The sequence below is a fragment of the Sprattus sprattus genome (genome assembly GCF_963457725.1).
Source record: "Sprattus sprattus genome assembly, chromosome: 7".
NCBI lineage: Eukaryota > Metazoa > Chordata > Actinopteri > Clupeiformes > Clupeidae > Sprattus > Sprattus sprattus.
In genome coordinates this window covers 28,534,856-28,671,513 of record NC_137926.1, presented here as the reverse complement: position 1 = coordinate 28,671,513, position 136,658 = coordinate 28,534,856, and the positions used below count along the sequence as shown (strand labels likewise).

Sequence of the window (136,658 nt, the reverse complement as noted above, 5' to 3'; positions counted from 1 at the left end):
CGATTTAATCCACCAGGGGCGTCGTTCGACCGTCGTTCGGAAGAAAGGGGAATTTAAAAAAAAAAACATGGCTTCTTGAAGCGAGGAATATTTTACATTAATAAAGCTATCTACACAACTTTTTATATGTTTGACTCGGTTTGATCTGAAATGTGCTACGCCACCAATGCAGAGTATGTAGATCTTAACTGAAGCTTTCAAACAGTAGTTTTATGGCACAATTAGCGCTTATGCCACCACTCCATTGGCTTATATGGTAGCTTTCTAGCTAGATGGTTGTTTCGTGCTCTACACAGTTGTATACATATATATTTGCAACCATGTTCTTCATTGAAACTTTTTTTAAATCGCTAGTTTCATAGCTCATACAGTCACGCATGACGTACGCTTCAACCCCCTCGACACCTTATCCAGGGGCGTCGTTCGGCCTATTATAGAAGAAATCCAAACGATGTTTCTGTGTATAGCACATCATGAGAATGTCATTGTTTCACCTGCCTATTCCCATCAAAATAGAAATACAGAATATTGAGTATTTGAAAATAAAGATTAGGCTATACAAAACTAGTGCTGTGCCCGTAGGAATTATGCATTCTGTAGTGTTAGCAGACGTAGAGCTGTTGGGTAGTGTAATGGCAAGACATATTTGCACTCCACATAGGTACAGGTTACACTGAAGTATTATTGTGATGCATGTTTCCTTTTCATTAAGAAATGTGTTAATGGTAGCCTTTTTGGAGAGTTACCAACAAATAAAGTTTGAGATTATGTAGTGGATGCAGTTGAATATACTGTAGATGTCAACGTTGCTGTCTAAACTATAAACTAAATGTCATAAAGAAAGACATTATTTAAAATGAAGTTATGGTTGAAATAGGATCACTTCTTTATTGTAAGGGTAAGTGTAGGGTAAGAATGGTCATGCAGTTGGACTCAAATGTAGGTTAATTTTATTGAATGTATGTAGCCTACTGTACTGTATGACTTCGATGATGCTAGCTTTGACAGCCCACTCTCAGACAGATCGTAATAAATGTCCTTACAATGGGAACACAGTTTAAATAGGCTACTCTGCTGGAGATGGTGTTACTATCCCCGCCCCGAATTCAGTGCACATTGCACGTTCGATGCACGCATAGGCTAGCTAATTTCACAGCAATTAACGTAAACAGGTGAACCTGACGTAAACAGCTCCTAAGAGCTACTTAAGAACTCGTGCACATTGCGCTCGTGCACCTGACTTTAAGTTGATGGTTGGGAAACGCACGTAAATAGAAAGTGTTACTTAGTCTACGATGTCGCGAAAATCCACGTAGGCCGTTAAGATACGTCGTTATTGGGAAACGAGGCCCTGACCTGTACTAAGTCCTATAAAGTATTACCCAATATCAAAATGGTCGCGAATTCTTGAGTCTTTATTCTTCAACTGTCATAACTGTCAATAATAATCTCAGATAATTTCATAATAGGAGTCCTGATTCTATCACTACTTATAATTACATGCTCATGGCTGTTGTTATATCGTTAATTCTTAACCTGCATGACCGAACGGTCGAGGTTAGTAAGTTGTTTATTATATGGCAAAATTAACTCTTTTCATTTTTAGAATAAATGGTAATTGTAAATAGAAAACATGTTGTTTTGTTCAGCTCTCAAGTCTTCTCACGACACAGTTACCTCGTTTCCATGGGGGCCGGCCCGGTGCCGGAGCCGGGCCGGTGCCCAATCTGGCACCAGTTCTTGCGTTTCCACCGGGGCCGGGTTGGTGCCGGAGCTGAAAATCGGGCACCGGCCCGGCTCTCTGGACTTGATGGGGCTACATCGGGCACCAACTACGTCACAGAGGTGGGGGGAGTTAACCCACCAGAAACAGACATTTCCGCCGCCATTCCGCCATTCCGCCATTCCGTCGTCAACCAAGATGCTGAGTGAAAACGATGAAAACATACATGGAAAATCGATCCAGTAGTGGACCATGGATTAAATAAATACCTCGATAGCAATTCAGCCATCAACAGGAATGCAAAACAAAATTGAAAAGTCAGTAAGGAAAGCTAAAATATATGAGGGAATATGAGGAGAGTCGGAGATAGCAGGGTTGAAAAGGACAACAAACCTAATAACAAACACATTAAAACTAATAAAGAAAGCTTTCATCCATCAAAATGTGTTGGTTTGTCTGCTTTGTATACATTAAGTCTTTCAATCTAGCTTGTTGTTTTTGTGTGATATTACACTTGAAACTAGAAAATGCATTTCCTGAAGGAAATACCAGTGCATGAAATGCAAAAGTTAGGAAAGGAAGAAGAAAAGAAAGAAGAGTGAAAGAAGGAAAGAAGAAAGGAAAGAAGAGTGGAAGAAGGAAAGAAGAGTGAAGAAAGGAGAGAAGAGAGGAAGAAGGAAAGAAGAGTGAAAGAAGGAAAGAAGAAAAGAAAGAAGAGTGAGGAAAGGAAAGAAGAGTGGAAGAAGAAAAGAAAGAAGAGTGAAAGAAGGAAATCATAGTTGAAGAAGGAAAGAAGAAAGGAAAGAAGAGTGAAAGAAGGAAAGAAGAAAGGAGAGTGAAGAAAGGAAAGAAAAGTGAAAGAAGGAAAGAAGAGTGGAAGAAGGAAAGAAGAGTGAACAAGAGTGAAAGAGAAAAAGAGAGTGAAAATATTGAAAAAAGGAGATAAAAATGGAGTGAAGAAGAGAGATTGAGTGTGAGAGAAAGTAGACTGAGAGGGATAGAGAGAAAGATGGAGAGATGGAGAGAGAAAAAAGTAGAGAATGGAAGGTGTCTTAATGTTCCTAGTTACAGTTAAATTGAGAGGGACAGAGAAAAGGTTCCTTGGATTTGGCGCAGGTGTCAGTGGAGCACAGGTGCAAGCCAGTTTAAAGTCCCTATTATGATGTCATAATGGCCCAATGTAAGTCAATGGGAAAATTTAGATTCGTTTTTATTTAATATCTTAAAAAGTATAAAGTTTAGAAAAGTGAAAAATACATAGCATAAGTGTCCTTTACAAGACCTACGCGACAAAGTTTGAATGAAGTTTCTACGTTAAACGGTTCGGGCTGAATTAATCGCAGAAAAAGGTAAGAAGAACTAGAAAATGCATTTCCTGCAGGAAATACCAGTGCATGAAATGCAAAAGTTAGGAAAGGAAGAAGAAAAGAAAGAAGAGTGAAAGAAGGAAAGAAGAAAGGAAAGAAGAGTGGAAGAAGGAAAGAAGAAAGGATAGAAGAGTGAAGAAAGGAGAGAAGAGAGGATGAAGGAAAGAAGAGTGAAAGAAAGAAAGAAGAAAAGAAAGAAGAGTGAAGAAAGGAAAGAAGAGTGGAAGAAGAAAAGAAAGAAGAGTGAATAAAGGAAAGAAGAGTGAAAGAAGGAAATAATAGTTGAAGAAGGAAAGAAGAAAAGGAAAGAAGAGTGAAAGAAGGAAAGAAGAAAGGAGAGTGAAGAAAGGAAAGAAAAGTGAAAGAAGGAAAGAAGAGTGGAAGAAGGAAAGAAGAGTGAAAGAGAAAAAGAGAGTGAAAATATTGAAAAAAGGAGATAAAAATGGAGTGAAGAAGAGAGATTGAGTGTGAGAGAAAGTAGACTGAGAGGGATAGAGAGAAAGATGGAGAGATGGAGAGAGAAAAAAGTAGAGAATGGAAGGTGTTTTAATGTTCCTAGTTACAGTTAAATTGAGAGGGACAGAGAAGAGGTTCCTTTGATTTGGTGCAGCTGTCAGTGAAGCACAGGTGCAAGCCAGTTTAAAGACCCTATTATGATGTCATAATGGCCCAATGTAAGTCAATGGGAAAATTTCGATTCGTTTTTATTTAATATCTTAAAAAGTATAAAGTTTAGGAAAGTGATAAATACATAGCATACGTGTCCTTTACAAGACCTACGCGACAAAGTTTGAATGAAGTTTCTACGTTAAGCGGTTCGGGCTGAATTAATCGCAGAAAAAGGTAAGAAGAATAAGAAGAAGAAAATGCCTAGGAATAACAATACAGTACATTTCATGCACTGTAATAATAATAAGAAGAAGAAGAAGAAGAAAATGCCTAGGAATAACAATACAGGGCATTTCATGCACTGTAATTAGTAGTTGACTAAGCAAGTTCTTGTAGCATCTAGCTGCTAGCTGTCGTGGGGTACTTCTACAGTTGTTATGCTATAGTCAACTCCCTTCATGAGCTGCATTGCCTGCTTGTAGAAAACTCGTAGTTGCATCATTAACTGAGACCGTGATGTAGTGCTGGTTTCTGATTGTGTGTACTGTAGAAGACGTGCCAATTGAAAACGAAAAAAAAATAGCTCTTGGCTAAGCAAGTTCGTGTAGTAGCTAGCTTAATGGTTAATGGTTAATATCAGTGTACTAGCTAGTCAACTCGGGTCATGAACTGCATTGCCACTCGTTTGATCTACGTGAGGAAATATAGAAACCCGTGGCCAAGTAAACAGAACTTTAACTTTAGGTCGTATGGTACTACATGGTATTAAAAAGTTAAACATAATTAAAGTTTTTATCAAAATGAATTTGCCTTCTCGCTGGAAGACCACTCGTGAATAACTCACAACTGTAACCATAGGAGCATGTCATAACATTCCATGACGTTTAGTTTTGGTGCTGGAACCTAGCCTGGCCATTATCAGCCTTTGACTCCATTTCTTTCCATCAGTCAGTCTGGCAAAACCCCATGCATTTTCGTTTCCGAGATGGGCGGGTGCTTAGCTTGAGGTTTAAAATCATTGGAGTTCCCTTAACCAATCAGCAACGTTTGGTAAGCATTCAGTCTAACGGGGCCATCTGGTAGATTAAACTCTTCCCAAAGCCAGTTGGGAGAAGAGCTACGACGTCCTTTCCAATCATAAAACTTACAAGACAATCCTCTTGTTCTCCTTTTAATTTTCTGATGTTCTCGAGAGTTGAGACAATGCTGGTAAACTACAAACTCCGCTGGACTACATGCACCTCGGCAAGGCGAGTTTTGCGTCACAGCTCTGAACTGTTCGCTGATTAGTGCGGTTGTAGGGTGAAGCCTGGAAACGATGTAAGGCGGGGCTGGGCCAGACTACGTATGAGCTTGAAATCAAATCAGGCGGAAATACGTAGGCTGGTGTCACCAGGCTAGCTGGAACCGGCTCCGGCGGTGGAAACGCAGGCCGGTGCTGAAAGGAACCAGCTCTGGCTCCGGCTCCAGCTCCAGCTCCGGCTCCGGCTCCGGCACCGGGGCCGGCCCCGGTGGAAACGGGATAAGTATTTCAGGTGTTGCCTAGCAAACAATGACTTGCTAACTTCAAGTTCAATAGAAAGCGGACAACAGGGCTCAGCTTAAATGGCTTTAATTTACAGTTAAACACAAGGTTTTCAAACGTCAAGTCTTCATCATCACTTTCAATAACACATTTTCCCTGCTTCTGAATTGTACTGACCTGTACTAAGTCCTATTACCCGATATCAAAATGTTTGCGAATTCTTGAGTCTTTATTCTTCAACTGTCATCAACTGCCATGGTACCACGACATTCAACTGGTTTCCAGTTCTCAGATAATTTCATAATAGGAGTCCTGGTTCTATCAATACATGTTCATGGCTGTTGATACATCGCAAATTTTTAAGGATGTAATGTTTAGTACTTGTTACATGGTATCACTCATTTTTAAGATTGATGTCACCGGAGTGCAATAACAATAGTTATCAGACCGCAGACCGGCTAGAACGTCAATACGAGGCTGGCATGACTACCCATTAGCCAATCAGAATGCTTGTACTGTCCATGCCATATAATAAGTAGATTTATTATATGTTTATTATATGTGGAATTTATGTTCCGAGTACTTATATGTTATGTTATGTTATTTATGTTATGCTATGGTAGGTTGTTGTGTGGTGTCTTGTCCTAAGAATTTCAATGCCCAGTCTGACTCTGTTTTTCTTTGTATATGACAAATAAATACTTGAACTTGAAACACCCATAGACATACATGTATGTATATGTACAGTATGGAACCACCAGCATTACCTGGCTCCTTGTACTAAGTGTCGCAAAGTGACGCATGCGCGACTCGCATAGGGCAGCGAGTGGCGTCCCTACTTACTGAAGAGCCAGCAGCATTGCCTGTTACCTTGTAGTGTGAAAATAGTTTTCTGCCCCTCCTCTGGCTGTTTTTTCCTGCTTAGCATAGGGCTACATTCAACTATCTTTTTGAATTGAATGCCGAACGGGTAATACAAATACCAGCGGCATTAAGTAATAGAAAACTGCCACTGCTCGCAGGTCAAGGAGTTAGTTCACTGCGCAAACAATGTTTAATGGTAAGCAAACGAGCACTAGCTGGTCACACATCAGACAGAACAGTGCAACTCAACCCATCAGTTCATACCTGCAACCATGGCAATTCCTACACTGGACTGGTACTGGACATCACTTGAAGGTAGTAAGTCTGTCGTCTCATTTTTGTCAATTTATAATAACTGGATTGGTGAGAGTTTTTTTAATGTAGCTACTTGTTTTATAAGATGTTTTATCTGATATAATAGCACAGTAATTACTAGCCAGCTAACTTTGCTAACGTTAGCTGCTGTCATGTGACCATAGGTCTCCAGGTAAAAACATACCTTTGGCTAACCCCACATACGATGGAATATCTATCGCTATCTTGTTGTCTTGTTATTTTTTAGCAGTGTTAGCTACCTAACTCTAGTTCGCTAAGGTGAAGATGCCAGTTAACAGCTTTGGTGAGCAATGAGCGGACTGACCAACTGCTAACATTAGCTGTGTATCACTTTACCCAATACAAGTTGTAACTTGCTATCTAACCAATGAAGTATGTCATTAATAGAGACAAATGTAGCCTACTATGCAACCGCGTTCCTCCCTCATACACCATTTCATACCTAACCTTAATTGACTATAAGACCATAATCGGTGAAGCTGACAAGACAGGAGGGCCTTTTAAGTTTAAGTTCAAGAAGGCAAACACAATAAAACTATACAACATATTTGTATGTAACATGCACCTCATAATTCCTACAGACATTAATTAGCAGTAATTCTGTGCAATGCTAAGGCCTGTGCACCTCACAGCACTTTGTGTGCGACTGTAGAATCAAATGAACAAAGATCAGAACTGAACATAACCTACACAGTAACAAGTATCTAAAACCATATATCTGTTTATAAGGGTACTAATCGCGTGTGATATTTCACATCCCCTGTGTGATAATTCAAGTTTGCGTTAGGTCATCTGGACTACTATATAAATTATTATTATTATTATTATACATTTTTAGAAAACCCACACAGAAACGTTCTGCATTTCGATCAAATTAATAAAATACATTTTGTTGGGGTGAATGTAACATTAATTTGATTCTACAGAAGTTGTCAGTGCTCGAGACTGAGCTAGTCAGAGACTGAGCTGAATGACAGATTGTTTTCGTGTTCTAATGTCGTAAAAAATAATATACATAATTACAAGAAAATGAATTTTATTTGTTGATGTAGAGATGATGTTGAGTATTGAACTGCTTGGGGGTTGAAAGGCTCGTTGCTATAACAGTTAGCCTTGCAACAATTGAATTTACATGCCCGGATGAGCAATGCTTAGATAATACTTACAATACGCAGAAGTATCCTATACCGACATCTAGTGGTGATATCTTAAACTAGATGAAATCTCAGTTTAAACTCTTTCGAAATCTTGTTGGATAATCGTTGACTGGACTGTAGATAGCAATGATCACATCGTGTTTCTGAAGCAGGTGTTGTTATACTGATCATGTCTGATTATTAGCGGCTAATGTGATGCTGTAAATTTAGGATGCTTTTGTTATGGTAGAAGAATGGTCTTCTCTTTGACTCCATCGGGTTGTAAGTTAGCGAAGTCAGTGCTGAGTGAGTGTCGTCGATAATCAGTAAAAGTACAGTGTTCTTGACTTTTGGGGATTAATCAGTTTGTTTCTGTTAAGTCACAGTTCTTGTGAGCAGAATACATTTTGACCAATTCAAGCCATGTTGCTGTTAATGCCGATACACTTCCTGTTTGACTCGCACTTCCCATGATGCAATGCAATGTGTTTTTGGAAAAGGAAAAACATGAGTATCTTCTAAATCAGTGGAGATATATGCAATTTACAGACAAAAACAAGATGACATAACGAAATAACTGGTAATGGCTAAACATAAGAGACAGTTTCCAGACTTTACATTTCGTAACCGTCATAGTAACATGTATGTCCAGGAAAATTGCTTTTTGCCTCGCCATACAGAAGTTAGCTTTGCGCAGTGGCAGTATCGTAGCCTATGAGGTCTATCCGAGGCGCGATTATTGCTAGTTGAAAACTTTACCCAATACCCCGCCAGGACGACTTGAAATATAGTCGGCAATGGCAATTTTTGACGGTCTCTAAGGAGACTGATCCTAGTGTTAAAATTATTGAATTATCATTGAATATAGTCAATCCATGTGAGAAACAGTGATGAGTAGTTCGACAGAGTAGATTAATAAAGAGATGACACGATGTAGGGTTTCGGTGTTGTGCCATTTCTGCCATTGCCTCAGACTTCCCATGATGCAATATAATGTTTATTTTTGTAATAAACACGACTATCTACTATATCAATGGCGTTTTTATGCAAGGTATAGACAAACACAAGATGACATAACGACATTACCTACAATGGCTAAAAATTGGAGACATTTTTCAGGCTTTGCAACTCGTAACCGTCATAGTAACATGCATGTCCATGATAATGTCAGTTTGCCCCGACTAGTATATGTTAGCTTTGCGCAGTGGCAGTATCGTAGCCTATGAGGTCTATCCGAGGCGCGATTATTGCTAGTTGAAAACTTTACCCAATACCCCGCCAGGACGACTTGAAATATAGTCGGCAATGGCAATTTTTGACGGTCTCTAAGGAGACTGATCATTGTGTTAAAATAAACGTGCGTGATCTGTTATTCTGAGTGTGTCAAAAATGACTTTGCACAATATGAAGTACTATAGCTGAATTTATGCCTAGACTGCCGACAGAAATTTCGATTTGTTTGACACTTCAAACTGTCGCCTGGAAGTATCTGCTACCTACCTAAAATCCTACTTTCGCTAACTACGTCACATAGTGTAGCGCAAGTGTGATTGGCTCGATACACGGCACGTGCCGTTTACTTCCTTGTTTTGGCTTTCAGCCGGCGATCAACAGCTGTTTTTTCGTATACATCAAGATTAAGGAGGTGATTCAATGTTATGGGAGTTAAGTAAATTAATATCCTGCCATTTGTGCCTTGAATAAGATGTGTCATAGTCTTGCGTGTTTGTCCGCTATTAGTAATGCATATTTGGATGCCTTGCTCAATTTGTTTTATTTTCAGTGGTTATTCAATTGAGTTGCTATGAAGTGCAGTGATCAAATTGGCTGTAATAAGCAGATGGTACATTTCTGAACAGGCTATATTCAGTAGATGGAGATTAACAAGACGACATAACGACATCGGTGACAATGGGTAAAACTTGGAGACGGTTTTCAGGCTTTGCAACTCGTAACCGTCACAGTAACATGCATGTCCATGATAATGACTGGTTGCCTCGTCGAGTTGAAGTTAGCTTTGCGCAGTGGCAGTATCGTAGCCCATGAGGTCTATCCGAGGCGCGATTATTGCTAGTTGAAAACTTTACCCAATACCCCGCCAGGACGACTTGAAATATAGTCGGCAATGGCAATTTTTGACGGTCTCTAAGGAGACTGATCATTGTGTAAAAATTACAGGTGGATGTGCCTTACCGATTAAATGCTTATAAATTAGACCTCAGAATTAAGGGTGGCCACTTTAAATACAACACCATGCCGTCCTCATTTCAGCTACAAACAGCGCATTGTGGTACTTTAAGTACCCACCAACATTAACTAGTGATGGGCAGATGAAGCTTTGGCGAAGCATTGAACCATTAGGCACATTGCTTCAAAAATCGGTTCATTACTTGAAGCTTCAGTAACAGCGACCTCTCCTGGTGAAGTGCCAAGGTTGCAACTAAATTAACCCAGCTAGTAGTGATGGCAGTCTGACACTGAAGCGCCGGAACGTGATTCAAACCATAAACTACACCAACCATCAAACCACTGCTTCGAAGGTTGCTTTGGTACGGAAAAATCACGTGACATATGACGTGCGAACCAGCAACTGCTTCATACTCTGAATGAACAAGCTGAGTGGTTCATAGCACATCACACGGACCAATCAGGTGCCGCCACCAACTAGCAAGAGTCTGAATAGAGGCGCCTTCAAAGCATTAAAACTTACCTGACTGTACCCTATCAACCATAACTTGTTGTTACACAAGCACACCCAACCTGTGCCATATTTTCCCAGCACATCCTTTCCCCAAGCACTCTCTCCCCAATAGCACAATATACAAAAAATAATGAATCTTTATTTGCAAAAATATATTTATATATCACAATCTTTGTTTACGGGTGCATGTGTGTACAAACACACACACAAACATAGTGGTGGGGGGGGGAGATTTGGTTCGTGCACTGTACACTAGATTGTCATTGTCTTAATACCTCCTGCCACTGTCTAGCTGGGTTAATTTAGTTGCAACCTTGGCTTTTCACCAGGAGAGGTCGCTGTTACTGAAGATTCAGTAATGAACCGAATTTTGAAGCAATGTGCCTAATGGTTCAATGCTTCGCCAAAGCTTCATCTGCTCATCACTACCAGCTAGACAGTGGCAGGAGGTATTAAGACAATGACAATCTAGTGTACAGTGCACGCACCAAATCCCCCCCCCCCCCCCCCCCCCCCCCCCCCCCCCCCCCCCCCCCCCCCCCCCCCCCCCCCCCCCACACACACATGCACCCGTAAACAAAGATTGTGATATATAAATATATTTTTGCAAATAAAGATTCATTATTTTTTGTATATTGTGTTATTGGGGAGAGAGTGCTTGGGGAAAGGATGTGCTTGGGGATTCGGATGTGCTGGAAAATATGGCACAGGTTGGGTGTGCTTGTGTAACAACAAGTTATGGTTGACAGGGAACAGTCAGGGAATTTTTAATGCTTTGAAGGCGCCTCTATTCAGACTCTTGCTAGTTGGTAGCGGCACCTGACTGGTCCGTGTGATGCGCTATGAACAACTCAGCTGATTCATTCAGAGAATGAAGCAGTTGCTGGTTCGCACGTCATATGTCACGTGATTTTTCCGTACCAAAGCAACCTTCGAAGCAGTGGTTTGATGGTTTGTGTAGTTTATGGTTTGAATCACGTTCCGGCGCTTCAGTGTGTCAGACTGCCATCACTAACATTAACTAGCAATCTCCAGTCCTGCGCGTCGCCCTATTTGCAGCAGTTTTCATGCCTGGTGTCAACTTTTCTGCCCCTCTTTCACAAAATCAATTCTACTGTCCCTTTCATTAACCTAGTTAATTTATTAACTTGCGTTAACTCAGTTATTCTTTAAAAACCACGCCAATGATTTTGAAAAGCTGATTATGTCTTCACGTGAAGCGACCCTAAGTGAAGCTAGTATTACAACCAGACAGAATATGTATAAGTGAGCCAGCAATCATACACAACTTGTAGCTTCTTTCTTCACCTATGCATTCACTTGCCCCATGCTCTCCAACCGTCACCTAAACCAAACACTGCTCTGCCACTCTATCCCTGCCCATTGATATCCCTATGCTGTGATGTGCCATGCGTATGTTTAACCGCTTCTCGTGGATTCCACTTCTTCCCTGATTTCACGGATGGATCAGTGTTCTTGAGTGTTCTCTCCAAAGGTGGTCATTGGTAACTCCAAAATACTTCTCTCCGTATCTACTTAGGATGACCTTGGCGTATGAGCTGGGTGTACAACAGACTGTTTACCGGTGCTCAATGGTGAAATCACATTTGCTCCAGCCTGTCAAAGAAACCTGTACTACCACAATTCATCTAATGAAAGATAATCATGATGGCAGATATAGCAATTATTTAACCTGAAACCAGAACATTAGCATGAACATGGCCTTATCTGTTCCTTGGACTACAGGCTTAAAAACGACTTGGTGAAGGGTATTTTATCAGCACACCATATGTTATGTAGAACTGCTCAAATCTGAAGGATGCCCCCTAGACTGTTAATCGGATGGTGTGTGGGGATTGTAGCGTTCTTATAATACAAGTATACTATCGCGAGATTATAACGAGACTAGAATGTTAGAGGCAAGCAACCGTTATTGTACATGTGTCCATGCGAGGTGAATGTGTTTTATTAAAGCTCCATAAAACGGACATACTTTCGTGTGTGTGATTCCTAACACACCACAACTGGCGACGAGGATGTTCCCCACGGCATAGAAGGACGGAAATGATAAGCCCCCTCAGCTGTGGACGGACCTGAAGCAGAGAAAAAAACTATCTGCAAGTCACGACCTCGTAAGGACATTGCAACAAGTGTCGGATCTACAATTCCGGATCTTCACTGGAAATTCGACAACACTCTTTCAGGGAAGTGAATACGTTTTCTGTGTGATGCCAAAACGTTTAATAACCCAAATTGAGCGTGCATATGCCAGAATTACTGCTTACGGAACCTGTTAGAAGCCTCGTTTGAAATCGAAAGTAAAGATGGCTCATGTCGCCCTTGGTGGCCTCACGCCACCGAAACCATTAGACACGGTTGGCGAGCCTGAAACTTTACATCAACGATGGGAAATGTGGAAGAATGAACTTGAAATATACATCATAGCATCAGGAGTTGTAAATGCTGCACAAAAGCGAGCTGTGTTATTGCTAACAGGGGGAGAGGGACTGCGTGATATGGAAACATTTCACTGACGAGCAGAAAGCCCACCAACCTGCTAATGATCAGCAAGCTGCACGAGATGTGTATCAAGTAGCCATCGGAATCTTCGATAACACTTTTGCATTAAGGGAGAACATACCAAAATCCCGTACAAAATTCTGGGAAACTGAGCCCAATGCTGGTGAAACAATAAATAATTTCATCACTCGCATCAAAGTACTAGTGAAAACATGGAACTTCAATGCTGAAGCTGATAACCATGTAAGAGATAAAGTACTACTGCACATTAAAAGGTCAGAGTTAAAAGCCAAATTATACAGAGAAGATAATCTCACACTGGATCGCCTTATCCAAGTAATTGGCTCATACCACCACAAGGAGGCGCTAATTCTCAGTCCTCCATCCAACACAAACCATGTCTCCAGCAGAGCAAGGCCCAAACCAAAGCCCAAGTCAGCATCACAGTCAGGGTGCTACAAATGTGGTGCACAAGGACACATAGGTCGCAAATGTATCCGATCCAAGAACCACACGTGAAGCCACTGTGGCAAAAAGGGTCACTTTGATGATCTCTGTTTCCACAAAGACAAATGCAAGTCAAACCCAGATGACATGCCGAGCTCACAGGGTCGTAGCAGAGCCTCAGGTCGCAGCAAGGATTATCCAAAGGAAAGCAAAGGTCGATACAAAAAAGGCCAACATAGGGTAGAAGAAGGAGAAAGTAATGACTCACGGAGTGATTCTGAAGATCTCTACCTATTCAGAATATCTAAAGCAGAGGACACCTTAGACCTGCGCCTGAACGGTTTCACCTTACCCATGGTGATAGACTCTGGTGCTCACCATAACACGCTGTCCGTGCATGATTTCACAAGATTACAGAAGGCTAGGCCCGAAGTCAGTCTGCAGCCTGCCTCCACCAAACTGTATTCTTATGCCAGCAAACAAGCCCTCACGCTCTTAGGCAAGTGCACACTTGAAGTTGAAGTCCCAAACACAACACGGCGTGCCACTGCTTCGTTCTTCGTGGTGCCACAAGCACAAGCCTCACTCTTAAGCAGCAGAACCAGCAAAGACCTAGGACTGTTGAGAGTGGGCATCGACGCAAACATCCTGAGCTGTTCTGGAGCCGACGTATGGTAAAGTCTACGCACAAAGTACCCTCAAGTCTTCACTGGGCTGGGGAAACTCAAGAACTACCAGCTCAGACTGAAAATTGATCCAGACGTCACTCCAGTCATTCAGCCTGTGCGGAGGATTCCATTCAACCGACGACAGCGCGTCATCTGGAAGCTACAAGAGCTAGTGTACCTAGACGTCATTGAGCGAGTGTCAGAACCAGCTCACTGGGTAAATCCACTAGTCACTGTGGAGAAAAGGCCAGAAAATGAAAATGACCACAAACATGGAGATGTGCGAATATGCATTGACATGCGAAGAGCCAATGTGGCCATCGTCCGTGAGCGTCATCCAGTGCCTACCATTGACGAGACCATCCAGGAAATGGCCGGAGGAAAATACTTTTCCAAAATTGACCTCAACATGGCGTATCACCAAGTAGAGCTCCATCCCGACTCCAGAGAAATCACAACATTCGCTGCACCAGGAGGACTCTACAGATACAAAAGGCTCTTGTTCGGTGTGAACATGGCATCTGAAAAATTCCAACAGATAATCAGCCAAGTTATCAAAGACTGCCCAGGTGCATACAACATGTCTGACGACATAGTCATAGTTGGCAGCACAGAAGCTGAACATGACACAAGGCTGGCTACCGTGGTGCAACGGCTAGCTGAAAGAGGACTGACAGTCAATGAGAAGAAATGCCAGAACAAACTGACATCCATCAAGTACATGGGTCATGTCCTATCACAAGAAGGCCTAAAGGTGTCAGATGAAAAGGTAAAAGCCATCGCGCATGCTCCCCCACCAACTGACGCGTCACTAATGCGCAGCTTCCTCGGATTGGCCCAGTTCTGTGCAAAGTTCGTCTAACAGTTCGCCACCATAACTGCACCTCTCTGGGAGCTCACTAAGCAAGATGCTGAGTGGAAATGGGAGAGGGAAGAACAGAGTGCGTTTGACCAGCTCAAAACCGCTTTGATCAACGCCCCCGTCATGGCATACTACTCAGTTGGAAGACCAACCAGAATCACATGTGACGCTTCTCCCATCAGCTTAGGCGGCATCTTAGAGCAACAACAGACAGACGGAGTCTGGAAGCCTGTCTATTACGCCAGCAGGAAGCTCACGCCTACTGAGACACGCTACTCTCAGTTCGAAAGAGAAGCTCTCTGAGTATTCTGGGCCTGTCGAAAATTCAGCTTGTACCTCATCGGATGTGAATTCAAGATATTTACAGATCACAAGGCGCTTGTGAAAGTGCTATCACCCAACTCACTACCCCCATCAGCCCGAGTGGAACGGTGGTTGCTGTACCTGCAACAGTTTACCTACCAAATGGTCCACATTCCCGGCAAAACCAACAAGGCCGACCCCTGAGTCGTCAACCCGTTGGTCATTGCGATAAAGCTGAGGAGAGGGAAACGGATGAGTACATCTACAGCATCATCAAAGATTGCATACCTCATGCTCTAACCCCCTGTGAGATCGAGCAGGCTTCAAAGAATTATCCGAGCATCTCCAAGCTACGTCAAGCCATACAGAAAAATGACTGGACCTGCTTTAAAGGCACAGTATACCAGGCGGTCAAAGATGAACTTTGGACGGCTGGACAGCTGGTCATGCGAGGAAACAGGATCGTGATTCCCGAAGCCCTGCAAGAGCACGTAATACAGTTAGGACATGAAGGACATCAAGGAATGAGCCGAACAAAGAACCGACTGCGAACCAAAGTCTGGTGGCCTGAAATTGACAAAATGGTCGAAAAGCGAATAAAGAAGTGCTACCCGTGTGAAGTAAGTGGCAAGAACACTCCACCAGAAGAGCTAGAGCGCACGCCATTGCCAGACCAGCCCTGGACTTACCTTGCAATTGACCTGCTGAGCATCTCTGAAGGTAACTACCTGCTTGCTGTAGTCGACTACTACTCCATGTGGCCCGAAGTTGCCTACATGAAAGTCAAAAATGCAACCAATGTGATTAATGCTCTTGAAATGATGTTCCAAATTCATGGCTATCCTAAGTACCTGAGAAGTGACAACGGTCAACCCTTAGCATCCAGAGAGTTCCATGATTACCTCACCACACATGGCATCATGCAGCTGAAAGGAGTACCATATTGGCCTCAGTCAAACGGAGAAGTTGAAAGATTTAACAGAACCATTCTGAAATCAGTCAAAATAGCCAAGATTGAAAAGAAAGATTGGAAAGTTGCACTGAAAAGTTTTCTGTTCCACTACCGGACCACTCCTCACTCAGTCACAGGAGTGACCCCGGCAAAGCTGTTGATGAACAGAGATCTCCGCGACAAATTGCCAAGCTTCACCGATATGCCTGCTGACAGTGATGAACCCCATGCCACCGCTTTAGAGGAAATTCATGACAAGGACGCTCTGCACAAGTTGAAACGCAACATCGCTGCTAATCAGAGAAGAGGAGCCAAGGATCAGGACATACAGCCGCGGAAAAAATTAAGAGACCACTTCAAAATGATCAGTTTCTCTGGTTTTACTATTTATTGGTATGTGTTAAAGTAAAATGTACATTTTTGTTTTATTCTATAACCTACTGGCAACATTCCTACCAAATTTCAAATAAAAATATTGTCATTTCGATCATTTATTTGCAGAAAAATGACAATTGGTCAAAATAGCAAAAAAGATGCAGTGTCTTCAGATCTCGAATAATGCAAAGAAAACAAGCTCATATTCATTTTTAAACTACACAATACTAATGCTTTAACTTAGGAAGAGTTCAGAAATCAATATTTGGTGGAATAACCTTGATTTAAAATCACAACTTTCATGTGTCTTGGCATGCTCTCCACCAGTCTTTCGCATTGCCGTTGGGTGACTTTATGCTACTCCTGGCGCAAGAATTCAAGCAGCTCGGCTTCTTTTCATGGCTTGTGACCATCCATCTTCCTCTTGATCACATTTCAGAGTTTTTTTTATGGGATTCAGGTCTCGAAATTGGGCTGGCCATGACAGGGTCCTGATCTGGTGGTACTCCATCCACACCTTTACTGGCCTGGCTGTGTGGCATGGAGCATTGCCCTGCTGGAAAAAAACACTTCTCAGAGTTGGGGAACATTGTCAGAGCAAAAGGAAGCAAGTTTTTCTTCCAGGACAACGTTGTACTTTGCCTGGCTGAGGTTTGTAAAAGACCATAAGGATTGAACCAAAGCGGACTGGAGGTCATCTTCTAAGTTCATCTTCTCTGAGTCCAATTTTCAGCTTTGCCCAACACATGGTCGTCTGATGGTTAGATGGAGACCTGGAGAGGCCTACAAGCCACAGAGTCTTGCACCTACTGTGAAATTGGACTCATCAGAGAAGACGAACTTAGAAGACCCTCCAGTCCGCTTTGGTTCAATCCTTATGGTCTTTTACAAACCTCAGCCAGGCAAAGTACAACGTTGTCCCGGAAGAAAAACTTGCTTCCTTTTGCTCTGACAATGTTCCCCAACTCTGAGAAGTGTTTTTTCCAGCAGGGCAATGCTCCATGCCACACAGCCAGGCCAGTAAAGGTGTGGATGGAGTACCACCAGATCAGGACCCTGTCATGGCCAGCCCAATTTCGAGACCTGAATCCCATAAAAAAAACTCTGAAATGTGATCAAGAGGAAGATGGATGGTCACAAGCCATGAAAAGAAGCCGAGCTGCTTGAATTCTTGCGCCAGGAGTAGCATAAAGTCACCCAACGGCAATGTGAAAGACTGGTGGAGAGCATGCCAAGACACATGAAAGTTGTGATTTTAAATCAAGGTTATTCCACCAAATATTGATTTCTGAACTCTTCCTAAGTTAAAGCATTAGTATTGTGTAGTTTAAAAATGAATATGAGCTTGTTTTCTTTGCATTATTCGAGATCTGAAGACATTGCATCTTTTTTGCTATTTTGACCAATTGTCATTTTTCTGCAAATAAATGATCTAAATGACAATATTTTTATTTGAAATTTGGTAGGAATGTTGCCAGTAGGTTATAGAATAAAACAAAAATGTACATTTTACTTTAACACATACCAATAAATAGTAAAACCAGAGAAACTGATAATTTTGAAGTGGTCTCTTAATTTTTTCCGCGGCTGTACAACCTGGAGACACTGTTCTTTGCAAGAACCTACACAAGTCAGGGCTTGACACTAACTTTTTGGCTTAGGAGCACTGTGCTCCTAACCCAGAAAAATTGGGAGCACCAGAAAATATCTAGGCGCACCACTATAAAAAGTTGGCCGAACGAAGTAATACTACTATTGATCAATGTTAACAACCTGGAATATCATGTTGGAACAGATTATAAAAGGAAAGGCATGACCTTGCTTAGGCCTACATTGCTTAGGCCTACATCGACTCCGAGGCCAGACTTTTCGTAATTGTAACAGGTCAGGGCCCAACAGACACTCCGCTTATTTTAGTTTATCTATATTCCATTAGGCTAATTTAATCTATAATCCATTAATTCTAATAAATAAGCGAACATCAGCACCTGCTACAGGTGGAAGCCTAGAAATTATTAAAAGAAAATCTAACTCTAGATATTGCATCAAAATTGTATTGTGCACCAAAAAACAACAAAAAATCAAACACAGAACTTAGTTGCAGTAGGCCTAGGCCTATTTGTGCCCAGCAAACAAGCAAGGCAATAACACCATAATATACCCAAAAGATAGCATGCACTCAAATCAAGTGATAAAACAAGACCACTCAGCTAGGCCTAATTAAAATAGGTGATGCTTCAGACATGCAAACAAATAGGTTCAAATGATGTTCAATATAATGATTCAAATAATTGGAAAAATTATTTAAATCTGTGGCTACAATCTATTATCAACATAAATAGCACTTCCTGGGCAGTAGTTCGAATTGGTAGCTCTTCACAGAAAGGCATGTCCTCTTGGAGAAAAACACTCCAATAATAACGCACAAAAAACAGCACTAATGCAGCTTTACTGCGTTTTGGTAGTAGTTCTTTCGCTTAAGAAACTTCTCAATTTCTCCGCTAATATCGCCACAGACTGGTCTAGTTATTTTCCTAGGGAAGTCGTGGAGTGTGGGTTGGCGACCATCTAACCTGGGACTGTTTTCTGTCGGGTGCTTTTCATTAAGGTGATCACTTAAAGACGAGCTGCTTCTGTGCTAGCTAAATTTAGCTTTCAAATGCTCCATACAACTTTAGTTTGGTCGATTGTTCCGTCATTTTGCCTCTTAAATAGAAAACTTTCCGCTCAGCTCTCCCCATCTTCCACTACCGCTTCGTTATCTCCTGTCTAAATGACTGCAGGCACGCGGCGGTTTCGTGTCGTGTCAAGGCAAACCGAAAGTAAACAAAGTTGCGTTACCTGCGTTAAAATATTTAATCGCATTCAGCCCGTCAACAATAATATCATAGATTAACGCATTAACGTTGATAGTCTGAATTAATATTGTTGTCAAGTAAAAATCAGTTCTTCTTGGAAAATTAGTGGGGGGGGAAAACACCCTGAAACCCGCAATTTTTGCCTATTTCTATAGGCACACGCGTGCGACTGTGATTTCAAATCAAGTCGCACGGCCAAAATTCCAGTCGCATGTGCGACCAGATCAGTCGCACTGGCAAGCCCTGTTGTACCGGACAAACGGTTGTGAGGATCAAAATTATTTTCAATATTTTTTATGAGGCTCGGCCTGAAGATCATCTCTGGTGATTTTGAGGAAGATTTGCCAAAAATTGTAGGAGGAGTAGGCTTTCAAAGGTTTTTGATAAAACCGGAAATTGCGGAACATCTATATAAACGGAAATTGACGCCATATGGTGTGTTAAACCTTGATCCAAGTAATCCAATGGTACCTCATTTTTTTTTTAAAGGTCATACGGTTCAAAAGTTCCATGTGTTAACACAAGATCAACTTTGACCCATTGGTGGCGCTAGAGTGGTCTAATGGGAGACATGAAAATTGGTGTGAATAAACAAGGGACTGTCCTTAATGAGTGTGCCAAATTTCACAAAAAGTTACCATATGGTTCTAGGGGCTGCCATTGACTTCTATGGTACAAGAATAATAAAGCTTACAATAACAATAGGTTTTCTCCTGCCGGAGGAATCCTAATAAAGGGTTTTCTATTCTATTCTATTCTATGTGGGATGGCCGGACTTGTCTACTACGGGCCGCCCCTTGGCTCTTCCCATGCTCTTTAGTCAAGTGTTCTGAAAAAATCCTTAAGTGCCACAACACAAACATTGAGACAGAAAAAAAATCCCACATGCTGTCTGAGTTACATCAGAAGAAAGCTAGCCTGGATACCAGCCCAAACCCCGCCCACAACATTTTTGTTCTGGGAGATTTGGTCTGGCTTTGAGCTAGTTGGGAGACAATATCAGTTTTCAGCAAAACGATCTGACCAATGAAATTGTCAGAGCGGGCTTTGTACGATGATGGACAGATGATCAACCAATGCTTGAGTTGAATTAACCGGTAGATTTGAAATAGTACAAAGATGGCGGCGTCTCGGCCTGTTAGTGGGAAATATTTTATGTGAATTAACCTATCTACACAACTTTTTAAATGTCTACATTGACTCGGTTAGTTGTGTATGTGCAACACGAATGTTGCAGAGTATTGTTTGTCTTAACTAAAGCTCTCTAGACCATTATTGTAAGGTTATTGCTAAAGCTTAGACCAAAAATCCATTGAAACACATAGTAGCTAGCTAGCCTCACTGCTAATGAGTATAACGGGAGCAAGCATATCTCATAGATATTGACGGCGCATTCATTTTGAAAGAGGAACAGAGAAACGCGATTAAGGCATTTGTCGATTGAAAAGATGTTGCTCTAATTGGTTCTAGGTATCCAATTCAGCAAAGAGGCATTTTCTTTCCTGGTTTGTTGAAACACGCCCCATAATCACAGCCCAATGGGTCAGGATCAGACTCATATTCTGACTAGAATTATGAGTATGACATCGTCAGGCTAGAGGAAAGCACCAGTGTTAAAACATGCTAGGGCTCTTTTGGCAAGCCAGCTCTGGAGCCACTTTCTTAAACAGTCTGGGATTTCTCTTACCATCAAAAGAATAAATAATGTATTCCTTTTTTGAATGAATAGCTTTGACTGCTATTTTATGTCTGTCCCAGACAGTGGAAAGCACTGAAAAAAAAGCCAACACCTCTCCGCAATTCGTCAAACGCCCACCTTGACTTAGACGCATTCACAGACCATAAAAAATAGCCCACAACTGAGAATTAACATTGTGATGGCAAGACAGTGGTCTGTGATCTATTTGTTTTGAGGGAGATTCTCATAGCTCTTAGACTGTACTATAATGTCTAGCATTTTATTTTCCCTACCAAGGATTGTACAGGCAATAGTAAAACAGAGACTCGTTGAGTTGCCAACTGGAGAAATGAAGTGTAAACAGTCACATACCTCCCATTTCTTCACACAGTGTATGGAGATGCCAAAAAACAATTCAATTAATCTCTGGCAGAGAGAGCAGCAGCAAGAGGCTTAATATAATTGTGATTAGGACAGAGATGGAAAGAAAGCAAAATCATTTGAAGAACCGGAGAACGAGGGAGGTAGAAAGAGAGAGGAAAAAGTTGGAGAGAGAATAGACAAGAACATGAGCACCGTCCACATTCGGTAATGCATCTCCATAGAAACCGGCGCCACCACATATGGGTCCCTTGAAGAAAAGGTTTTGTGGTTCACACTGGTTTCTCTCTCAGTCTCGGGCACATGACGGTGATGTCACTTCCTGTGGCTTAGTTTGCTGTTGTGAACGCACTGGCCTAAACTCCAGTGGTTCGCAGCCTGGATCACAGTTTGACCAGCATGGACAGGTACCTGGTACCAATGAGTCCTGTAAAACCTGTGATTTCAGTTCAATTCAATTCAATTCAATTCAATTCAATTTATAAAGTGCCAAAACATTACAATTGTCTCAATTCACTCAGTTTGGGATATCATATTCACATAATCATATTTGGGATAGTTATGGATTGGCCCTTGATGCACCAGCAAATTTTGGAGCTGGTCCGAGTCGCCCTGGAGGTCAGCCATCAGACTGTAGGTACTTTACAGGCCTGAACATCTGTCTATTAGGATGCGGGTGTTAATCACTGATGACCTTTGAGTAGTGTCCTTAATATAATCTTCTTGACGGACCACCCAGTGCATGATTAGTGCAAAGTAAAATTATTTTTAAAAATCTATGAGCTGAATATATAATTCTATACCTCAGACACACACACATTTACTTTCATATAATTACTTTAAATTCATTAGAATAATATGGTTTATGACATGTTGTACATGAAAAAATACTTTTCAAATATGGTGGTATTTGTATAATTGGGCTAAACATAATTATCCTCAGCTTTTGTACCTCTGCGTTGAGACAGTCATATCCATCCCGTGAAGGACAGGGGGATCAGTAGTCTCACGTGTGCTTGAAAGACCAAAAGGGGAGAAGCAGCATATATGGTGGAACTAGTCCAGTCACCTGACTTGTCTGGAACTGTGGAGGCTGCTGACTACCCTTATGTATGTGGGTCAATCTGAAAAGTCATATTTTCAGCCAAGTATAATATTTTATCAGGCAGAAAGATTCAGGTATCTCTTTTAAAACATGATAGAGCAAAGAGCAAGGGGGGAAAAAATCATGATGTAGAGAAAGCATAATTTACATACAGCTGTGAGTGAAGATTTTGGAGGGTCACTTTTTGTAGTGGCGTCTCATATTCTTATTTTTAAAGGAACAATATGTCAAATATTTACTGGACTGACTCACACAGTCCATTCAAGTTAATATGATGACATAACAACACTGACAACAACTGCTCCTCTCTGCCACTTTCTCTCGCTCGTCCTCTCTGCCACTTTCTCTCGCTCGTCCTCTCTGCCACTCTTTCTCTTGCTCGTCCTCTCTGCCACTCTTTCTCTAGCTTGTCCTCTCTGCCACTCTTTCTCTAGCTTGTCCTCTCTGCCACTCTTTCTCTAGTTTGTTCTCTCTTCCACTCTTTCTCTCGCTCGTCCTCTCTTCCACTCTTTCTCTAGCTCGTCCTCTCTGTCGCCTCTCGCATCACCTGCTCCTGTTCAGCCCTCACCTGCTTCACTCACCAGTGAGGGCACTTCAAATCTGAGATTTGAGTACAGAAGGCTACTGCTCCGAAATAAATGTGAAATGATTTATACGTTATCTGTTAAATTGACAAATATTTTATCAAGGAAAGTAGTAACTCCAACTCCAGAGTGTGTATTTTCAGAGCAGTGGGCTATTGTTTTCGTGTTCAGCTTTGGTTAGCGTACATAGCCAGCCATGCATCTTGCTAACATTGACAGTTATAAAAAAAAATGACATGATCTGGTTTATAATTTTCAAACAATGTCTACATTAGCAGATCATTTTACAGCTTGTTTCCATTGTCAAAGTTTCATTCACACATTCACACAGATATGGAACTTCACTATTCATTCATGCTTTGATCGGGAAGCAGATAGCAGCTAAAAGAGACTTTTTTTTTTAGCAATGAGTTAGCTTACAACCAGCTCAAAGTTACACACATTTGCTTGCCGAAACACAAGTTTATAAAGTTTATTTGAAAAAGAAGATAACTGAAAAAACACAAAGGTGGAGTAAGAAATACATTTTTGGTAGTCATGCATTTTAGAATGAGTAAGAATCTTGCTTCCCTATCAGTGCTTTCTATATGGATTCTTTCGTCAATCTACAAACATGTTTAAGATTATCAGCTGCTTAAGCCTTAGCAAGGCCTGCTAGTCAAGTCTACATGAAACAGACCAGTGAACATCCCTGCTGACTGCTGTCATACATAGAGGAATCCTAACAGGTCATCCATGTTGTCTGCTGTCACACAGAGTATTCATATCAGGTCATTTGAGTTAAGCATCACATCACAGTCTTGTCATGACCTCTGGTGTCCTTTCACCGCAGATTAACTAACATGCTTCTGTTCACATGAGTAAACGCACAGTGTCACTTTACTCTATGACAAGGAAGCAGGATCAGTTGGTTGTTTTCCTTTAAAGTCCAACCCAATGTTTTTATTCTCAAGATCTCTGTGTGAAATGTTTGAGATTGCAGTGCCACCTGAAGTCCAGTAGAGGTCCTTGTACTCCAGCTTTACGGTGTTCTGCAAATAACTGTTCTCAGAACCCATTTTGTCCGGAGATTGTGTGATGTGTTATTTGGCCTTTAGTCACTGAGTTCATGAAGTTACCTACACTCTATTCGGAATAGGATGGAAGAATATGAATCGGTAATAAAATAGCTCCTTTTGGATCATTTTGGATGCTTATACATTTTTCTGCTGTTACAAACAGATTATTGTATTAAATGGAAAATTACAGTAACAATATATTTCCAGAACTGCTCTTTAGTTTTTGCTCTCAGTCACTTCCATCTAGGAGTCTTCCATTGGAGGAAGGCCCGTGTTCTTCCCATCATCGCAGACCTAGTGAAGTCACCAAGGATGCAAACAGGAGAGCCACTGATATACTGATCTCACAAGCTCCTCCACAATCCTTTGAACTTTCCTGCAATCAGAGAGTTAAATCCATTATCAAGTAAAATATTTTCTTTAAATATTGTATACCAAAACACTGAAACACAAAGACATACTGAGGATTTCCCAAACTAAATTTGTCTTTTTAATTTGTATATCTCCTCATTGCTTTTGTGGTAATGTGCTAATGTGATGCCAATGGAAAGATGGCTCTGGCTAAAGGGTACGGCCTTACATGAGGATGGTAAGCATGGCAAGACACTGGACGCCGGCGGATCTTCTGAGATTTCATCCTGTTACACTTCACTGTGGCGTTATGTGCAGAGGGGTTAAGGGTCATACAATTACAGTGGGCTTCTCTCAAATATTCTTGCAGCCCTGGAAACTGAATAACTGAGCTGTGGTCATCATAGCCTGAGTGCCCAGAGATGGAGAAAGAAAATGTTCAACCTTCTTCTGTAAGAGTAAAAGGGCTTAAAATATATTGGCCAAACAGATTAAATATAAGTGGGAAACTAACATTTAAAATATTTACATTACAGAAGATGAAAACCACTAACTGGTCACACATGTGCCAAAAGAAATATGCATTATTGTCATTTCTGTCACTTTTACTGGCCTACTCCCAGCACCTGCAGCAGGTGATATTGTCACCTGGAATTTTAATCAAATGAGAACGGGACAAAAATAGATCAAGGTCAATTTATCTATTTTGATATAGTTTGATGCAGGCAGTCAAAAAAAAAACTCTAACAGCAGAATGATAATCACATTAGTGGATGGGTGGACAAAGAGGCAGATAGACAGAGTGATAACCATAAGGTGCCCACACGTTACACAACAGGGATGGATCCGGAACAAAAACGGTAAGGGTGCTTTATAAATGAATGAGGGGGTGCAATGCACCTTAGGTACCCATGCACATCAGGGCCTGTTGCACAGTGCACTGATTGATTTGCCACAGTCTTACTGCTGTTATGGATCTACTGGGGTTCATTTGAACTTGGGATGAGCAGGATCATGTGACTACAATAACTACAGTTGGGACACTGATTGGATTAGTTCATTAGTATTTGGTGTGTTACAAGAAATTATGGGAGTATTTTTTCTTCAATGTAATTTTTGTTTGTATCCATGATAATTAAAAATACAAAATGTAATATTAACAATAGGCCTGTGTCGGCAAATGGTTGGAAAAAGTTCAATCACGCACAACTGCATGGCAAGAACTCTCATCCCCAGTTAAAATGAACTCTTGTAGCCACAGAACACCAGCCCTTTGGTGAAATTACTTGTCAGTACTGGTTTACATTTTGCCTGATTTTTGGATTTCTCTGCCTGTTGTTTTGGATTCTGCTTTACTTCTGAATCTCTGGTTGTTGACCTCTGTCTGGATATTGGACTCTGTTTTTTGTTCAATTGTTTGCCTGTTTTGAGACTCTCTGGTGTCAAATTCTGCCTGTTTCTAGTTTAGTATTTGTGCCTACGTTTTGAAAGACTTCCCTGTGTTTTTCCCTGTTACCTGATAGTGTATAAAACTCACTTAAGGTCCAAATGTAGCTGCGTCTGAATCCCACTTTATACCCTGACAATAACACAGTAAAGAATAGCATAACATTTGGAAAGGATATATTTGACTTCCTTTGGGTCCAACGTGATGGGTGAATACTGGCGTGAACAGTCACAGTCCGCTTGTACAACCACCATCACCAGATTTGTGTTACGGATCTGCTGCAAAACAAACATCCTGGAACAAAGAATAAGTATGTAAGGTCACTGTTATACGCTGCTGACTCTCTCTCTCTTCATCTTAATCCTACGTGACATGCTTAATCCTACATGCCATTTTGAAAAGTAATTTTTGTATTTTATGCCTTTATCCAATGCAGTCTCATAACTTGTGAGAGGCTGGCAAGGGAAAACTCTGGAAAATGCCAGGTTTCTACTGCTACACCATGGACAGTAACTGGATAACCTCTCTCTACTTAAGTATAGTCATTACACGGTTTAAAATCACAGTACCAAACACTGTGCCAAACAACAGCACAAGAGGTGACAGCAGAACTGCGGATAAAGCTCCACAGCTGTATAGTTGCAACTCTGTGTAACTAATAGCTTGCTACTGAAACAGCATATCCACTAGCCTAATCACTTTTACTACCACCATCTAGCTACTATCTCCTGTCAGCATAACGTATAGCTTTCAGGGTGACCTGTGACGGGAGACCTGTCTCTCCACGCTAACCTCTCGCACTTACTTCTGACAGCGGCCACATTTGATGATGCTGTTGGTCTCAGTTATGGATGTCTCGTACATGAAGCCGGGGTACTCAGTGTCACAGGGCTGCATGAAGTCTACCTTCTTTTGCTTATGGCCTGGAAAGTGAGCATTCACCAGTTACACTGACACCGACCCAACATATGCTCACAAACCCTCCTTGTTTTTCCTTCTTTCTCTCTCTCCGTTTCTCTCACTCACTCTCTATCTCGCACAGGTACCCACACACACACACACACACACAACCACCCACCCACACACACACACACACAAAGTGTGCCACCCTCACCACTAAGGCTCGGCCTAAGCACTAATATGACTAGTTGTTACACCAAGCCAAGCATAACGGGGCAATGTGATGGTATGACATGGTTACTTACCTGCATGGTACCCAGACTTGGCTGTGTGAGCACAATGGGACAGAGGAAGATGAGAACACAGCAGGGTGATGAAAGAGCAATGATGAAGGATAGGATGGAGGAAATGAGAGAGGCCACAGTATGAAATTAGTGTAGAGGATTTATGAAGCTGGCAACATGAAGTTGTGCAAAAATCCCTCCTTTTTTTCAGGGCAAAGGAGCTCATCCACTTTTTTTCATCAATTTTTTTCTATCTAATACACATATTGACGGTCAAGTGACGCTTTAATCTTCCATAATTTTAGAAGGCTTTAAGCTTCTTTAACTTCTCATCTTTTGCAGCAAAGTCGCAGGACGCACGGAAATGCCACAACTTACCATCTGCCACATGGTCAGAGTGCCAAAGTCCAAAGATGTTGAATTCCAACAAATACCTTCAAGTAAAATCAAAACAAATAAGTGTGACAGTTTTATAACTAACTAAATGTGATCCAACACACAAATCATAAAAATTACTTAATGTATTAATTAAATTGAATCTTTAATTTAAGATACAATTTAATTCATTAAGACATGTTTTCATGGTTATATGTTTCCGAAATGCAGAAAAAAAAAATAGCCACCGTTTCTAGAGTCAAATGAAAACTATCCAAAACCATAAGAGCACTCACAGCATGAAGTTGGACATGAACCACTTAACCACAGTCATCAAGTTATAGAAAGGCTGTAGAGAAAGGGATGGAATAGAAATGATGAACATTTGATGTCTTTTCATACTCTTGTGTATTGCAATAGTAATGACAACTAGTGTGGTGTGCCTACTGTCCTCAACATTGCTCTCTGGAGCAGCGGCAGTCAAAGAGCCTTCTTAAGGTGTTATGTGGTGTGACCATCCAGTGCTAGTGGTGAGTGTGGTGTTACCATCCAGTGCTAGTGGTAAGTGTGGTGTTACCAGCCTTTGCTAGTGGTAAGTGTGGTGTTACCAGACTGTGCTAGTGTGGTGTTACCATCCAGGGCTAGTGGTAAGTGTGGTGTTACCATCCAGGGCTAGTGGTAAGTGTGGTGTTACCAGCCTGTGCTAGTGGTAAGTGTGGTGTTACCAGCCCGTGCTTGTGGTAAGTGTGGTGTTACCATCCAGTGCTAGTGGTAAGTGTGGTGTTACCAGCCTGTGCTAGTGGTAAGTGTGGTGTTACCATCCAGTGCTAGTGGTAAGTGTGGTGTTACCAGCCTTTGCTAGTGGTAAGTGTGGTGTTACCAGCCTGTGCTAGTGGTAAGTGTGGTGTTACCAGCCTGTGCTAGTGGTAAGTGTGGTGTTACCAGCCCGTGCTTGTGGTAAGTGTGGTGTTACCATCCAGTGCTAGTGGTAAGTGTGGTGTTACCAGCCTGTGCTAGTGGTAAGTGTGGTGTTACCATCCAGTGCTAGTGGTAAGTGTGGTGTTACCAGCCTTTGCTAGTGGTAAGTGTGGTGTTACCAGCCTGTGCTAGTGGTAAGTGTGGTGTTACCATCCTGTGCTAGTGGTAAGTGTGGTGTTACCAGCCTGTGCTAGTGGTAAGTGTGGTGTTACCAGCCTGTGCTAGTGGTAAGTGTGGTGTGTTTTGGTAAGCATGTGCTAGTGGTAAGCCCTGAAGGCTGGGGAAACAGGGAACTCACACTAAGCAGAGGCCGAGCATCACTTGAATGGCCATGAGAAGTCCTGCACATGGCCTGATAGTCATACAGCAATACCCTGCATTATGGAAAATAATAGTCAATCACAACCGCAAACATCCCACTGATACACACACAGTCAGACAAGCACACAAATGTGGGCAAACTGCCTTTGGGAAACCCTAAAAAAAGCTTAATTTATATTACAAATTATTATTATTATTTGTATGACAAATCAAATAAAAAAAAAAACAGTATATAATATATAGAATAAATCAACATAGTTCTATCCATATACTATATTGTATAATGCAGGATATAAGGCCTGGTTACATGACCCTCTTACCTCTTGTACAAGCCAGTTTTAAGAAGCTGTGCCATCACTGACCCATCCACTTCCCCGAAGAATCTACCAACCTGATAAAGATAGAGCAGATTTCACCCACTCATAAATAATGATCTGGCTGTGTGTCTGTGTGTGTGTGTGTGTGTGTGTATGTTTATCCCCGTATATCCAGCAAAAAAACACAAACACTGAACCCGTTTCCCTGTTTCATGGAGCCTGCCAGACGGAATTAGTGTGACATAACAGTATGCTTGATTGAGTGGCCCTGAGTGTGATGCTGTTGGATGGGCTCCACTGGAAGGAGACGAGACTGGCGCAGAGGTAGGCACAGCAGGCAGGAAGCCCTCCCACAGTGAATATTCCATGCCGCACCAATAACATGTCCACCACACACATGTTCAGCTTACGCAATAAAAAGAGAACCTATCCATTGTGTCCAGCTGCTGGGGGTCTATGGAGAGCACTCTATACTAAGCCATGTTCACCTCACAAGTGCACACACACACACAATAACACACACGATAACACACACACACACTCTTTGATGTGCTGCCATACAGATGCCCTTGGTCCCTGTCCACCGTGATGCAGCTGTGCAGGATTAGGCACCATACGTGTCCTGCAACGCCAGATGCTCCAGACGCTGTTTATAGCACATATGTTATACCATCCCCCCTTTACACACTCACTCTCATATTAATATGCCATGATACATACACGCATACACACACACACACACACACACACACACACACACACACACGTGCACACACTCACTCTCATATTAATATGCCATGATGCATACATACATGCAGACACAGACGTACAGCTGGCATCTAATTCCTTACTAACACTGCAATGTTTCTATTTTTAAAAGTTTTTTGTTGCTTCCATATTTAGATTTTTGTAATATGTCTCACCATGAAAACATGGAGCAAATGTTGTATTGGTTGGTGTGTATGATAGTGATTTTCAGTGAAAGTGAAAAGGGCACTCTGGGCTAGTTTATACTCACATCATTGTTCTCTTTGGAGATCAGAATGAATCCATTGTGGTCAACAATGTAGCAGTTGAGGTCCTAAAAGCAAAGCAGAGAGACAAACATGACTCCAGACTGCAGTGTGGCATCTTGTAGTTATTTTAGAGGTGCAAGCCTTATTATGTGCCAACTGCTTTTCAGTGTAACAAACACAAACACACACACAGATTTAGCCTGGATGTCACTGTGAGCAAGGGTGTTCTGCTGCAAATCAGAGTTGACTGTAAGGTTGGCTAGGGTGGCTTCTCCACATGGACATGACTCATACTGTACAGTGCACGTGAACTGAGGGTTGAGTCTTATGGGAGTCTCTCTCACTCAACTGATAACACAGTTCATCACAATGGGACAGATTGAGTTCATTTGAGCGATAATGTGAAGGTGCCTTAACATAAGAACTTGTGCGAGTGATATGTGAACTTACTATGCTGTCACAACTGAGAGGACAGACACCTTCCACATTGCTGCACTGCAGAAAGAAATGACAGAAGAGAAATAAGGAAATAAATAAATGCACAGTATATGTACAGTGATAACCACATAGAGTGTAAATGCATAACCTTCGAGTCTGTATTCAACTGTGAACAAAAAGCACTTAAATTGAACTTTCAGGAATAAAGTACATTAAGCTGTCTACTTACGTCTGTGTCATTGGACTGCCCAAAGGCGTGAAGGGAGAAAGTATAAATGAGAGATGCATTATTATATAAGTTGAATAGCAATAACCATGACAAATTGTGTATTGTGTGCTTGTGGTCACTGGTGTGTGTCAATGTGTGTGAGAGTGGGTGACATTGTTTATGTATGTGTGTGTGTGAAAGAGAGACTAAGTGAGATTTGGCCCTTTGCAGCAGTAACTTACCTGAATTGCAATAGACAACAGCAGGTCCTGCAGTGAAGATAATGACATTTGGACTCCGATAGCTGGATTAAAAAGCAGAAGAAATTGTGATGTTGAAATAGGAATGTCCCAATCTGTGGGTTCAGTGAGAGTATGCCGATGGCCAGTGAGCAATGTTTTTTTTTTTTTTTTTTAAAGGTCTGCCTTGAAGAGAAAAGTTTCCTCCCTCCTCTAAACACATCCTACCACTCTCACAGCTTTAATTCCCCTCTTCCTCCCTCCCTCCCTCCCTCCTCCTCCTCCTCCTCCTCTCACTCCCGCTCTCTCTCTCTCTCTTTCTGCCACACATCCATTTCCACAGTAAGCTGTGACACACTCATATGCTTATCTCAGATCAGCCGAGATCAACTCGTGCGCACACACACTTGCAGAAAGAGAGCGAGTGAGTGAGTGCAAGAGAGAGTGACTATATAGCTGTGTGTGAGAGGGGGTCGCAGGAGAGAGAGAGAGAGAAAGAGAGAGATAGAGGGAGGGGGTGATGTCCTGAAAGAGGAAAGCATTTCCCAGATGCTGGGATGTCCACTGGCGGAGCGGCAGTCTAAACATCAGCCAGAGAGACACGAGATGCGCGGACTGGGACTCTGACTACAGGACATGAATATCCATCACCCATGGGGAGCACAAAGAGGACTTTTTCAACACTATTATAATGTATTTCTAGCAAACAAATGCAAAATGCAATTTCGTATTCTTTAGAGAAAACACAAAGAGCTCCCAGATGAAGAGCAGAAGGTGAGTGGAAACTCTTTATAAGCTTAGTCGACAATTACAAACTGACATTGTGGTGCTAGTAATGTGAATACATCAATACCTAGATTACAAAAATGTTTAAATATATTAATACTATACTTCTCATAAACATTGAAGACTGTGACCACATACAGTAAATATTGATATTATATCTACACATACATGTTTATGTCAATAACAGATACGTGTTAGCATGTGTCATTATGCGTTTGTGTACTTTCAACTCCATTTGTGCCTGACGACTGGACATAGTCGCTGATCACCCCTGTCCCACTGCTGTGCTTTATGAAAGTTGATCTGCACCTCAGACATACCGTACCACTTAGATTTCATGCTCCCCGGGACCTCTTCATCCATGGTCTGGCATGGATGACCTCAACCCTTTTACTCTGATTAAGCCCCAAACAGCCCCAAACAGACTTATCAGTCCAGTGCAGTGTGTGAGCAAATGGGTTTTGGCTGTCTGATTGTGGTTCGTTTACACGTGGGTGATCCTGTGCGATGCCCGCCGATGATCTCTAAGCTCCACCAGGTTGCTCTCTCGCTCTTAAGAACACAGAGGGCTTCATAAATACCACAGAGCTGAAATCATAATCCAAAGCAGCAAATAACCAGTAGTGATTATGGCTGATATATTAACGATAATTTTAACTGCCAGAAAAAAAAGAGAGAAAAAACAGTTAACTAAAAGAAAAGGAAAGGCCAATAAATGTTTGTCATGCAGCATGACTAGTTGTTCATTTGGTGCAGATGAAGCAGGTTATTGAAACATTTGCAGCAGTAATGAAGTTTAAAACAGCCGTCTTCACTTCCCAGTTCACTAAGTGTAATGCTTACGGTTATTAATGTCCCTGCCACCAAAAAATAGCAGGAGAGCCACTCATGAGTGACAGTCGGCCCCTGAGTGCACCTCTGGGAACGTCTCCATTCGGAGAAAGAGTTGCAGCTTCCTTCTGCTATGACAAAGGACAAGCCTGAGGGCCAGCACTTAATGGCTTTCTACAAGAGCTGGAGTGCATGAGAGACCATCTCTCTTGTCCTAAAAAGTCACTCAGTCATTCAGTCAGTGTGCTACATTGCACATGTGTCTGCTCAAAGGGACACAAAAGAACAAAACCCTTGTAGTAGCATGAACTTCCTACGTACGGAGATGTTATTTGAGAAAGAAAAGGAAAGAAATATTTCCAACTGATTGCAAGCTGAGTGTAACAACGTCACATTCTCAGAGTCATCAGCTTCCATTCCATCCTTTCCATTTGAAAAAAGAGTTGTGATGTTTGCCAGAGACAACAGGCCCAAAGAGTATGTAGCACTGACTATAATTATATACTGCACCGATACACTGATAGAAATACTGATTTACTAATACTGATAGAAATACTGACATTTATAGAAAATGGCTATGAAAAAAAATCAGAAAGCAAGGTCCAATTTCCTACTTGCACACTTGAAGTAGGTTCTTTATATCTCCTATAACTCCTCTAAATGCCTCAAAGAATCCTCTCCTCCATCTCAAGAGATATTCACAGTTCATGGTGAAGACACTCAGAGACTCATCATACAACACTAGCACAAAGTTGAATCTGAATCAAAATTGACAAACATGTATGTAAAGATCCTCCAGTGTGGACAAAGCTTTTCAGCATCAGACATGACTGTTGGATGTGCACCATGGTCATTTCCTTGGTTATTTACCCTCCTGTGGCTACCTAGCTGTGCATGTTCCACTGAAAGACAATTCTACACAACTCTGGAACAGTAAAAGATATTTGTTTTAGATATTAGATATTAGTTCCACAAGAATTGAGACCCCCTGATGGACAGCGTACATGTGTATTTGTTGAGTGAGTCCACAACTTTCCTAACACAACTGAGATCAAGCATACAGCAAACATACATAGCAAGACAGCTAAGTTATTACTGACTAGTCCAACAGAAAGAAGGCCAGCCCGGCATCTGACTAGCTCGGTTATTTGTTCGGTCTATTGCTCGGTTTCTCTGTTTTTTCTTCTTCCTATCCTCTGACAAACATATTCCTTGGTTTCTTCGTCGCCTCTTCCATGATGTCCATGCAGAGAATACTGCGCTAGCATCCTCTTATAGCTAGTGCATGGATAAAGTGTTACGTCGAGGTCTTGTGCCCTGTCCCCCAAAGTTACATACAGCAATACAGGGCGCACCAGGCGTGCTGTGGCAGTGGCACAGATATCCTTCTCTGTCTTACAAGTCAGTTTTCCACCCAAATGATTTTAAAGCAGTTATTTTAAGGTAAATTGTTGCATAATGTTACTTTAAGAGATGACGTCTTAAAGTAGTACACTTGTCAGACAATGTCAGTGCTATATGGAGTTCTTTCTAGGAATCTGAAAAGTCAACAGACCTTGCAGCAGCAGTCACTCCCATCTTTTATTACAGTGGGGCTCCTTTTATATTCAGTTCTTAAATATAGGCATGCTTGCCCCTGTGGGCTGAAAGGAAGAGCTGAATATGAAATCCTTTTGACCACTGAATTCGAGAGAGTTTGTCCTTCATGAGTCTTAGTTAGTAGCCTTTCATTTCTTTGGCAATGCATTACAAGCATAGGGTTTTTTTTCTCACACGTACATTTTGTAGGTAGAACATGTTGTGCATTATCAAATTTGATGTTTGTCGTTTAACATCTTAATTCCATTACGTTACTGTCTTAAACGTTTCACTAAAACTGAACTAGCATAAAGAAGTCCAAGTCACATGACTACAAACTATGCAGAAAGTTCTGACATGCATGTGAGGACACAACAGAATATGACTCCAAAAACATCAGACCCTACAATTTCCAAAGTTTTGTCAACCATTGTATCCACTCCTGACGTTTTTCTTTTGTTCTCTTTGGTTGTGTCTGGCAGCACCAGATCATAGAGGAGCTACTCCTGTGGAGATCGGATCCAACCCGTTTAACATGAAGGCCAGAAGAGCGGTTGATGAAGAGTTTAGTGCTGGGCCATGATGTGCTGATCAGACATGTGGTTCCTCACTAAGGTGACCAGGAACAGAATGCATGGACTGTGTAAGTCTTCAACTATATTCCTTCACAAAAACCTCAAATTTCAAATGGATTACCACCAATTGTACTGAATAATAGGACAGAAAAACCACAGAGTGTAAAGTAATGATTAGTTATCATCATTCCCAAACCTCTGTGTTATCGATTGTCCTGGGTTATTAGGAGCTTTCAATTTCACTAAAAGTCACTAAAAGCCTTTTTTCCCATCCTAGCTCTTGCAGCATATGCATCTCTCTTTTGCCTGCTGGGGACATTAACTGTCATTGGAGGCTGCCCCTCTACCTGTGTCTGTGCAGGCACCGATGCAGTCTGCAATGACCAGAGCACAGCCTCTTTGCGCCTCATCATTGCTCAGCTACCCCAAGGTATTTGCATCCTTCAGCTTTCAAGAAACAACCTCAGTGCTCTGGAGCCTGGGAGCTTCTCCAGCGTAAGCAGCCTGCAGAGCCTTGACCTCTCCAGTAATAATATCTCCTTGCTTCACACGAGGGCATTCTCTAATCTGAGCCGGCTAGAGAGGCTGGACCTCTCCAGTAACCCCTTGCTAGAGTTGCCTGCGGACCTCTTCAGTGAGCTTGGCAAGTTAACGGAGCTGGTCCTGAGCGACACGGGCCTGCACAGTCTCAGCACTGACCTGTTCCAGAGCCTAACACAACTCCAGCGTCTAGACCTGTCCCTGAACAGACTGAGCTCGCTGCCCCGAGGGCTACTGGGGGGGCTCCAGGAGCTCACGTGGCTCTCCCTGGCAGCCAACAGTCTGAGAAATGTGCAGCGGGCTGAGTTTGAGGCCCTCTCCGAGCTGCAGAGCCTCCTGCTGGTGGGAAACCCCTGGGAGTGTAACTGCAGCCTGGTGGAGTTCAAGCACTGGCTGGAGTGGATGCTCTACAGGGGTGAGTGAGCCTCTGTGAGGCGCATATAACATACAGTCAAGAGCTCAGGGACGGTGTAAAAGTGTCCAATGCTAATTTAACCTGCTACGCTTTTTGTAGCAGTGCAATATAAAAAATGCATGCATACAATTCCCAGAGTGCATGGCTAATTCTACAATGTTACCAGATGATTTCGATGGAGATGTAAGCAGAAAAGCGCAACCTTCTATGGAAGCGTAGATCAGACCCGAGGATGCAAGGCTAATTTTGAAATCTTTACTTGGCAGCAAACTAAGATGATTTGAATGAATATATGCTAACAGGAAATGTTTCTTTTTCCTTAACTCCATGAATGCACAGGGGGACAGGTGGACGCTCTGGAGTGCAGTCTGCCCAAAGGGCTGTGGGGCCGAGACATAAGGGCTGTCCCGGCCGAGATGTTCAGCCACTGCGTGCGAGACAGCTTCCCGCCCTGCTCCAGGGGCCCAGATGGCCAGGAGCCGGGGGGAGACGGGGCCCCTGACTGTGTGCGCCAGCGCTACAGGGCGGTAAGTGTGCGGCGGGCGGCAGCCACGGTGGTGGTGGCCGGGGTGGTGTGCGGCATTGTGTGTGTCATGATGGTGGCGGCGGCCACCTACGGCTGCATTTACGCCTCACTTGCCGCCAAGTACCAGAGGGAGAAGAACGGCAAGGGACACAAGCGGCCACCAGATGGCAGCGAGGAGAAAGACCTGGAGCAGGAGGAGAAGCGTGAGCTTCTGCCTGCCATAGCGAGAGAGACAGAGGTGATACCCCACGTTGAGGTGGTGCTGTCACGAGAGGTGTGTGTCTGACTAGTGTGATTAATGTCGTCACCACAGTCTCTGTTTTTTTGCTGTTCTTCTGAAAAAGAAGGGACTGTACCCAACATACCTTCCTCTGGCAGAAATAGACAGTCTGCTTTTTAGACACCTGACCTCTTCCTGTATTTTGTGTTATTGACTACCTTTTACTCTCATGTCCTGATTGAAGTAGGTTGGCTTAATAAATAGGTGAACCCAAGATACTAGTACAAGTACTGATGTTTGGGACACTGTCCTCTGCAATAACAATCTGTGAATTATTGTCAAGAAGAACACAAAGATGACATGTCTCTCATTAGTCTATGAAAATAAGTGTTTTGTATGTGAGAAGAGACATTTTCCCATTCCCTGTGTCAACACAAACTTATAAACAAATAAAGCCAAAGGAAATTGTACAAATCCATGTGTTAGTGTCACACAGTGTTAATTCAGATAGAAGGGGTTTTTAAACTAATGTTTATATGTATGTCTTAATACATAAAAAAACTATTATCATTATAAAAATGAAACGTATACAATGTACCTGATTACATTACATTAAATTGAGTGGTTAATTTATTCAGTTTATTTAAACTTTCATTGTCTCTTAAAACATACGGTGTATGTGTCTGTCTAAAATTAGCATATACCTATAAGATCATGTGATGACTATCATGTGTTTATTTTGGTTGTCCATATGTTTACTTCCTACCTTTGTTTGTTTTTCCCACCATTTTCTGTACCCACCTGCTCATCAGACAGTCACATGACTAATTACTGTAGTATTTATAGCTGGCTCTTTGGCAAACTCCTCACCGAGTCTAAGTGATCTGTGTACCTTGGCGCACCACGCTGAAGCTAACGCTATACCCGTGAGCTTTTCTGGATGTTCCTGGTTTGTTTCTCTACTGTTTAGCAGTTAGATGCTTCTTTGTTTCTGTCTCATTCTGGAATTTGAATTCACCTGGCTTATATGCCCTGTTTTGTCAATGAGGTATCTATCCCTACCTTCTGTTTCATCTGGATCTTCTGTGTTTTTGGAAATAAAGACCAAACCTTTTCCAAAGTTCTACATTTGCTAAACGTAATCCACACTGGTTTAACAATCTAGCGCCCCGTGTTCAATCCTGCCACTATTTGAATCAACATTCCTAACAACCTTTATCTTTTGAGATTAAACAAATAATAAAATATGTATCCAAGCCTTTTTTGAATCAGTCAACAAATGTAGTACAGTACATTCACATTCACATGTATAAATCATCATTGTAAACAGGGTCTTCAAACTACATTTCACTGATGACTGACTATAACACTCGATGTAGATTCTCATAAGAACCATACCATGGACATGGCATTAAGCCAGGAGATACGTGTATGATTTACTTACATGGTAATGTGAAGGCGTATCACAGACATCAAACTCTTTAAACACATAAAAAGTAACACACTAACTAAACTTGGCTGTTTTTTTTGTCTGCATGTCTCCCAGAGACACGTAGAAAGTTATAACTGACAATGTTTCATTGTGGTTGATTAGAATGGAGTAACACGAATCAACTTAAAACGTCTTGTTACGCTTAAAAAGCAGACCTTAAAAAAACACACATAAAAAAAAAAGAAGCTTTTTACCTCCAGCGAACGCTGTCCGTGGTCCAGACGTCACTGTCACACCAGTAACAGCAATGACAAACTTCTTGCCTGTACCACAAAGGGGGATACTTTAGGTTTTTCAGCTATTTAAGCTATTTTCACCAAATGGCAATCAGCCACACAGACAACAGCTGGATGCAAAGATGATGGTACACCTTTGCTGTCCTCATCTTGAGGCGTGTAGTAAAGGAACTTCCCAGGGGGGTTCTCCGCTGCTATCCGATACCAGTCAGGGAAGTGGTCCAGAGTGAAGAGGTTCGTCTTATCTGCCTTGGTAAGGAATTTCCTGTGGGATGAATCAGAGAAAAAAACGATTCCTGTATCTCAGCTGATAGAAGGCATCAACAACCCCAAGGTCTTGGGTTCGATTTACACAGAGCTGACATCCTGGCAAGCAAGTATACCCTACCTGCTCTGTAAAATAATAAATAATGAATAATAAAATAATACAAAATTAAAATATCATATAAATGCAATGATAAATAAAAAAGTGTGCGTGACATCTATAAACCCTAACGTGTTTCCACTATAAGGGTGTCCACATATAGCAACTGGTCAGATCTGATTCCCCCATTCCAATCTGCTGCATGGCACTTACTTTGCAATCCGCCTTTCACTGCCTGCATATCTGGTGATTCGCAACAGCCCAGAGCGGGTTCCCAGGAACGCCGTCTCCATTCCAGGATCAATTCTGGGAAGGAACAGGGTCGTTAGTGAAGTCTGATTTGGTTGATCCCACTGGTTTCAACCACACACCCACGTGAGAACATGAAATCCCATCTCTTACCCAGCAGCATCCATCATCATGGCAGTCCAGTAGGCCTCCATTGGAGCAGTCACCACAGCATCCAACAGCAGCTGCTGCAGCAGCACTTCATCACCTGAAGTGGCAGAAATGACTGTCAACCACTGCATCTGCTGGTACGTTGCTGCAAGGCTGGTCAATGTCTTATCTGTGTTAGTGCATCACATGTATGACGGTCAACATTCATTCATACAATTGTTTATTCATTTATTCCTTCATTCCTTCGTTCGTTAAGCACATTTCTGAAAGTACAGCTTCATGTATGTGCATTGTTGGAAGACACTGAGGCAAAGAATGAAGCATCCAGATAACTGAAGCTGCATTTAGCGTAAATGGTAAATGCAGACATGGAGTAGTACATTTGTCCAGAGTCACACACTCACACTCCAGATCAGGGTCCTTCCCTGAGAGATATCTGAAGACAGCCTCCATCTGAGTAAGCTTGCGATGATCAGGGTCGACATCAGTCTCGCAATAATTCCTGCAGAGGACCAAAAAAAGGAATCAGTCAATTCCATGCAGCAGTCAGCTCCATACATGTGTCTCCATACACATAAATGAACCGAATCAAAGAACAAGGCAGCATAGGAAAAAGACTGTTGCCTAGTGGCATGGGAACATGAAATCTTACCATTCCTCTGCGATGGTAAGGTCTGGCTGGTTAAGATCATGCAATCCTAAAGGAAAGCATCTCAGTTAGTGTTTCCAAACAGAAAAAGCATTGCAGACATTTCATCGAGTTCACCGAACTATCTACATTTCTACATTAACTTCATCAGTCAGTGAAATTCAGTTAAAACGTGAGAGATCATTTCTACATAATTTTCTTTCTTAAGAAAATTTGTTTTTCATATTGTATCCATTAAATAAGCTGGAAAATAAATGGAAAATGGAGTCAAAACATTGAAAAGGTTAGGAAACAAAATAAACTATTTTGTGCTTGAAACCTTTCAAAGAATCCCCCATTTGCTATTATTTGGCAGACTGTTTCTTCCCTCAATGACATAATTTAGGGCAGTTTTTTGGGTCTTATTGTAGGATGTAATAAGCTGTAATCACATGTCACCCATGGGGGATGGCATGGTAATGTTAAAGGCAGGGAGTAAAAATGAGTGTACAAATTATAAAAATGAGTGCAAAAAGACAATGGGCCTCATTCTCGACAGCAGTTGGGAAGACTTTCCGAAGGATTTCAGAAGGAACTCCACTTCGGAAACATTTATGAAAACATTTGCATTCTCCATAGTTTTTTCTTCTGTGCTTTCTTCTGAACTTCAGACGACTTTCAGAACGCGAAATAGCAGTCGTAACTCTGCCGGAATCTTCTCAAATGCGATTCCACGGGCCATCTTGTGGTTATTTGAGGAATCGCGTTGAGGAATGACATTTGAAAAAACTCTGTATTACAGTAAAAGGGTTAACAGTTGAATTTGTGAGAACCCGTTAATTCATAATTATACAAGGTAGTATTTATTGTTACACTAGGTCTATATGGCTCGTAGCTTGACTGTTCTCTCCCTTGTACGTAACTTTGGACAAAGGCCGCGTCTGCTAAGTGACTGGATGTGAATGACATGAACACTGCAAATGTAAGTGAATAAATAAATAAACACTAAACCCACTCTTTAAGAACTAAGGCATGAATTTATTGCATTTTATACAACTACTCGTGGCCAGTCTTCACCCCTATGGTGGACATTTCGAACAAAAGGACTGACTGCATTTTATACTCCTACTCGGGACCGGTCTTCACACCTATGGTGTCTATTTTTCGATTTAAAAAAAAAAAAAAGTGACTACTTAAATGTGTTTTACGGACTTCGGACGTTCAACGTAATACAATATCTCCACCTTATTAATGAACACCTGTTACGAGGTGGATTCGGGAGATTGCGACAGCACACGTTTAAAAAATTGCGTCTCCTAATAAGGAGCTGGCAGGGCGTGTATGTATGCAAATCCATTTTCACGAGAACGCGCATCAATCTAAGAAAGAAACTAATCGGAAGGAATCGGAAGGAACCCAGCTGAGAAGACTTCGGCTGCCTATGAACACATTTTCAAGCGTGCGGGAATGCAGCGGAAGCGTTTCTCTTACGTTGTTTTTGCGAAGTCGTGTAAGAAACATTTCTGAAGAATTACAGAAAAGGTCGAGAATGAGGCCCAATGATTCTTTGATTTATGATTCCTTTTGGTCTGCATAAAATGTACAACAAAGCACACCAGACAATGACATGTCCTCCACCGTGCATCAAGCACTCCTTCGGCGCCAGCGTTTTATTTATTCTGCACCTCACAGACTTTCTTCTCTGTGATCCACATACCACAGAAAACTTAAACTCTGTTCTTCCACTGCAGGAACTAGAGGGCTGTTCTGGGGCGGCTTGGAACTAGTGGGCTCTTTTGGGTGGCTTGGACCTTTGTATGCGCTTCAACCATCCCCTTTAAAGGCCATGTTCAGAGGAGAATGACCGTCCCTGTAACTGTGCTGGGTAGGGTTTGTCATGATAATTGATGACTTGAGTAGAAGACAAAAAGCACCATTTTTTATAACCAGCAAGAGTATTCTTGACCAGAGCTTATGCAGTAAATTCAACAAGAGGAATTACAGCTTACACTTAACACAGTTACAGTCACTGAATGCACACAGGCAAAACATCAGCTGAAATATAGGCTTCACTTTATCGACAGTGGTGCTGCTATCTTTATTTATCAAGTAATTCCAGCTGCCATGAAGACATTCAATCGAGTGATGCATTATTATTTTGTCTGCTCGGAATTGACGTCGCGAACAAAGAGCAAAATTATAAGGCTACGTCAACTTGTTGGTCTGGTAGTTCTAGCACTGCGGTAGAAAAGTACAAGACAAAAAGGATTGAGCAGTGGGCTGTCCCTGTAAACATTCAAGCCACTTCAAAGTCCCACAGGTTCCTGCAGTGGAAAGGCGCCTTAACACTTTTCTTTCCCAATCATCATGCCAGATTTTAATTTTCAATGAGGGATAGTGATAAGCATGAATAATAACCTAAAAAAAGAATCAGAACAAAAACAACAGGATACTCAGGGCAGCTGAATGTAAAGAGCCAATTACCTTCCTCCACCGACACATTCCCATAGAAAATAAACTGGCCATGGCCCCGGGTCAGCACCATACCAAAACTGGGAAGACAACCATCATGTTATGTATATATGTATATTGACAAAAAAAGACACACTTGTCATGTTGACAGTACCTTAAAAGTACTAAATGTGTTGGTAGTGTTAAGTAATAGAAGTGTTGGGAGCTATGTCTCATTGTACCTGAATGGAGTCTCATCGATGACAGTGTAGAAATAATCATTTTTCAGGAACAAGGGCCGTTTCTATGGTGAAACAAAGAAAAACCTTGGTTTAGTTGCAGCCAAACACGTATCCATACACATGAGGAATGATATAAAAGGTAGTGACTGTTTTCAAACTTCAGAGTTCAGAGTTCACTTACTCTATTGTCCACTGACGCTCGCACATCTATTGTCAGAGTACCAGTTTCTCCTTTCACCATCGATGTTCTTAGCTGTGCAGGTAACACACAGACACAACAAAAACAAGTGTGAGTGGATGTCTGCAAGGTGTGAGTGCATGTACGTCTCCCTGAATGTGTGTTTGTGAGTGTGTGCGTGTGCGTGTGCGTGGTGTGCGTGTGTGTGTGTGTGTGTGTGTGTGTGTGTGTGTGTGTGTGTGTGTGTGTGTGTGTGTGTGTCTTACAAACTCCCCTGTGTCCTCCCATTCCGCCTCAGCCAGGTCTACACTGTTATAGTTGGGTTTGGGTTTCAGCCTCTTCTTCTCATCTATGTACTGTGGGCGAGAGGGTTTTGATAGGCGAAAAGGGGGGAGAAACACAGCTGGTGAAAAGCGAGGACACCTAGTGCACGCAGGAAGAACTGCAAGGCTACGTCTAAAGTGCTCACAAAGCAAAAGAGTTTTCAGAGCCAAATGTAATCCCGGCAATAAATCAGCAAGTGAACACCCGAGAAAGTGTGTTAACACAAGCCTTGTGAATATGTGAACCTGTTACTACAGGCATGAGTTGTAGGTGCTTACCAAAGGCCGTAGGTCTGGGTGTGCCAAGATGTAACCATTGTTAGTGATGAGGAAGGCATAGCCATGAGGGCCCAGCTAAAGCAGAAGCAAGGACAAAATACACATTTCAAGCTCATACAACAAGACAATGGAGCCGATGTATTTCCCATTGCTACACCCTGATTACACATTTAAGGCTTCGCTTTACTGATGTATCAAATATAAGGATGCACCTAATCAAATCTGATAATCAAGAGGGTAAAAAGTATATATATATATATATATATATATATATATATATATATATATAATGCAGCACCGTTTAACAAAACTGACCTTATATCGAGGGGCCAACTTCATCACTTCTAAAAGAGGAACATCAGTTCCCACCACACCCAAGAGAATTCCATGGGACAGCTGGTAGGAAACAGACAGATATAATCAGTACATAATAAAACTCCCACTGAGAGTCCAGCATCAAGCCCAATAGCACAAGAGGCATACTGACCGTCTCCTTCTTCTTGCTGAACACAGGCATGGCCACTGATGTCATTAGCAGTAAACTGTGAGCCATGGTGTTGAATAGCTAAGAGACAGACATTCAGTTAGCTTGAAAATTACCCACAGACACTGGGAAATTAATTTGCTGAAATAAAAATTATTTCAACTAGAGGGGCTGTCTAACTAGAGAGACTAATGTGATCACTGGTGTGATCCTCAAGGGCAAGGCCTCTACGGAGAGCTATTATCATTACAGGTATGCAACACTAGAGGGCGCTACACTACTACAAGTCTACCACTCTGGTGCAGCAGAGTTGACTTTATCCTGCAGGTCAGTCATTTCCCAAGACAACCAGAGAATAGAACTAAGCACATTATAGGAGCCTGACTATACGATTTACCTCTGCTGTGTTAGGGAGCTGTCAATATGAGAAATGGACAAAGCAGAAATGTGAATAATGAAATGTTGCAAGTGAAACATGATAAATGAACAAGGAAATCCTGGGTCAAAGACTGGGGCTGTGTAAAAGGTATCCATCTCTCAGGTATTAGGGCGAACATTTATAACAGGTGAGCCTGCTCACCACAGTGTCCATGTAAGCCTCTGTCCAGATGATGTCATGGTCATGATCTATGACCATGGGTCGACTCAGCACATGTAAGTATTCATTCACATTCTCCTGCACGTCAGCAAGCGTATTGATGTGAGTGTAGTAACCTGCCATATTTAGACACAAAAAGTGGGTCAAAATCTTACTGTAGAGCAGATGGATAAAAGAAAATAAATGTCTTTAGATATCTCTAGTAAAAGTAGACATGTCTTACCTTTGTTGTTGCAAGCTATCCATTTGACATTACCAGAAAAAGTCATATCACGTCCAATAAGGTAAGTAAAGACCCGGACCTGAAATAAAAGGCTGACTGTCAAAAGACCTGCAGTAGTCATGAAGTAGGCTCATGTTGGTGAATTGACATATGAGTGGTTTTCTGTGCATTTAAATGCAGTACAAATATAGGTTACTGAAATAAAAATAAATAGAAAACATTGATAGAAGACATTTTAAAGTCTTGCCGAGGAAGCTTTGGCTCAGAAGGCGAAACTTGTTTCGATACTGGGCTTCTAGGTGACAGCTAATGTCAACCAGAATCACTGACTTTATTGTGGAGAAGTCATTCAGATGTTACAAAAACATGTATTTTTTTTAGAACCTATTAGCCTTTTATTCACTGTGTCTTTCAGGTGATGGTTTTATTTATTTCCATAACAACGGAGTAAAAAAGGATTTTTGGTTGGTTCTGGACATGAACTAAACGTCAAAATGTTATGTATTCATGTGATAAAGATGAGGCTTAAAATCTTTTTAAGCTGTCAGGCTTCTCCGCAGTGGTGGATAAAATGCCAGGGCAGCCTCTAAATAAGAGCCTTATGGGTGTGCTGGAAAGCAGTGTCTATAATCTCACCCAAGTAGGAGGAGAGATGTACAGCATAGTAAAAACATGAGTCCAACTCCATCATGCGTACTACTTGGAAGACCATATTTTAATGCTAGAACCACTATCACTCAAGACAAGATCCTTTCACCCCATTACTTCTCAAAGGCACAGCTGGGTGACAGTTAGCATCATCATTCAATAATTACTGGCTTGACCTTGCCTTTCTAAGGACACAAGTGGCTATAATCAAACCCCCTGATTCACATGGCATAAGGTGGAACTGTTGGATTCCAATATTGAAAGCGGGATTCTTTAGGTGAGAGCTACTGTGGTTTTCATCCATCTGTCATATACATTTGTGGATGTCTGCTTGGATGTATACAACTCTCCCCCACAAACATGTATTCATACAAAGACAAGCGAACACACAGAGAGACAGACAAGACTGAATTAGATTCCCTGATTAAGCCAGGTGCTCCCATTTAAGACAGAAATGATGAAGTCCTGCCAACTGTAGTTATTCATGTGGGCTTCATCCAGTTGGCTTTGGATGTTTGGTTCTAAACTGATCATGCTGACCTTAAACCTTTGTTGAAAACCTTGGTCCCCTTTACCACATGATATTTAATTCAGGACAGTGAATAGTAAAGGCTTTATCTTTACCTTCTTCTCAGGCCAGTTGAACTCCTCAAACACACTCTGGAAGTCCTCCATGGCCCCATCTGTGATCAGCATGATAGCCTGGTTGCAGAGGCTGCCCTGGCCATTTGTTGAGGCCTGGGAAGAGGAAGGATCACACAGGGAATGACAGCCTTGTTGGCAGCAGAATTTTGTGTGTGTGTGTGTGTGTGTGTGTGTGTGTGTGTGTGTGTGTGTGTGTGTGTGTGTGTGTGTGTGTGTGTGTGTGTGTGTGTGTGTGTGTGTGTGTGTGTGTGTGTGTGTGTGTGTGTGTGTGTGTGTGTGTGCGTGTGCGTGTGCGTGTGCGTGTGCGTGTGTGTATGCGATAGAGAGAGAGAGAGCGAGAGCGAGAGAGAGAGAGATAGAAAAAAAGGAAAGTTCACTTACGTCATTTAGGACTTTGAATGACTCCTTCATAGCCTTTGCCACTTTTCCCTCACCCTTCACATGCAGTTCATTCACAAGTAATTTGAAATGCTGTAGAAAGAATGGGAAAAATGGGTGATTAGACAATCTGGTCGGGATCTTCGGATAACTGATTATTTGATCTGATTATTTTTCATCAATGAGCAGACTGTAAACAAAGCCACTCCTGCACACACTACCAAATCCCTATAGGCAGCAGGGAAACTAAAACTGATTTCAGTGTCACACTTTCTACATATCCTGCATCAACAAGCAGACCATTACTCATTCAGCATAAGCCTTTTATTACTACTAGTACTACTAGCATGAGAGACCACCATGGAGATACAACCTATGACTGTGGTGCTGTAAGCACATTACTCAAGCAGTTGAGTGCACAAAAATAACTCACAGTACAGCATATTGCTAATCAGCTAACCTGATGATAACAGGACAATTTGCATATGTTTATGAAAATGATCATCAACAGAACATTGTTGAATTATATTTTTATTTATAATTATTTTATTGGTATTTTAAGAGGCATTATGGAGTTTTTGGTCTAATACTAGCGATCTAGCAACAGACTTGTCTTATCTATCTCCAACAAAACTGTTGTTTCAACTGACAAAATATAGCTAGTGTGCTAACACATTTGCTTTGGCAGTAGAACGCATAACAATTATTGTGACGAATAGATTCAAGAAGCACTTTTGGGAAATTCATCTACATTCTTGGTGTCCTGAAGCTTTCTGGATGTCTCCTTAAGGAGGATCTGGGTCAAGCAGATGCTCCTTATCTTAAGGTCAGGATATCATTACCAGCTTCACCTCTAGTTAAACCCATCAGGGCCACCATGAAGACTGGACTAAGCCTCATTCACAAGACTGAGAGGCCAGTGGCACACTGACCTACACAAAGATTTAAAGGCATGGTGGCACAGGCAACACATATGTTTGAGTTATCCCACCCAACCTTCCAATTGGTGCCTACTCAGTCACTTGTGAATGCTGAACCACTAATATCCACTGCATTTTGCAAAGCTTCAACATTAAAATCCAGGAGAAGAGAAGTACTCCATGTTGGACACATCAACAAATGGCATCTGTAGGTAACACATTGGACAGCTGTGCTTAACTGAAATTGGGAGTGCCCTGCATGGGGTGAGGATGGAAAGTGGTTTGGGCAGCAGGGTGTGTACCTTTTAGACTGTGAGCGCCCTGCTGCGGTGTTTGATCTCGCTGGCTTAGGGGACCTCAGCTTAAATGAAGCGGATAATCGACTTACCTCGCGATTGTCCAAGTCAGCCTGCACCAGTGTGCCTCTGAAACAGGGCTCCACGTACCGCACGTAATCTGTGTACTGCAGAGGGAGATGGTTATCGCCATTAGAGTGAGATTTGATGGCCACATGAGGGGTGGTCAAAGAATAAAACAAAAAATATAAACATTATTATAAGTGTTTTATATTTTCACTAACATTCAAAACTAAATAAATGTATTGATTCAAAAATGTGCTGCTCTACCACAGCATCAGTTGCCTTTCCATACATGTTATTGTTCAACATCTTGAAACATGTTAATGTCGGATTCATTCTATATTTCTACATGAACTTGACATATTTACATCTAGTTTTGATTCAATTAGCACATGTACATCCCACAGGAGAAGAAAATAAAAGTGATTAGGCTTGTCAAGTATTATGTCAAGAGTGCAGTCTATAGTATAGCTATAGCACACTATGCCTCATTATTCCTCGGCATATAAGAATATTGTTGGAGGGCCTTACAGCAATGACATTGACAAAATCGTTTTCACCAAGAGTGTCCAGGATGGTGTTGATGGTGTGTTTGGCAATGGTCAGTTTCAGGCCTTTCATGCTTCCACTGATATCCACAACAATGATGATGTCCTTTGGTGAGGTGGCAGCTTGAATGTACCTGCCAATGACAGTGGCAAAGAAACAAAAGAAGATCTCTGTGAGTGGCATTACAGTAACGCAACATGAAATAGGGATTGGAATTTTTTATTAAATATCTTCTGGGTCCACCCGGTATAGCCAACTTTTACCCTTCAACAACATCAAGCTCACAAAGTAAAGAGTTACACAAATATGTGGATAGTAGTGAACTGGCCAGAACAACTAACTGACATTGCCTGCCTCTCTGGAACAGTCATTACACATAAAACTGCATTAGAATATTATACAACAAAGAAGCTGCAAAGCCTTAAAAAAAATGGGTGTCCTTTACCAATACAAAAAAAAATAACAGTAATATCTTAATTTCTATTTACTATTTACTAAGTACAAACAGCTACATATGGTGCCCAGGTGGGCCCGACTGACCTGGCTATTTAGCAGCTCACCACTTGAGGATGAGATTAAAGTCTTTCTGCAGGATCATGTCTATACTGTGTTGCTATATCTATAACCAGGCATTTGGATGCAATCCATGGACGTAAGCTGCTACAGCGTCCAAGGCCAGATACAAACTTGCTGTGTGCAGGTAAGCTACATGGCACCCGCCCAGTAACTCAGTTAATGGTATCGGCTTATGTTATTCTCTTTCCACAGCCATGGTGTCCTAGGGTGACATGAAAGCTACACATTGAACGAGTGGTTTTAGTCTCACCAGTTTCTGTTCCTGCAGTCAAAAGACACCACACCATTTGCATCGGGTGTCCATCTGATGCCTTCAGAGGGAGGAAAGAAATGCAGTGTTTGATTGCATATCACAAGTGACACAAACACAAAACATGACCCTAATAGCTAGGAGTAATGCCTTAATGTCCTAGCCTTGCGTCTGGTACTGCAGTCTCTTTCGACATATAGCTATAGTAAACTAGGTACACCAGTACTGTGATGAAGTCTGGGAATATTTCTTTTAAAACTAAAGTTTAATTTTACAGGAGCACCACAGCCAAGTTCAACCTTCCTCAGGTTAAGTAGTACATCTCCTTTAATCCCCTTCAGTCATGTGAATAAACGTATGGGCTTCAGAGCAGATACTCCTTAGGTGACAGTCATCTCTGTACCTGGATAGAGTCTGAAGAAACCAGTTGAACTTCCGAAGAACTGCCATGTGAGTGTGGGATCTTTTTGGAAATTGTTAATAAAGATATCGTTCAGGGCCTCTGACATGTACACACCATTAAGGATGTTAGGATCTGTAGGATGAAACAAGAAAGGACACAAGCATTATTAGATACACTGCCCCACAGCGTCTCCATGACGATCAAGTATAGCACTTGACAAGATGAAGCTCCTATGACATTGCATGGATTTCTACATTTCTTTTTTTCACTTAACTTCCACAAACTGTCATAAGGGCAGAATATTTTGAAAAGATACACCATCAGGCAAATTTAGCCTGTGAATTGCTTGGCCATGATGATGGTGGTGACATGATTTGTAAATTAATACCTTAATGTATATGGCTTGTGTTTCAGATAGGTCATAACTTAATGTTATCTGAAATAAAGTGTAAATTCATATGATCATACCTTTATTGTAGACATTGGTGGGCACTTGGACGTCACTCTGTAAAGTATTGACAGGCATTTTGTTGAAATGTTCATTTTCCTCCAATGGAAATTCGCCACCTAGATCCATGAAGTTTCCCTCGTCATCCATTGAGTTTACAAGCATTGCATTGTAGTAATCAAACTGTAGGGAAAGTACAAAGCACAAATAAAGCACAAATATACTTTAGTCACATTGGTATCAAGATTATTACCAGATATTGCTTTGAAAAGACAAAAAAAAATACAGACCTCTAATGTTGCATTATAATCATGGTAGAAATCTGAATCTTCGGCAGTATCTGCCAACCTCTGTGAACATATCATTGAGAATACTAGTTAGTAGGTGTGTTGGCTGTTGCAGCACATCAAACCTGGTATCTCTGATTTAATTGGATCTTGGTCTACATCAGGGGTCTTCAACGTTTTTCAGGCCAGGGACCCCCAAACTGATGGCGAGATGAGCAGGGACCCCCTACTATATAAATCGCATACAATTTTGTTTATAATATACTGGGCCTAGTGCCAAATAAACATAGCTACCCTGTGATTGTGTATTCAATACTAAGCTATTCAAATAATACAAAGGTTAATATATTCATTAACATTTTATTTTTTTAACATTGAATTTAATTTAACATTTAACAACATGAAAGGTACAGGGTGGCCGTGCCACTGCCATTTATAAACATACATCTTGCAAACAACTCTGAGCTAACAATTAATAACAACTTATTAAAATAATTCACAGATATATGTTTTTATTTCATCATACATAAAAAAGGGACAGTGAATCCTCAAGCATCTGTCGATGGCACACATCCTCCCACATTTTTGAGATGTATCTTCTTTTCAATAACTCCTGACTGACACAATCCAACGGATGACGGAGGAGGAGTCTGGCGCATGGAGTTGTGTTGACAACATTGATGTTATAGTGAGATTGACAGGTCAACAAACCAATCACACCGCTAGCAAGTTGTTAATTTTGTAGGCAGTAGCATGCTAACATTAGTGAGGGGGCTAATACACCTCGCAAATCCTCTCAGACTTATTTTTCAGTTACAATTAACGTTCTTTGACCTTGTACAGTGTCTATTTCTCTTTATTTATTTTTTAAAATCTAAGCAAAAAAATGGCAAACTAACAATTTATAGGTAGAAACAAGACCAGCCATGGAGTTTGGTCCGCCATCTTTTTTTTTTGATCTTCGCGATCTCTAGACTTGAGCAGAAACGCGTTCTGATTGGCTAGTGCCTGTGCTGTCGTATTTGCATGAAAGGTGCTGTGAGTGAAGCGGTGCCCAGCATGAGAGAGCTCCTGTGGGTAGCTGAATGTGTCGATTAGACTTAAAGATAACGTCTTCTCAATCAATTTATACGTTCGCTACAATATGTTGGATTTATGTTAATGTACATTTCAAGGGAATAAATACAATTCTGATTTGGAAGACATTTAAATTTGTTAAAATTTTCATTAAAATTGTCTTATCACCCAAAGATTTCGCGACCCCCCTGCAGTACCTCCGCGGACCCCCTGTGGGTCGCGGACCCCCTGTTGAAGACCCCTGGTCTACATGATATTTGATGAAAAAAGTGAATAAGTATTCCAGTTCATCACTTGGTTTGGTTTAAGTATAAATGAACACGAGATTAGCATGAAAGATTTATCTTTTCCACGCTCAACATTCTGATCAATCAGTTGAACCAAAAATAATTCCGTTAGATGTGACTCAATGAACCCCACAACAGAACCTACATTTGCTTTTCAAATCTGCTTTCACCAGCAGACACTGTTATCAAAAGCCATACACATGACAAGTAGACTACACACATTGGGCCTCATTCTCGACAGCAGTTGGGAAGACTTTCCGAAGGATTTCAGAAGGAACTCCACTTCGGAAACATTTATGAAAACATTTGCATTCTCGTAATTTTTTTTCTTCTGTGCTTTCTTCTGAACTTCAGACAACTTTCAGAACTCGAAATAGCAGTCGTAACTCTACCGGAATCTTCTCAAATGGGATTCCACGGGCCATCTTGTGGTTATTTGAGGAATCGCGTTGAGGAATGACATTTGAAAAAACTCCGTATTACAGTAAAAGGGTTAAAGGGCGAATTTGTGAGAACCCGTTGGTGATTGCGTTCACGTCAACTCTACAGACATCCTCGGATTAAAATAATTATGATAATAATAAATACGAGAATATTTGTATCATTAACAATTACGTTTCACATTATAGTCATAATTATACGAGGTAGTGTTTATTGTTACACTAGGTTTATATGGCTCGTAGCTTGACTGTTCTCTCCCTTGTACGTCACTTTGGACAAAGGCCGCGTCTGCTAAGAGACTGATTGTGAATGACATGAACACTGCAAATGTAAGTGAATAAATAAATAAACACTAAGCTCAATCTCTAAGAACTAAGGCATGCATTTATTGCAATTTATACTAGGCCTACTACTGGTGGCCAGTCTTCACCCCTTTGGTGGCCATTTCGAACGACAGGATGGACTACAATTTATACTCGTACTTGGGACCGGTCTTCACACCTATGGTGCCTATTTTTCGATAAAAAAAAAAGAAAGTGACGAATTAAATGTGTTTTACGGACTTCGGACGTTCAACGTTATACAATATCTCCACCTTATTAATGAACACCTGTTACGAGGTGGATTCGGGAGATTGCGACAGCACACGTTTCTAAAATTGCGTCTCCTAATAAGGAGCTGGCAGGGCGTGTATGTATGCAAATCCACTTTCACGAGAACGCGGATCAATCTAAGAAGCTAATCGGAAGGAACCCAGCTGAGAAGACTTCGGCTGCTTATGAACACATTTTCAAGCGTGCGGGAATGCAGCGGAAGCGTTTCTCTTACGTTGTTTTTGCGAAGTCGTGTAAGAAACATTTCTGAAGAATTACAGAAAAAGGTCGAGAATGAGGCCCATTGTCAGTATGTGTTCCTACTACAACTATTTACTTGATGTTCTTAGACCTTGTGTTGACCTACAAGTGCAAACATCATTCCACTTTGACACTCATTGCATGACTGTTGAGCCTCTATTATCATGAACCAATTAATGGATCAATTGCATCAGGCAAGTTCAATGAGAAAAATGTTCTGAGAGAATTGTTACTTGAGAACAGAAAGTTGGGAAAATACTTACCTTAACGGATTTCATTTTACTTCCCAACATTCTTTCAATCTCGTCAGAGAAATCCTTAACAAGTTCCCTTCCATCCACATCTTCAATTTTGAGGATGGGCTCCACATCTTTAAGTTTCTACGGGGGGAAATGATTTAAAATACTTTTTTCAATGTTTTCTGAGCTCATTCATGATTCATCTGTCATTGACATTATCACACAAATCCTTGATGTAATCCATAGCGATTTCCTATCTGGCCTTGTTGAAGGTAACCTAACCTAACTGTTTGAGGTAAACAGCCAGACAGCAGTGTTGTGTCATTTTGATATGAAAGACGTATTTTACTACATAAAGTGAGGGTGGAGATAGTGTTGGCATTCATACAGTGAATTTTGTTAATCCCTGGATTAATTGAATCACTAAACCCAATTAATCCAAGTAACCACAATCTCAAGGTAACCCAAGGTTCAGCAAAAGCCATTGTTGGTACAACTAAAGTACCACAATCCTGTTAGGGTAAGGTGTCCACTTCATGTTCGTGTTCCACTTCAAGACTTTCTCTTGGATGCAAATATATCCCAAAAATAGGTCAAGAGTGTGTTGCCATTAGGTAAAGACAAAATGTATTTCAATATACAGTAGATATATAAAAAGACGCAAGTTTGTCTTCTCCCTTTACCAAATTAAGTTTATGGCTGGTCTTTCAGTGGATACTAATACTGTCTACCTTATGTCTACATCTTAATGTCAAAACGCGGTAAAGTCTAGAATGTTCAGCTGTTGGGAGAAAACATTGGGAGCTGTATTATGTATTACATGGTACAACCACCATTTTACAGAGATGGATGAAAATGGTGCATTCAAAATTAGATTCCCAAAGCATGACAAAGTGATATGAATAGAGTTTTGTCGGAGTAAACACTACAAACAGACAGTAGCGCCTGCAGGTGTACGGTGTACTTGACAGGTGAACACTGACAGTGCCCTCCACAATTATTGGCACCCCTAGTGAAAATGAGTAAAACAGGCTATGTTAAAATATGTCTTCGCTGTTTATCCTCTTGGTCTTCCAATCAAAATATTCACAAAAATCTTAATTTGAGGTAAAATAATTGAAAGAAAAAAAAATGTTGCCATTAAATAAATATTATTCTCCAAAACATGTGTGCCACAATTATTGGCAGCCCTTAATTTAATGTTTTGTGCAGCCTCCCTTTGCTAAGATAACAGCTCTGAGTCTTTTCCCATAATGTGTGATGAGGTTGGTGAACACATGGCACAGGGTCTGAGACCATTCCTACAAACAGAATCTCTCCAGATCCTTCAGATTCTGAGGTCAACGCTTGTAGACTCGGCTTTAGCTCATCCCACACATTTTCTATGGGGTTAAGGTCGGGGGACTGTGAAGGCTATGGCAAAACCTTTATTATGCGGTCGGTGAACCATTTTAGTGTTGATTTTGAGGTGTACTTCGGATCATTGTCCTGCTGGAAGGTCCAACCATGGCTAATTTTAAGCTTACTGGAGGGGGCTGTTAGGTTTTCATTTAATATCTGCTGGTATGTGATGGAGTCCATGACACCATGTATCCTAACAAGATGTCTGGGCTTCACAACATCAAAGATCCGCCACCATACTTCACAGGTATGAGGTGCTTTTCTGTATGGCTATCTGTCTGTCTATGCCAAACCCACCTTTGATGTTGGTTGACAAAAAGCTTTATTTTGGTCTCATCTGACCATATAACTCTGTCCCATTAAAGGTCTGACTTAAATTTGGCAAACTGTAGGCGCTTTAGTTTGTTGTTGATTGACAGCAGAGGCTTTTTTTCTGGCAACCCTTCAAAACAACTTGTGTTGATGTAGGTGGTGTCTGATGTTAGTTTTGGAGACTTTCTGCCCCAAGACTCAACTAGCCTCTACAATTCTCCAGCTGTGATCGAACCATCCTCCTCACGGTGCGTGGGGTCAATGAACACACACGTCCACTTCCAGACTGATTCTTAACATCTCTTGTCGCTTTAAACTCCTTAACTATTTCCATGATAGTGGAAATGGGTATTTTCAACTGTTTAGAGATAATCTTGTGTCCATTTCTTAAATTGTGCAGCTCTTTCGTTGCACATCGTTACTGTGTTCTTGGGTCTTTCCCATAGTGATGAATGACTAAGCAAAGACATATTTTTCATAGCCTGTTTTGCTCAAATTCACCTAAGGTGCCAATAATTGTGGAGGGCACTGTAAGTGTATCATCATGTCCTGTGTAGATTTTCTCCAAATGAGCCTATTACTGTAGTTCTAGCCTACCAATGTGTGGACAATAGCTTAAAAATGACTAAACGGACAGGCCTTAAACAACATTTAATGGCACAGACGAAACTAACTCTTCTGGTGAGCTTCAACATCAGAACGTCATTCAACGTCATAAGACTTACGGAGTAGGCATACTACAATGACCTACTAAAGACTCACTGGACGCAAATATGAGAATTGACAGTGAAGAAGTGCTTTAACAAATTTTAAGCAACAGGCAGAGGGGGAATACAAAAATAAACTTTAAAAAAACAAAACTACAAAAAAAAAAAACTTAGCTTCTCTCTCACTCCATCAATTGGTATATGTACATACATGTCTGCCTGTTTATGTGTGTGTGTGTGTGTGTGTGTGTGTGTGTGTGTGTGTGTGTGTTTGTGTTGGGGGAAGGGGGGATTGTTGCCCGCTGAGGCATACTCACACATGCTTACACAGACACACACACTCACAGACTCCTTCTGATCACTGACAATAGTATAAAAGCAAGGTGTCACTTGTTGGAGGTCACTATCCCCCCTCTTCCTGTCTCATCATCAAGCCCACTCTCCCTCTAACCTCACAGGTGTCACGACGGATTGTCATAAATATTTAGGGCATGTACTACGTTCTGTGTCCAGAACACCCAAATCCCTGCTTTGTAACAAATGACAAACATTCCTCAGTGTATTTCATGGGGGGTGGGGGGAGTAGGGTGGAGAAGGGAGTGAGTTGGACATTTTGCTTTTTTCATTAAGCGCTTTCAGCATTTATGGTACGGCGGAAACTTACAAATACTGCCAATCTCAACTGCAAGATCAACAATTACACAAAGCAGCAATTTGATCTTCAAGTTTAGTTTCATGATTTATATGGTGTCATATTAACTGTTTAAACAACTGTTGGCTGATTTTTGTTTAATGGACTTTTTAACACCACAGGCTAAAGCTATTTACTTTTAATCTCAGCTTACCTTTTGCAAGAGATGTGCTCCAGAGTATTTTGATGTAAGGGCAGTTAGTCGATCGGCAAAAATATTGGCCCACACCTGAACCCTAAAAAATGAATGAAGAGAAAAAAATAGATTGAGGAGTTTTACAAGACCTGTGTGAGTGGTGTATGTGTCAGGGCAATAGTTGGGCAGTTTGAAAGTTTGAAAATTTGAGTATTATGTCTGGTACAGGCCATTGTGGTACATGCCGTTGTGGTAGTGGCCATTGTGGTAGAGGCCATTGTCGTATTTGCCTTAAAACTGAAGCATCATATAATGACATGCAGGGTTGGGAAGTAACTAGCTACATGAGTTACATGATTACATTGGAAAATAGAATTGTATTTCATTACCGTTACTGAGAAAAAATATGTAATTAAATGAGTTACTATTCAGAATTTACAAAGGGGTTACATCTTAATATATTCTTTTAGGTAAAAAGCTTAAAAGCTTGTATATCCATTTTTATGACAGTCTAAGCACTTAATACCACAAAGGGCATCTAAAGTTTTCATTCAACTCAAATTCTGTATGTATGTACAAAGTACTGTTTTCCAGTTTTTCAAAGGGATCATGAAATACACACAAAGTAACTTCATTTTATCATACAAAAGCAGTGTGAGTAGTGAGTGTCCAGCCACTAGTAAGCTGAAGAACACAATTACACTGGAGGATCTTTTTAGTTGTCTGTGAAGTCTATATACAAGACACCTGCAAAAACAAAACTCAGTCTGGAGAAGAATCATCAATGTGAAGTTCACTGGTAGTAGTAAGTAGTAAACAGTAGGTATTAAGCACAAAAAAAGCTTCGTACTGTGCAGAGACAGATCTCCAGCCTTATGAGGCAATGGCGCTGGCCTTAAAAAACACTGGATGCTTGGTATCTAGTGTCTGTTGTAAGAAGAGCTCAGCAGGTCTTGGCAGGGTGCTGGATTATGGCACTATCAGGATCTCCCTAGGGATTAGCAGAACCCTCAGGCAGACACAAATAGAAACACCCAGCCATTAGACTGTAATAAGGGGATATCCTTAGAACACAAAGGCATACGGTGCCGGTCTAATATTAGAAACGAAAATGAATTTGGTGGCAAATGTCACAACACCACAAGAATCATCTGAAATGTATTTTGTGACTTTGAGGATGGAAAACATGCTGAAATGTCTGATCACCTGAAAGCAAAAGCACAAGTTTCTCCAGATACTGCTTGCTAGCAGTTGAAGCCCTATACAACCCTAAGGTTTGCTTGAGGTCTGAGAACTGGAGCCAGTTCAAATGCTCAGAGATGATGCACTAGACCAGGTCAATGTCACAGATTAGGTTCTTCTCACATCTCCAAACACAAAAAGATTAAACTAAACCAGACACAATGTTTATAGCCTGCACACCTACTGGAAACCATGCACTGTGAATTCCACCATAGTTATAAAGATAAACTGAGAATGCATGAAGGCAAGACCATCCAACAGGCACTGAATAATGTACACTAGTGGACATATCATGTATGAAACCAAGGCTAAGGCATGACACTGGCCATTTCAACATACTCTAAATATGGGTTTTCTTGCTTTAGATATATAATTTTCGAGATCAAATTTGATCTGTCACACATCCATATGTGTGGGAATATGTCATGTGTATTGTATAGGCTGCTTTCTAGTTTGCCTTTAGGTAATGGTTTTGTCCCTTAAGTGGACATCACAATTGTTTTACAGATTCAACAGAAAAGAGTATGACAGAGCCAAGCTGGTTATGACCTCTTTGGACTGCCTTGGTTCACTTAAAAACGGCATGATTCCAGTCAGACAGTAAAGCTGTGCCCCTCCTATCAAATGTACTCAAATGAGTCTGCATGTGCATGGATTATTAGCAAACGCAGATTCCAGCCCAAATAATCTCTTGATGGTGGCTTTCCCCCCCTCTCCTTGCCTATTTTGGTACCAGTTGCATGTCGTTTAATTTCAAAAGGTTTCAAATGGGAGGGAACCAAGGCTGCTATCCTTGAAAATCAAAATGGAGCTTATATAGTACTTGATAGCATGTTTAAAAGTCAAAACAAGCCCATGTTCTCTGCATTAGACTGGTAAAAAACATGTGGCTCTATGTGAATCCAGTTTGTCTGAGATGAGCCTTTTATCCTCAGATCGCTCCATATGCTACAGAGCTCGAATAAATACCAAAACAAACTTAGTGACTGGTGGTAAACAAGTAGGATATGGTGTAAAATAATCTGGTTGTAATTAGCTCCTTTGAATATTTCCTTCAGAGGACATCTTTATAATATTAGAAAAACAGGGTGCACAAAGGTAAGTAACTTCGATTTTCCCTGTTAATTTGTGAATTTGGCTAACATGGTGCTATTTGGCTATTCTGTCAAATCCATAGCACATCTTCAAAGCTAAATGGATATTGGATTTCTATTTGCCATTGTCCTCGTGGTAAGCATTCTTGCTAAAACAGGGCCAATGTTGGCCCATTCACTATGCGTGTGAAATCAATTATTTCTGTGGCCTTGACTTAATTGAGTTAAATCTATCAACTGCCCTGGAAACCTCTGGGAGAGTGGACAATGGTGTTAAAGGGACCATGCACCACCTCATTTAAGATACTAATACTAATACTTTGCAGATGTCTGTTGCTTTATGAGTTCCAACATAACCATTTCTTCAGTTCTTACTTAATGACAGAGTCGGTACTTACGTTTCTGGCGGTATCTTCATCTGTGCATTTACCAGGAGGCAGACCCAGCCTGCGACTATCCACACTGAAAGCCATCCTTCCACCCTTCGATGTTGCATTCTGGCCATAACTAGCCCTGAGCTCAACATCTAGGGCTTCTTGAGGTGAAAAATATAACAGTTCATGTGAACTTAAAAGTACATGATATGATATCACTACAGATTCATTAAAGAGCAGCGTCCATTAGTAAGAGTCTTTTCATAATGGCAAAAAGCGTCATCTGTGGCCTTAAACTTCCATGGTTGCTATCCCTTGACAGGAGCAAACCATTCTGGGCCCCGGATCTTTCTCATTCCATTCCCTGATATTCCTCAGACCAATTAAATCATTCTAATAACCATCCACAGCAAATCCACCTCCTCAACGTTGCTGGTGAAGTACCAAAAATTCTTCTACAATGTAAAAACTCCAAATCCACAAATTGGCCTTGAAGGTAAAAAAATGATACTCCTTATTTGGATTCTACTTGTCAAACTTTCCTCCTACTCGCCAGGATGTTGCTGTTTCTCTGTGCCTCTCATCTACACGATGAGCCATGACCAAGCAGGTGCACCGAACCACGTGTTGATAAATCGTGTTTAGACCGACTGCCTCAGGATAGCCTAGACATACAAACTCATGGGGTTCAACCGTACAGAGCCCAATCCACTGTCACCCAATTTACAGTGTAATCCACTTGGATTACACTCTCCTCCCACTTGTACTTTAGCAGGCATCAAGATGGATGGGGGGATATGACGAAGGGAGGGGGAGACGATGGCGCTGAGGGAGGGAGCCAGGGAGGGAGGGGATAATAAGGGAGGCTGCCAATTGGATAGGTTGGAATTTTGTGCTATAAGAGGATTATTAGTGATTTCTGGAGACAGGCTCCCGTCCATCCAATCAGTGTAAGTGAAATAAAAGCCCCCCCCACAAGCTAGGTTTCAAATGGAACTGGGACATCTAGTGGGGGTACTGATAGACCTTTTTGGCATAAACAGATCTAGTCATGCCAAATACCCTGGCACTGTGGCAAGAGGAGCAGGGCTCAACATCTGGAACTTGCGACTCAGAGAAAGGGAACACGCAAACTAAACAGCAGCTGTGGAGATGTGTTTCACATTAGCATGAAAGTATTACGAAGACCTAGCCTGGTACAACCAGAGCTGGGAGCAATAGGCTGGCAGAGCCAGGCCAACAAAGACCTATGAATGACATTGCGATGCAAATGACAACGCAAAAGACAAGTCTGAGGTGACGTGTCCATCTGAAAGGAAGACTCGAAAACTCGACATGCTGTACTTCAACTGAAGAAAATAAATATTCCTTCTGGTCTCTCTTAACTACTTGTGAGAACAAGTTTGCCGCTCTAAAGGTTGCTCCTGAGCTTGACCCACTAAAATGCTTGAAGGTCCTGACATCTACTGGACAGAGAGGAGAACTTAATTCCAGCTAGCAAACAATAATCAAAATCACATTAAGTGGTACGCTGGTCAGTTTTGTCGTCACATTTTTGGATTAATCTTATACAATTGCCCCATCTGCTCCGATCTGTCAGACCTGTGGGGGAGATAATGGGATTGCCGATGCCGGTAGGGTGTTCATGGGATGAGCTGATTTATGTGTGTGATTACTGCTGCATAGCCAACACACTACAAACTCAGTGTGCCATGTGAAACTGTTACGGTGTTCATTTTTCATTGGTCTTTACCAGGCCTGTTTGGTTTCTTCTGCACACCAATGTTCATGAAATATCTAATAAAATATTAAAATATATAATTAAAATATATAAAGGCCAAAGCCTGTGTTTGTCATGAGATATTTTCAGTTTTTTAGGTAGGCGTGTATTGCTTTTTCTATAGAATGAATTGAATTACAAAAATAAAAAAACGATTAAAGTGTCCCACTGCAACAATAAAGGTGTCCTACTTTGACAGTTTTATGTGAAAATGTATTAGGTTTTGTCAGCAGAGCTTCTGACAGGGGGTCATCTTACTTGTGTTAAATGTCTTATTATATTATTTTCTTTTGTTATTTGTAGAGAACTTTTTAAGCTTTCCAAATGTCACAAGTACTCCAAGCCATAGTTAAAAGGGTCAAAGTGTGCACTTTCAGCAATATTTACCCAACGGCATTTCTGCCACTAAGAGCCCTTTACAGCAAATGTATGTTATGATTGTAATTTGAGGACTGTATGGGATAGAACAAAATCTCCCTCTTCATCTGATTGCTTTCACAGCCCTCGAATCTAAAGAACATTCTTAATACTTTTTTTCCCAAATCCAGCTAAAAATGTAATAACCACCCAATCATGTATGAACTACATTATGTGCAAAAGGTTAACTTATTATTGGATCAGAAATGTTCCTACCTTAATGGTAAGTTATTCCATTATCATATTTGATTATATTAAAAACACCAAAATGATTACGTTGTTGGCAATTATGACAATATCTGTAGTTGTTGCATTATTGGCTGCTACAGACTTATAACAAAATTGCAATTTATAACCATTTATAACTAGAATGCGTTTCGTGAACGAACTGCGAGAGAGTGCTTGCTCTGTTGCGGCCATGACCGAGAGAACAAGTGCCTTGGAATTGGGGCAGGTGTCAGCTCTCCAGCTCAACCTGCTGGATAAGCATGCACAAATGAGTATGCATGAGTTAGTATGCATGAGGGAGTAAACATGAGTGAGTATGCATGAGTGAGTATGCATGAGTAAGTATGCATGAGTAAGTATGCATGAGTGAGTAAACATGAGTGAGTATGCATGAGTGAGTATGCATGAGTGAGTAAACATGAGTGAGTATGCATGAGTGAGTATGCACGAGTGAGTAAACATGAGTGAGTATGCATGAGTGAGTATGCACGAGTGAGTAAACATGAGTGAGTATGCATGAGTGAGTATGCACGAGTGAGTAAACATGAGTGAGTATGCATGAGTGAGTATGCATGAGTGAGTAAACATGAGTGAGTATGCATGAGTGAGTAAACATGAGTGAGTATGCATGAGTGAGTAAACATGAGTGAGTAAACATGAGTGAGTAAACATGAGTGAGTATGCACGAGTGAGTATGCACGAGTGAGTATGCATGAGTGAGTATGCACGAGTGAGTATGCATGAGTGAGTATGCACGAGTGAGTATGCATGAGTGAGTATGCATGAGTGAGTAGAGCCCTGGTATGGAAGGTGTCTCTTAATATTCCTAGTTATACAGTTGAATGGAGAGGGACAGAGAGAGAAGAGGAGCCTTGGCGCAGGTGTCAGTGAGAGGTGTCAGTGAAGCACAGGTGCAAGCCAGTTTAATGACCCTATTATGATGTCATAATGGCACAGAGTTCTGCCATGCAAGTCTATGGAGAAAAAAGGTGATGGAAAAAGAGGAATAAAAAAGGAGTGGCAAGGAGTACCGCCACGAAAAGTCATAGCAGGTTGCACCGGATCGGGCCGGACGTTTCAGTGTTTGAACGGCGTCTCTATCTCAATCGGGCGAGGAGTAGTTAGCTGCAAGAAAAACGGGGAGAATAAAGAAAGAAAACTTATGAAGAACAATACTGTGCTTCCCTTCGGGCAAGCACACTAATAAGATACATCTTAACTTGATCAACTGACTTAACTCGAAGTAGCCTAAACTAAGTCTATAACTTTGTTTGGTGTACGCTCCATTAAATCCCATCATATGATCATGCAGGTAGCTGGAATGCAGCCTAATATAAAAAAAGATTCATCTAGTTTGACTTCAACATTTGTTTACGATGGAAGTTAGTGCTACATCAACCTCAAATTTGTACAGAGTTCAAAGGCTGCAATGATCATTTATATTAACTACATTGATACACCCTCCATGTTACATCCTCCAGCTGCCATTATCAGGGGGTCCAAGTGAACTTCTTGTGTTTATTCTGCTTGTTCTTCTGCACCTATATTGGCAGCAAAAATCTCAAGTCGAAAATGCATCGAGTTTTGACAACACTGATAAGATGCCTCATGCAAGCAAAATGACTATGCGCCCTGAACACTGGCAAATTTATGTTTTGCTTATGTCTCAAGAATCTAGTGGATTAGAAAACACTTTCTTCCGCTTTCCTTGGCAACTTTCGAATCTAAAGGACCCATTTTTGCACATTACAGCCTGCCTAAAAAAACTAAACAAAAAAACTGTAAATCATCTACCGACCTTCCTGGTAACGTCAAGCCTAATGCCTAAAAGTGGAATCTATGTATTGAAGAAGAGAGTTATGGGCCACTATAATAAGCCACAACACATTTCCCCCTGAAGATCCTGCATGGTTTGGTCAAAGGTTCTTTCATAACACCCTATCTTTTTTCAAACTCATATTAGACTGTTCATGAAAATTGCACTGAAGTTTGTGTGAATCCTCTCCAGACATTCCTGAAAAATATCTTTCAAGGGATTAGGATTATATATTGACAATATGCTCAATCTCTTGTTAAAGTCCAAATTTATTGGAACTTAATCAACTTATTATTATTAATAATAATAATAATAATATATCACAATTATATAGCGCTTATAACAGTTCTCAAAGATGCTTAAAAGTAAATTTTGCTTAATCATCTGGGCCTAGTTTCCCGAACGCTAAAAAGGACTTGAAACCGGTCGTAAGAGGGATCCTTGCAGAGCGGTTTCCCGACGCCGCACTTACGGCTATGATGAGTCTACGATGTCACCAAAATCCACGTAGGCCGTTAAGATACGTCGTTATCGGGAAACGAGGCCCAGATCATTCTGTGAAATGATGCCAATTATGTGCAATTCTTTCAATAAGGGGCCCTGCACCAGTAACATTGTTGTTTTTCAGAATTACAACCTTTGGCTCACTTCGCGCTGCCTGCTCTGACCCCCATGATCACCGTTTGTGGCTATATTCAGTATGTAGACATTTCCAACAAGGGCACTTGGGCTTTTTACATACTTAAGGTTGCTTTGAAAAAAACATTGAAGGGGACATGAATTTATTGGTTTAATTGCAAAGACAAGGCAAAATCCAATATCAAAAACAACATTACTATTAAAAACAGTGATGATATTGTGACTATTATTCTAGATAAATCTAGGGACATCCCTATGATAATACAAATAACTAAATTTAAAATTAGGGATTTAAAAGCTCCCTATGGTCCTGTGTGCATATTTTGCATGATTGTTTTCAAAACAATCTGTTATAACCTCTTAAGCTAAACGTTTTTCAAAGACCTTCATCAAATGAGTTGTACATAATATCTCTATTGTAACTGATTGTGTGATTACTGTATCTGTGCCCTTAATGGTCCAAATCTAGAATACAAAGCTGTCTTGATCCCATTTCATATATGCGAGCATTCCTGGTCCTATTTAATTTCAAAATAATACTGTTATGCCTGTATTTTACCATTTCAGGAGTTCCAACAACTTTATAATCTAAGCTTCCATAGACGGAGACTAACGCCCATAACTTTCCTTAAATCTTTCCCTAAGATAATCCCCTGATTTGACAGGAGGAGACTTGTTTGAGCCATCACAGCAAGTAATTAAGGCTTCATCATCAGGCTGCACAAAATAGGCCAGGGACTGGCGTGTGCTTGAATTCCCTGGAGGGGGTAAGAGTACTCGATGGATCTGGACAAAAAACAAGGGAAAGGGAGGAGTAGTCAAACGAAATTATAACCACTATTTACTGTACAGGAAGGAAAAACTACAACATCAATCTTTACTGTATGTGGGGAAACATCACAAGGAGGCTATGAGGTCCTGCAAAATTAAACTTACTGCAGAAGTAAAAACATCACTGGTCCACCTCTGCATTAGATCTGCAATATTTAGAAGAACTGTTCCAGGGATGAATGGAGCTGAAATGTACTGTCCTGACCGGGACAAAACCTGGAATACAAAGCATGTGACAGGATTTCAGAGCTACATGACAACTAAACAACTTAATGTGATACAGCTCCAAAGGGTTCTTTCCTGAACTAAATTGATTTACTTTAGAAGAACACATCACAGGAAAAATACATTCACTGCTATATCTTCAACCTTATCCTTCAACATACCATCGCACAGATGTTTTGGGGGAAAAATTACTTCACAAACTCTCTCGTTGATAACCCAATGATACATATGTACACCTGGAGGCTCAGAGCATGAAATGTAAGACAAAGAGCCCTTTAAGGAGGGACTAATGGGTTTTACCGTGTAAATACTGTAAATACTTTTATTATTTAATGTCTCTCATCTCATATGACACGGCGCTGGACAACCGTGGTAGACAGTCAATTGTCTTATGGCCTGTACAGTTACCTGTAATCCACTTTCAGGGCTCTGGAAGACCAGTGTGATGCTGCCATAATCAGAGTGCTCCCCGCAGCGCAACTGGCCCTCCTTTACATGCTCACTGTCCACTGGGGGGTAGTAGAGAGTCCGCAGAGTGGAGCCATTCTCATCAGCTGGGAGACAACACAAGATGTTTAAGCACATATGACAGACAGGCTTCAGTTATATTAAAAAATTATATTAACTACAGCAGGCATTTGCAAACAAAGGCAAGAGGGCTTCAGCTTCCCTTCTGAAGTATATTTACTGTCCGGAGTACATGTGTAGTGGCTTAATGAATATATTTGTATTTTATGTGTATTTTCCCTTCAATCTTCTAATGCTATGGATTTTATTTCTGCTTTACCTATCCAAATCCTTACGATCTAACTGATCACATTAAGGTGTGATTAACAATGATTAACAATGTGTGATCATTACCTTGTTGACTCATCAGTATTGATGATTGATTGGGATTGATTATCGGTGCAAATGTCTGACAACATACATACACATACACAAACATACACAAATCGGTAACACTGTCAGCTCTTGCAAACATTGTTGAAATTCATCAGCCAGTTGCATGTGCTGACCAAATACGCTGGCACACCTAACGAATGGGCAAAGATGCCGCATCCTATACCAATCAAAAATAACTGCACCATGTAGTTTCACACTGTAAAACCTCTCTCTCAATCTGCTGTGTTCTTGAAAATAATTCCCAAGGTTTTCAATTAGGATGTCATTTAAATTGATTTAAAGTTAAGATTTTAGATCAATTTCAGAGGTAAGCTCAGCCTTTCCTATCAGGTCATGAGCTAAAGATAAGAAGGGTCCAATAGACTCCTGGTGGTAACAATTCTCCGTTTTATGGGCTTGAGAATACGACTTCAACTCACTCAGCCTTTGGACTCAGATCCATGCTAACATACTAATTGTGTTGAGTCAATGCTGACTACTGACTAAAACTGTGGTTTATCAGCAAAGAAATCTTTTAAGCGTAGATCATACAAATTTGAAAAAACAGAAACAAATGAGATATCCAGTTACAGAGTTACAGATAACGGTGAGATATGGCCACGGTTGAGTTCCACTGTTCCACTGTGTCTCTTAAAGTATGTAGGTGTTTTGTGTATTTTTGCTGATTATAAAAATTAAGTCGAATTTATCATTTTTGGGTGACCTCACCCTTTTTTTGAAAAAGCCTTCTTACATTTTTGTAACACAGAAAACCTTCTACAGACATTATGAAATCTATGGACTACTTACGTACTTCCAATTTGTTTGTGAGCACTGACAAAGACATCAGCATCTAGGCCTAAACTGAGACCCATTAGTCTGAGAATCCTGAGAGAAAGCTCTTTACAGTGCATGAAGAAGGAAACTTGTTTGTCTCTGAAACCAGGAACTTCCTCACATGGCCATTTCTGAAAATGTAAAATGGCAGAAACCCAGTAAAATAGATTAGATCCTTTAGAATCTTCAATGTGCATATCAGATAAGTAACATTTGGATGCTTAATTATTTGTGTTACAACATGAGTGTAGATGCAAGAAAATTACTATTTCAGGACATAGTGAGCTGGTGTTGAACGCTTCCTTCAAATCACCAGGTCTTGATGGATTTAATCTGTATTGCAATTGATGAAAAAAGTACAAAGACACACAAAAAATACATCATTAATCCCATCACTCCATCATATGTGTGTTTTGGGATTGTGTGTCACATTAGGCTATTAGGTAACGTACTTCTCTCTTTCTAGGGAGACCCAGCCATGATTGGGGTTTTTGATGTAACTGCTCCTGCTGAAAGGAAGTTTCATCTGCTCAGGAAGGTCGAAGAATTCTTTAGAAATTTTCATCACCTCATCCACCTGGCAGAAAGAATGATTATCAGTCACAAACTGCCAACCATCTACCACTTATGTACTGAAGCCTGGCCAAACACAGAGGCCATTAAATTGTTGAATTTCGGTCAAGAGGATTTTTTACCCCGGAGTTTACTGACACTCAGCTGTTCAACAAGTTAAAGTTGTTAATTTCTAGTGTTCCACATACACTCAGGTCAATTCAAAGTATACTTGTGCTTTTACTTCAGTACACAACTAAAAGAAGTATGCTGACAATGCTCTATATCGCTGATACCCATAATTCTTTGAATAAAACCCTTTCAGCACTTCAATAAATGACACAGAAAAGGAATATACTGTTGTTGCACAGCGGCAAGGATGAGCATAACTAAAAACTAGACGTAACGCAAAGCGTTACAAAATATGACCGCCGAACTATTCAGTAGGTTTTAACACAGAATGAGTGATGGTTGTCAGTGTGTTTGTGTGTTTTTATGTGTTTTGTGTGTGTAAATGGTTTGTGTTTCATTTTTATGTATTAGGCTAAAGGAATTATTTGTGATAGATTTTGATGATTTGGTAATGTAATGTTTTGTGTACTACTTTTTTGTGGATTGTTTTGGCATATTTTTCTTTTGCAATGTAGTTTGTTAAAACAGGTCACATTAAGAGATGTGGAAACAAAGTGAGGTTTCCAACCACCAACAGGTGGCGCTATAGGTGGCATCAGTCAGGCATATGTACGGGTTCGGGCCAGCGCCCACCCTAAGACATTTTCTCTGGACCAAACAATGTTCGCAAGAGTTATAAGAGACTTTGGCCCAATCTCAATTCTTCCCCTTGCCCCTTATCTTCCCCCTTACCCTTGAAGTTGCGCATTCATGTGAGAGTAAGTGGTGTCTCAATACCCAGTTTGATCAAGATTAAGGGATAAGATTGAGGGCTATATGGGCCTTGGAGTTAAGATAATCCGAGACCTTACTTGCTCCTCCAAGGGCTATCCCAGAGCACACAGCGAAACCAGCTCGGGAATTTTCAAAAAAACATGGATGCTTGAAGTGAGGAATATTTTACATGAATAAAGCTATCTACACAACTTTTTTATATGTTTATAATGACTCGGTTTGATCTGAAATGTGCTACACGAACGATGCAGAGTATTGTAGGTCTTAACTGAAGCTTTCAAACAGTAGTTTTAGGTTACAGCTAGCGCGTATGCCACCATTTCATTGGATTATATGGTAGCTTGCTAGGACTAGCCTGACTCCATGCATGTGTACAGATAACTTTATTATCCACGAATTACGTTTGATATCTGTGAATGACAGCACTTGCTTTGGAGACATCGATCCGTGCTTTACATGTACCGTCCACAAAACAATTACGACAGTCTAGTTTTGTGCTCTATACAGCCGTATACATATTTGCAACCATAATTGAAACTTTTTTTAAATCGCTAGTTTCATAGCTCATACAGTCACGCATGTCTACAGATAACTTATCCGTGAATTCCATTTGATATCTGTGAATGACAGCACTTGTTTGAAGACATCGACCTGTGCTTTACATGTACCATCCTGTATTATCCAGGGACGCCAAGTGACGTACCTGAAACCAAGTGGCGTCTCATTTCATAGGGGGAAAGTTTTCAGCCCTTGGCCCTTACACTTGCAAGTGCTAGGGTTAAGACAAAGACAAAGACAAAGAAAAAGGGGCAAGGGGAAGAATCGAGATTGGGCCTTTGTGTTTTGTTTTTTTGCAATGTTCTAGGGGGCGCTACAGAGCCATTTTGCTCCATCCATGGACAAAAACTCTACCGAAGATGGACGGTTACAGGCTTGATGTCCCTGGCAAATTTGGTAAGTTTTCAAGCACTTTGACATACATGCGATTGAGTTATAAGAGACTTTGTGTTTTGTGGCAAGCACTAACAAGTTGGCAAAGTTTGAGGGTCTGCCACGCCCACACCTTCCGACTTATGAGAAAATCCAATATAACTTTTAGTCGCCCATGGCTGAAGAGTAGCCGGACCACATTTCAAGGCGTTACCATTAAAGCTGTCAGAGGAGTGCGATCAGATGCGAGGTGTGCAAACGCCGTCAAAACGCATCTTCCACTCAAAATGGCCGACTTCCTGTAGACCTGCCACCATGGCGTCAAGAGACTTTTTGGTGCGTCCAAGCATGATGAAGACGTATACCGAATTCCGTCAAGCTACGCCAAAATAACCCCAATACGCAGGGTTTTTTGCAATGTTTTAGGGGGCGCTAAAGAGCCATTTTGCTCCATCCATGGACAAAAACTCTACGAAATTCCACGAAACTTAACGTGCAGTCAGAAGGTGTCATAATGATCCCACACCTCCGATTTCGTGCAGTTCTGACCTTGTCAACTTACAATTAAAATGTTTTACAACACTCCATTTTTTGCTTTTTCATTTGTAACTAGGTGGCGCTATAGCCTACATGAAATTAGTGGTAGTGGAATGGTTGACGTGTCCTCTTAAGACCAACATGAAAAAAAAATGTGGTCCTCCTAAGCCCTACGGTTTTCGACTTATTCACAGAAAACGGAATCGCCCCACCCTCTTTAAAAGGGGTCCAGTCCGACGGGGGTGCAACGGATCAAAACGAAAATCAGTGGTTCCACGCTAATCTAGTAAGGGTACATGCCCACCAAATTTCGTGCACCCCGGTGTTTCAGTGTCCCGGTGTTGTACCCGATTCAGCACCCTCCGCGTCAGATGCACCCCCTCGTTCTAAAGAGTACAAACAACCGATGTTTTTCTTAGTTTTTCTTAATAGTGAACGCAAAATAACACCTTTTTGTTCTGTGGAAATATATAGCCTGTCGTGATATATATTTCCACAGAACAAAAAGGTGTTATTAGTGTGCTTGCCCGAAGGGAAGCACAGTATTGTTGTTGTCAAGTTTTCTGTATTCTCCCCGTTTTTTGTAACGCTAACTCCTCCTCGCCAGTTCGAGGTACAGACGCCGTTCAAACACCGAAACGTCCGGCCCGATCCGGTGCAACCTGCTATGACTTTTCTTGGCAGTACTCCTTGCCACTCCTTTTTTATTCCTCTTTTCTCATCCCCTTTTTCCCCCATAGACTTGCATGGCCGAACTGTGGGGCATTATGACATCATAATAGGCTCATTAAACTGGCTTGCACCTGTGCTTCACTGGCACCTGTGCCAAGGAACCTATTCTCTCTGTTCCTCTCCATTCAACTGTATAACTAGAAATATTAAGAGACACCTTCCATACCAGGGCTCTACAGTGCGAGTATTTCACTCGCATAAATAGGTACGTGCGAACTTGAAAAACTTGTATTCCCACTACCGTAACGTTAGCTATCCTAGCTGTGTTAAGCAGTGCTATCCTAGCAGCTGTAATATCTGAGTACGGGGCTAAAGGCTAACTAACACTACGTAACGGGAGTATCCACTGGCAGTTTCCGCTAGCCGTAACGGGGGATCATTTTCCTTAATTCAAGGTGTGAAGTAAACCTGTGAAGTAATTCATGAATTTAGTTGTGTGAATATAGTGAGCTAAGGCTTGTATTCCTACTACGGTAACGTGAGCTATCCTAGCTGTACGGGGCTATGCAAAAGTAGCTTATACTGAAAGAATGGTTAACTTGTTAGCTCACCAGTTTATTTTGTTGCTAATGTGGTTGGAGAGGATTAAGCGTGACCGATAGCGTGAGTTAACATTAACCCGTGTCCTGGGAGTAATGATTCATGAGAGACCTTGAATCATTAGGTTAACTGAAAAACGTTTGAGGATGTACCTGGACACAGCGTAGCTGTTGTAGTGTGCTCAGTTTTCGAAAACTAGACTGAATCTAAGAAGGATAACTATGACTAAATGTGACTAAAATAGCTGCCAAAATGAACAGTGAGATAGGGGACCCCTTAATCTGCAATTCATGGTTGCTAGCTCTAATCAGATGTACTAACTAGGCTTATAAGAGAAGACTAACTTTTTATGCCATCGAACACCAATAACTAGAACTTATTTGACAGACTATAAACCAATGTGATACACGTGCTCTCTAGCTATACAGTAAAAGTGTTGCTTACGTTAGATACTAGACCTACAGTCTAACTCTAACTGCATTAAGTCTAACATATAGGCCTATCTTACAATAAACTTTAAGTAAAGCTGGCTATGTAACCGCATTCATTCCAATATTGTTGCAGAGATGTTTCCTTTTACCAAGATAAGTATTTCAACAATTCACTTAGCTTAGTAAGTCAGTATAACGAAACTCTGGAACTATTATGACCAAATGTAACACACTAGACCCTTTCACAATAAACAAGCAAACAAGCAAACAAAAACAGAACAACAAAGATACCCTCATATGTCTAAACGTCAGTGGAGCCAAAATATAATGGTTGAGCTTGGTTGCTTGCTAAAATATATTGGAAGAAGGCCCCACTACACTGATTGAGTAGATGTAAATACATTAATTCATAGGCACTTGTTCTCTCTGTCATGGCCGCAACAGAGCAAGCACACTCTCGCAGTTCGTTCACGAAACGCATTCTAGTTTTGCGTTCGCTATTATCCGAGTTTTTTGGAAGAAAAACATCGGTTGTTTGTACTCTTTAGAACAGTTTGAAAGACTGCAGTCACTTGTGTTCTTCTCTTCCATCTCTTTCACAAATAATGAAATCGTTGTATAGTATTTTTCCCTGCGTTTGTTTAAGCGAACTGCTTTCCTTTCCGATCAAGCGAGTGGTACGGGCTCCCGCGAGGGGGTGCATCTGCCACGGAGGGTGCTGAATCGGGTACAACACCGGAAATCGTTGACAGAAAATCGGCAAACATAATAATAGGAGTACATTTGTGAAGTTCTGTATGGCTACAGTTGGCTGCAAAACTTGGTGACAGCTGTCAAATAAGTGTTTAGTTCTGATTCAGTTTAGGCTTCCAAAACGTTTGCACATGTACCAATAACTGTTAAATGAATTCTATCTATTATTTTATTACTCTATTTTTAAGTTGAAATTAAATTAAAAGTAGCATGATATCAACGTATCAAAAAAAGCCTGATTGTTTAATGTTTACAGAAAAGGTTGAGAAGTAACATTGACGAGACCAGCGCGGTTTCAAAAGTGTAACTGTTTTCAACTGACAGCACGGGGAACAGTGTGTAAACACTCTATGCACTTGCGTTAGTCTGTTCTTACCTCGTGCTGTGTTATTCCAGTGTTCTCCAAATAAACAAAACCAACTTCTATGAAAGCTTTTTTCAGACTTGAACATAATTTCTGTCGTTTTTCGGGCGGAGTGTCGGCTTCTCCAAGCGTGTATCCCTCCAAATTTACAATGGGTATCTCCATGGTGAACTTGCAGCAGACCGACGCGTTTGAGACAGCCCAAGAAGGCTTCTCCAGAGACGGCAGAAATGCTTAGCACATTTCGAAACTTTGCCTTCTCAACAGAAGGTCGCTTCCGGTTGCAATCTCTGGCTGTGACAATTCAAAGTAAAAGCCCTAGTAGTAGGTAGGTGATTGCCATTCTCCTGTAATGCTCCAACAAGTGTTCAGTAAACTAACATAAAGGTTACCCCACTGTCCGCCCATCCTATAATAATACAGCGGAAATTACATCTGGCGACGTGGAAACCGGTGAGCACGGAAGAAGTTGTAAAAAGGACGAACAACTTGTGAGTTTTAGAACGTGGAGACTCGGCTAATGTCGGATGAAGAGGGGCGCTAACAAAAACGTCGAAATGGCTACTACGATGATAGGAACAGTCACTGCTTTTGACAGTAACGCACAAACTTGGGAGGAATATGTCGAAGAGTTGGACCATTTTTTCATTGCAAATGGGATTGCAGATGCAGCAAGGAAGCGGGCAATCTTGTTAGGCTCTGTAGGCAGTCAGACATACAGTTTAATAAGAAACTTGTTAAGCCCGGCCAAGCCTGGTTATAAGTCATATGACGACTTGGCGGCACTGCTTCAGTCACATTATAACGAGAAGCCTAACGAGATAGTCGGAAGATTTAGATTTAATTCGAGGTCTAGAGCAGCACATGAAACCGTGACTGAGTATGTGGCAGCGCTACGACAACTCGCTCAACATTGCAACTACGGTGTTTATTTGAAAGAGAGGCTACGTGACCGGCTTGTGTGTGGCATTGAAGACGATCACATACAGCAGACATTGTTGGCGGACCCTGAGCTGACGTTCGAGAAAGCCCTGAAACTCAGCTTTTGCGGCGTCAGATCATCCCATTCCTGAGGGAAACAGCTGTGTTCCAGAGGGAAACATTCAGGACTTTGCAAAACCTGCTCCCCGACAATGCAAAACCATCAGTGACTGACAAACCACCGCCAGGCAAGCCAGTACATTAACAACCTCAGGCCGCAGAGAAGTGTCCAAGCCAATTTATTTCAAGGACTGAGTGTTAAATGATTTGTTAAAAAAAAAAAATGTTACTGGTATTGATTGTTAAAAGAAAAATAATTGACAGTCTAACTTTTTTTCAGTGTCATGGTTAAATAAGAGCATATGACACGTGGTTTATTGTAGTTTTGTGCAGGAAATTGATTTATCTCAATACGTATATTGTGTTAATATTTGTTCTTCACTAAAAGAAGCACATAGCTTAAGGGGGGAAACTTAGTTGTTGGCGAATGTATCTCTGTCTTGTTAGGAATGTCCCCTAGGTGGCATAAGCTCAGCGAAGTACAAGGTAGAATTAAACACTTTGCAGTGCAGTTGATGTATGTAGGAGAGACTTCCATGCTGTGTTCAGTAAACCAACATACAAGTTACCCCGCTGTCCGCCAATCATTGAATACCACAGAGGATATTTCAACATGCAATATTCTATAAACATATATAACCGTAAATACGTCACCCGCATGGGCGTTGTTAGCTTAAGCTATATTAGGTATGACCGTAAACATATACACTTCATGAAATACATACAATGCCACTGTTTCAGTAAGTTGAAGATGTCTGTCCGAGTTGCTTACGAACCTGAATTCCTGACATTTTGTTGCAGTATTCTGAGCATGCATGAGAATTGAGTAAAAAAATCTGTTGTGCGCCCTCGCTATTATACAGACTCCTTTGAGTCCACACCACCACAACTATCGTTAAGTTTTCACTTCGCTCACGCTTTTTAACATTCCCTCGCCTGTTCCACCTCTCAGCCCAGATGCTATCTGTTGACAGGGATCCCCATACCTCACTATGAGCCAGATCTTCTATCAATAGGCAAAAACACTAAAGCTATAAAATAACTTCCTGTTTAATACTGTTGAGTCAACAATATGCGGAAAACTTGGTCTGCAAGTCTTTGCCACTGGACAAACAGGGTGCTGAAGGTTTGCATGATACAGGGGGGAATTATTTATTGGTTTACACATTCATTACAAATAAATATGATGACTGATAAGACCACTGATGGCTGATATTTCTCCTGCAGAGGCTTCAAATCGCAGAGAGTAAGCACAGTACTCCTGGACTCCTGAAATGTTGCAGTGTCATCTGTTTGATTTATTACTGGGCCATGATGCCAGTTTTGATCGATCTGAGAGACCTTTAAGTGCTATGAAATCCTTCTGGAAACTTCCAACCATCACAAAGATTTTTTTTTTTTTCATTCAAATGTCTATGTGCAAGACTACTGGCCCACAGGTCCTGCATTACAAGAATCGAATGCCTGCTCCAAACTGCACACCGTCACATATCCTGAAGAAAAGAAAGGGTTATCAGCATCTACGTCAAAAGCTGCAATTGTTCTTATACCTGAGGCTGCTCAAAGCTAGTGTACATTTTACATAATATGTCAAATCACTGCCATAAAGGCACCAATAATATTGTCAAATATGTTGACCTGACTGTCTCATCCAACAAACAAGCTTAACGGTTACCTGTCTCCAGTCTGGACACCCATGGGAATGCAATAGTTCAGTTCTAGGCGGGCGATGTTCCCGAGGCGCAAGACGATACCCGCTCCATAGGACCAGCGGATACACTCTGCCAATTTCTTTAGGTGCGCCCGCGGCCCCTCACCTGGACAATGAGCAGAGGTTACTGACATTAACCAAATAATACCACCACAAAGGACAGATGATGGGTTATTCCTACTGATTGAGTGTTGGATATACTGTTGTTTTTCACAAGGATGAAGACAATCGCCGTTTTTGCAAAAAATACATTTTAAACCAATATGCCTTCTGTCAGCATGAGTGTTCACGTTATGGTGGCAATTTCCCCACATAATTAACTTCCTGTGCAAGCTACTCACCATAATTGAGGTTACATAAATTCCCAGCATTCAGGAAGAAATGGGTCCTAAACAGGTCTCCAAAGCCACCTCTGCCTGGGCGGAAGGGCAGTGGGGTGTACAGATGGACTCCTCCAGCCCAGTAGGCTTCCCCACCAAGATAGTCGCCTGTCAACCAAAGGAAAACGGCTCAGAAAAGGACTGTTTTTCAAACATTTTACAAACAACAGTGCCTTTTGAATCATCTGTTTGAGGTGTTGCTGGTAAAATAACATCTGCTGTTTTGAATGATGGAGATATTTTACACTTTGGTGATGGTCACGTAAAAGGTAGTCAGTTTAATCTGTCCCACAAGGTTATAGATACACAATTTCACTAAGATAACTTGAAAAAAGGTCTTTCAGAAGAGGCACGTTTTGTCATGATGTATAGACCTGATACTCTCAGGTGTTTAGAGGACAATGCAGACAACAAATACCTTCACTCTGTGGCCCGATGCTGTACATGCTGAAACCTCTTACACTTGTGGGCCCACCCAGATAGAATCTGTAAAAAAAAAAATATGTATATAGGTCATAATAAATCTAAACAGTTTGTGATAAGAATTGTACCTGTGCCCAGAAATACAACAGCTTAACAATCAACAGGTCTGGAAGACACTAGTTAAAGCACTAACCTGTCAGCAATGCTGGTGGGTTTGTCTCCAATAGGCAGTAGCATACCACCCCAGAGGGAGGTAGACAAGATCTACAACAGGTAAGAGAAAAATGGCTATAGAAAGCTATTCACTGCAAAAGTCCAGTAGATTCATGCCAATTTAAAAAATTGTGTTTCCTGGGATTCTGATGACATCAAGAGACCACTGGAACACTTATAATATGATCGTACTAAAATAAAAGAAGTCCAGGAAAATCGTCATGACGCCAAAGTGTTTTCTTTGCTACTCACTGAATCCCAGGGGAGACGCCTGTTGAGCTGGATTTCAAAGTCCTCCTTAAGGTAACTGACATCTCCTCCTGTGTATCCAGCCAGTTCCTACAGTGCAATACAGCAAATACAGCCGCGGAAAAAATTAAGAGACCACTTAAAAATGATCAGTTTCTCTGGTTTTACTATTTATTGGTATGAGTTAAAGTAAAGTTAACATTTTAGTTTTATTCTATAAATTACTGACAACATTTCTACCAAATTTCAAATACAAATATTGTCATTTAGAGTATTTATTTGCAGTAAAATTACAATTGGTCAAAATAGCAAAATAAATGGAATGTTTTCAGAGCTCGAATAATGCAAAGAAAACAAGTTCATATTCATTCTTAAACTACACAATACTAATGCTTTAACTTAGGAAGAGATCAGAAATCAATATCTGGAAACACCGCATCTTTTTTGTTATTTTGACCAATTTTTCTGCAAATAATGCTCTAAATGACAGTATTTTTATTTGAAATTCAGTAGAAATGTTGTCAGTAATTTATAGAATGAAACAAAAGTGTTAATTATACTCAAACACATACCAATAAATAGTAAAAAAAGAAAAACTGTTAATTTTTTCCGCGGCTGTATGTCTGGGCTTGGTATCTTTAAATGAGGCCTATTTAGTTATGTATTAAATATAGTTGTACAGTATAGGTGCAGCTCTCATAGTTATAACTAACCTGATTGATTTTGAGTAAGCCACCCTTCTTTGGTAGAATAGAAGACTGTCGCGTATCAATGACCATGGCATGCTGTGAAAAAGAAATCCGTAGAGTTAAACAACGGCACAAATCACACACAGGGTTTGTCTATTCACTGCTCTTGAAAGCCATACCAAATCAAGACTACATACAAAAAAAAAAAACATAAATGTTAGAACTATAAAAGTTATACCGAAAGGGAAGACTTTAACGAGTGGCCACTCTCCTCACGGACAGCAAAGGAGGCCGTGCGAGCCAGACAACCTAGCTCCCTCCATGCTCCTTCCCACTTCAGAGTGTGGTTTGTCCACCAGACAGGAAACTAGGGAAGTGATGATGATGATGACAAGAGACATGCAGAGAGAGAATTTGATTAACTGTACAAACTATGAAACACACCTATTGTTAAAATTAACGATCAGTATCAACTAGTACTAAAGAAAAACAAGTGAGGCATCAACTGGTCATATATTTTCATGGCGGTGAATCGCTATGTGTTGTCATTTTTGTGATGGCCTATCATTGTAACAGTAACCCAATATACCACAAATATGTTTGAGTCTTTCTGAGTAGTTGCTAGCAACAACATCGACAGGTGTAACACTACAGGTTCAAAGCATTATTCATTTGTATTACTATTTTTATTTTTTAAAGTGCAAACAGAATGTAACAAAATGGTACTACTTACACTGACTTCTGTAGAAATCCCTCTATCTGTCTCCCTCAGTGAACTCCATGGGAACTGCCCAGTGACTTTATATAGATTGACAGCGAAACTGAAACACAAACACTGTCAATGGAATATACAAGCTGGACTGGATCATGCAACATAGCAAGCGACTGGGAAAACAGATCCCATTTGGTTATTCTAATACCATTACGGCACAAAGATGTTGTTTACAGTCTCATGAGAGTTTCTTTGAAAGCAAACACGGTGACATCATCATCACCACCACATACTTGCGCTCAAAGTTTCCTGGCTGGGGCTTAAAGAACGACAGGCCATAAGACGTCTCTTTTGTGCCATATGAGAACTGGAAGGTGAGCTTTTCTGCACGCCCAAAAGCATTTGGAAGTTTAAGACCAAGCACCTGAAGTCAGGGTGAAGAAAAATAATCATAACATACACACCAAGACATTGAGAATGTACTCAAAATTTCAAATGATTGAAAAATGATTTCTTCAACATACAATGTAAGTGCACACCCTCAGATTGAACTAGGTTGAGGCACAAGAGTGACGCGATACATTTTTTTGAATTTATGGATTAAGTATGGGGTCCCTTACCATGCTTCCTTCATTGTTTCCGACCATGGTATTGTAGCTGCCAGTCATCCGCCTCAGCTCCTTCACTTCAAAGGTCACATCCAGCCCATTCGGCAGCGCATCGGCACCTATAGAGATAAAATACTGTTGTAATACAAGAGTTCCGCCACAGAGAATGTTTCTTTCTGTGTGTCTCTTCACCCATTCTTACCTTGAGATGTGTCGATAACAACTTCAACTTTCCTGAATATTCCCATCCGCAAAAGTTTCTGCCTGGCTTCATGAGACTTCTTCATGACCTGTAGCATGATCATACTTAACAAAACTGCAGAAGGGCATTGTCAAATGCTCATTGGATAATTATGTAGATACTCACGTCAATCAAGCTCTTCGCTTTAAAAACATCTGCGATTTCATACGAGAGAATGTCTTCCTTAGTTCGACCAAGACCATCTACATGTACCCTTTGGACGATCACCTAAAAAATAAAGCCCTGATTATGCACCTATACGTTTTTAAGATGTTAGAAACCAGTGGGCAACTAATGTTAAATTAAAACTAAATGGCCTTATATTGTAGTTGCATATAAAAAAAAAAAATACTTCTTTGTTTTCGAGAACTTCTTGTTTGGCTTCATGCTCAGGCTCCGGTAAATCGATGTCATCTGCCTGGACACCGAGTTCAGGGCCATGCATTGGCATAGGGTCCAGAGACTGTCAGCAAAGTATGGTACATCAAAAGGTTAAGATTCAGCGTTCAGTCAATAATTCCAATACGATTATTAAGTTACAACTGCATGTGCCTCAGGTAACGTTATGTTAGACAGGTGAGCAACGTAGGGTGTCGCTGCAACATAGCCTAAAAGAGAGCATGATCGCCTTCAGAAAATCCGATTGATTCACAGATCTTGATTCACAGCTACTTAAATAAGTCACAACGTCACCACTTTAGAGAACAGCTTAAACGTAGTTAAGCATCAATTGTCTATCCACTAGCACCCTTTGATTCATTAATTTTGAAACCATGTTGAAAACAACGTTACGTTCGGCCTAGCTGGAAACTGACTGAGCAGAGAATTGTTTAGCTAAGCTAGCTACACAGCATTAATCAAAGGTCATGTAGTGGTCATTCCTTCTCATTATTTTCATAGTCTTACCCGTGCGTGAACAGTTCCCATGTTTTCTGATGCCGGTGCAAATGTCCCTTTGCGAAAACCTATAAGAAAGTTAGAAGTGTAGTTGCCCCAATATGGAAAGTCAATCCCCACTAACGGAGGACGCCATGACAGTCGGCTAACACGCCCTTCTAACCCCTGATTGGCTAACTGTTTCCAGCAAGCTGACTCACCCGCTGGAGTAGTATTTGGTCTCTAAATAAACAAATACATCCACAAATTCAAGTTCATTTGGAAAGTGTGAAGTGAAACTGTGGAAAGATTGTTTTCCCACATTCCTGTAATGAATTGTGATCTGGGTCAGCCAGCCAGGTGCTTTCATATATTTGGAGACATCAGAATCAGATCAGAATCAGATTTTATTTGCCAAGTAAGTTAGAACAAACAAGGAATTTGACCTGGAGAACTGACTCTCAATGTGCTTACACATATATTACACATAATATACATTACAACACAATACAAAACAAACACAATACAAAACAAAAACAAACAGTGCAATGGTCTATGAACAAAAACAAACAGTGCAATGGTCTATGAAGTTTGACAAAGTATGTAGCCTACAGGAGCTATGCATTTTTACAATAGTGCAAAGAAGAAACTGGAAAGTGCAAGAAGTGCAGGGATAAATATAAATGCTACATGGATAAATATGTATGTTACTTTGAGTTGTTCAATAGTGAGACAGCGAGGGGGAAGAAACTGTTTTTGTGTCTGGAGGTTTTTGTGAACAGAGATCTGTAACGCCTACCAGAGGGGAGACGTTTGAAAAGTTTGTTTCCGGGGTGTGAGGGGTCTGCAGTGATTTTTCCTGCCCGTTTCCTGACTCTGGCGGTGTACAGGTCTAGGATGGTGGGCAGGTTGGTACCGATGATCTTTTCAGCAGACCTGACTGTCCGTTGGAGTCTGTTCTTGTCCAGTTTGGTGGCTGAGCCAAACCAGACAGTTACTGAAGTGCACAGAACAGACTCTATGACTGCAGTGTAGAACTGGATCAGCAGTAAGCTGGCGCAGGAAGTACATCCTCTGCTGGACCTTTTTGATGATGGTGTTGATGTTGGGTTCCCACTTCAGGTTCCTGGAGATAGTGGATCCCAGAAACTTGAAGGATTCAACAGCCAAAACAGTACTGTTGAATATGGTGAGGGGGGCAGTGCTGGGGGGCTTCTCCTGAAGTCTACTGTCATCTCCACGGTTTTAAGCGTGTTTAGCTCTAGGTTGTTGCGACCGCACCACAGGGCCAGCTGTTCAACCTCCCGCCTGTATGCAGACTCATCGTGATCACGGATGAGGCCGATGACTGATGTGTCGTCTGCAAATTTTAGGAGTTTAACAGATGGGTCACCTGAGGTGCAGTCGTTGGTGTAGAGTGAGAAGAGCAGTGGGGAGAGCACACATCCCTGAGGTGCACCAGTGCTGACTGACCGGGTGCTGGATGTTGTTTCACCCATTTTCAATAACACACTACCATAATAAATGAAGATTAACATGGCAACAAATCAGAAGAGCCCAGATTATCTTAAAGCACTGGATTTTTATTAAACACAGCTTTGGAGTCATTACAAAACAGCTGAGTACAAAACTAAATCTCTTCACTCCCGGGAACCCCTAATAATCCCTGGAACATAATTAATAAATGCAATCTTCTTCAAGTAACAATGGTTAGTTGAACTCATCCCAGGAAGGTGCTAAGGAATTCATTGTAAGATATCTTTCCAGACATGTCCTTGTCAAAGAAAGAAGTGACATGGAAGAACTCTTCCTCGGAGAGGTTGACCCTGTATTGTCTGAGAACCTATAGAAATGACCAGACAAATGATAATTGTACCAAAATTTCAACTGGCAGTTAAGTCACAATGCACTGCACAGCTACTTTTCACAATGAAAAATTAAAAACTAAGATTACCTTTCTGAAGTTTTGGAGAGAAATCTTCCTACTGCGGTCTTTGTCAAAGGAGAGAAAGGACTGCCTCATGCATCTCCAAAATTGTTGAATAGGACCATATATCCTTACCATGGCTTCTTCACACTGAGAGCTCATTGGTCCAGCACTCATCTGGCAACAAAGGAACAGGAACAGGATTATTAGTTAATTTAAACATCTACAGAAACAACACATATTACACAGATACAAAAATGTATAAACTGTCACTACATCACACATATTATCTTTTGATTATACAAAAATGTCCTATCTATACTCCACCAAAACCACCTCCCATCCGGCAGGCATTAAAGGCGCCTCTTCTCTTCTCTCGCACCCGCAGGCTTAGGAAGAGCTAATCTAATCTATTCACATAAAATTGTGTTTCTCAGGACACACAATAGTGTTCAACACAGGACATAATCTGACAAATCTCACCGAAACGGCTCCCTATAACTTTAAATAATCCATATCTTTAAAACACACATTTACAAACTCATTTTTCCATCTTACTGGCATCTTTGGAAGGTGAAGTTTACTTCTGTTAAGCAAACTGGTGCTCGGAGGTCTATGTGGCAGGACAAAATGGCGCAAGAAGTCTGAGTAACGAATGCGTCCTTTACTCTTAACTTCATATTTTGCCATCAGGTTCTCAAATTCCAGTGGAGACATCTGAATATGGAGCTCCTCCATGATACCTCGGACACAAATGAAACAAATTTCATCATCATTCAATGCAATTTAATGCCAAGCAGACATTACATTGCTTTGCCACTGGGCCTTGAATAACAAAAGATCCATTCAAGCACAACACAGATATATCCAGTATAATGATCTCAACCACACCTAAAAAGGTTCCAACTTCAATCTCCCCAAGTCTATCGAGGTCCTTCTCCCTGCATCTCCTCTGGATAATCTTCCAGCAGCTGTGGATTAGAGATCTGACCCTCCTGTTCACAGTCTCTCCATTCAGTGGAGACGCTGTCTTCGCCCCTGCTGAATATGGTCGCTTTGTCTGTTCAGAGACTTCCACTGCCTATGGTGAGACAAGTGAAGATTATTTACCTGCTAATGCTACCAACAAGGCTTAGGTTGCTCTTTAAAACCATACATATCATATCTCTTCCATTCTATGAGGAGCAACAATTATTTGAGGTCTTTTGAGGTTCTTTGTGAAGAGTCACAAAAATGTTTACCTTGCTAGATCTAATGGAGCAGGAGGCAGTTTTAGGACGTTTAAGGAAGCTTGCTTTAGAGTCAGGGGATACCGGTGTTGGTGATGTGGGTCCTTGCCCCTCTCGAAGAGCATGATCATCAGACTCTTTCACATTTCCACTGAACTTCATCAGAAACTCACGGAAATCCAGGTTACCATAAGTGTTGACTGGCAGAATGTTCCACAGATTCCCAAACTGAATACATTGAAACACAATAGCAATTAAACCAAAACTTGTAAGGTTCTAGCATTCACCTGTCATTCTTAGTCAAAGGGTGCCATGGTGGATATGGGAGAGTATACCTGCTCACTGGTTAGCCTCATGAAATATCTATCACAGATCTGCTTGAAGTCTTGTTTGGAGATCACGTTTATGTGAGCATAATCAAGGGCCACCATCTCTTTGGTGATCACATAGAGACGAGTAGACACTACGTCTTTAATTCGTCCCAGAATCTCACTGATGGGAAGTGGACGAGGTTGACTTGGGAAGCGGACCTTCTCTAGTTTTTCAAGCCATTCTTCAGCTGTCTAATTAGTAACAGGAACAAACACACACACACACACATACCCATGTATGAATACACATTATTATTAAAACGCATTCAACATTATTGTCCCACATCTAATTATAATGTAGATTCATGGTGATTTAAAATGTAATCATATTGTTTTTCTGTGTACCTCGTTCCTGTTGAACTGAAAGGTTTCAAGAAACTGCCTCCAGTTCACCATGCCATTACCCTCCTGATTGACCTTCATCTTCTTCAGTAAGTGATTAAACTGCCGGTCAGACAGCTTAAAGCAGAAATGGTCCAAGACTTGTCGAAACTCCAGTGGTGAAATTACTCCATTTTCCATCTTATCAAATGCTGAAAAGGCCTGTGACACAATTATGTTATTACAAAAGGGTATGTTTATAGTTTAAAGTACCATAATTTATCATCACAAACATCTGTGTGCACAACATAAAGTTATAAGTTGTCATGTTGTGATGGATTCCGTCATACCTTATGAAGAGGATCAGAGGAGACAGTGACCACCTCTCTGATTCTCTCTAAGGCTCTGTCTGGACTCAGATCTTCAGTGCTCTGGGGGGACTGAACTGCAGATCTGGTCAAGGGAGAATCAGCCGAAAGACTACAGTCAAGACCTCTGACAAAGTGCTTCAGGAAATCCTGGTATGACACTTTCTCACTGAGTAAATTTACTCCAAGGCTGATGAAGAAGAAATTACACTTTGATTATACCTCAATTCATAATGCACTGAATGTAATGTAATATATACATGTAGCTAATAGGACCTTATCAGTCTTTGACTGCATAAAAGATCCCTTTCTTGATTTCAAATGAAGATGTTAATTATTGATAGCATGTTGATTTGTCATCCTGTGTAAAGGCTATGGTTACAAAAAAATCATAATAATTGAATTACTTATCCATTAAAGGCACCCAGTGCAACTTTATGTAAACATTCAATGAAAAATAAACATTCAATTTCTAGTCTTTTTTACACGTAGTAAGTTTCAATAACTCCATACCATTACATATCGACATTCAAGGAGCAAAGATGAGACGTCATTGTGTGGTGAGAACTGATAGAAAATCGTAAACAACAACAATCGCCGGTGGGGAGAAGCCATTTTTCCATTGACTGGAAGCCGGCTTTATTTATTGTAGGTTACAAAAAATAAAGAAAATGGCGGCGATTGTTGTTGTTATCGATTTTCTATCAGTTCTCACCACACAACGACGTCTCATCTTTGCTGCTTGAATGTCGGTATGTAATGGTATGGAGTTATTGAAACTTACTACGTGTAAAAAAGACTAGAAGTTGAATGTTTATTTTTAAGCCTCGAAAGTTGCACTGGGTGCCTTTAAGATGCATTAGCTGTGTTTCATGAATCTGAAGGACATGTCTTTGAAGCAGGGTCACAAATTATGTCATTGCGATATGCCCATCATTATTTTAATCAAGCCAGGTGAAGATAGAATGTATGTCTTCAGAGTAACTCTCAAACCACTGTCTATAGTAAAATATGCAATTATCCTAATTCGTGATGAACACAAATTGTGCAACAATCAGCATGGGTTGTATGCAAACTGTGAGTCTCAGAAAGCAAATTATACTTTGTGACAGAGGTAGGAAGTTGAAATTTGACCAAATCCATCATGCTATAGGCTATTCTGTCTGGACTTGGCTGACCTGAGGTCCTGTGAGATCACATCCCCGCAGAGTGGAGACATTTCTCTGTCAACATGTTGGTCCAGCTGAGTGTCTAGTTTTCCTTCTAAAATTGGGGGCTGTAACAAATGTTCCTGTCCCTCAGGTACCACATTTAGCATCTCAAGGAACTCTGACTGGGTCAGGAAGCCCTTGCCTTCTTTATCATATCTGTTGAAAGGAGTTTAGAGAGTTTAAAGGTCAATAACTGTATTTCACTTAACAATATACAATAGTGTAACATGGGTTCTAATGGATTTTAATACTACAAAATCAATTTAGTAAAAATATCACCTTATCCAAAGTTTCTCAAAGTCTTCGGGCAAGATTGGTAAAGAGTACTTGTAGAGATGACGTCTCAAATCTATTCTATGGATTATGGTTTCACCATGTTCATTAAAGTGGCAGAGGTCCTACAAAAAAGCAAAGGTGTGGCATCACATAAAGTGGCTTTTAGTCTACTAAATCTTTCTTCAGTTGTCAAATGCAGTTTTGTGAATCCTTTAGATATTTCTGGACAATTCTGAACAGGAGAGCACAAACCTTTGACAACTGAGACCAGCGATGGCGTATGTCTGCTACCAGTCGATTATGAATCTGTTCACAGGCTAGATCAAGCAACTGGTCAGATGTGGATGGATGCCCCACAGATTCACAAGGTTCTTCACTTCCAGATCTGGGTGACCAACATATTTATACAAATGGTATATGTTAATCTCCAAACTAATGTATAGTAATATGATCTTTTTAGAAGATGTCCTTGGGGTAATTTCTCAATGACAACTAAACAAAAAACCCGGACCCAATAAATCTAACCCTAACTTCAAATTATTCTCATGTTTGTGGTTAGTTAAGAATGTTTCAGATGTATGTTGCAGTACTTGAAGAACATCTCTGCAATTGTTAAATGTGAATGTGAATGAACAATAAATGTGTGTCGCACTTGATACTATTATGCAGAGCATCAGTGGGCCACCATGATTCTGCTATTGCTGAGTCATCATGGTGTGTCTAGCTGTGGTGTGCTCACTTTGTGACAGATAGAAGAGGCCCATCCTCCTGGCTACTGCGATGGACTAGCTCGAAGAACTCTGCATAGTTCAGTGTTGCTCCATTTTGAAAGCCCATGAGGTCTACAAGCTGCTGGTACTCCTTCTTCTTGATGACAAACTTGAGGCTTTCAAACAGTTCTCTGAAATCCCTCAAGTTGACCACGCCATCACGGTTTTGATCCATCACATGGAAAGCAGTGAGAGCATCCTGGGAGCAGAAACATGGAATTGGAGTTCATCACTTTTTCTCTCTGGACTCGACAAGGATACTTGCACACATGCAGTACGAATATAGAAACAATACATAATGACCTTCACAGCCACAAATCAATCAATAATACATTGTTACAAATAAATAAATAAATCCCAAAGCTACCCCATGGAATTCTTTGATTCTCTTCTTGAGCTGCTGCAGGCATTCCTCTGCTGAGACAAGGCTGGTGGGTTTCCCTTTCAAATCCTCTTGGATTCTTTCTGGCTCATCATTTCTTTCCTTGCCGGTGTTCCCTGCAGAGACGGGTCCACCTATGTTAGATCCTGCTAACTTGTACCACACGGGCTACCTTTTACTGAGTTTATTGGTAGTTTAGTAACATAGAATGATTTGCTGTAACATGTTTGTCACATGAAGTACTTGACTTCATGTCTTAATTTGATGTTCTAGTTGTGGGGAACCAATGCAGTATGTTTTCATAGAAGAATGACTCAATAGCCGGGCTTTTAGCCTCCAAATGAAATGTGTCTAATTGACTTCTCATGCGAGCTACCAGGTTTACTTATATGTGAAGCACAAAAGGGAGTAAGACAGCAGTCGTCTTCTATACTTTGCAAGCGAATGCAAGTCTATCCTGTGAAAATAAATGTCACCCCTTCTTTGCACTCTCTGCTGCTTTGGTGCTGCACTGAAACACACACCTTAGCTGTCTAGTGTTTCACAGCTCTGCTACCTACTGACCTCTGTTGTATACCTTACAATGTGTCAGCTTACAAGTTACATGCACAGACTTACTATCAAATTGGGCCACAAAGTCCAAATGTGACATCTGTCCATTGCAAAACCCAAGAGCTTGAGTGAGAGTTTGAAGCTGTTGTTTGTCCAGGACAATCCTGCAGTCCTCTAGAATCTATCAGCATCACATATAGATATACAGGGTGAGCTCACATTGATAACAGTAACAGAGTCCATTGCAGATCAGCAGTTATTGGCTAAGGTTGTTAATGGTTCGTTCTCACCTTACTGAAATCTGCCAGGGTAAGGATTGCTTTTGGGCCTCCTCTTGTCATCTTGAGACATTTATGCAGACTTACTCCACGGCCATCCAGGCGCTCTCTGAGCTCCTTAAGGACAACATCCTGCAATGCCTTTGTCTTGAGTTGAGAAGCACTGCCAGTCCTGAAAGAAATGTTGACCTGATTTTTTTTTTTTTTAAATCTTCTCATCCATCCTTAGTATACTTTTGTTTTAATTTGTCACATACTCTGCCATTTTACCCAGTGGCATTCATCTACCATAGCTTCATCAAAATATTTCCTCTTTTGAGATCTATGAATCTACATATGTTTACCTCTGGAAAAGGCTAAGAGATTCATGAGTGCTGATGTCTTCATCACGGATGTTCTGGATGCCTAAGCCCTTCAGGAACTGCTTATAATATATCCTTCCAGAGTGTCTGAAGGGTGCACACAGCCTGAGGAGGGATATAAAGGCAACAGGTTAAGAAATGGACTGTGAAAACAACACAGCACAGGCTTCTAGAAAAAGGCCAAGGTCTCACTTTTCAAAATGACTGTCGGATACAGGCAATCCATATTGCTGAACAACCCTCTTGAGATCCACTTGACTGACAGTTCCATTCAGGGTACAGTCAAGTTGGTCAAAAAGTTTCATGACTGCATCCAGCTTTTCTGCCAGTCTGTCCCTCAAAATGGTCTCCACCTGCGTGCAGAGGCAGTCACCATACATAAATAGGTGTCTGTTTAAATGATGTATTTATTACGCTATTGTTTCACTCCTTACTGTGATCCATGTGGCAACTGCAACGGAGGACATTTTGGACTGATCAGTTTGACTCCTCACTTCCAGACTCCTACTGTGCTTGTTCATTTGCTGCAGACCAAATACTAGTGTTACTGCACTGCTGCCTTCATATAGACATATTTGTGAACAGCTTGTTTTAAATTGTCTAAAAGAGATGCTGTGTCATCTTATTGTCACTGTCATTTTTATCTAACCATTCAATGGTTACCATTGGTTCTGATGTTGGACCGTTTTGACAAAGCTCTATGAACTGGCCGTAATTGATAACTCCAGAGCATTCAGGATCTAGAAGATCAACAAGGCCTTTGAACTGCTCATCTGTCAGAGGAAAGGTGAGGCCTTCAACCACTCTCCGCAGCTCACCCCAGGGAAGGACTCCTGTTTTATTCTTTCAAAGAGGGGGAAATGTGCATATTATTATATAGAACTAAAAACATCTAAAGGGTAGTGCTTACTGCTGAAAAGCCATGGTTATACTTTACTACCTCATCAAAGATCTGAAAGGCCCGTTTCAGTAGGGTGTAAACCTCCTGAACATGCTGCCGGAGTTTTGGTAGAAATTTGTCAACGCTGGATTGGTCAGATGTTACTGGAGTACTGCACTTCCTGACAAAAAGACATGGAAAAGGGCATTTTGATAAGCCACTGGTCATCTGATGAGGGTGATCAGAGACAATCTGTTGCATCCTACCTGTCTGACAAGGGCCGCTTCTCATCTTGGAATAAGGCTAGAAACTGGTTCCAGGATATAGGCTCTGTAGTTTTTACTCCAAACCTGGATCAAACATAGGGGTTTATCAATTTCAGTTGCAAGTTTGCCATTATGCAATTTAACTCAAATCCTGTTTTGAGTTTGTTCATGTCATTTTACCTGCGTACAAGTCCATGGAAAATTCGCTCATTCATAGGAAAAATGAAACTGCTGAGGACTGACTTTAGATCTTCTGGGCAAATTAAACCACTTCCAGTGATGTCAAATGCATGAAGTGCTTTCTCAACAAGATTGTAGTTCATGCTCATCTGTGCCAAGAATACACATGAATACAACTCTTAAAACAACTTCAAACATCAATATCTATGTTAATGCTGACATTAAAGAACAGTATTATACTTTTTTCAGAAACTTGGTGTGGATTTCATCAAAGTTATCCCCATTGCTGTCTGTGTCAGCCCATGCAGTTTTTCTATGTTGTTTTTTTCTGCACATTCGATCACAGATATCCCAGTTCAAAGCTGCAAAAAACATATTGACATGTTATCATGAGTTCTGACAGACTTTTTAAGTTCTCTACCTAGACAAAATATTGACAGTGACTTAAGTACTATTGAGTATTTGGTTTACCTGACATAGGACAACAGTATCATACCTTGCTTAACACCATCTGGTGTAGTGTTACGGTCACTTTCACAGTCAGCACCAAGTCTCTCAAGAAATTCCTTGTAGAATACTGTGTCAGTATTGATAGTGCTGTAGTGAGACCAAAGTCTGTTTGGGAGAAAGTTAGATACTTGACAGGCATCCCAGAAAACATCTGAAAAAGCCTGATGTCATTGCTCAAGCGGCATATCTACTAACTGGACAATTGAACCCTCCTAAATCAACTGCAGAATCCAAAGCGGGACAAATCACAAGACACAATTGGATCACATAATAATTAACTGATATCTACGAAATACAAAATAGGCTTTATTATTGCACACCCATCATTGTTTTACAGTGCACCTTGAGCAACACTGATCGTGTCCATGGTGAGGCCATTATCATGAGCGCAAACACTGCCTCGTAAACAATAGCATAAGTACAAACACAACGTCTGTTTGGGTCTCCATAGAGACTTAAAACAATACCTTAAGATCAGTTTAGATCAAAATGCTGACTCTCACAGAGTATAATGGACTGTAGTGAAATCAAATGAGTCAAGCTTTTGATCAATGGTGAGCAATTTGCTGTTTGCTCCACCTATAATATCTGGGACACATGGTCTCCTTTTGTCAACATTGTTTATTACAAGGCCTACCTCTGAAAATCATGTTCACTGAGAGGAAAGCAGTAAGCCTCCAAAACTCTTCTGAACTCATGCTGCTGAATCTGTCCGTCGAGGTTGAAGTCAAATAGACGGAAGGCCCGTGTAACATTTTTCAAATTGCTTCCAATCTGTTAAAATTTCAAAACATAAATGGTAAGTCGGGGAAATCATATTCTGCCCTATCACAGTAATGTACATTACTAGACATATTATATTTTGTATTTGTAAAAACTTGTGTGCTATGCTTGTACTATTTGAAAGAACCTTGTCTTTTAGGCTGCACTGTAGGTCCCCCAAGGTCTGATTCTGTTGATTCTCACAAATATTGGGGATTCTGTAAGAATATGAACACCTAATTGAATAAGTTTGTTTTTATATTAATAATATGAGCAGGCATAATGGTCAAGGTGTTTAATCTGATGTACCTTTGCTTAGCTGATGAAATCCTGCAGTATTTTCTGAGGAATTCCATATAGGCTACACTGCCATTTGCTCTCTTTGGAACCTGAATGAATTCACAGACGAGAAGTTACAATGTATAAGCGTGAGTTTTCTATAATATGGGCTTCATTCTAGGTAAAACACTGTTCACACCTTGGTTAGCAGCAGATCAAACTGGGGCTGAGTGAGGTTGATGAGAAAATGTTTGATGACACGTTTGAATTCCCCTTTGGTGATGGTGGAGTTACCCTCCAAGTCAAATGCTTGAAAAGCTGCCCTCAGGTCATCTTTCTTGTCCTCAACCTTCTGAGCAAACATTCTGTCAATGTCTGCCAGTGTTAGGTTTTCATCTGCAACAGACTGAACTGACGTAGCTGTGGACAAATCAGAAACAAGTGCTATTCCATTAGTCTATATGAGTTAAATGTATGATGTACATTACACGTATGATATTAACAGTGGCTACACATTTTAGGCTAATTGAAATCGTCTTATCAATTGACCTGTTATACATTTCCCCATAAGCTAATTAAGGCCAATTGCCTGTACCAATGTAGTCTAGTCTTCCCTGGAATTGTTCTTGCCAACTCCATCTTGCACTCACTTGGCTGCTGCTCAAGATACCCCGACTGAATAGGATATTGTGGCCTCTAGAATAGCAGCTTATTGCCTCTGAGTAATTGTGTGCCCTTATTCGCCCCTCCTGGAAAAAAAAAAAATATATCTACCCTACAGCATTGATTCTCACCAGAGTCGGCTCTGAGGTCACTGGCGCTGGAATCCCTGCTCTGGGACAGGGAGCGCTGGGAGCTCTTGATCCTGGGGGCCATCAACAGTCCCCTCGAAATGGGCCTCCACTCAGTCAGGCCAGCGTTCAGGGGCCTCGCAGAATACATCATTCACAGATACCTCTGTCTGAACAGACACACAAGAAGAAAAAAAAGCAATCAACGTTTGGATTTAATTACGAGTAATATTTAGGATTCCTGTATCGTTCAGTAACGTTCAGTAGAGTTCACCTGGACCTAATGTAACCTATCGTTGTATCATCACCAACATCATTGTAGACTACACTGTAAAAAATTACCTTAAAATTCACAGTGGAATGGCGTAAAATCGTGACATCAAAAAACTGTAAATAGAAATACAATAGAGTATTGCTTATTTCACAAATTTTTTTGGTACAATACTAAACGGAATATAACTGTTAATTTTTCAGTAAGAATATGCATATTTCTTTATAGAAATGTTATTTACACGAAGAAAAACTGTAATACAAGAAGCAATGCAATGCAGTATAAATTACAACCTGGTGGTGTTAAAACACTCAAAGAAATATAAATGTTAATTTTAAAGTAAGATTATGCATATTTCTTTTTAGAAACGACATATGGCTGTAATTTTCAGGATGAAAAACTGTATTAATAGAAGCAATCCAATGCAGTTTGAATTACAACATGGTGGTGTTAAAATACTAAACGAAATACAACTGTTAATTTTAAAGTATTTCTTTGTTGTTGTTTTTACAGGAAAAATCTGGCAGCTGAGTTGCCAGAATATTTCTGTAAAAAATACGGCCAAACCGTAACCATCTTCACAGAACATAACATTGTAAACCAGTAAATTTAACATTGGATTTATGCTGATTTTGCATAACCGTTATGCTATAAAACAAATTATTTCAGTAAAATGTACATCCAGTTGTTGTCTATTTAGTACTTGAAATCCCATTCAATTTCACTGTTATTCAACTAATTTTCAATGTAGATTCTCCTATAAAGTTCTTTATAATATAATGTATTCAAATGCATTTATAACAGTTTGGACCAGGGCCTTAATTGAAGGGAGTCCAGCAGTGGCACTTGGGGGCCCGTAACCTTCCCTCCTTAAACTGTGTCTGACAGAAGTCTCCAATTCCAGTTTCCACCATTCAAACACAGTTGTGTCCAGTGAAGACCTGATATTGCCTTTAAAAAGTAGCAAAAGTTATATAATCCCTTGAAAAGGTAAAGTTTTCTCGATCATGGTGGGTATTATTTGTGGGGAAAATAGTAACAATCTATAAAAGAAATAATTTGCGTAACTAACACTATAGAAACTTAAAAAAAAAAACATTCAATGAAATGAAAAAGTTATTATTTTCTTCTGTATTTTTGTCATTTTTAGATTTGCAATGATTGCTGGGCTATATGTATGTTTGTTCATCTGACGAGACGGTACGATATAGCTAGTCTCTCAATTTGCCAAGATGCTGACAGTGGCAACAGCAGAGCGACCCTTTTCCAAAATTAACCTCATTAAGACCTACCTGAGGAGCAGGAGAGGCTGAATGGTCTGGCTATCCTGTCCATTGAAAAAGCAATAATGCATCACCACTTTTATGTTTGAAAGGCATCTTTTCGGCTTGCAGGCCTGCTGTGTACAGTCAACATGTCGGTCTTGACGTTCAGATTTTGCGCCTAAACAAGCTATATCGTATTGTCTCATCACCGGACAACAACATACATATTACCCAGAAATCATTGCAAATCTTTAAATGACAAAAATAACAAAGACTATAAGAACTTGTTCATTTCATTGAATCTTTTTTTTATAGTTTCTATAGAGTATGTAAGATAAGCATATCATTTTGTTATAGATTGTTACTTTTTATACCACAAATAATACCTACCATGATGTAGATACGTTTACCTTTTCAAGTCTCTAGCTAGCATTACATACTTTCTTGAATGCATTTCCAGGACTTCTCTGTGTTTATGCTGCTGAAACTGGAGTCATAGACTTCTATCAGACGCAGCGTAAGAGGGTGACGGCATCAATTTAGACATAACATGTCTATGGGCCCCCAAGAACTGTGGGCCCAGGTTTAACCACACCTGCTGCACCCTTCAGTTAAGGCCCTGTCCCCAAATGTTATGAATACATTAAAACATCTTATTTTATAAAGAACTTTTAAGAGGATCTGCATGAAAAGACAGTTGAATAATAGTGTTATAATGAGACTTAAGCAGTTAAATAATGTTGTTTGCTTGGTATTTCTCAGTGAAATTGAAGGGGATTTGATGTACAATAGACATCAACTGGATGTACATTTTACTGAAATAGCTGGTTTTATAGCATAATGGTCATGCAAAATCAGCATAAATCCAATGTTAAATGTACTGGTTTACAATGTAATATTATACATTATAAACTGTTAAAGATACATATTGCTCTGTGAAGATGGTTACGATTTGGCAGTATTATTTACTGAATTATTCTGGCAACCACAGCTGCCAGTTTTTTCCAGTAAAAACAACAGGATTTGTTTTACAGTATAGCATAGCAGTGATGTAAATATAGCTAAAGTTCAATGTTGAATATACAGGCTTAAAATGTTACATTTACTGTACAAACTTGTCCAATATAACATAACAGTGACGTAAATACTGCTCAAATCCAATGTTGAATATACAGGTTTTGCTTTGGATTGCTCTGGCAACTCAGCTGCCAGAATTTTCCTGTAAAAACGATGGCAGTTTTTTTACAGTGTACATGAGGTATCCTATCACTTTACTAAAATTCTCGTGGACAGCTAACGTTGGCCTTAAAAACTGATTAGCAGCTAGCCCAGGGGGGAGTTGAATACCCCCTGCTTACTGCCTCAAACCACAGGGCTACGTTTCATATTACACATCGTCGCGATTTTTTTCCCACCTTGTGATTAGTTACACATCCTCCAAAGACCCGTGCTGCTCTGTGGTGAAATGAAACATTTCCACATTCAACAAATAAGGAAAGGATTCCAGAGTTAAAAGAAAAATATATATGTATACCGGGACTTACCTATTCATGTAACGATCGAAAGGATCTGGAAATAGCAGGATTATGTCATTTTTACCGTTACAACAAGTATTTTAAATAAATAAATGATCAGTGCAGAATGGTGCTAGCTACACTCACTCTAACTTGAAAGGACGCTCAGTGGTTGCTATAGAAACAACCTAGCCGCGTCCAACCACTCTGGAATGCTAGTGTTGCCATCTGTCTAGACACTACAGACAGTAAAAAGAAGGCCCTGACGACTTGTTTTCTCATGAGATAGCTAGGGCCATATTGCCTTCCTTGCTTTCTGATGAAATGTAGTGATTTGAATAGAGATAGAGATATTCCTTTCAACTTCTCACTGACCATCCCCTGGTAAAGAGAAAGTTTGAAAATACTGCATGCTTTAGTCAACCTGTAAAAGCGCAACTTGAACTTATATGTCAATAGTTCATTCCAGTTTTAAGTCACCTGAGAGGACAACCAATGTAATGACCAAGGGCTGGACCTGGATCTTGAACCTGTCATAGAAGGTTATGTCTGAAAAAGTTTGACTGCGGTTGTCTTCATCAAGTATATGGCCTACAAGAGGCACTGGATAGCACCCAGGACCCAACCTCAGTTAATTAAAAAAAAAAAAAAAAAAGGGAAAAACTATGCCGCAGCCTTTGCGAAACAGTGCAGCATTGCTCTTAAATACAAAAATATGTCTGCCCAACTTTCAACCCAACTGTGACCAATTGTCAATTACGATAAATGCAAAGGAAATACAAATAATGCATTTCTCAATAATGTAGAGTGTTGATGTATTTTTCCATTTTTTTAATGATAGAGACAGATGAGTCACATGAGTCACACAACAATGGTTACACAAGGAGTGGGTATATCCTGACCTTAAGACTAAACATGCATAATGGACTATGAGTTCCACATCATATGATCAAAAGATGATATCTCCATTCTGTGGTTGGATGCCTCCCTCCTTCAGTGGCATTGTGAGTTTCATACCTTAAGAGGTTATTTACTGCTTGGCTGATAACCCACAGTGACCTATTAAACTATGGCTTTCCGGTGATTGCGAAAATATGTTGTCAGTGTTTTGTTATAATCACCCTATTATTATTCTCTGACATGACAAGGAAACCAAAAAACTAGGAATAGTTCATCTGAATCAGAAACAGCCAATGACCTGAATGGCCAATTTAAGGTGTTCAAACAAAGGAACAAGGCTAAAACAGCTGATATCAATTTGCTTGGCTACATGAATGAGAACCTGTTCGGATAATTGTGTCCAATAAAACGTCACTGATCCATATCTCTGTCTCAGAAAAGGACAACCTGTCCTTTTGTAAAAATGAAGAACACCATCACTATCATGCAATCTCTGGTGATAGTGGTGGGAATGATAAAAATACATAGTCTCTGGATTCCTTAGGCTAATAGGAATATATGTATTCCATTGTTGGTGTTATATTAACGTTACGTTAACATACAGTATATGCCTACAAAAACTAACATTTTGAAGTGAAGATATTGACAATTGGGAGTTAATGTATACGGCCGATGAATGTATACATAACATTGGTTACAGCAGGTGACAACCGTCAGGAACTAACTTTATAATTTGATTCATTTCGAAACTTTGCAGCTCCTGAATGGTGGAGATATTGGGAAATTGGGCTACTGGGCTGCCTACCTATCAACCTTTTGCCCCATGGTCAGATGGCAAGATCCTGTTCTCCTCAAAGTGAGGCTCAAAGTCTAACGCATATCATGACGGTCCCTTTAGCGACGGCCACAGAAACAATTTTGTTCAGCAACGTTGTTTAACCGCCTAAGATTCGAGATGTTTGAGACGAAAAATGGATGGGATATCTCAGTTGCTGGCTGTGGTTTTATGGGTGTTTACTATATCGGTGTGGGAAGCTGTTTACAAGAAAGAGCCAGTTATATACTTGATGATGCCACCAAGATCTGCGGCGCCTCGTCGGGTGCCTTGTTCGGGGCCGCAATTGTATGTAACATTTCATTGGGTAAGAGGATTTTTGTTTCGCAGCAGAAACATTGCTTAAATGTAGTCACTTGTCAGTCGTTAGGAAGAGTGAAAACTGACACATAGCCTACATGTCAACAATGTGTTTCATAAACTGTAAACTTAATTAGCCTATATGACTGTCTTGTGATTAAAATAATAGAATAGACTTTATTTGTCATTGTGCATTAGATACACAACTAATTTGTTGTGCAACCACTATTAAACACACCAGTACTGGTGTTAATGTTAACAATTTACCATATATAAAACATTTTTTTTAAATCGGCATTTTATTGGATTGATGGGTAGAAAATGGCTCAAAACGCCATCTACTGGTTTAAATCAGCAATGAACCTGTCAAAGCCAATCCTAACATAGAGGCAACTGGTTGGTACAGATCTAGATCATGAAATGTATATGTTGTTAACGCCGTCTTATCAATTAAATATACTGTGTGAAACTCCTTATTCGAGGAAACAAACGCACCACCACCTCACTTAACTGTTATTTTAACTGTTAGTTTAAACTACTTTTTCTAAGAAGCTTTAGATTTATCCCAAGAGTAATTGGTAGCCTGTAAAGCTATGCAAGCTAAGAAGCTTCCCCAACACAAGGAACCCCCCAAGCCAGAGCTTAAGGGTTATGTTCAGTTATGCAAAGACCAGTTCACAGTGGTATTGCAAGTAAGTGTTCATGAAACATAATATTACTCTCCACTTAGCTCAGAACATGATTGTATGCCACATACCTGTGTTTTGAAATTGGCACAATTTGGCAACATGGGCAGAGTTGTATGTGTAAAAAGCAAAATGTGAGTTAAGATGAAGTTTGAAAATATATGGATTGTATTCTGGCATGTAAAATAATTGTGGTTAGAAACACAATTGGCATTTGACACTAATAATCAAATTAAACAATGAGTGCACTGGTAACAGTAAGCCTTCCATCCTAAAGACAAAACCTTAGCCATCATGATGGAGTCGGCCAAAATGGCCCGCAAGCGAAGTCTTGGTGCCTTACACCCTGCATTCAACCTGATCAAGCTTGTTCATCACTTCATGGAACGTGAGCTACCAGACGATGCCCATCTGCTTGCCAATAATCGGCTCTTTGTGTCCCTGACTCGAGTGTCTGATGGACAGAACTTGCTGGTGTCCCAGTTTGACTCCAAGGAAGACCTCATGCAGGTAATATAGGGAGTGTGGCAATCAAATCACCCTGTCATTAATGATGACTCATGTTTATGTATGACTCATTGCAGCAACACAGATTTTTTGTTCGAGGATATGTTTTCTACCTGTGTAAAACAAACTCTGATTGCCATTATATTTATTCATATTTTGTCTGTAGAATGTTGCATTCATTTTTATGTGTAGGCTCTCACCTGTAGCTGCTTCTTCCCTCCATTCTGTGGTTGGATGCCTCCCTCCTTCCGTGGCATTGTGAGTTTGATAACTTAAGAGGTTTTTTACTGCTTGGCTGGTAAGTGACAGTGACCTATTACATTATGGCTTTTTTTCTGTGAATGGGAAACAAAGTTATCAATGTTTTCATAATTAAATAACCCATATTATTACTCTCCGCCATGACAAGGAAACCAAGAAACTCTAGGAACAGCCAATCTGAGTCAGAAATCAGTAAAGGCTAATGACCTGAATGGCCAGTTCAAGGTGTTCAAACAAAGGGACAAGTTTAAGACAACTGATGAGAAACATGTTTGTATAATGGTGTCTAACGAAAATAGTTTCTGATCTACACAAATGCTTTTTGATTTATTTATATCCACTCAGCGGTACGTAGATGGTGCAGTCAGTGACAACCTGCCCTTAGGTAAGCTGAAGAATACAATCACTATCTCGCCATTCTCAGGTGAAAGTGACATCTGCCCGCAAGAGAACTCCTATTACTACCACAAGGTGCAATACAACAATGTCAGCATTCAAGTGAACTTCAGCAATATGTCTCGGGTGGCCGGTGTGTTCTTGCCCCCAGAGCATGAGGTAAAAGAGAATACAGGTTATTTGTAGTTATATGTCCATTTAATGCAGCATATGAGTAAAAAAGTGTGATGATGTACCGTAGGTTCTTGAACAAATGTGTCGAGATGGATACAGAGATGCACTGCGATTCCTTCATGAAAACAGTAAGTATGATAAGTGAGCAATGTTATATATCATTGCTTTTAAGAACAGAGGATAGAATTGATTGTTTTAGTAACTATTACAGGATTCATGTTTGTTGTTGGCTTTTTATTGACTAAAAAATCTCTCTCAGACCTTTTGAAACTGGATCCATTACCTGAACTGTCTTTAACTGAGGGATCTTCCACACCGATGTCCTGCAATGAAGTTAAGCAATTATCAGACACTGAAAATAAAGAAATGAATTGCAATACCATATGCAAGAAGAGAAGTCATCTTCAACACAAGCAGGATGACAAGTCTACAAACTCACTTCCGGCTCCTATTGAAAAAGGTAAAGTGTGTTTGTTTCAGAACATCTCCTCTCTTATGAATGTACTAAAACACACTGCTTAGTGGTCACTTGACATTTCAAAAAAGAACATTAAAACCAAATGAGGGATTGGGTATTTGGCAGTATCAAAATATCAATGACATAAAAATACAAAAACAAAGTGGGACAGTATCAGTCATAATAATATATTGATGTATATGGGCCATTCTACCGAATTCGTGTAATATGCAGTCCCTCAACAATAAAAACTATTTACAAAACAATTAGGTATTTAGGCATAGATAATTAATTAGAAAATGTAATGGTCTTTATAAACCCAATGCATTGCATGAGATAGTGATAAGCTAAATATATACAAAATCATCATTTATAAGGTACTTTCTATTGGGAAGTAGCTGTCCCCAACCCTGACATCTAAATTTCAATGCCTTTAAATAACACTTTACATTTTTTTTAGATTTTTTTCAATGATTTAATTTCAAAGACCTTTATGATTGGGTTGAAACAGAACTTGGAATATTTAGATTTATTGTGGGTTTCATTTTTAAATCAATTTACTATACTCAAAAAATCATGTCCCTAGTTTTCATGTCACTACCGAAACACAAGAGTTTTAGTCCATTGGCTGAGCCTTTGTTTTAGCCACGACTCTGCATTTTTGACCATGCAGTGACACTGCATCTCTGTCCCTCATGGTTGAATGGTAAGTAGCTAAATCCCATAGTTTTTATATAAATGTGTTCCAAAGTCTGAAAATCGACGTGTAACCTTAAGAATTGTCACTACCGAAACGCATGTTTTCTTCAATTAAGTAAACCTTTTGGGGATTCATGGAAAATCTTATGTTTGTATGTGTGTTCACCTCTTCAAAGATGTGTTTGCAAGCCGTGTGCTTGCTAGAATTCTTTATTTATGCTTAAAGTTAGCTAGAATTGTCACTACCGAAACAGTCACTACCGAAACATATGGTAGTGACCAGATGATTTTGGTAGTGACAAAATGAAATGGTAAGTAGTTCAATCCCATAATTTTTAAATAAATGTGTTGTGTGGACTAAAGGGCGGCCCAGAGCACCTTTTGGATGATTTTGGCAGAGAAATGAAAATCCATCCAACAGTGCAGTCACTACCGAAACAGTGCAGTCACTACTGAAACAGAGTAATTGAACTTGAAAATTTGGTAAAAAAATAATTTCTATGGCTTTCATTGTGAAAACCTTCAAGAAATATTTGTAAAAATACTCTTCAGAGAAGGGAAGGAAACACAATCTGAACAGGTCAATAATAATACTTTTTTACTATAGTAAATGTGATGTTTCGGTAGTGACAATTTTTGGAAGAGGAAAAACATTCCAACACATTCTGAAAATACAATATAAAACTTGACTGTTCTTTTACTAGATATGTGTACTTTAGATATGGTACAATATACATATGGACAAAGTTTTGGGAATAAACCATAAAAAAATTCAAAATATATCCGACATGACTTTGCATCAATTCGGTAGAATGGCCCATATATATGTGTGTGTGTGTGTATATATATACAGTATACTGAATAATAGATCACCAACCCCTAAAGGAAAATGTGTGCAGTGTCTAATGGTTAGTTGCTATGTTCCTTAGTGATGTCTGACTCATGTGGGGGAGCTCCATATGCTGCAACAGGACAGTTCCGCCTGATGCGACTGCTGGTCCAGATCTTGATGCTCTGCATCCTGCCTCTGGAGTGGGCCTTTGCCTTTGTTTACAGGTATGATGTTTATATAGATGTGATGGCAACTTCTCTTTTAGTGTGTTGGGTCTTTTTTTTTCTTTCTTTGTAGCTGTCTTTCTTAATAGCACTTCACCATTTTCAGTATATTTCCACACAATTTTGCTCTACAATATTTGTATTTTGACATGTTGGTATATCAGATTGATTGAGTGGGCCCCAGAGATTACCTCCGATATAAAGTGGCTGTGCAGCCTAATTTGGAACCTTTGTCGTCTGAAAGGAAAAGGAACACTTACTGGGTAAAGACACAATATTTTACATCAACACATTTGGTTTGCACTTAAGTATGAAGAGATGGAATAAGAAACGTTTCCTTATATTCTCTGCAGAAACAAATGCCAACAGATGAGCAGTCTTGATGAGCAGGAGTCTTCCCATCAAAGTGTGCCTGAATGGGATGCCTCAGGTGAACCATTGTATCCCGCCACTAGTCTACATCATCTGCCTTCAAGTGCCATGCAGCATAACCAGTCAGACCAGCCAACTGACCAATGACCATCTCCGTGGTAATCTTACCAGTTAATGAGGATTTGGCAGCTGGAATAAAATGTTCTAATCCATTGCTTGTTTTTGATGATCTCCATATACGCAGCATATAAAACAGAGGATGATGACTGCACTGCTGACGTGGGTAAACATATCCGGACACCACCGTTGTCAGAGCTGCACTGAAATATTCACAAGCAGTGAATATAGAAAACATTATGCTATGCATACGCTTTGCTATGTTAAAATACTTTAGAAATGGTCAAATAGTACTTTTACACTCTTGACCACCAAATACAATTGATCGGCAAGAAAAAAACGAAAAGCAACTCCCAGTAAACATGTCGTGTGTGTTGCTATGAATGTTGACGATGATTGTTCCCTCTGCTAAATGACTAAATGTAAATGTTGACTATGAAAATGTAAAAGTATCTGTAGACAGAATTATAAAATGTAACATAATGCTAGTAGCTTACAGGCATCTTTCATTTGTGCAATAAAATATTTTGTAAACAAACAAGTCTGCATTTCCTGTCTATGAAATTGAAGTAACATTGAACCAGACAAGCAAACAATATCAAGACAGTAACCCAGTTTGAGTAACTAAAACAAAGATATTGTTTGTCAGACTTAAGACAGGATTGTGATGCCCAATGTCCGTTAATTATATAATAAAAAATGGTCTGGGTGGTAAATTGCATTCCTGTTTTTTGCATACACATTTCTCAATCAGGCTGTTAGATTACAACTGGGATGTTTCTGATAAATTGCATTAAAAGAGTAATTTGTTATTTAACATCTGAAAAATAATATTTTTGGGAAAAGTATTCCCTACTGAAACAGAATCTTAATAAAAGCATACTGATTACTGTTGTACTGTCTCTCCATGTCTGTTCCACACTTATCAAGTTCAATAAGTGGTTAGTCTGCAAGTACTGAAAAACAGTCTTTTAATTAACGGCATTGAAAATTCAAAAGAAAAACAATGAAAATGACAATAGAAATAGCACCCATTAATGTGCGAACCACAAAAGGCTTGTGATCTAAACCAGTTTTCGACAGTTTGATAAATTGACCTGCCAATGTTTATCAGTGAAACCCTGGGCAGGAGTTTAGAGGCAGTGAAGTGGTGTTAAAAAGTGTCCATTCCAGAAGAGTGTGTAAATAATCATTCAGTTAGCACAGACCACTATCTGGCTAATATGGTCTTGTACATTTAAAATGTTACCCTTTTTTTAAGGAGGATAAGACTACCAACATGATTCTTCAGAGCTGGCTTTCACACACTACACAGCACAGTGTTCCAGAGACAACAAATGCAGCATTGGTTTTTCAGATTGAAGATGTATTAGATGCTTCCTTTAGGTAGAAATTGCAACCGTTACATTAAGACTTCCTAATATTCGAGAAGCCTTAACTGATTATACCTTGATTTAAAATATAAGAAGACCATTTTAAAGAATTCAAAAAATTATTCTACACTTTATTTCACTACAGGTACACTTCTCTATTTGCATATACTAAGAAATGAAAACACAATATTGTGTTGTACCTTGTCCATGTAACACGTCACAGAAATGTTCAAAAGCATAAAACCTTGTTTGCTTCGACATTTGCAGCAACCAACATGAAACGTGGTCATTTAAATAGTGGACATTTTCCAAAGAGCGTGCCACAATCAAGTACTATTCCCTGATATTATATGATAACATTAAAAATATAGCAGTGCTTAACCAGCCACAAAGGAAACAAGGGGTGTTATTTCTACACCTGGATGAGGAGAAAACTGAAACATGTCATGCCAATGTAAAGTAACATTATTTCCATACATAAAAAATTTCCATTCATTAAAAATTAGGATTTTTTTTCCGTTTACAAATTGTCTCATCATTACCCAAAAGGCATTGTTTAAAAAAAAAAAAAAATGTTTGCACCACTCAACAGAAAAAAACCCTACTTCCTAAAGCTGACTATTTTAAAATCAAGGTAGAAATTGTGGAATTCATACAGTTTTTTCTATTTCTGATAAAGGGGGCATTCGTTTCCAAGAGTCTTCAGCTGGTGTTCTGAGGTACAGATACTTGCAAGGAAGGTAAGGGGTTGGAGATGAAGTTGATACAGCCTCTCTCAGTCTTGGTTCTTGGTCAGTCATATGTAACCCTAGTCTCCATCCAGTGGACTCTTAGATTTCCAAAAGACCTAACGATTCAAAAGAAGACCGGTCCAGGTTCCATGTCTACTCAGCTAGATTCACTCACAAACAAGACCCACCACTGGCTAGGTCGAGAGAGACTCCATCCAACAGGAGAGCACCACTGGCTATTCCTCTGCAACGACTCGCAAGCAAACCCCTATTCAGTCTGGTTTTAAGATGTTCCAATTGCGGATTATGAGGAGGCGGTTATGTCAGGAATCTGATCGTCAAAGGTTTGAGTCATCCACCGTCCATCGGGTACCACTCCTTCATCCACAGGGGGAGCAGAGGTTTTCTCTGCAGTCTCTGGAAATGGTCAGACCAAGAGTGCAGGCAAAAACAATGTGAGGCTACATCTGTTGCAAACTCTGACAACATCCAGCAACGTCTGAGTGAATTATTTCTGAAACGTTGCACTTACCTATCTCTGCATTGGACGAGAATGTGCAGTGACCATTGCTCTGTCCAGCCTCGGCTTCTGCCCCTGCCCCTGGCCCTGGCTCGGCTCCTGGTTCAACATACGCACCGCCATAGGCTGCCTCGTAACCAGGGTCGTACGCCTCCTCTTTGACAGCCATCCTCTTGGCATCCTCTGTTACCAGACACGAACACACACACACAAACAAAAAGCATTAGAATATGGCTGATAATAGTGCAAACCATACTGACTTCTATACCAACATCCATCATCCTCACCTTTGGCCAAGCCCAGGTCAAAGGAGTAATGGATTTCTTCCACCTCTTTTGGCTTAGCCTGACCCTTCAGTTGGTCTCGTAACTCCCTCAGCTTAATATAGAAGTGCACTTTGTCCTGGGCACGTGGGAACTGGGCACATCGAGCACTAGAGGAAGGCATCAGGTACAAGGCCTGCAATTTGTTGGCAGAGGGCAATGGTTATAAAAGCAGATGCTATTCGTGAAAATAAATTAATAAGAAAATAAGATATTTTACCGTTTCACAGTCAGGAATCCTATGTTCCTGCAAGCCAAAATCACACTTCTTTGGCTTCTTTCCAAAGATCTCCCTGCAGAACATCTCATAGATACCTTTAGGAGATGGAGTCAGGGGAATTATGAAGATAAATGTGAGCACACCCACAAAACTACTTATACTTACACTTTAAGACAAAACAATGGGGCATTACAATATTATGTTTATGTCCTTCAGAGCTTGAAGAGTTTGTTATTGTTATTTGTTGTTTTGTGTACAGTTGAAGTAGGACATTTAGATACACTGAAGTTGAAGTCACTAAAACTCAGATTTCATGTTTACAAACTATAGTCGGTTAGGACATCTTTCATTTTTCAGACAGAAAATGCTTACAGGCAGATTATTTCACCTACAGTGCACTTTATCACAATCCCAATCCGTTTTTATACACTAAATTGAATGTGCCTTTAAACAAATTGGAAAAATCCAGAATATTGTGTCATGGCTAATTGACATAATTTGATTCGGTTGGAGGTGTGCCTGTAGATATATTTTAAGGCCTCTCGACGATTGTTCTGAGATTTCGCATTCTTTCATTATCCTAACTAGGGAAAGTTTTACTATGGTTAAAGGAATACTATGATTACTGAGTTTAAATGTATTTGGCTAAGGTGCATGTAAACGTCTGACTTCAACTGTAATGTTAGAAATTAAGTTTGATTTGAGGGCCAACCTCAATTTGCATGCAATATGTACAACCCAAAGTGAACACTTACATTTTCCATTGAAAACTGCTATGAGAGGCTTGAATTTTTTCAGTTTCTCAACCAAAATTTTGCCTCCCTCACGGAGTTCTTTACTGAGAAAAAAAGGAAAAATAAACACATATAAATAATTAAATAAAATACAAACACAAAGGGAGCTTCAACAAATGAACTATCAAGTTCTTTCTCTTTAGGTCTTACGTTGAAAGATCTTTGCTTCCTGGTGTGGCACGTTCCACCATGTTGGTGAAGCCAATTCCATATTTATCAGGCAAGCTGTCATCAGCTGTGTGATTGAGTAGTTCATCTGTGAAGCCAGACAGGAACAGGCACTTCCCTAGTAAGGAAAAAATAAATCAGCACGTTCCCAATTCACTAACATATTGTGCATTAAGAACAAGACGTTTTCGCCTTTCTAAAAGACATAGCACTTACAAAAATGATTTCCTGGACCAGGAAACCATCTTCCCATCCAAGCTGCCACTAGTCCAGGATTTATTCCAATCTTGAGTAGGTGACAAGAAACACACATATGAAGATCTGTAAACCCCCCATAGTAGCCACAGATGTAATTTTTTTACTTAACCAACTTAACGTAACCATTTCAATATTTGCCACTTACAATCACATAGTCCAGATTTTCTTTGAGGATGTCTGGGAGTGTCCTGGTCAGGACCTCCTCCTCCGACATGCCTTTGAAGCGATCCCTCTTCTTCTTCACTTTCTTGAACGTCTCATCAATCTTCTCCTGGCCATCTACACCCTCTGTGGCACCGTTATCCAGCTTGGCCTTTTTGGGCTTTGGGCCTGGTTTGGCTTTTGGTTCAGGCTTGGGCTTTGGCGGTGGTTTGACCTTTGGCGGTGGTTTGGCCTTTGGCTCTTTACTGGCTGCACGCCCTCTCTTTCCCTTTGTAGGTGCTTTAGGGAATGAAGCAATTGAGTTATTTTCAATAATTGTAATGATTGAGCATTTTAGGCATCAAACACAAGTCATATCTATTTTTTTTTTTTTTTTTTTAAATCGGCAGTCATTTTCATTACAACCATGTTAAAATAAAAAAACAGCCACCTTGCTGAGAGGCTTGTTGGACCAGGGCCTGTGGTTGGCCAGGCATCCCCATCATAGCCCCATTGTCCATGGTGCCGTCCATGTAGTCTGCACCGTTTCCCAAGTGAGGGTACTGGGCCTGTAATGTCTGCAGGTGCTGCTGTGCAGCGTGAACCCTGTTCACACAAGAACACAAAACATCCCCATCCTTCAATATTGGAGTTCAACTGGATTAGAAGTGTTATTTCTACAAACTTCCCTGGTACCCTTTTCCCTCCTGCAGAATACAAAAATGACTGTCATGTCTATGTAATTTAACAAATGTTCTTTTAAAAGAACAAAATTCAGTATTTGTTGACATCAAAAACACTTACTGCCTTACAACAGTGATTTTATTTTAAAGGGAAGATGAGAGATAATGAAACAAAGACCAGGTTGCATAGAACTCGCAAAAATATTGGGAGACATCTTTCAGTGTTCTTTACTAGAATTACAAATTTAACCTAGGTCTAGAGGAATTTTTTATGACAACAAAAAAACTACAATTTGCACCTCAAAGAAATGTCTCATTATGTAGATGACTTGAAATGTAATAAATACCAGGTGATACCAAACCATTCCTTTTAAAAACATTCCCCCTTTTCCTATAAGTGTATATGCAAATATAATTCAATTGACTATCCTACTGGAGCCAGACAGCAGCCACATGGCCAACACAGTATGAACCTTTAACATGATACAATTCACCCGCACACAATCATCAATATCCGAATTAAAAATAACGAGAAAAACCCCTATTTATCAACTTCGCGCGTAGCAGTTTCAGAAAGTATGCCTGTCTCCTCTGGGTTAGATCTATATGAATGCAAACATGTCCTTTCCAAAGAATTTGCCAAATGGAGGGAATTGACCGTTCCTGTGCCACTGGTTGACAAAGGGGGAGAACACTCACCAGTTCTGTAGATATTCCGAGGGGACAGGCACAGATCCATAACGCCTCTCTTCCATCTTTTAAGGGGGATGTCAAATTAGTTCATATTCATTGTAATATTTCAATATTAGAGGGAATATACGAATGCTGGGATCATTACCCAGATGCTTTGTTTATAACAAACTGCTAACTAGCTGATCATTATTGCTTAACTGTTTTATTTGTCCCCAATAAAGTTGTCTCTTAATCATATCTGAAAACGAAGCAACATATTAAGATGGCTTATCATTTCCAAAGATAAGTCCGAGAGTTTAAAAAAAAAAAAAAAAAACAGAAAAGAAAAGAAAAGCCCAATAATTGAGAGCCAACACAGGCGACATTTAAGCGACTTTAACTTAGCGTAACGTCACATCCTCCATTGATGCTGTTAGCTTACCTAGCATAGCCGACGAAACTGTAAGATTTTTTTTACCGAGATGTTTCCACATTTTAGCGCATGAAATGTCTTAATGCCTAGTTACTTATTATCCAAATGTTAAAGGCTATCACGGATAGCGTTCTCTCTACCACCAGCGGCAGAGCAAATTGTTAGGTCATTGCAGGAATGAATGGGTTTCTAAATGATGACATTAACTTTGCTAGCTGGCTAGCTTGCTCGTTAGCTAGCATCTGATAGCCAGCTAGCGAAGTTGCTTGCTGGCATGATAGCTCCATGAGAGACACCAGAAATGTTAAGACAGTTTAACTGTTATTGTTAAAATGATACGTACCGTTTGAACGTTCAAGATAGTTTGTTAATATACATGCAATTGTTTAAGGTACGATTCCTTAAAATGTAATTTACTGGGAGGAATCCTATAGGGGACTACCCATATATTCAACAAAGAGACTGCAAGGAGCAGATCAACTTTGACACGAAGACGTACCAAGTGTAAAAACAGGGTATAATATTAGACAAAACATATATGTTTTAACATAACGTCGTTGGAACATATGGAATGAAAATATAACAAATATGTTATTTAAAATGTGTATCTTCAAAAAAAAAAAAAATAGAACATCTATTTTTTCCTCTCAATTTGAACGACTAACAGTAAATGCTTTCACCCATGTTCATCTTGGTTTGATCTACGCAGACGTTGGAACTCGTGGCTTGTTACCCATTGGCTACATTTAGATGACTACAATTCACTGCAGATACTGTGTAGCCTAATAGTTTGAGAAGAGGAAATGTCTTACTTTATATATGATCTAAACGGAGTTCTGTGAACGTTATGTCTGTATTATATTTAAATTAAATCATCAACTTCAGTATTTCATTTTGATATGAGCTGAAGTTAGCTTATTAAAGTGCATATTGCCTTAGACTGTTTCAAAACATCTGATCACGTTTTTTTTACGATTCAGTTCTTTAACTTCAGTTCTTAAAGTCTTTTCATTAGATCCATAGGATCCGACAAATTATCTTGGTACATATACCTAGCAAAATTTGATCTGTAAAATAGTTACTTTGGTCAATATGAATCATTGGCTTGTTTACTATTAGCTACATTAGAATAGAATACCCATTGAATGTAAAATATACTTTTTTTAGCCCTCTCTATGGACAGATGCAGAACATTTTCGCATTTGTGATGAGTAGGCCGTGTTTATTTCTGCCATTCTGCAGTTTGTAAAGGAATTATATGATTCATGACCAATTCACAATGACTAGAGTAGCTTTGACTATTTACTTGTGAAATCGACCTTAACTCAAAAAAAGATTTGGTCATGTTGACATGTACATCTCACAACTTGTGTTACCAATTTGTTTTATTGAACCAATGATTACCCTTGATTAGCAATTGCAACAAAATCACTATATCCAAGTCAGCAATACTCAAGAACTCCAGCCCAACCCTTATGTAGTTATAGAGACCTGGAGAGAATGACAAATATATTCATTAATTTCAACGGCTAATGCTATGCTAGCAATTGCAGCCCAGGAAGTATGCAAATCACAGCAAACATCATGGTGCTGTTCGGTTTTGGCACCAAAATAAACAAAATAGCATTAGCTGATAAAGCACATTATTGATGGCCACAGTAACCAGAACACTCTACTCACTGGCCATGGTTCCTGCATGATTGAAACCAACGTATGGAAAACAAAGACCATGGCACCAATCTCACCACCTGAGGCTTCAAAGCTTAACACAAATTGCCTACTGTGTATGAAGATGACATTTACCCTTTACCGTGCATCCGGAAAGTATTCACAGTGCTTAACTTAACTGTTATAGCCTTATGCTAAAATGGTTTAAATTCTGGTTCAAGTCCGGGCTCTGGCTGCATGGGCCACTGAAGGACATTCACAGAGTTCCCCGGATCTGTGCCTCGATATCATCTGGTCTTGCAGGTCTAAAGACAATTCCTTGGACTGCATGGCTTGGTTTGTGCTCTGACATGCACTGTCAACTGTGGGACCTTATATAGACAGGTGTGTGCCTTTCCAAATCATGTCCAATCAACTGAATTTACCACAGGTGGACTCCAATCAAGTTGTAAAAACATCTCAAGGATGATCAGTGGAAACAGGATGCACCTGAACTCAATTTTGAGTGTCATGGCAAAGGCTGTGAATACTTATGTACATGTTTTATTTTTAATAGATTTGCAAACATTTCCCCAAAACTATTGGTGTAGAATTTTGAGGGAAAAATGTGTTTTTATCCATTTTGAAATAAAGCTGCAACATAACAAAATGTGGAAAAAGTGAGGCGCTGTGAATATTTTCCGTTTGCACTGTACATAGGCCTATGAATGCAATGCACAAACTAGGGGGAGCTAACTTTTTTTGTAAGTGTATGCACATAACGCTTGGCAGATAAATCTAAGACCCATTACTGACTTGTATACAGTTTATTTTAATCAGACAATAAAAGTAAATGGCAACAGCGGTTGGCTATTGTACTAGTCTGGTTCTGAGGTATTGTCAAGAAACTTAGGTGAAAGAACGTGAGAAACCGCATGATAGAAACACTAGGCTACCATAGAGCTGTTCCCCTGAGGTAAATAATAATTTAAGAAAGTAACAGTACAATTGGAAGGAAGGAGAGTTACATGGATGTAACTCGTCGGTCCTTTGTAAACATGTAACGACAGTCAATCAAAATGACTACCAACGTGGTTTGATGTCATGTCAGACAAGATATAATTCAGCCTTGTACTTATGGTGGTTGTTATCCAAACACATTTGGATATTTAATCACAGTATAAATGAGGTTTGAACAGTGACGGTCCACTTTCATTGATGGATTTTGTCAGACATCAAAACTTTCTCACTTACACCACATTCAAGTAAAAAATACAGGTACTGTTCCACTTTACATCAATGTCAAAGTACAAATAAAACACTTTCATTCCTTAAATAGATAGAAAAGTCTTACATATTACAAATGGCATCCGTCAGAGTTACAAAATCATATTTTAAAGTTAACAGCTCCAAAGGGAGGAATCCTATAAAGTCAGGCGTGTACTGGCATTCTTTTTGCCCCCTCCAAGGTAACCACATGCATTATGAGGGTGGTGAAAACTGAAAAACAGTCTAGATGGTTTGCTACAGACTTGTTTCAGGCTGATTCATGTCTTACTGCTGTGCAATCATCTACTGGCTTGTATGTGCTCCGTTGAAGGCTGTGTAAGCCGTAGATGTGCCAAACTGCAAGGGGTCACTGTCTTGGTTGCCATGATAAAGTGCACCTGTTACATTAAAAAAAATGGTTAATGGTGTTCTTTCCTAAGTACTGTAAAGCAAATGACAAAAATAAAACTGAATTTGGACTGAAATTCTTACTGTTTATATATAATGGTTTTGACTAGAATGAGTTAGTAGTTGTTTCTTACCCATACCTTGTGAAGAGTAGTTGCTGGTCCCTTGGTCTGTCCCTGGCCAGGGCCCACAGGCAGTCTCATACCCCGGATCTGGGGTCTCTTCTTTGATGGCTATCCTTTTAGCATCCTCTGTTTTTAACATATTGTAAAGAAAATATTTATTGAGCATGTATAGTCACACATGGAAGACAGACAGATATTTTGTATACGAATGACAAGTTGTATTTATTTATGAACTGATTTGTGCACATAACCAATTTTCCATACCTTTAGCCAATGATAGATCAAAAGAGTACTGAGTCTCCTCAATTTCTTTATTTGGAACAACACCCTTCATCTCATCCCGCAGCTCCTTGAGCTTAATGTAGAAATGTACTTTGTCCTGAGCACGGGGAAACTGGGCACAGCGGGGGCTTGATGACGGCATCAAATAGCACACCTAATTAAAAAAAATGTCAATGTTGGTCAGCATCAACCTGCACTCTTGCATGCCTTCATCTAACGCGCGGCTTCATTTCAACAGTGAGATGCGCATTGAAGGATGTGTCAAGATCAAAGCCACTTTATGGCAGAACTGAATGCTTCATTTACATACATTATGCCAAACCTGATACTAGCATGAATAAATACAAATACAATTCTTACTGTATCTGTGTCCGGGACCTTGTATGGCTGCAGGCCAAATTCAAGATTCTTTGGCGTTATTCCAAAGATTTCTTTGCAGAAAATTTCATAAATACCTGTGAATAAAGCAAGGCAATCTTGTTTTAAAAAAAAGACAATTTAACAGAAAAGGTCACATTTTTGAAAGTGCTAGACATTTAAGGACAATGGGCCTCATTCTCGACAGCAGTTGGGAAGACTTTCCGAAGGATTTCTGAAGGAACTCCACTTCGGAAACATTTATGAAAACATTTGCATTCTCCATAGTTTTTTCTTCTGAACTTCAGACAACTTTCAGAACTCGAAATAGCAGTCGTAACTCTGCCGGGATCTTCTCAAATGCGATTCCACGGGCCATCTTGTGGTTATTTGAGGAATCGCGTTGAGGAATGACATTTGAAAAAACTCTGTATTACAGTAAAAGGGTTAACGGTTGAATTTGTGAGAACCCGTTGGTGATTGCGTTCACGTCAACTCTACAGACATCCTCGGAATAAAATAATAAATACGAGTATATTTGTATCATTAACAATTACGTTTCACATTTATAGTCATAATTCTACGAGGTAGTATTTATTGTTACACTAGGTCTATATGGCTCGTAGCTTGACTATTCTCTCCCTTGTACGTCACTTTGGACAAAGGCCGCATCTGCTAAGTGACTGAATGTGAATGACATGAACACTGCAAATGTAAGTGAATAAATAAATAAACACTAAACCCAATCTCTAAGACCTAAAGCATGAATTTATTGCATTTTATACTACTACTCGTGGCCAGTCTGTTTTACGGACTTCGGACGTTCAACGTAATACAATATCTCCACCTTATTAATGAACACCTGTTACGAGGTGGATTCGGGAGATTGCGACAGCTCACGTTTCTAAAATTGTGTCTCCTAATAAGGAGCTGGCAGGGCGTGTATGTATGCAAATCCACTTTCACGAGAACGCGCATCAATCTAAGAAACTAATCGGAAGGAACCCAGCTGAGAAGACTTCGGCTGCTTATGAACACATTTTCAAGCGTGCGGGAATGCAGCGGAAGCGTTTCTCTTACGTTGTTTTTGCGAAGTCGTGTAAGAAACATTTCTGAAGAATTACAGAAAAAGGTCGAGAATGAGGCCCAATGACATTATCTTACCTTTCCCATTAAAGGCGGCAATGCTCGGTTTGTATGTCTTGAGCTTTTCTACCAGCTGTCTGCTACCTTCACGAATCTCTTTACTGCCAGAAATCAACAAGTAATTCACAGATCAGGCACCATAATCCAAACACAATTTTTTACAAAAATGACAAACCAGTAACATGACAAAACTTCAGAACAGGTATAGCACTGAAGTAGTATGGTAATCCAGACAGATGCCACTCTGGCTGTTTTGATATTACTGTTTTAAAAAACATTCATACATACCTTGAGAGATCTTTGCTTCCAGGTGTGGTTCTCTCCACCATGTTGGTAAAGCCAATTCCATACTTCTCTGGCAGGGTATGATCATGCATGTAATTGAGCTGTTCATCACTTAGGCCAGCCAGGAAAAGACACTTCCCTGATGACAAATGGCACAAATTCAAATGACACATGTGAACACATTACAATGCTTAGTACATTTAACTATAAATAGTGTATAAAATAAGATACACACAGAAATGATTTCCTGGATTTGGATAATGATGTCCTTTGTAGGCTGATAGAAGTCCTGGATTAATTCCAACCTAAAATGCAATTTGTATGTCAACAATAAAACAATCAACAACTGTCAAAACGTCAACTACAAAAGCGGCAAAGGCACAACATGACATTGTATTATGAACTGTATAGTAAATAAGGTGAAAGATCTTGACAAATAACTTACTATCAATATGTCAAGATTGTGGGCGATGATATCGGGCAGGGTTTTTGTCATCACTTCTTCAACTGACATACCATTGAATCGATCAAGAGTCCTTTTTGCCTTCTTGGCAGTGTTGTCAGTTTCAGCAACTGGTTTACCATCCTCAGTTCTGAGTTTTGGAGGTCTACCTCTCTTCTTAGCAGGGGGTACTAGCAGATATACAGACAATTGTTTAGATTAAGATAATATGATATTGATAATATGATCACCTTCAGTGTAAATCTGTAGCCACAGAAGACATTAGTACCGATTGCGTTGTTCTGTGGCGGTGAGACAGGTCGTTGCGCCGAAAAAACATGGTGTTCAGCAGGTTCCCGATGGACAGTGAGTTCTGTCATATCTCGTTCTTCTCTACCATTGTCCATGTTATAATAGACATTATTCGTGTGATGATATTCGGTAGCTTCCGGTGCATGGAAATATGGCTGGCTGGTTTGATACCTATACAACAAATAACGTAAGAGAAACACAGAAAAATTAACCAAGGACAGGAAGTGATGGAAGAGAACACCGACTGGTGTCAACAGCCTTCACAACTATCTGCAACAACTCACAAGACAACTCACCAATATTGGAGATAATCCGTTGGAAGAGTCATTGATGCATTCTTTTCTTCCATCTTAATGGTGGTTTTACTTAAATAAATTAATATTCATGTTGGGGTTATTTAAGATGTTATCTGGGGCGCCTGCAAGCTAGCAGGCTTCATCTTTCTTTGTTCTCGCATATTATGACTATACAAGTTATAGGTGATTCAGTCACCAAATTGCATACTAAGAGTGAACATTCCGTTACTTTTTACTTGCAAAAAAATGGAAAAGCCGGACAACTTACCAAATATTATTGTGTAGCTATATAGCTTGCTACATCAATCATTCGTGGTTCACAGTTAAAAGGCTGATCGGTACCCCCAGCTTTATTCAGATGCTAGCTAGCTAGCTAACGTTAACACATCGACAACACATTTCCAGGGACTCTTTACGCGTTATGTAAAACCTAACAGCCAGAAATGTTAACAGAGATAATAACACTTACTTGAACAGGTTATAACCACAAAACCTCTCTGTTCATCGGAGGAAGGTTTGGCAACACAGACAACAGTAGAGGAAGACTTCTTCTTCTCCTTTGTTATTTGATAGTCATCTCATGGAACACTAGCGCCACTCTCTGGAATGGACTGACTAGATACTGAAAAATGTAAACTACTGCTCATAATAATAATAATCATAATAATCAACTTTATTTATACAGCACCTTTCATGCTAAATAATGCAGCTATAGATAACGTAAAAAGTACATGCACATAAAAATAGACATCAAATAAACATAAAAACTCAGATATAGTGCTGAAATGTATAATTATTTAAATTATAAAAATGTAATTCATAAAATGCATAGCATTAGATAGAAAATAAAACTGCAGAGGTGTATTTTATCTAACCCCCTAATATCACAAGTAAGACACACACAAAATGAATTCAATTAAAGGTATTTATACATATATAGTGCGAAGTGGTAGCTGGTTAAAGGCTTAAGCGAAGCTTAAATCTGAATCTAAAATAACACCAAAACTTGTAACCTCAGATTAAATCAAGGTAGTTAATTTCCCCAGATTATTAAACAGCATTTCTCTTTTGTTGTAGGTCCAACAAGTAGGATCTCAGTTTTGTCTTCGTTTAACTTGAAGAAATTATTGCTCATCCACATATGTATCGCCAAAAGGCAGGTAGTATGCTGAGTGTATTGCTGCAGCATCATTTGGTTCAGCAGAGATGTAGTTGCGTGTCATCTGCACAACTATGGAAACATATATTGTGTTCTCTAATGATGTCCCAAAGTGGCAGCATGTATAGTGAGAATAATAATGGACCAAGGCAGCTCCCTTGTTCAACCCCAAAGCTGATGTCATGTTTCTTAGACACATGCTCTCCAAGCCTGACGTAAAACGTTCTCCCTTTGAAGTATGTTCTGAACCATACAGACTCAAAAGTAACTTTTCAAAAAGATTCATTTGAATGTCATGATCAATAGTATCAATGCTATAGTAGTATGCTTATACTACTAAATACTTGCCCACACTTTCTCAAAAAGTTTCAGACGATCTGTCTGATTTAATAAATCAGTCTCTGCCAACTACAGTGAGAGAGAAATAGCTGCTGTTTCTGTTAATAGAAAATACGAATAGTAATAACACGCGTCCTCTGAAACTATATGTACTAGGCTTTATATTTATTGACTATGGGTGGTATACGATGTGTCAAGTTTGAAGTGGGTGTTTAATTAACTTGAGAGCTTTAACAGTCCAAAAAGATCGTGTGGAACAGTTGTTTTACTGCAACGCTCGCCAGCACACGTGGTGGCAGTAATTTGTTGGTGCGACCACTAGGTTAGAAGAAGACAGGTTGACGTCAGGAGATATCACATGGTCTCAGTAGCAGTGTGGGCTTTAAAGACACTAACTGTCTATAAACACAAGCCATTTACTGTCTATTTACAATCCGAACGGTAAGTTTGATCGTTTATCGTTATTAGGGTCACTGTCAACATTGAATTAATCTATATTTTTATTTGAGCCAATTTCTGGCTACAACAATATCGGCAAATCCATACTTGAAAGTCGTTGACATTGCTCATAGCCAGTTTGAGCAATGTTTATAAGTTCGGTTAAGTGATCTTCGTTACTGCTACACCAAGTAACAAATACAACGCAGTAGAACGTTCACCTTACAAGTCTACAACTATCCAAAGTTTAGACCAGTGTTAAACGTTATGCGTCCTCGAGAGGGGTCCGCTTGACGTTTCGTACAGAGGGTGTATGCGCGGTTATGTGCAGATATCCGTGGACCTCTACGCTACAAGGGCATCTGAACGTGAAAAGGCTTAACGTGGCATAATGTTCCAAAACATAATGAACTCTGAAAAAGCAGAGACCAAGCAGACTCAAGTCTAGAAAGTATAGTAATAACAACTACGTGTCTGTCATATCCGCGTTTGCGTCTGCAAAAGAGTATAGTCTAGTTAAAGTTATCCATCCTAGCTGGCCTGGCCATGATTGTAATGTTGTCCATCCTGTCCCTGTCCATGATATTTTTTCATAGTCTTTTGTGTTTTGTTATTACAATAGTTCTTACAAATAAATAATGGCTTTTTCCAGGTACCATCTAGCTGAGTAAGGCTGCTGTAAAACATGCCAGCTGGGGTGTCATGGCCGAGGTACCTGGGAATGTTTGGTGCTAGTATCCTCTCCATGTTTGCAGGGGCCCAAGTTGTTCATCAATACTACAGACCAGACCTGGTACACATTCTCCAACTTTGTGTTATTTTATTAAACTAACATTGTCACACGTGCTATGTGTGCAATATTTAACACAACCTGTTTCTATGTTTCTCTCAAGACGATTCCTGAGACGCCACCCAAACCAGGAGAGCTAAGGACTGAACTATTGGGGTTAAAACCAGTAGACAATGGCACTGAAAAGCAGTGACATTGCTGGTTTTACTTGTATATATGTACAGCACATATTGACTACCTCTATTAAATAGATGTAAATGGTTTCATTTTGTTCTGTGATCTCTTTACAGTACAACCATCTTGTTGTTTTTGCCAAAGTGTTTACAAATTAAAATATCACAACTAATCTAAGTTATGAGTCCAATCTCCTACCTTTGTCCATCATTTGCATGTCACAATGCGGTCAGACATAAAACTAACAACTCAAGGTATATGTTGACATATTTACTTGAAGGAGAAGCACAATGATCTCAGAATAGATGTAGGCAATGCAAGGTGCTTACAGATGGGAAACCATTTGAAAATGAATGACAACAGCATCAGGTCGTTAGTGGGCTTGAGATGGTTCCCAAACCAAGGGTTTTAGATGCTTTCTACCTCATTTTCAATCTAGTGCAATTTAACAGCAGCGTAGGAGGTAATATGGCTTTGGGGATGAGGACGACACATAGTTAGACTTGTCTACAACTAAGGTAATGGTAACCGTATATAACATGATTGTAAATACCAGCTGTACTTGCCATAATATTTTTACTACATCTGACTCTGGTGATGGCATATTCTTGAGAACCTACTCTTGAACATACAGAGTTCTTAATGCTGTAGTAGCTTTGAGTAACACTAGCCAGGCAAAATGGAGAAGCCGGCAAAAAAGTTCCAGTCTGCATCTAGGTCTCACATGTATACTGTAGATAGAACCCTATTTGTACAGCAGGTTCTGGTCAGGCAAATATTTAAGTATTGTGAGTCATATTGCTCTGTTAATACTGAAAGGAAAAGAGAAAGTGATCTTTACATTTGTTGGCAGATCCGGTAGTATGTTACACTTAAACTGGGACCTATACAATAACAAACATCATTCAACTACAGTGCTAGTGCAGGTCTTTACATTCAGTCAGCCGAATGGTCATGTGACAAACAATATGCAACACTGATAGGTCAGACCCATTTAGAAATCGTCTGGTCAGACCTTCTGCCGTGTTACTGGCTGTGGTAAATCCAGGAAGTGACGTTCACCGAGAGTCCACAACAGTGTTCATGTACATCTTTCTGTTCCGGCATATCACGATCTCGGATCCCGACAAGAACTTTGAAGACCAATGTGTTATTCGGGACAGTTATAGCATCAAGAGGGGGTTGTCCAAACTGGGAAATCATGCCGCCCTTGTCGCTGTCCCTAACGAATCTCTTTAGATACAAAAATAAGGATAGCTTACAAAGGCTGGCAACATTATGCAGTGCCTTACACACAGACACTGGAACACGGTCACTTATTGGCCATCGATCCTTAAATAAGGCTCAATTTCTAGAGGCGACATTTGATCCGTTGTCCCTGGCGCGGACTGCCGGGCAAGTATGGGGACGTCGGTCAACACCAAACATGTGCTACAGCTCCACAAGCAGCGAGGATAGAACGAACTGGTTGTGGTCAATGTACAACGAAACTAAAACGCAGTCAGAAGGTATGGGTTTGACTAGTGGTTCGTTTTTGATGATGTCTTCAAGACTTAATCATGTATGTTTTTTTTCTCTCCAAAAATAAACTTGTTTTTAGAAAGTCACCACTGTTGGCGTAATGTGGGACAGTCAGAGTGACATCTCTCTCAATGCTATGTTGGAGGAAAGATTAGCCTAACATGCAATTTTGTGCAGAAACTTGTACGCACAGGCACATTAGATATGAACAGACTAGAGCAGTTACTGTTTTTGTGCTTTTTAGTCAACATGAAATTGTCAAAAATTGTTTATGTGAAGTTAAAAGACTGATGGGATATGATGAGGTGCTTTGAAATGGGATGTTCAAATGGGCTATTTAATACAAGCATATTTCATTATGGGTTTGTTCATGTCTTTCAGCATTGGTTCCTGTTATATTAAAAAATTCAGTGAATCCTGACACAATATTTGCCAACAATGAAATGAGCCTACAAGATACTGAGATCTATGGCTTTGACTATGACTACACCTTGGCATTTTACTCCAGTCACCTTCATACGCTCATTTTCAACATTGCACGGGATATCCTCATAGAACAACACAGAGTAAGTACCCTCTTCATCCTACATTCATTTGTTTCAATGAAATGCATTCCTTTTTTTGGTGCTGTATATTTCCTTATTGATTCTTCAAAAAGACCTCTTTGCTATGTGATGTGCAGTTCATTCAGTATTCAACCTTTTCGTGTTGAAGGAAAACTTGGACCCTATTTTAAGAAATTTCTTCTTCAAATTTTTACCATGGACATAAAAAAAAAAGATTTAATCTTTCTGAGTATCAAAGTAAACCGTTTGTTTTCACCACGGACCGGCTCAGAAATGTAATGTAATTATAAGTGTATACAATCTACAGTTAGTATAAGTGTTTCGTATGGAAGTTTATTAGACTCTTTATTCAAATGGCAATGCATTTGTCAAATGGCAATTCAATGCGCAAAGTGACAATGCAATCCGCAATTCAAATGGCAAACCAGTTGTCAAATGGCAATTCAATGTGCAAATGACAATGCAATCCGCAATTCAGTTTGTATTATTTTGAATAAAAATTTGAATGAACGCTTACTGCATTGCATTTCATATTGACACGGTTTTTTCAACTCTTTATTCAAATGAAAATGCATTTGTCAAATGGCAATTAAATGCGCAAAGTGACAATGCAATCCGCAATTCAAATGGAAAAGCAGTTGTCAAATGGCAATTCAATGTGCAAATGACAATGCAATCCGCAATTCAGTTTGTATTATCTTGAATAACAATTTGAATGAGCGCTTATTGCATTGCATTTCATATTGACACAGTCTTTTCGACTCTTTATTCAAATGGAAATTCAATGTGCAAAGTGGCAATGCAATCCGCAACATATCAATAGCCACGTGATGTCAGTCACGTGATATGTTAGTGTGAACCTCAACATGGGGTCCATGTATTAAATGTCAGAAGAATCAGAATCAGCTTTTTTGGGCCAAGTAATCATCTTTTAATAAAAAATGAACATACAATTTTCTGTCACTGACATGGAAGTAATTGAGGAGGACACAAGAGACCAGGCAATGGGTGGTTCATTTTTCAAACACAGAGCCGGGAGAATTGGGGCTTCGATCGCTAAACAGGACAGTTCTTCAAAACCTGCCCAGCCTTCACAGTCCCTTATCAGAAATATGTGTAACCCAAAGCTTTTCAACTTCACCTCACCTGCCACTGAACATGGATGCACACATGAAAAACATGCAGTTAATGAATTCTTACATGCTACTCCGGATTTCGTTTGTAGTTGTGACTGCTGTGGTCAAGGTTGCGGGGAAGTTAAGTGTCACTGTGCTTACACATATTCCTCAAAATATACAGCATAACACAAAACAATACAACATTGCAAAACAATATAATACAACAGTTCAAAACAATAAGTTGTTCTTTAGAAAAATGTATCGTAGAGGAACTGCCGAAGACCGTACAAGCTGGGTGCTAACACTTTAATTGGAGATCAATGTAGAAGATAGCTGCTAAAATGCTATAAGCGCTGCACTGCAGCCGAGCTTGCTACTTGACACTCGCTACATGACAGCCAAACATGTTTTTTTTCTGACCACGACCCCTAGGCGAAATACCGCCTGCCGATAATTCGTGCCAATGGAAACGTGGAGTTAGACTTGAAGAGAAGAGAAGAGAAAATAAGAACTTCTTGAGAAAAGCGGTATAAAACACTGCAAAACAGTGCCGTACATGGACCCCAACATGGCCGGCAAAGGTTGTTGTCATGGATATTGGTCACGTGACTGAATACGCCTAATAGGGGTAGGTACCCGCCTTGATGGGGCGACTGACAGATTGCATTTTCATTTGAATTTTGCAACTAAAAGAGCGTGATGACAAGTAAATGCTAATGCAATATACTGGGGGCGCTGTTTAGCTACTACATTGAATTTCCATTTGAATAAAGAGTCGAAAAGACCGTGTCAATATGAAATGTAATGCAATAAGCGCTCATTCAAATTGTTATTCAAAATAATACAAACTGGATTGCGGATTGCATTGTCATTTGCACATTGAATTGCCATTTGACAACTGCTTTTCCATTTGAATTGCGGATTGCATTGTCACTTTGCGCATTTAATTGCCATTTGACAAATGCATTTTCATTTGAATAAAGAGTCGAAAAAACCGTGTCAATATGAAATGCAATGCAGTAAGCGTTCATTCAAATTTTTATTCAAAATAATACAAACTGAATTGCGGATTGCATTGTCATTTGCACATTGAATTGCCATTTGACAACTGGTTTGCCATTTGAACTGCGGATTGCATTGTCACTTTGCACATTGAATTGCCATTTGACAAATGCATTGCCATTTGAATAAAGAGTCTAATAAACTTCCATAGTTTCGACAGTCAATGTTTTATGCTATTCTCTTTATCCTGTCTTTGACTAAACACCTCATTATAATAAAATGTACGAGCCTGTCCGTGGCAAAAACACTTTACTTTGACAGAATATTTTCTCAATTTAACTTACCTTGTGCTTTTGACTATTATGCCAGTATCCCGAAGGACTACGGGAATATGAGTACATTCCTAATTTTGCGGTGAGAGGACTTCACTATGATGTACAGAAGGTAAGGGGATTTTTGATTTTAATTTCCAGATGACATTGTATCTTTTTTATCAACTGTAGCTTGTCCCCTGTAAGTATGTATGCCAACGCCTCAGGGTATAATTAGCTGAATTGGAATATGTAAAGTTCCTTTCTGTTGTAAGCAGACAGTGACGTGCGGTGAGGTTCACAGCTGGTGAGGCACAGAAACCGGAAGTGATTACGTCATTCCGATCTCTAGTTGTTTAAAAAAAATAGAAATGTATACATCATACATGTATATATGCTTATGGTTTAAAAATTGTCATCTCACCAGAACTGAAAAAACTTTGTTTTATTGTCTAATACTATTACTTTTAAACGATTATTATTACAATAAGTTATGCGGCTCAATAGTTAACTGACTTTTACGACAGCTAATTAAATAAATTAAACGTACAATCGGTGTGGTAATTGAACTTTTACACCGTGTCAAATAAGATATTAATCATTACAAGGAAGCGTATGTAGCCTTTTGCACAACTCGGCAGTGATGGGCAGTAGCGTCACTACATTTGTCAGTAGCTTGGCAGTAACGTCGCTATTTACAAAACCAAGTAACTTTTCAGTAGCTAAGCTCTTTTATTGATCAAGTACCGCAGTAGCGTCCTCGAAAGCTAATTTATCCTTTACCTTTCTGATGTTTATTCATAACAGGCTTCCCTGCAGCCATTAAACACAAAAAATAAGCAGTACATCACTTTAGGCGAGACGAGTGAAAATACATAGATAGATATCGTCATTTCAAGTACACCAGACGCTGCTCATACATTTAAAATGAATTCTCCCCTAATTTTAAATGGGTAGTTTGCATGCAGATTCTAGACAACCGGATAACTAGAATGCTGTTGATATTTAGATACAGCTGAAGATGATGAAAGTTAAAAAGTGGAAAGTCCGTGCGACGAGTGAAACTAAATGTGTTTTCAGATGCCTTCTTTGTAATCCAAAGAAAAAGTTCCTGTCAACGTCAATGACATCCAACACAAACATACGAACACACGAATTTCATCCATTCAACCGTTTTTATCTGACTGACAGTTGTGTTGATCCCTAAAATTGCATTGACTTGGCATGCAGTTTGTTTAACTGAAAGTAGCTTCTAATGTAACTACTTTTGACAGGTTTGTAGTGAATGTGACTTACATAATTCACCTGTGTTATAGTGTGGTTCTACACACCGTTGTCAGACCTACATATGAATGTATAATGCATACTGTATGACTGACTGTTACGGGATCGTTGTCCCTTTAAATATCCATTGTTGATTATGACGTTGCCTGTTTAGTCACGGTTCAACGCCATCTTGTTTATCGGATTTATGCTTGTTAAATTAAACGAGTCACAGACTTGTGTACTCAACGTGAGAAGTTGTCTCTGTTGTATTAATGCAATTTCCACACTGGTGACCCCGATATTTGTTTGCTTGACGTTTTCACAAACACGACTCGAACATGGCCGCAAACGCTGTTACTCTCAAACTCCCCGAATTCTGGGAATCGTCAGCGTCGGCATGGTTTGCCCAGACTGAAGCGCAGTTCGCTTTGCGGGAGATAACCGCAGATACAACACAGTACTATTACGTTGTGTCAGCTCTGGGAAACTCAACAGCGACCCGAGTGGTGAGTCTGCTTAAACATCCTCCAGCTGATGGGAAATATGCAGCGCTCAAAGCCCACCTGTTAAAAACGTTTGAACTGTCTGATGCTGAGAGAGCTAGCAGGCTTTTCTCCCTCCAAGGACTGGGTGATAGCAAACCATCTGAGCTCATGGACCGTATGCTGGATCTCCTGGGTGAACACCCACAGCATTTTCTTTTCACCCAACTTTTCCTGCGTCAGCTTCCTTCCCAAGTCAGAGCTGCATTGGCCAACACCACTATCACTGACTGTAGAAAAATGGCAGAAGAGGCTGATACATTTTTTCTTGCAAGTCAAGGGCACGGTGTCATGGCCGCCCTTATTCCCACGCACGTCACTCCGGTGACAATGGAGGATTCCACACTCGTCGCGGCGACCTCTTCTCGTCGGCAGCAGCCTTCAGGGCGGCATCAGTCTTCAGGCCCCCAGCAGTCTTCTTCAGGCATGTGCTTTTATCATGAAAAGTTTGGACCAAAGGCCCTTAAATGCCGTTCGCCATGCAGTTTCGGCGGGTTGGGAAACGCCAGGGCCGGCGCTCAGTGGCCATGAGTGTCGGCCGCCTAGGCAGGCTGCTTTTTATCCGGGACAGCATCTCCGGACGACGTTTCCTGTGCGACACGGGTGCACAGAGGAGCGTACTGCCTGCATCCCGTTTGGACATGGTGACTGACAGCCATGGCCCCCCTATGGAAGCTGCTAATGGGACCCCCATCCGCACGTATGGCATGAGGTACGTTGAATTGAGTTTCGGAGGGCATCGGTTTGGCTGGGATTTTGTTACAGCAAAGGTCGCCGTTCCCCTCCTTGGCGCCGATTTTTTGTGTGCGCATGGACTGTTGGTGGATGTCAAGAACCGCCGTTTGATCGACGCCATCACGTTCTGTTCATATACGTGCACGCTTAGCGGGGCTGACTCCATTCAACTGTCTAGCATGCTATCCATTTCTGATGACTTCAACCGTTTACTGGCTGCTTTTCCAACACTCACTCAGCCCACTTTCTCCGCGTCTGCCGTGAAGCATGGTGTGGAGCACCATGTAGCCACTACTGGTCCACCCGTCTACGCCCGCGCTCGGCGCCTCGACCCGACCAAGCTTGCCGTCGCCAAGGCTGAGTTTTCCAGCATGGAACGCCTTGGCATAGTCCGTCGATCCGACAGCCCGTGGGCGTCACCCCTTCACATCGTCCCCAAACCCGGTGGCGGCTGGCGCCCATGCGGCGACTACCGGCGGCTCAATGAGGCAACGACACCTGACCGATACCCAGTCCCGAACATTCAGGATTTTTCAGCGCATCTGGCAGGAATGGTGATTTTTTCAAAGATAGACCTCGTCCGGGGCTATCATCAGGTGCCTATGCACTCACTGGACATCCAAAAAACGGCTGTGATTACGCCGTTTGGCCTTTTTGAATTTTTGAGGATGCCGTTTGGCCTTAAAAACTCAGCCCAGTCTTTCCAGCGCCTTATGGACTCTGTTTTACGAGACCTGCCTTTTCTTTTTGTATATCTGGACGACATTCTAGTAGCGAGCACGTCCAAAGCTCAGCACCTGTCGCACCTCCGAACACTTTTTGAGCGGCTCAGCCAGCATGGCTTGATTGTTAACCCTGCCAAGTGCCAGTTTGGTCTCTCCACCATTGATTTCCTGGGACACAGAGTCACCAAAGACGGTGCAGTCCCTCTTCCATCAAAGGTGGAGGCAGTCATGCAGTTTCCGCGCCCACTCACCGTGAAAGCCCTACAGGAGTTTCTCGGCATGGTGAACTTTTACCATCGATTCATCCCTCGAGCCGCTCGGCTCATGCAGCCCTTGCACGAGGCCTTGAAAGGTAAGCCCACGCACGCTGTGGACTGGACTGAGGTCATGTCCAAGGCTTTTGACGACACTAAGGCAGCCCTAGCGCACGCCACCATGCTGGCTCATCCTTCAGCCACAGCCTCAGTCGCCATCACCTCGGACGCCTCGGACTACGCTGTCGGTGCCGTCTACGAGCAGTGGGTTGGCGGGGCCTGGCAGCCGCTTGCCTTTTTCAGCCGCCAACTGCGTGCCAACGAGCGAAAGTACAGCACCTTCGACCGAGAGCTGTTGGGTCTCTACCTCGCCATCAGGCACTTTCGTTTCCTGCTGGAAGGACGACACTTCACCGCCTTTGTCGACCACAAGCCGCTGGTTTTCGCCATGGCAAAGGTGGCCGAGCCGTGGTCCGCCCGCCAGCAACGTCATCTGTCCTACATCTCCGAGTTCACCACAGATTTACAGCACGTGGCCGGTAAGGACAACCAGGTGGCGGACTGCCTGTCACGGGCTGTGGCGGGGGCAGTCCATCTTGGCCTGGATTACAGCCGCATGGCAGCGGACCAGACCACAGACCCAGACGTGCACACCTTGAGGACCTCGACTACAGGTTTGAAAATAGAGGATGTGGTTTTTGGTGAAGCCGACACCACGCTCCTGTGTGACGTCTCCACAGGCAGTCCTCGGCCAATTGTTCCCACGGGGTGGAGACGACGCGTCTTTGATGCCATCCATGGTCTCTCCCACCCTGGTTCGAAAGCATCACAGAGGCTGGTGGCGGCAAAGTTTGTTTGGCATGGCCTCAAAAAGGACGTCAGAGATTGGGCCTCCACCTGCCTTGATTGCCAACGGGCCAAGGTACACCGCCACACTAAAGCCCCGTTAGAGTTGTACCCGGTGCCAGAGAGGCGGTTTGACCATGTCAACGTGGATCTGGTTGGCCCTCTACCCTCCTCTCATGGTTTCACCTACCTGTTGACCATGGTTGACAGGACCACCCGTTGGCCCGAGGCTGTGCCACTGACATCATTGGCATCTGTCGAGATGACACGGGCATTCATTGGTACCTGGGTTGCCCGTTTCGGCACCCCTTCAGACATATCCTCTGACCGGGGCGCACAGTTCACGTCTGAGCTGTGGAACGCGGTTGCCCAGAGCCTTGGAGTGAAACTCCACCGCACAACTGCATATCACCCGCAGGCTAATGGACTCTGTGAGCGGTTTCACAGGTCCATGAAGGCTTCTCTCCGTGCCTGCCTCAAAGACTGCAACTGGGTCGACAAGCTACCGTGGGTGATGCTGGGCATCAGGACTGCACCGAAGGAAGACCTACAATCCTCATCCGCGGAGCTGGTCTATGGCCAGCCACTGCGGGTTCCAGGGGATTTTTTTCCTGCCTCCACCGTTCCTTGGTCAGCGGCCCTCCAGCGGGCCACGCTACTGGACAATGCGAGACTTTTCGCACCAGTCCCTACTTCCCATCACGGCCTCCCTCAGTCGCACATCCCTGCTGGGCTTAAGACGGCTGAATACGTTTTTATTCGCCAAGACGCTCACAGAGGACCACTACGCCCACCCTACGAGGGCCCATTCCGTGTTTTGGAGACGGGAGACAAACATTTTGTGGTGGACATGGGCGGTAAACCGGAGAAACTCTCCATTGACCGCCTCAAACCAGCTCATTTGGACGTGGCTAGGCCTATTGAATTGGCCCAGCCCCCACGACGCGGGCGTCCTCCAGCTCTGCACCCACCCCCTGCTCCCCGCCCTCCAAAAACTCCCACACTCCATGCCCCACACCCGTGTCAGGGCGGGACACCTGCCACAGTAGTGTCTCCTCGACCCCCTGTTAAAAGCCGTTCTGGCCGATTGATACGACCACCTCGCCGATGATATATTTTTTTCTTACATGGTGAATTCTGGGGGGACGTGTGTAGTGAATGTGACTTACATAATTCACCTGTGTTATAGTGTGGTTCTACACACCGTTGTCAGACCTACATATGAATGTATAATGCATACTGTATGACTGACTGTTACGGGATCGTTGTCCCTTTAAATATCCATTGTTGATTATGACGTTGCCTGTTTAGTCACGGTTCAACGCCATCTTGTTTATCGGATTTATGCTTGTTAAATTAAACGAGTCACAGACTTGTGTACTCAACGTGAGAAGTTGTCTCTGTTGTATTAATGCAATTTCCACAGGTTTATGTAACTTAGCTTGCTACTTTTTTTTTTGCAACTCAGACACTTGAATTCGAAGTTGACATTTACATATTTATTTACACAACGTATTAACAAGCAAACAGTTAAACACCACAGACATAGCACACAATACCAAAATGTTCTACTGACCGGTATAATTTAAAATTGGTGCACTGCACTCGCAAGCTCCTAATCCATTCACGGCTCCACTGCACCTAGCAGCCTTTAGCGAGGTTTGTGTTCTGCATGAATATGTCCCGTTGGAAAACATGAAACACTCCAATGCAATGTCAATACCTTCGGTCCCGTCGTTTGAAGCAAACATTTTAGCTCCGCCATTGGTCTCCCATTATTAATCATTTCACGTTTGGACTGCAAGTCCAATTTTGAGAACTGCTTCAGGTTAGCAATGCAATCTTCCATTTTCGCTGTCAAGGTCAAGTAGAAGTGTGTAGAAGAAGTCCAACGTCAGACTATATACCCGAGAATTGCGCTCATGCTCGCCCCCTTCACTGAATCCGTGCTACTGCCTGCCTCAGTAGCAATATTTTTCAAGGCATTTTGAGCTCAACTGCGCTTGCGCACGCATGCGTAAAACCCAGTTTGGAGTGATTGCGCAATCCCTACTGAGGCACTGGCTCAGCTGTCCATAGACAGCAATGCATTTGCCTCAGTCCACGGCACGTCTATGGCCGATCACTGTCACTGGGAACCGGAAATGCTCAAATTCAGCGATTTTGATAATAAAAATGCTCGAAATGATCGGAATCATGCAGAAATGACACTCGTAACACAGATAACTAGAGAAATATGAATATTTATTTTATAATACATAAATATATATGATTATTATAATTAAAAAAAAAACTTTTCACTTTTACTTTTCAAACGCCACGGAGACTCCCTGTTCTAACTTTGAATTGCTCTGTTGGGGCAAATTGACCATTGCAATAGTCTTTGCTAACGTAGCAAATTATTTCTACTATTGCAGCCAGTCAACCTACAAGCCTTGCAGGTATAAAACAAATCATGACGTCAAATGACGATTTTCAGTCTTGTTACCATAAACAAGACCCAATACAGAGCAACCCTGAGCACTGACATGATAAGCACTTTGGTGACAAGAAAGGTGAGCATGGCTGCAAAGTCACATGGAAGGCTTCAGTGGTGCTCTGCTCAAAAAGGCATATATATATATATATATATATGTATATATTTACATATACAGTACCAGTCAAAAGTTTGGACACAACTTCTTATTTTTAAGTTTTTTCTTTACTTTTATTATTTTCTACAGGGTAGATAACACTTTTTTTGTTTAGTGCATCATTCTATATGTGTTCTTTCGTAGTTTAAATGTATTCAGTATTAATCAACAATGTAGAAAATAATAAAAGTAAAGACAACATTTCTCAAAATAATTAAAGGTGTGTCAAAACTTTTGACTGGTACTGTATATACACTGTATGTATATATTCTTGAGAAGTGCTTAATGATGCCACATGTAAAGATCTCTTTTCATTTATGGAATTCTTGTCAAGAAAATATGATTGTATTGTTTTCTTCGCTGCTGATTTATTATGTTGAATAACTGGATGATATGGCTGTGAGTGGGGAATGACCACGTGCAAAGCACCTGCCAAACAGAACGCAAAGGGCCTTGCCAAAAACATGTATTGAAATCATAACATTGTATTGGCTGTCAATCATGATGAAAGAGTAGACCAGTTAAGTTACAGCATGTCCAACATCGCTTGTGGGGGTTATGCATTAAGCCATTTGTGGTGCCTATACCACATTGTGCCTCATATACTGTAAATGTTAGACCCAGTGACAGGCTGGCATGAAATGGCTTGCATAATACTTAGTAAGGAGGCCATAATCTTTTTTGACTCAAGGCTGAAAAAGTTTCTCCAGCTCTCCCCAGGTTGGAAAACAGCATCTCAAAATGCATCCGATTGATGCTTTAAAATATGGAATATTTAAATTTTGCTGACGGGGGAGCATGCCCCCGGACCCCCCTAGAGGGGTAATATCCTCCTCACCTTTTTCACCCCTTACCCATTTTCATGCCTGAATATAACTTTATATATGACATGCACCGACCTTAATTTATACATATTATTCAGACAATGCATTTTAAATGTTGCAGTTACCAAACAATGTTTAGTGGGGCATCAGCTGTGCATTCATTGTGTGTGTGTGTGATTAATTTGATTGTTGCACACAAATTACCAATGTTGTAAAACAATTATTTGTATGATCTAGGCTTTACTTATGAAGATAGATGCATTTCATTACATCCAGTTGGGGACCGTATACAGGTATGTGACATAATATAACATTTAAACTTAAATAGTACAGGCTGTGTAATACATTTATTTAAGAATCCCTATCGTTTATGAACATTAAGCTACTATCTTTTCACACTGTTCAGCAGTTGTAGAGCAATGTGTGTGTTTCTTTTTCAGGGGCCTAAATCCAGTTCCAGACAAGGAAGTTATAGCAATGTATGAAGGTTGCCATGTGCCTCTGGAAATCATGAGTGATTTCTATGGCAAGGTAAGATCAGTCAACACCCCATTGTGAAGGGGATATGGTGACTAACTGTAAACTGTATTTAATCTGTTTACATATATTATCGCATATCTTTTTTATTGTAAGTATAAACTGAATACAAACAGGAGCCAATAAAGAAGATAAAAAGGCACAAAGTGTTGGTGGATATTCAGTCGTGTTGTGTGAACTGTGTGTCTCATGTGTTGCCATTCTAAACATCAGGTTGCTGCTTAACTCACTGGTTTCAAACTCTTCTCTCCTGTTTAGAGCTCTCATGGCCAAACCATGAAACAGTACATGGACATTTTCTCCCTTCCAGAAATGAATCTTCTTTGTTGTGTTAATGATTACTTCATGAAACATAACATTGACTACGAACCAGTCCATCTATACAAAGATGTGAAGGTGAAAGCAGGTCACGATTCATGATGATCACTTTTGTTTGCTGGATGTTTGAGATTTGTAGAGTAATCTAATGTAGAGTACTCTAATGTAGGGAGGTGGTCTGACGGTACCATCTGTCAGTCCTCTGGTGCTTCTTTGTAGTTGGATGAGGCTATATATTTAGCATGACATAAAATACAAAAAAAAAAATGTTTTTGCTGATGAGGTTGTACAAATTCCTAGGCCTTAATATGGGATTATGAATTTGGACTATTTCCTGTCATCGTTTTGTCCCCTTTCCTGTAACAAAACCAAACTGTTATTTATTCTCGTTTATCTCTTGTTCTCTAGGAGGCGATAGGAGATGTCCATGTGAAGGGTATTATGTATCGAGCAGTTGAGGCAGATATTGGTAAGATTGTATAAATCATTTTTACCAAGCTATAGCATCTTACATTTTTGCAGTTTGCTCTGTTCATGCCACACCGCTGTCCTTGACATTTGTTCCCTAAAAGCAAATAGATTCAATGTGTTGCAATGTTGTTGTCCAACAGAGATGACAACTTTTTTATTTTCATTCAATTTTCCTACGCGTCTGATACGTGGATTTGCTGGACTGTGTTTTCTTTCTTTCTTTTTTTTTAGAGAAGTATATTTGTTATGGTGAGCAGACCCATGCAGTTTTGAGGAAACTGTATGAAACTGGGAAGAAAATGTTCCTGATCACCAATAGTCCATTTGACTTTGTGTAAGTAAACATTTATGTTTTTGGGTTGTGCTAATTAGAAAATGTCCTTGCATTAGATGTTAATGTCTATCTTGTCCCTTTGCTGTGTTTCATTAATTGACAGTGATCGAGGGATGAACTACATAGTGGGGAAGGACTGGAGGGATCTCTTTGAAGTTGTCATAGTGCAGGCTGACAAGCCTGGCTTCTTCAATGACAGGAGAAAGTAAGCATGTGCACCCCAGAAGTAAATCCTCTTCTGAGTGTTAGCATCATTCCAAACCAGGAAAGATTGGATTGAGTCATGAAAGCATCCATAGAAAAACCCTTTTTAATGGAAACTAACAGAGTCTATTGGCATTTGTCAAATAAATAAATAAACTTAACTGTTACCTTGTCGACCCCCAAAATCAATTTCACAAACAAAACAAACCAAAGTCAATGTCAGTTTATTTTGTGTGTTTGTGTGTTTGAAGACCATTTAGACGTGTTACTGATAAAGGAGTGCTGCTGTGGGATAGGATTCATCGCCTGGAGAAGGGACAGATTTATAAACAGGTGCAACATTAAGCCTGTTTCATTTTGCCCTATTGTAAGAAGTTTGTCACAATGTTATGTATATAATTAATATAATCATCATCATGTACTTAATCATGTACTGAATGTACACATCATTTGTAGGTAATACTCAATAGGTACTAGGCACGCCATGCAGGTTTAGGTATATGTGATTAATGTTGGGATTTTGCCTTTTCAGGGAAATCTGTATGAGTTCCTTAGGCTCACAGGTTGGAGGGGCTCTAAGGTGCTGTATTTTGGCGACCACATCTATAGTGACCTGGCGGTAAGATCTTTTAGCTATGTGCTGCTACCTGCTCACCTTCACCCAGGGTGCAAAGGGGACTGTGGGTTACTTAAGACGTGATTCTTCTACACTCCTCAGGACCTGACATTGAAACATGGCTGGAGGACGGGCGCCATCATCCCAGAGCTGCGGAAGGAGATCAAGATTATGAACACAGAGGAGTACGTCCACACCATGACCTGGTTCCAGTGTCTGACAGGATTGGTGGAGCGTATGCAGGTGAGATGGTTGCAGCTGGGAAGGTCCCCTTGGCCATGCTGTCACTGTTGAGGTCTGTAGGGTCTCCCCCTGAAAGCCTCTGAATAGTGTCTTGTTAGTACCAGAGAAGAAGAATGAATTCAGGTAAATGGCTGTAACATATGCAGATTTGATGCTCTACCAAAAAGTCAGTTACCATGGACAGGTGCGTTTGCCTTTCCAATTCCAATTAAAAGAAAGGGTTGTTTGTTGTATGGATCTTGTATATCTGTTTCAGGCCTTTATATTTCTTCGCAGTTTTGCTCACCTTAAAATTACATTTCATTAAACCTGAAGCTAGAAAGATATTGTAAAATATGATGTATTCTCTTTTCCTTCAGAATGATGTCATTATGGTGGATGTAGAAGCATTTTCATGTAGGGAATCAGAAACTACATTGTCAAGTCACCTCATTTTGAAACATTGAGCAGGTCTTGAGGCATTGTCAAGTCACCTTTTTCTGCAGTGTCTTCCTCCTTGATTGGCTGCTCTTATGTTTTGCTCTCATTATTTTTCTCTTTTCAACAGGTGTGCAGAGATCCAGCTTCTCAAGCAGTAGTTGAGCAATGGATCAAGGAGAGAGAGGACATAAAGTATGACAAACCAGACTGCACCCCTCAGTCTCTTACCCACTCCTAATATCACAATTTATCAGCTTTGCACAATATTAAATCACAGTGACTGGGAGCTCATTTTTCATTTGTCCCCGGCAGGTCACGAACCAAGGACATTTTCAACGGCCAGTTTGGGAGCCTCTTCCGCACCTACCACAACCCCACCTATTTCTCCCGACGCCTCTCACGCTTTGCGGACATCTACATGGCCTCCATCAGCTGCCTCCTCGAATATGACCTGCAGCACACCTTCTTCCCCAGACGCACTCCACTGCAGCATGAGTCCCCCCTCTGGCCAGAGCAGGGTAGTTCAGGCGTTGGGAGCACATTCCCTCCATCATAAAGATCAAACGAGGACTCTGAGCAGAGCTCCTACGCACTAAGCCCAGATTATCGATTTCCTGTCAGGTATGTTAGTTACATAAGAAGCAGTCCAAGGGAACTAAGCTAAAGGGAACGCCTTTGTTTTTAAATTATATTTAGCTAAAAGCCCAGAATATTCGCTTTACATAGTTTAGTATAGTCATATAGTATAATATTTATCATTATATTTTTAAGCCTGTGTTTTTTTAAGGTCAATTAGTATTCATCATTTAGCAGGCTTCATTGGATCATTATGAGTTCTGCACTGGCCTTTTAGAAATACATTTAACTGGTCTGTTATGCTATATGACTGGATCTTACATTCAACTTCATATATTCATGGCTTTTCGTGTTTGTTAAATTCAGGCAAAAATCTTTCTAATTCAGAATGGGAACACAGGACCAAGTTGTACGCTACACATATCTTTGTCTCTGTGATGCCTGTATTTGGAAATGAGGGAATACTTGAGATCCTGCAAAGCCACTCAAATCTCTATGCTCTTTCTCTCAATCGCACCGCTCAAGATGAAGCAGCCTGTAGTGGAAGATGCTGAATACTGAATCACCCCTGATTGTGACTGTGTACAAGCCATTCACTTTTTTTTCTGTAAATGCCTTATGGTCTCACATAAATCCTGCACTCAATGTATGTTTAGCAATATAGCACCCTATACTGCTGGAATAAAATGGTAGGCTCTTTAGCATGGAGCATTTGCTTCAGTATCTTCCATCACTGAATCACATATAAATATAATGACATTACTATATGAGGCAGCTGCACCCTCACCTTATACACAAGTAAGGCCAACTACCTTTTTTTTATATAATAAGCTTTATTTCCATAGAACTGGAGTGGTGTGAAAGATTGGCTGTGGTTGTGGAAAGTGTTTCTATAAAAGGGATATGTTTTTTTATATGAATGCATAACCATCAATGTGCTATGTGATGCAGAGAGAAGTTGATGTAGAGACGTATACGGAGAGTAGTTATGGTTTGATATGCTGTTCCAATTTGGTGGAGGATGACTTAGAGCAGCTTCGTAAGAGATCTCATGTATATTTTGCTGTTTTGAAACCTAATGTGAGGTACTGTAAAAAAATATTATATTTATTTGGTGACAGGAGTTACATTGAATGTGTTTTGTTTAAATGTCTTGCACATGTATTAACCAAAACCTAAGTAAACAATATATAAGATTAGACTAGACATCATGGTTCATGGTGTAAGAGTCATCTTTTGTTGTGACTAGGAAGGGAGCTCTCAGGATATAAGGATATTTGTTGTCCAGCAAATTCATTGTTTTTGCCAGCTGTTTATAGAGGAATATCCTTTCAAAACTGAATGAATAATGACTTCTGGTCTGTATTTTACAGTTCTTCAGAATGTAACTTGTCCTTCATTGTATATTAAAAGTGGTTTGGTTCTTATTAAGAAATGTAAAACAACTGTGTTGTTTTTGATGCTCACTTAAATTTTAAATATATCACTATTCACACGAACAACTGAAATTTCTTCACTATTCACACGAACAACTGAACTTTCTTCAAGACGGGCCAGGTTTTATATTAGCGCTGAACATTTATATGAGTGACGTTAAACACAAATGAACCATAAACTCTTGCTCCAGAGATATATAATATGTTTCTGAGATTAAAATGTGGTAATCCTAAAGCTACTTAAAAATAATTAATCAGATTGCTCTAAAGTGGAACCGTGACAATCCTGTCAAAAAACAATCTGAGCCTTCCCTCTCCTGGGGTATTAGATATGGATAAGAATCAGATCACTTGCCTAGAGCAGAGCAGAAGCATCGATGAGGAGCCAAAGTCACCCGTTCAGAGCCTGGCTGATTCAGTGGTGAATGAAGCCACGATGGAAAGTATCACCCCAGCTGACATGGACCTATGGACGGAAGTCCCAGAAGCACCCACAATTTTCCCCCGGGTGGGTTATAGCATCATCTCTTTCCTCATGTTTATCAATACGCTTTTATCGGTCTTCAACAATTCACTGGTGATATCGGTCATGCTGAAGAACCCGCACCTCCTCAATGCTATGAATGTTATCATCCTGAGCTTGGCTGTGTCTGACCTGATGATTGCTTGCTGTGGCTCTGCTATCGTGACACTCACCAACTACAAAGGCTATTTCTTCTTGGGGGATGAATTTTGCATATTTCAAGGATTTGCCGTGAATTACTTTGGTAAGTTGCCCAAGGGATTTTGCAGGATATTGTTATGTACCTAGAAATTGTATTTGTTATTACAGGTACATTTGTGGCTTAATTCCAATTAATTTCTGTCACATTGAGCAACATATCACACTTCTGAAGTTCATATCAGTGATCACAGCACTATGCACCCCTCTCGTCACAGGTCTGGTTTCCCTGTGCACGTTGACGCTGTTGGCATATGAGCGGTACAGAGTGGTGTGCAAGCCCATGGCCGGCTTCAAACTGAACAGGCGGCGCAGCTGCCAGGGTCTCCTGTTTGTCTGGCTCTTCTGCCTCTTCTGGGCTGTGGCGCCGCTGTTGGGCTGGAGCTCGTATGGCCCTGAGGGAGTACAGACGTCATGCTCGCTGGGCTGGGAGGAGAGGTCCTGGAGCAACTACAGCTACCTGATCCTCTACACAATACTGTGCTTCTTGTTGCCTACAGCCATCATCATCTACTGCTACGTCAAAGTCCTTCTAAACATGAAAAAGGTGCCTCTCTTTTTTGCCAAGACTGCATGTAAAATGGCTGTCACTCAGCCGACACTAGATTGGTCTACAGTACAATAAGACAGATTTTACAAAAGTTTGTAGGCTTGTTAGCTTTCACAAAGTAGTTTGCTCACTGCTTTGATGCACGATGCATCACATCATTCATATGATCCTGGTGAAACGAATAACAAAGTCTTTATAGTGATTGGAGGTTTAATATAATGACTCTTATTTCTTGTACACAATGTTTCACCCTGAAGCTGAACAGGAGCGTGGAGCTGCAGGGAGGCAGGCCGAGCCTGGAGGAGAATGACCGCGCCAGCCAGATGGTCTTCTCCATGATCATTGCCTTCTTCATCTGCTGGCTGCCATACACAGCTCTGTCTGTTGTGGTGGTCACAGCTCCAGATATTGAAATCCCACCACTGGTTGCTACCATGCCCATGTACTTTGCCAAAACCAGCCCTGTCTACAACCCCATCATCTATATTCTGTCAAACAAACAGGTGGGACAAAATTTTTTCCTCTCTTTCTTTGTCTCTATTCCTCTCTCTCTCACACACTCTCTCACTAACTATCCCTCTCTCTCACACACACATACACATGCATGCACACTTAGAATTAGAATCGCTATTAACATGCTTAACCAATTGAATCCAACCCCATGCTGTGTCCTTGTCACCTACAGTTCCGTGACTGTGCTTTGGAGTTTCTCTCCTGTGGCCGCTACATCCCCCGTGGCACACAGACTGGCAGCCTCGTGATGGCAGCTCTCCAGCGCAGCAGCCGAATCACCAGCATTCCGAGCAGGATTCAGCCTGTCTGACCACACTTCCATGTCAGTCCATCATATCACTTGTAGCTGTTTCATGTCTCTTATGCACAAGTGTAATCATGAATTTTAACAGGGAAAACGTTTTATCAAACTTATTTTCCACTGATGTGTTTTTTTTTAAATTATAATCAATTTTTGTGTTAAATGTGACCATGATTTGTAAATATTTTGCATATCCCAGTCGGATGTCTTGCACACACACACACACACACACACACACACACACACACACACACACACACACACACACACACACACACACACAGTTAAAACTTGGATGGGGATAAGAGTGAAAGGTTATCAGCAGTGCCATGCCCCTGGAGCAAGTGAGATGTTAAGAGCTTCAGTAGACCAGTGTAAAGCCCTGCTACTCTGGCTCATCCCATCACTACAGATGACATGGGGATCAAATCAAAAATCCTTTGGCTAGTGGTTTAACATTACAACCCCTGAACCATCACCATGTTATAATATTACATTGCCCATTAATTATACTTTTGGGATGAAATGTTTTCTTTTCAGTTAGTGGTGTACAGGTATATAAGCACCTTTGGTAAAAAAAAAAAAAAAAAAATCTACCATCATGATTTCA

General features: G+C 40.6%; 10 protein-coding genes across 10 annotated transcripts; 5 read left to right on the top strand and 5 right to left on the bottom strand.

The window, feature by feature from the left end:
• Positions 1 to 23,515: 23,515 nt before the first annotated feature.
• cacna2d4b (calcium channel, voltage-dependent, alpha 2/delta subunit 4b) lies at positions 23,516 to 58,892 on the bottom strand. The gene is made up of 39 exons (XM_080841482.1): positions 58,637 to 58,892; positions 55,921 to 56,002; positions 52,680 to 52,796; positions 49,761 to 49,820; positions 49,491 to 49,653; positions 49,023 to 49,154; positions 48,620 to 48,680; positions 47,776 to 47,926; positions 47,274 to 47,348; positions 45,969 to 46,058; positions 45,567 to 45,680; positions 44,295 to 44,373; positions 44,054 to 44,187; positions 43,477 to 43,554; positions 43,305 to 43,385; positions 42,990 to 43,064; positions 42,654 to 42,743; positions 42,391 to 42,462; positions 42,210 to 42,271; positions 42,001 to 42,068; positions 39,541 to 39,586; positions 39,293 to 39,390; positions 38,892 to 38,985; positions 38,703 to 38,795; positions 38,260 to 38,390; positions 38,084 to 38,152; positions 30,930 to 30,991; positions 30,709 to 30,723; positions 30,492 to 30,536; positions 30,044 to 30,106; positions 29,029 to 29,099; positions 28,686 to 28,761; positions 27,706 to 27,758; positions 27,413 to 27,468; positions 27,056 to 27,076; positions 26,656 to 26,773; positions 25,996 to 26,144; positions 24,633 to 24,703; positions 23,516 to 24,428 (listed from the first exon to the last, which is right to left on the bottom strand). The coding sequence occupies exons 1-39, from the start codon at positions 58,762 to 58,764 to the stop codon at positions 24,336 to 24,338; spliced, it is 3,336 nt and encodes a 1,111-aa protein (XP_080697608.1). The 5' UTR covers positions 58,765 to 58,892; the 3' UTR covers positions 23,516 to 24,335.
• Positions 34,719 to 36,463, top strand: lrtm2b (leucine-rich repeats and transmembrane domains 2b; the record flags this gene model as incomplete). Its single annotated transcript, XM_080841480.1, has 3 exons — positions 34,719 to 34,764; positions 34,974 to 35,651; positions 35,991 to 36,463. The coding sequence occupies 3 exons, from the start codon at positions 34,719 to 34,721 to the stop codon at positions 36,461 to 36,463; spliced, it is 1,197 nt and encodes a 398-aa protein (XP_080697606.1).
• A 5,036-nt stretch (positions 58,893 to 63,928) lies between the features above and the next one.
• On the bottom strand, positions 63,929 to 72,177 carry LOC308368067 (uncharacterized protein; the record flags this gene model as incomplete). The annotated part of the gene is made up of 7 exons (XM_080842120.1): positions 63,929 to 64,278; positions 64,429 to 64,539; positions 64,957 to 65,102; positions 66,245 to 66,398; positions 66,534 to 66,600; positions 66,720 to 66,844; positions 72,025 to 72,177. The coding sequence occupies 7 exons, from the start codon at positions 72,175 to 72,177 to the stop codon at positions 64,102 to 64,104; spliced, it is 933 nt and encodes a 310-aa protein (XP_080698246.1). The 3' UTR covers positions 63,929 to 64,101.
• A 2,012-nt stretch (positions 72,178 to 74,189) lies between these two features.
• samm50 (SAMM50 sorting and assembly machinery component) lies at positions 74,190 to 79,316 on the bottom strand. Its single transcript, XM_080841563.1, has 15 exons — positions 79,186 to 79,316; positions 78,632 to 78,742; positions 78,406 to 78,507; positions 78,241 to 78,328; positions 78,051 to 78,157; positions 77,724 to 77,854; positions 77,452 to 77,539; positions 76,957 to 77,085; positions 76,743 to 76,814; positions 76,033 to 76,119; positions 75,761 to 75,831; positions 75,563 to 75,630; positions 75,106 to 75,252; positions 74,729 to 74,870; positions 74,190 to 74,546 (listed from the first exon to the last, which is right to left on the bottom strand). Exons 1-15 carry the CDS (start codon positions 79,204 to 79,206, stop codon positions 74,501 to 74,503), a joined length of 1,410 nt encoding a protein of 469 aa, XP_080697689.1. The 5' UTR covers positions 79,207 to 79,316; the 3' UTR covers positions 74,190 to 74,500.
• Positions 79,317 to 80,875: 1,559 nt separating this feature from the next.
• Positions 80,876 to 91,024, bottom strand: efcab6 (EF-hand calcium binding domain 6; the record flags this gene model as incomplete). Its single annotated transcript, XM_080842465.1, has 29 exons — positions 80,876 to 80,998; positions 81,110 to 81,259; positions 81,641 to 81,825; positions 81,974 to 82,163; positions 82,324 to 82,539; positions 82,647 to 82,874; positions 83,028 to 83,225; positions 83,354 to 83,561; positions 84,550 to 84,738; positions 84,862 to 84,980; positions 85,111 to 85,243; positions 85,598 to 85,827; positions 85,996 to 86,126; positions 86,629 to 86,743; positions 86,853 to 87,012; positions 87,185 to 87,307; positions 87,395 to 87,555; positions 87,637 to 87,726; positions 87,866 to 88,045; positions 88,143 to 88,263; positions 88,349 to 88,432; positions 88,529 to 88,677; positions 88,769 to 88,890; positions 89,025 to 89,143; positions 89,676 to 89,812; positions 89,949 to 90,018; positions 90,110 to 90,189; positions 90,279 to 90,499; positions 90,874 to 91,024. 29 exons carry the CDS (start codon positions 91,022 to 91,024, stop codon positions 80,876 to 80,878), a joined length of 4,383 nt encoding a protein of 1,460 aa, XP_080698591.1.
• Positions 91,025 to 95,775: 4,751 nt separating this feature from the next.
• Positions 95,776 to 100,710, top strand: LOC308368035 (patatin-like phospholipase domain-containing protein 2; the record flags this gene model as incomplete). The annotated part of the gene is made up of 9 exons (XM_080842079.1): positions 95,776 to 95,962; positions 96,919 to 97,151; positions 97,341 to 97,406; positions 97,755 to 97,964; positions 98,047 to 98,107; positions 98,239 to 98,439; positions 100,065 to 100,191; positions 100,356 to 100,454; positions 100,545 to 100,710. 9 exons carry the CDS (start codon positions 95,776 to 95,778, stop codon positions 100,708 to 100,710), a joined length of 1,350 nt encoding a protein of 449 aa, XP_080698205.1.
• A 924-nt stretch (positions 100,711 to 101,634) lies between these two features.
• On the bottom strand, positions 101,635 to 114,087 carry LOC308367794 (uncharacterized protein). Its single transcript, XM_080841783.1, has 21 exons — positions 114,035 to 114,087; positions 113,566 to 113,634; positions 113,247 to 113,440; positions 112,961 to 113,148; positions 112,751 to 112,820; positions 112,519 to 112,654; positions 112,249 to 112,331; positions 111,088 to 111,182; positions 110,710 to 110,881; positions 110,461 to 110,571; positions 110,234 to 110,310; positions 106,591 to 106,646; positions 105,660 to 105,814; positions 105,213 to 105,508; positions 105,026 to 105,095; positions 104,792 to 104,927; positions 104,603 to 104,685; positions 103,848 to 103,942; positions 103,592 to 103,763; positions 103,317 to 103,487; positions 101,635 to 103,201 (listed from the first exon to the last, which is right to left on the bottom strand). The coding sequence occupies exons 2-21, from the start codon at positions 113,616 to 113,618 to the stop codon at positions 103,089 to 103,091; spliced, it is 2,526 nt and encodes an 841-aa protein (XP_080697909.1). The 5' UTR covers positions 113,619 to 113,634; positions 114,035 to 114,087; the 3' UTR covers positions 101,635 to 103,088.
• A 1,312-nt stretch (positions 114,088 to 115,399) lies between these two features.
• Positions 115,400 to 116,642, top strand: uqcc6 (ubiquinol-cytochrome c reductase complex assembly factor 6). Its single transcript, XM_080842024.1, has 3 exons — positions 115,400 to 115,504; positions 116,154 to 116,294; positions 116,395 to 116,642. Exons 2-3 carry the CDS (start codon positions 116,187 to 116,189, stop codon positions 116,482 to 116,484), a joined length of 198 nt encoding a protein of 65 aa, XP_080698150.1. The 5' UTR covers positions 115,400 to 115,504; positions 116,154 to 116,186; the 3' UTR covers positions 116,485 to 116,642.
• Positions 116,643 to 117,574: 932 nt separating this feature from the next.
• On the top strand, positions 117,575 to 133,955 carry nt5dc3 (5'-nucleotidase domain containing 3). Its single transcript, XM_080841869.1, has 14 exons — positions 117,575 to 117,973; positions 118,368 to 118,552; positions 121,042 to 121,116; positions 129,046 to 129,101; positions 129,249 to 129,339; positions 129,604 to 129,741; positions 130,072 to 130,132; positions 130,366 to 130,468; positions 130,572 to 130,673; positions 130,924 to 131,005; positions 131,205 to 131,291; positions 131,391 to 131,531; positions 132,079 to 132,143; positions 132,264 to 133,955. The coding sequence occupies exons 1-14, from the start codon at positions 117,667 to 117,669 to the stop codon at positions 132,505 to 132,507; spliced, it is 1,737 nt and encodes a 578-aa protein (XP_080697995.1). The 5' UTR covers positions 117,575 to 117,666; the 3' UTR covers positions 132,508 to 133,955.
• Positions 133,956 to 134,294: 339 nt separating this feature from the next.
• On the top strand, positions 134,295 to 136,057 carry LOC308367792 (pinopsin-like; the record flags this gene model as incomplete). The annotated part of the gene is made up of 4 exons (XM_080841781.1): positions 134,295 to 134,730; positions 134,903 to 135,231; positions 135,492 to 135,737; positions 135,920 to 136,057. 4 exons carry the CDS (start codon positions 134,295 to 134,297, stop codon positions 136,055 to 136,057), a joined length of 1,149 nt encoding a protein of 382 aa, XP_080697907.1.
• Positions 136,058 to 136,658: the final 601 nt, after the last annotated feature.

Bases quoted from the DNA above. Each gene is read 5' to 3' on its own strand.
- cacna2d4b (XM_080841482.1), bottom strand. From the start codon at position 58,764: ATGTTGAGCTCAGGGCTAGTTATGGCCAGAATGCAACATCGAAGGGTG. The intron at 39,587-42,000 runs GTAATTGGCTCT...GCTTTCCTTTAG, and splicing joins GAATGTGTCGGTGGAGGAAG to GATTGCATGATCTTAACCAG. The intron at 26,774-27,055 runs GTAAGTAACCAT...CTCACTTTCCAG, and splicing joins CAAGTCTGGGTACCATGCAG to GCCATAAGCAAAAGAAGGTA.
- samm50 (XM_080841563.1), bottom strand. From the start codon at position 79,206: ATGGGAACTGTTCACGCACGG. The intron at 75,832-76,032 runs GTGAGTAGCAAA...TACCTGTTGTAG, and splicing joins GGCGTCTCCCCTGGGATTCA to ATCTTGTCTACCTCCCTCTG. The intron at 74,547-74,728 runs GTAACCGTTAAG...TCTTTTCTTCAG, and splicing joins GGTGTCCAGACTGGAGACAG to GATATGTGACGGTGTGCAGT.
- LOC308367794 (XM_080841783.1), bottom strand. From the start codon at position 113,618: ATGGAAGAAAAGAATGCATCAATGACTCTTCCAACGGATTATCTCCAA. The intron at 103,764-103,847 runs GTAAAATATCTT...AACAAATTGCAG, and splicing joins GGATTCCTGACTGTGAAACG to GCCTTGTACCTGATGCCTTC. The intron at 103,202-103,316 runs GTAAGTGCAACG...GACCATTTCCAG, and splicing joins CTCGTCCAATGCAGAGATAG to AGACTGCAGAGAAAACCTCT.
- uqcc6 (XM_080842024.1), top strand. From the start codon at position 116,187: ATGCCAGCTGGGGTGTCATGGCCGAGGTACCTGGGAATGTTTGGTGCT. The intron at 116,295-116,394 runs GTACACATTCTC...GTTTCTCTCAAG, and splicing joins AATACTACAGACCAGACCTG to ACGATTCCTGAGACGCCACC.
- nt5dc3 (XM_080841869.1), top strand. From the start codon at position 117,667: ATGCCGCCCTTGTCGCTGTCCCTAACGAATCTCTTTAGATACAAAAAT. The intron at 117,974-118,367 runs GTATGGGTTTGA...CATGTCTTTCAG, and splicing joins AACTAAAACGCAGTCAGAAG to CATTGGTTCCTGTTATATTA. The intron at 129,340-129,603 runs GTAAGATCAGTC...TCTCCTGTTTAG, and splicing joins TGAGTGATTTCTATGGCAAG to AGCTCTCATGGCCAAACCAT.